Consider the following 105,090-nt stretch of genomic DNA (forward strand, 5'->3'; position numbering starts at 1 on the left):
GAATGGCGCATTATATATTTAAACTACTGTTATGCAGTTTTTCAATTTTTTTATGCAAAATTTTCCAAAAACCGGATTTCCTATGCAAAATATGAAATTTGAAGACTTTTACATCCAAAAGTTGTCAAGTTGAAAATAGTTCCGGTTCACTTTCAGTCAAGTGATGACTATGCGGCCCGCGATGTCACTGACGAGTTACCATTGAATCCTATGGAGCGCGCGACGTTCCATATATGAGGCATGTAATAAACACAATTATTGCTAGTTTTTTATTTGGAAAAAAATTATTCACAGGTTTGTCAAAGACCTCAATATATAATGGGTCAACGTTTTGGCAAAATTCCAAAATTAATTTTTTGTACATATGTGCACTTGTAAACACGCCAAGCTAATCAAGTACATTTATATCAGTTATCAAACGTCTATAGATGAACAGATATTGCTAGTTTTATGCTGGAAAATATGCGTTCATAGTTTTCTCATGGACTTCCATGTAAGGTGAATCATTATTGATGAAATCCAAAAATCAAAATTTTTGTATGTACATGCACTTTTAACCTGCCACTTCAAGCAAAGTACATGAATCATCACACACATATAAATGTAGAGATATAGCTTGTTTTATGGGGAATATGTCAATAGTTTGCCCAAAAGACTCCTATGATTTGATATATTTTGACAAAGTACTATGTGGGCCACATTTTGCCTTCTTGGTGGGGAGGGGAGGGCTTGAAAATTATAGCAAGTCAGAAGGGGGAACTTGAACACATTGTGAGTATGTTAGGGGGTATTTAAAAAAAATCTAACATATTTTCTGAACTGACGCAATTATACCATAATAAAGAATGAGCTACTGATTTTGATACATTAGTCATACTTTGATTTAGTTATGCGGAAAGTGTAATTAGCATGACATGCTGATACTCATTTGCATATTTTAATGAATTCCTGTAATTAGTCCCCTCGGACGAAGTCCGGGGGGGAATTATAGATTGGGTCATGTCCGTCCGTCCGTGCGTGCGTCCGTTCACGCAGATATCTTAGACATGCCCTAATCAATTTCTTTCAAACTTTGCACAAGGATAGTACCCTACCCCATACAGATGCACGTTGATTTGTTTCACAATGTTATCAAATTTGGCTGTGTTAGAGAACTTTTTAGTTTACACCTCCATAGACTCCCATGTATAAGGCAGTTCTCCATAGACTCCCATGTATAAGTCAGTGCTCCATAGACTCCCATATATAAGGCCAAGAAAAAAAAAATTTAGTTTCTCATCGCATTCATATAGACTGTCGACAGTCCCTCGTGCCTTCTTTGACTGGATTCACTTTATTAAAGTTGGGTATACCGGTAGCAATCCAACGTAGGCAATCGAGCGCCGAAGGCGCGAGGCCGAGTGCCGAAGGCACGAGGACTGTTATACCTTGTATGCGCCCTCACAGAACCGTATGAAAAAGGCGACGGTGACGTCACAACGAGTGACATGGAAAGGGGTGGGCTTCAACTGCAGCGCTATTCCTCGATTGTACGCGCTTCCCAGACAATGATTGTTGACATGAAAACACAGCGCGGCTGTGGTAAAGGAAGGGCCCGGCTAGTGGGGATCATGAAATCAAAAAGTTGTTTTACTTACATAGAAACTTGTTGGGTTAGGTTTTCAGGCACAGTATCCCTGGATACACGTATATGACGGGCAAGAGCAATACAAGAGCAACGCGACGATCGCGACAATACGTTTAACTACGGCAGTCTCCCTGTGCTCACAGCACGGATATTGTAATACTTTATCTGTACGGCTTAGCACAGTCGACGGCCCGCGACCCGACGACACTTAGATGGAATCCAGGGACGGCCGAACCCCAATTGTTTTGACTACAAATACAATGCTAAAAATCCGTTTTAAAAGTTTGAAAATTGATTCATTCTATTCAGTAAGTTCTAGTCTTTTACGATCACGGCAGAAACTGGAAATCTCAATTTTAATAATACTATACTCCACATGAATGTATGACCTGAAGGATGACCTTCCACTATCCAAATATGGTATAATTACCCCACCAATTACTATGATGCGATACCTCATGAATAGGTAATAGCAAGGGGGATTGCGTGAGGCATAACAGTCGCTTGTACCAGCAAATACCGGAAGCTACGCCAATACGCGAAACCAAGCGGTACAAGCGACTGGCGAGAGTCTATATTGCAAAAAGGATGCAGTGACACAGTTTTTAGTCCCAACGGATGAAGTCCAGGGGCTTATAGATTGGGTCATGTACATCCGTGAGTCCACCCGTGAGTCCATACTTTCACGCAGATATCTCAGATATTTTGACAAAATGTCACGTGACCTCGGTGAGCTTTGACCTCAAATATACATATTTGTCCATAACTCATTAACCACAAGTGCTACACCCTTCATATATGGTATGATGCGACACCTTATGACGCCACATATTGTACCTCATTAATTATGCACATATCTAATTTTGAGCGAGCCAAAAGAGCAAGAGGTCTGATTTTTGGTATAACTTAGGGATAACTTAGCAATACAATTTTTTTGACAAAATGTCACGTGACCTCAGTGACATTTGACCTCAAATATACATATTTGTCCATAACTCAGTAACCACAAGTGCTATGTCCTTTATATTTAGTAGGATAGGATACCTTATGACAACACACGCTTTACCTCATCAATTATGCACATATCTAATTCTGGGCAAGCGAATAGAGCTAGAGGTCTGATTTTTGGCATATAGGGATTAATTAGCAATACAATTTTTTTTTCTCAAATGTCACGTGATCTTGATGACCTTTGACCTTGATTATGCATAACTCTGTAACCGCAAGTTGTATACCCTTCAATTTTGATAGGATATTAGACCTTAAGATGTCACATCTTGTACCTCATTTATTATGCGCATATGTATTTATTGGCTGGCCAATACAGCTGGAGGTCTGATCTTTTTTCCCGATTTAGAACCATAACTTAGACATGCCTCATGTGTTACAAATTGGGAACAACGACATGACCTATGTGCCCATAGATTTCAACATATACACTCCAGTGATACTTCTTAATGACCACATTTCCCTGCCCCATCAAGACTAATACTCCTATTACAAGAGGGGACTATGTCATTGTCAATGACTTAAGCAATATATCAAAATTTAATGTATAGAAGTTCATTGCAATGAAGTCATATTTAGATATAGCTATGCTTAAAAATTGATGACGTGACAAATGGATTTTAAGCTCATTTGCATATTTAATGAATTTCTGCCATTGGGTCATGCATCAAAACTTCAAGAATTGAATTTGCCTTTGCTTCTCAGGTTCATTGGCCATATTTGGATACAGATATCCAGAAAGTTTAATGAATGTGTCATTGGCTCATTTGCATATTTAGCGACTGTTCGTTTGCCACATATTTAAGTTGAATACTCTAAATTTGATCAGACTTTGAGGTTCATTTCTCATATTTGATGAGCATGATATTCTGATTAATAGCTCATTTGCATACTTAATGAACTTCTGTAACTGGACCATATATCAAAAGTGACTGCACTGAATTTAATCTGACTTTTAATAGGTACATTTTTCATACTGAGCTTTAAGTCATGCTGAAAGTTTGATGAGTGTGAAAAATGACATTTAGGTTTTATAACATTCAAATTTCATAATTGTTTTGAATAAATCGGAAATCGGGGTCACCGTTCATCATCTTACCAAGCATCAACAATCCAAAGTGGTATATTGCTGGTGCAGTGACTGTCCCTAAAATGTACTAATGGATATACATGTATTCAAAAGTCTATATACAAAGATACGAAGATTCGCAAGAAATTCCCTCATACCTGACACTTTGTCCAAATCAGTCTGGCATTATTACCCAGTGTAAGTGTTACAGTGGAGGACAAAATGTTTCAGATAGCAAAGTTGATATTTCTAAACTCTTAGACTGTATCAATTTAAGCTTGCCTAGTATCCTGTAGCAGTGAGATGCAAGAAAGGCAAGCGTATCACTGTTAGAAAAAAATTCGAAAGTTCTAAGCCATACAGTGTTTGTTATCAGATAATGTCATGTATGTTTGATGTTTTATGACTTGGCAGCAGTGAATACATGGCGGGAGGTCAGGAAGGGTCTCCCCTTCTGATATGGAAACTTTTCAAAATTTTGAAAAATTATGTTAAGTAACATCATTTCGTGATACTTACAAGAATTGTTACACACGAAGTTTTTGTTGAACTCCTGGTTATCATTTTCTGAGTAATCCCCCCTTCCTGTTCATAATATTTTGTGACCTCTCCCATTCTAACAACGGATCTCCCTTCTCCAGCCGCGAGTAATAAAGGCTTCGTGAACAACCTGTATTGGAAGGCTCCCTAAACTGACCTGTATGAGAAGTAGGTTTTAGTTATTTTTGCTATTAAATCACAATCTGATTGCATCATTGCATCGTGTACTTGTGCAGTTTTAGTCAGCAATGAGTGTAGCATTTCTAGGCATATGAGGTAAGTTGTGCTCTTTGCCTCTTAGTAAGTAAAGTAAAGTAAAGTAAGCCTTTATTGAAATCGTATCCCAGTTGGGATCTTGATCATAAAGTACAATAAAGGTTTTGCAAAAAACAACAATGAAAGAGTATAATATATAAATATAAATATCTATATATGAGGTCAACATATTACAAGTTCATAAATAATTTTACTTTGTTTTTTCATTTCGTCTTGTCTGAGTTTAAAACATGTATGTATGTATTTTCCCAATTCACATAGTGATGCTTTATCTGTCCTTGAAAAGATGTTTACAAGGTCTTGTGTGCCTCTGAATGCGTTTTTACAAATGTTTCGTTTACTGAAAAAATCATGTCTAATTTCTGTGTAGCCTTTGCAATGAAAAAGAAAATGTATCTCATCTCCTACTTGTTTTTTTTGGCAAATTGGGCATGCTCTGTCTATGACATCAAGGTTTCTATATCTACCTGTTTCTATGTGTAGTATGTGTGCACTAATGCGTAACTTGCACAGGGCTGATCTGTGATCTGGTTTTTTTATAACATGAAGGTAGCTTTCGAGAGAGAAATCTTTTTTCAACTCTATTTTTATATGTCTATGTGCAAGAAATATGACCTGTTAGACTGAAGAAGTACGTGAGGGATTATTACAGAATTCTCTCAGAGATCCTTAACAATTGTTTGGTAAAAATCGAATTATTGCAGGGATAGTTTCTGTTTAGTATGTGTGCAGTATAGTTTAACCCTTTCACTACCATGGTTTGGTCCAAACCCATTGTTATCAATGGTGATTGTGGACCTGTTCACAGGGAATGGGGTGAACAGGTTAATTATGTGCAGAAGAGCACTGAGTTTATGAAGGCTGAGAGAGAACAAGAGTCTTAAAGAATGCATGCTGTATATCATCCCTGCATCAGTTGCCTCTATTATGCTACCTCAGTGCAAATGTGTTAGGGGAAAGGGGATATGTTTAATTTGCTGTTTATCGAATGTCCTTGTCACTGCAGGTGTTGGGGGAGACATGTCTCCCCCCCCTCATTTGACCTCTGTATGTGTGTATTCAGGGGAGAGGTAAATTTAATTGTTTCTCCCATGATACTCAAGTCACGTAAGATTTAATTGCTTAGCCAGATATGTTATCAGCTTAATATTACATCTCTCCTGGACGAAAGGTTGCTTCTCTGGAGGACGCTGAAGATTCACAAGAAATTCCCTCCGGATTTGTCACTGCAAATGAAATTGGCACCTCACTGAATGATGTCACTTTTTGTCAAACTGCACCAGAATACAGATATCTGATGAGTCAACTCATCGTCTAATGCTTAAAGCATAGCATACGTGTATAATTTATGCTGAGTATGTGATGATCGTCAATGAAGAACATGCATCAGCAATAATGGATTATGAAATCAGTATCTGTGATTCTAGAAATTTGCATTTTCTAATTGATAGTTGACATTAACTCAGGCTGAGTAATCAATAGATCAGTAGACCTAATACAAGGACACATATAAACGAGGTCTTGTCCATCTTTGGCCATTTTACGTACATGAGCAAATTCCCATTCTTGAGCCGAACCAGTGACCTCAAATTTTATCCATGTCTTTCAACAATCTTCTCAGAGCTGTGTGGTGCCCTCTATAGTTGTACTTGGCATAAAGGCATTCCCTCCAAATGAGGTCACGCTTGTCTACATGTACTCCAAATTTTGACAAGTAACTATTCGAGGGAAACTTGGGCCTTTCATTATGCATCTATCAATGTTTTCCACAGGGGAGTGGGTTGGGGGGGAATGGGAAGTTGATTGGAAATCGTATGCTGGGACAGGGGAATTTGATTGCCACCATACACACACACTCTAGAATTTGACCAATGTCAAGTCCTAAATTCTGTATATGTAGCCTGTTTTTCCCCAACCTTTCCATATTTGACATCTTTTTGTAGCCTGTGGATGGGCGATTTGGCATGGCTTGGGAAGAGAAATTATGTCAAATTTCCCTGTTAGGCCCACCCACACTCCCAAAGTGGAAAACGATAGGTCCATTCCACACTGTAGGACACCTGCATTAGACGGTCAACCCTTCCATGTTGCATGCCAGACTGGCACATCTCATGTACACTTTTTCCAAAAATCCAAACAGGAAAGTACAGTTGTAGAAATTTGAAGCATAATTTTATTTACAGTGTACAGCATAGACATTCAACAACTCCTTATAAATCCTTGCAAGAAGAGAGGAAAAAGTCTGCAAACATGTATGAAATTTTGAGAAAAAGTCGATACATTTTACCATTATTTCCCATACGAAGCTGTATATGTACATATATATAGTAAATATATATTCTAATTCTTTTTTCACAACAATATGAACTATTGGAAGTTAATATTTACTAAAAGCATGTGTCTCTTTAGAAGAGCATAACAAATAAGTGCAGATTGCACAGACTTGTGACAACGATTTAATGTTATGAAAATCAAAATTTTCATACATCAAAGTCTCTAGTACTAACATGTATTTTTATTAAGATGAGTTATAAAGTTTGCATAATAAATTCTGCATAAATTTGCATTAATCTACGGATTTCCATTGCTAGGCACTGACAAAATTGCCCCTTATCCTTGAAATCTCTGATGATTTTTTTCTATTTGCGTGTCTGTATGTGTTCGTCAGTGCAAATTCTACATTGCATATTTATTTGTCCACTCTTTGGCCACTGAGTTGTAGCGTTTTCGGTCAGTTTTAAATATGCGAGCAATGTCCGGTACAAGTGGGTCATCTGGATTGGGGTCACTCATCAATGCACAGATAGACAACAGAACTGAAGGAAGAAAAAAATAAATTTATCAAACATGCATTTTCTGCTTGTCCGAGTTTAACCCTTTGAACACCAAAGTCTGTACTCCAGTAAATTTTTCTAAGATTTTTGCCAAAATTTTGAGAAAAAAGTAGCCAATGTCCATTTGGTCCAAAATTATCCCAAAAAATTACAGAAAAATTCATAAAAATTGGTAAAATGTTACACTAAAATTTTGGCGGGAAAAAATTACAGCGCTCAAAGGGTTAATTTTGACCATGTATACTGAAATCAGGTTCTGTTTTAGCAGGATTTATTTGACCAACATGTGAATATGTATTTTCTGACCCTCTGTCATTTGATATCAAGTGAAGTGCAGCTATGACAAGAATCTAATCCAGTCTATCTGCTTCATATGGACCTCTTCCATCAATAATCACCACACTATTTAACCCTTTGAGTGCTGTAATGTTTTCCGCCAAAATTGTAGTTCAAAATTTCAGCAATTTTTATGTAGTTTTTTGTAATATTTTGACAGTTTTGCTCTGAATGGATATCACTTATTATTGGCTACAGTGTTTGATCAAAACTCTGGAAAAAATCTGAAAAAAAATTGTCTGGGTTACAATTTGTGAAGGTGACAAAAATTCGGTAAGGAAAGATTCATCAGATCTTGTTCACTATTTCTCAGAATGGAAATACAAGCATCCAAGACTTATTTATGTATTTTATTTGCTTGTTTATCCATTTATCATTTGTTTGTTAACTTATTTCTATGAAGATTCAATTATTTTCCACTTTTTCGCTACACTTAAACAGTATATTACAAAAGAAGTAATTCTGAAAGTCAAAATTCTTTCTCCTACTGTCTACAAAGATCTGTGTCATATCTCTCACTACCCACCAAAGCCTTAGGGATAGATCACTGGATCTTGGGAGAGGGGGCAGGACACAGACATACCATTTTTTTACACATTTGAAAGTTTGACCAGTTATTTTTTACAGAATTTGCATAGCATGCGTGCAATTTTTTTCCCAGTGACGCTTTTTTCCTACCAATCATCATGTAAATATTTTCTGAAAAAAACCGCATGCTAGCAATTTTGGAACTGCACAGTATTTTTTAAATTTGGCTATCTCTTTCAAAGATCTACTCATCAACCAGGGGAAGGGCCATCTTTCTGTTTTTATCTTCACTGTAAGCAGAATGTCAACAGTTAACCAATAAACTTTGAACTCTGAACCCCAGGTAACCTATGACATCATGTGGAGCCCAGGCTTCATCCAGGGAAACAAGGTATACTTAGGGGGCCTCCCATGGCCCTGAGAAGAAACTGGACCCCTTAGAATTATGTAGATTTGCAAAATTGATCATTTGAGTCCAGTGCTGTTCACTTTTGAAAACAACATGCAAAGGGTAAAACAGTATTGTGAAATTCAATCTCACTTTCAGCTGACAAAAAACATGGTCAGGACAGATTACAGATCACTTTTCACCAAGGCAGTTCTAATCAACCTTACCTTTAGATATTGTCAGTGCTGGCGACCACTGTGACCGCAAAATATCCAAACAGATACTACCATTACTGTTAATATTTGGGTGATAAATCCGAGTTGTGAAGGCAAGCTGAGAAAAACAGGGAAAATGTTTCGATTGATGACATTGACCCTTTCACCGCTATGGTTTTGCCCAAACCCATTGTTATCTATGGTGATAGTGGACATGTGTACTGGGAATTAGAGTGAACAAGTTAACAAAATAATGATATATGTTTCTCAAAATAACTGCAGTTTTGCACACCACTGCAAGGATTGCACCGGATCAGGAGTGTTCTATGAATAAATAGACTAAGTTGTATACATGACAGTTGTCAGTAAGTAATGTAATGACAGTTGTGCTCACAGCTCCATCAGCAGTCTCTTTTTATGTATTTTCCAACATTTTCGTCCTGTTTGTAAAATACACTTTCTCACATTACTACACTACACTACTGTTCAAATACCAAGCGTTCAACTCGACAGTGAATGTCTGTATTGTCCACTAGCTGTTATTGTTATTGTTGTTAATTGAATTCTAGTCTGGACAAGAATTAATTTGTTTTTAATAGCAATATTACGTATTGTACACTGAGTTGCCAATGCTATGATATAATAGTTCTATTCTGGAATAAGGGTGTGCTTTGTTCTACAGACCTTAGTGCATCTCTGCGATCATGTGATGTCGGTACAAACAAATCCACATGTATAAACACATACAGAAATACAATACTTCTTTGCATGTTTGTGAATGTGATTTTGTTTATACTCTGGTCCATTCAAATTCTGGATTTGACCCATTGTACTTAATGGAAACAAATATTTTATAAACTTAGGTTTAAAAGAAGTAAAAATTTTACAAATTTTAATTGAAATTTTCAAAATAATATATTGTAAAAAGTCACACTTATTGTCCTTTTAGTTATTGTAAATAGTTTCTCTGTCATTCGTTAATTCATTCAGATAGTTCAAATTTATACATTACATGCACGATGCCTTACCTTTGGTGGTTTAAATGGATAATCTGTTGGAAAATGCACTGATAGAAAAAACACTCCACCCGTGTATGGACTGTCAGGCTGGAATAAGACAAGGATATGAAAGTGGTCAAATATACAAGCTTTCCTGTGCTACATATTGAATAAAAATTTCTTGCTCATAAGTTTTGAAAACTAAAATTTCAGACGGGTACAAAATCCATAAAAGGCATGAAATCATGAGAACAATTTATAAACCAAAATGCTTGTGCATACTCAGTATTGCTCATATTTACAATTATCTTTTGTAGCAAATATTTCAACTCTCACAATGATGTATAGCAAGTCATTGACAAATGATTGCCAAGTACATGTGGGAGGTCCTTAGAAAGTTAATATGATCAAGGTTTTAAGCTTTTCTGAGGTATCCAAAAGTCACATCTCCATGTAGGAAGTTTTTTACATCTTTATAAACCTCCCTTCAGAGATATTCAACACATACAAGTGGACTTCGCACTCACACCTACAGGCTAGGGTAAGGATCTGATAACTTATGTAAATTGGTACTCAAAAGATGTTACATTGTTGCAAATTCAAATATGCAAATTACACTTCTCACACCCCTGACCTGCAGCACTAAACATGACGCCCAATCTTTTCAGTTTTGTACGTCCATAAGATACAGAAAGTGAATTAATGTTCCTTGATGGTAATAGGGCCGTTCACAGTTTACGTCACTGTTCTCTCATTAATATGCAAAAATAAATATTTGTCCGCATTTTTAGATTACGCTTTTGAAAATTACGCATGCAAGAACGACGATAATACATCTCAGTGGGCGACTGCTAGTGTAACAGTGAATACTAAAAAACATATTCACGACTCAGAGTACAAGCTGCAAAAACAGCCACGCATGCAACATTGATAAAATTTGTCCGCATTTCAAGCTGCGTGTCCGATGTCGCGCGCGTACAGCTATATTTAGTAACAAACCTGTAACCGTGAACAGCGCTATTTATCTCAATGATAGGGATGGCAACAACATTAGTACAATCAGATACAGCCGTTAGAAAATAACTATTTCAAATATACTTTTAAATAAAACTATACTACATTAATACACAAAATACATTTTAAACTACATTGTATACTTTTGAAATTACAAAAAATTCAATGACCTAATAGCAGTATTTTTCTTATAAAAATTATTCTCAATTCATTTGAAGAAAAGGTCAAATCAACCCTGGGTCAAATGATAATGTGACAGCAAAAGGAATATTTGTGTACAAGTTTCATGTTTTGTGATGAGTTACTGTCATTGCTCATATAAAAGGTTTCCAAAACATAGGACAACAATCTGAAGAGATGCAGAAAATTTAGTTGTCAGGCGACAAAAATGATGTTTTACAAGTGGTGTGCTAGCACATTAAATTTGTGCAAAATTTCCCTGATTTTCATCTAACTAGTTATTTTCATGGCCGGTGAATTTTAGCTGACAGCCAGTTGTTTTTGCCATCTGCCGGCTGTTTTATACATCCCCTGATCCGTTCTGCCTACATAAGTATTTCTAGCTGAGGGTTCACCAAGTAAAATCACTGAATAAAATGAATCATAGTTACAAAGCATGTTCCAAAAAATTCCAGTCATTAATGAGCATTGATTCTTGTTCTAATTACAATTATTTCAGGACTTCGGGTTTTCTCTTTTCATTATTGTGAACTGGCCCATCATGACTAATGCTCAAAGTTGTCAACATGCCACCCATCTTCCCAGTTGCTAGGGCAACAATGGAACAAACAAATTGATGAATATGGTGGTTGCATGACTAAGCTTAGAAAATTACTACACTCGCTGAATTCAAAAGTGCCGCAATGTCTAAAATAAGAACATTAACATAGGTGAGGATATGTTTAAAGAAAGATAAAATGAAGGCAATCTTAATGCCAACATCAGGTCTAAAAATAAACTACTTAAAGCTGAATGAACTTGCAATGCTTAAAAATAACTCAAGGTTACTGGATAGAGTGAAATTGACAACACTACTTACTGGTCCTAATATGGTCGCTTGCCAATGAAATACTGAAAGAAGACAAGTTTGTGAAAATAGAGTTAAATAGGGTCAGCAGGATGGTGTTGTATTGGAGAAAAGCAATGACCAAAGTCAAAATCTGTGAAATAGGTAATTTTCAGTCAATCCACTTGGAGATGTAAATTATTATGGTATGACCACATCATATCGGCAACAGAATAACTTGACAGGGGTGAAAACAAGCACTTTTACCCTTTCGTCTCCAGATTTGGGTACATGTCCATTGCTTGCAATAGGTTGGAAGGATCTATTTATGAGAGAATGGGTGTGCTGGGGTTAATTAAAGTACAATATTTGTAAAATAAATAATGTTTATATTTTAATAAATTACCATGTCTCATTCTGTTAAAGTGAAATTGGAGGTAATGTTTGATTACATCATAGCTGTTACATACTGTAAACAATGAAAACAGCAGAGCTTGTCTCTGTATTTGAGATGTCGCTAAGGGGTCTGAAGATTCAGTCTGAAAATAGACATGAGCATATTTGAACAGTAAGGGCTGTTGTCAATGAATGGTCTTTGCTTTTAGAAATTGGTTAGGTGGTACAACATTGAAATGTTTACGGCAGGATTTGATCCCTGAGACAGCGAAAGTTCCAAGGTGTGCATACTTACAGTCATCTCCTACTGGCCCTGCTGAACACTGAGCTGGAGGGTCGCGACCTAGGTCTTGTAATTCCTAAAGCCGGGGTAAAAAAGAAATGGAACGAATGTATTAGTCTCAGCATGGACCCTATATTTTCATAATGGAAATTACACATAAAAATTGTCTCAAATTGCAACAGATTTGAATGACAGATGAATTTCAAAGAATTCTGACAACTCTGCTTCTCAACATATCTGTTGATTTTCTAGATGTTGTTTTTCTTGCATTGTTATATGTTTACGTTCTGTATTATTCTGTCTCTGCAGTGTTGTTTTTCTCTTTATTCAGTTTGTATTTTCTTTTCCTTTTTGTTAACAAGCATGATTGAACCTAGGTCCCCTGTGGGGCATTATGGGATTATATTGAAGGGAGTGACCATTAGGTCACGAAATGGGTGGTCAAAAATGGAAGAACTCTACAGAACTAGAGTTGCAAAAAAAATCCCAACCTTGCCGGTTTGCAAAAAAATATTCATATGACCTTAAGCTGAGAGGAAAAGTGTGCAATTTTCTCTAGGAAAAGTATTCAAACTATGGCAATACCAAAATATGTGATATTGTGGAACTTGGAATAAATTTCTCTCATTTTTGTGTACCCCTCCTAACGTCTAATGGTCCATCCCTAATATCCTCAGATTTCAACTATGTCAATATCAAAAATGTCATATTGTGCAATTTGGAATAAAGTATTTTAGATAAATTAATGATAGATGAATGAAGTTGCAAACAAATAAACAAATCATATAAATAATACGTCATATCTCTAAAGTGACCTATGGAACTCAAGTGACCCTGAAATACAACAGTTTCAGACATGAACTTTTGAAGAAATGCCCAATGCTTCACAACACAGTACGACTACTGAGTCGTCGAGCGTTGACCTGCATTCAAGTCTATCCGTACCATGTATTCTATATTAAACTTTGATGAGTAGATCCAAATTTTTGAACGACACTGATCAGCATTTAAACCATAAAGAGGCGTTCTCCCACTGTGCCCTGTCCCAGCCTTCTCTCAATCTGTCAGTCCCACTTTGGTTAATATAGACATTGTCTGCTCTGGCGTCTTTGTCTAGTGGCGTACATATAAGTAAAAACGTACCACAGATCGTAGGTTCATTGGATAATCTACAGGTACCTTGGATCATCGAATCTAACGTAGGTTTCATTGTGTGATTCGATACTGTGAACAATACAAGAATCATGGCAACTACATTTGTATGTGGCGACACTACATTACAAAGGCCGGACATGGACGGTGGGAGCCCCGATTAACCGGAGAAACGGGGATTAAGAAGTTTTAAACATTTGAAAGATTTATCTTTTCATCAAACAGCACGACTTCTTCCAAATGTGATTTTGCAAGACCTACTGATGTGGTCAGGCAGGAGGTAAATGACTCTGAACTGCGAATACGGAAGTAGTCAAGATAATGTGCGACATCGCGACAGTGTGTTCAGCATACAGCGTTCGTGGCAATCACGACAGCGCCACCAACATATAAGTGATCGACACACACATCGATCAGCGCGGCTGCATGATACACACAAAATTAGTGTGACTGGTCAGACGAAAAACCGTACTTTGCTACCCCTTCCGGTTATTCAGGATTCATAAATCAAACTTACCTTTTTTATACGTTTTAACGCCATGTTATGCGAGAGCTGTTCGTGTTGTCAGATGTGATGGCTGCCGTCTGGTACACAGTATCAACTCAAAATACTTATGATGTCATCGAAATTAATTATTCATGAGATGTTAATTATTCATGAACTACATTTCTGCTGTTTCATTCTATCTGTACACTAGTACGATGGGAGTATACTAGTATCATGGCAGCAGGTTTCTTGTACAGTACGGGGTGGGCATTGAGGGTTTTTATTGTAATATATTGTAATGATCTACATTTGCCTCCGCATACATCATGGTCAATCTACCCTAGGCATACACGAGCAGCAATAATTCCATTTCTACAACTAAAAAATTTAAAACTTTTCCAGATCAAGCCACCTGTGTGATAATACTGTTTAGGCCAAAGTAATTAAATTCTTTGTTTTGCGTCCACTTTAAATAGGAAAAGGTACGCGTCTAAGCGGCTGAAAAACACACAAGAAAATAAACACAATGTAATTTGATTGCAGCAAATACAAAATTGTAACAAAATTTCAGTTCAGAAAAGCAAAGCGGTTATGTCCTAAAATTTCCTATTCAAATACACTGTGTGTGTTTTTCATTAAAACCTTCAAAACCTAGGCGGGTGGGGACGCAAAACAAAGAATTTAATTACTTTGGCCTTATGGCCACTGTAGTATAGTACTCATAGAATATAGCTTCGGTCTCTGTAGTGAAAGATGGCAATCTGAAACAGTTTTAAAATACAGTTTGTAATTTCCTTGGTACAGGTGCTCTGTATAAGTTTTCTTCCTGTGGTCTACACAAGATATTTGTGAAAAAATGTATTTAATCACAGTCTCTCCAAGAACGATGTATAAAATTGTTTTGCACACAAACACACACTGGCTGCACACTGTATGAAACAAAACTACCACATCCTAGTGGCACAGCTCTTACAGCCAGTGGTGGAGAGATTGCTTTTGGCCCAAAATGTCGATCAGAATCCTTTGACAAGATTTACCGGTCTATCAGTTGTGTGGAGTTGAACTATTCTCTATTGTTCACTGGTATGTACTTGCATGAATTATTAATCATTTAAGCCCTTCCAGTTTGTTTTACATGTGGATGGTGAAAAACAACATTGAATACCAAGTAATAGTTTCAAATCAAAGCAGGTGGGAAAATGGTTGTAAAAGAAACATGTTATTTATGACAGGTAGCGTGAGTACGTATCGCGGTATTGGATCATAGATATATCATACCTGATACAAACATTAAACAATTCAAACTACCAGAGTTGTATTAATTTCTTGAATTTAACTTGACACTTCATATTATGTAAGAGCCTGAGAGAGAGAGAGAGAGAGAGAGAGAGAGAGAGAGAGAGAGAGAGGGAGAGAGAGAGAGAGAGAGTCAGAGAGAGCCAGACAGACTACTCACAAGCAAAACAAATTTGAAACATATATTTTATATTATTTATTTCTGTTGAAACAAAAACGAACAGTCTTAAAGCTCTCTATATAAGCTGTACAAAACGGTGATCCAAATCTCCTTACAAAAAACTTGACAAAAATCACCAATGATAAATAGTGAAAAAAGCATGCTGCATTTTGTTGGGTTTTTGCAGTGTAAATAACATCCCCATTTATGGCAAAAACAGAAAGAAATCCTGCGGCTTAAATTCATGGAAATTATAAAGTCATGAATAAAAAGTTAGGCCATGGTAACAGTTGCCATGGAAATGCCAAATGTCTAGGAATTCAAATGGGAATTAGGTCTGCACAAACAAAACAAGAAGAAGCGATATCCTTCAATAATATCATCATTTTTGTACATTTTGTTCACTTGGTCACAAACTTTCTGATACATTTTTGCCAATGTATTAACTGGTGACCAGGGCAAAGAATTGGAATAAACATTCTCCTCAGCCTACACATTTCTGTTAAGAACTTAAAGAAAAGACTCTTATAATAAAACACAAAATTTCTTTTCCTCTGGATGCAACACATTTTTGAAAACTGGCATGCAAATACAGCCACCAGAATAAGTCAGAATTCTAGTGTGCTGTGATTAGAGAAAGCCGCCAAATGCTTGAAATGGAACAACCAAGTTTTGCATATTCAATGATATAGCATCTTAACCCTTTCACCCCCAGTTCCCTGTATACAGGTCCAAGATCACCATTGATAACAATGGGTTTGGGTGGAACCATGGTAGTGAAAAGGAACTCTGGTTGGTTTAACAAACTCAAGTTAAGTTTGTCCCTTGTGATGAGAATACTATAAATAGTACATGAACTCACACCACGAGTACATTGGACTAGTTTTCAATTTGAATATGTCATGTATTCATCAGGCTAAATCCTTCTGTGCCATGTGAAATTGCATTGTTCACAACTCTTCCTTGGCAACGGATTGTGGTTGGTTCTATATTGAACATTCAAAATTTATTTCTTTTGTTGATGTCATCCCTTGTATATATTCAACAGTATGGTGTGAAGTGTGACTGTGACAACATAGGGTTTGTGAGGCAAAGCATAGAAAATAGAAGGAGGTCCCCCTTCTACTGTCTATAGAAAAACAGGGCAGGAGGCCAATGGTGCATTGGAGAAAACATTTAACAAACAAAGTAAAACAGATGATGATTCAACAAATTACAAAATAACACTTCAATTCTTGGTATCTTAAATACAGTTTTGCCACAAGTGAGTCATGAAAGTCTCAGGCAGTCGACCAAATATTCAATATGGCAGATTTCTACAGGTTAAACACATAAGATTACACAGTAGCAAAAGTAAAGTTTTGGCTTATACAGGAATTTTATAATGCCACAAATGCCTAAAAGATGCATAATTTTAGCTAGTTTCATGAACAAACAAAACTGTTTTGCCATGACAGTGATTACATTTGTTTTAAAAGTATTTATAAGTTCACTATCTCAAACTCTTGCTGTGGTGAGAACTCGATTTTTCACTCAAAATGCATTTTAATATCATGTAGTTTGCCCCTTTAGCATAAGACAAAAGCTATTTATGGTAGCGACAATTGCCTTTTATTATTTGCGTATGTTTATATGTAAACCTGCCACTAGGATGGTTAAATCGCTGAAAGCCTCCATGAAACATCACAACAAACTTTCTGTTTACATCAGCAAAGCTATCAAAGTCTAATTTCATTTTACCATTTATTTGAAAAAAAATTTCCAAATTCTTTGCCATCTGACAGCACACAATGCTATTACACAACGATCCATCATGACATCAGAGTATATACATGAGGCGATGGATGAGTATGACAGAGGGTAACTTCAGCTCAAATTAATATTTACACAATACACCTTGTATCCTTGAAGACAAATCCTGAGAAGGGGATCGTAAAGTTGTATGTTATTGGTCACATTCAGTTGATGGGAAACACAATACTGACAACTGATTGGCTGAATTTCAAATTTACATTTTTTTTGAGAGAAAGAAACATCTGTATTGCTACACTGAAGTAGTTTAACAATTATAACTACATCTGAAAAAATCTGAAGGTTATCTGAACCAGAGTGTGCAACTTGAGCACTGGTATTTCATAGAGTTAGCAAAATACATATAGCAAGTGGACGCAATTTAACAGACACTCAATAAATAATAATATGTAATTCCATTCGAATGTACATCTTATACATATATTTGTGCGCACACCTTGGAAAAGAGCATCTTATTTCAGCTCCAGAATGTAACGATTGTCTTTGCACAGATGGGCATTGACATAAGTAAAATATTAAAGACAGATTTCACATTTGCATATATTTTGATTTGCACAGCATCAGATTGACCTTTCCACCCCTTGCTTCCTTGAGGATGCAACAGGGTTAACCAAATGAAGGGGATGAAAGGGTTTGAGACAAGGAATCTTTACTTTTTTAGATGTCATTGTTTCAGTAGTACAAGCTGTGTGAGGGCAAACTAAGGTAACACACTGCTTTCTATTAAAGGTATTTGGTCACCTGTTTTTTAATAGCCAATCACAGATTTTATTCGGGTGGCCACTTTTTAAAAAGGGCGCCTCCACACAACCAACCATGGCATAGTTAGCAGCATCGTCTGCAGGTGTTACGGGGTAGTAAGCTAAGCCCCGCCCTTTACCATATATGGAATATGCAAATTTACGGTGACCGTGTACCTTTAATTTACATTGAAAAATATCAAAAACTTAGAGCCAGAAGAGTGCTAAGTATAAAGATTGGGGTATATTTCTTAAACAAAATTCCTTACTAGCATATGACCATAGGATATTTACCTATATTTTTTATTGAAGTTTTATAAGGACCGTGCTCCACATTTTGATCTCTCTCTCACATACACAGACACACCTGTACCACAAATGCAGGTTGAAGAATAATAGACATGTTAAATTGCCTATAACACAGCTATGATGTACTGGAACTCATCTCAGATAATCACTGGACCAAAATTAACACAAGAGGGCGCTGTTCAAACATCAAATATACCACTAGCACAAAACCAACAATATTCCTTTGTGAAAACTAAACCTTCATGTCTAGCAGTTACCCAAATTATTGTTTACAAGCTTGAACAGAGTGGAACTACAAATTCCAAAGCATTTCTCAGAAATACTGTCTCGCTGACAACCTATTTACATTCTCCCTTAATATATTATCAGATCATGCAACTGCTTACCTACAGCAATTGTCATGCAATTTTTATGTAGTCTCTTATTTCTAGCACACAGCACGATCGCAACACAGCACAGGGCCTTTACGATCAACACTTCAAGTACATTTCTATCTTTAAACATTTGGACATGCATGTAAAATAAATTCTGAACCTTCTAAAAGAGGTCTCACGGTAAAAATTTTGTCTATACATTGAAGTTTACAGATCTAAACTCCCGATAAACTTGAAATCTGTTCGTACAACACAGGTTTACTCTGAATCTGGTCAAAAGAATGAAAAACAACTATGTTCAGTTCTTTGAGATACATATGTGTATGGAAAAGAGATACTCAGATGACATTGAAGACTCAACACGTAAACCCCTATGATTTCTAATGGTACATTCCACTTAAGCAATTATCAATAGCACAGGTGGTTATTACATTTTGGAAATGGGTATCAAAGTCGTCAATTCTAGATCTGAAACCTACTATTGGTGTATAACAAAAGCAGTGAACAGACCTAGCGGCCGATATAGCTCCGCTGTGTTTATGTAGAGAATAACTATTTTTGACACGTTGATGAAGAAGGTGGAAATCTTTGATAGCTCAATGCAGTGGCCAGAAAAAAGTGGCTAAAATAGCTGCAAAAATACACAATTGAAGATTTCATCATACTTTGAATATATCACATCGGATCATCCCTAAGAACATGTCAACCAAAGCTATCTGATGAGTAGTTTTTTGAGAATAAAATTTTCTGACAAAAATGGCAACAATTGCCCCCCAAAATAAAAATTGCAGATTTCATCATCATTTCAATAAATATCATTTAGTTAATCTATAGAAACCTGTATACCAAATTTCAAAGCTATCAGATGAGTAGTTTTGGAAATACACATTTTTTGACCAAAAATGGCAAAAATTGCCCCAAAATTACAAAATTGCAGATTTCATCATAATTTCAATAAATATCATTAAAGTGATCAGTAGGAACTTGTATACCAAATTGCAAAGCTATCAGATGAGTAGTTTTGGAAATACACATTTTTTGACCATAAACGAAAAAAAATTGCCCCAAAAGTGCAAAATTGCAGATTTCATCATCATTTCAATAAATATCATTTAGTTAATCTATAGAAACCTGTATACCAAATTTCAAAGCTATCAGATGTGTAGTTTTGGAAATACACATTTTTTGACCAAAAATGGCAAAAATTGCCCCAAAATTACAAAATTGCAGATTTCATCATAATTTCAATAAATATCATTAAAGTGATCTGTAGGAACTTGTATACCAAATTGCAAAGCTATCAGATGACTAGTTTTGGAAATACACATTTTTTGACCAAAAACGAAAAAAAATTGCCCCAAAAGTGCAAGATTGCAGATTTCATCATAATTTCCATAAATATCATTTTGTTCATCTGTAGGAACCTGTATACTAAATTTCAAAGCTATCAAATGAGTAGTTTTGGAAAGACACATTTTTTAACCAAAATGGCAAAATTGCCCCAAAAATACAAAATTACAGATTTCACCATAATTTCAATATATATTACTTAGCTCATCTGTAGAAACCTGTATACCAAATTTCAAAACTATCAGACCAGCACCTTTTGAGAAATACATTTTTTGACCAAAATGGCAAAATTGCCTTAAAAATGCCAATTTGCATATTTCTGCACAATTTGAACAAATCTGAAATAGATCATCCCTAAGGACATATGTACTAAATATCAAAGCTATCTGACTGGTAGTTTTGAAGAAGAAGATTTTAAAGATTTTTTTACCAAAAATGACAAAAATTGCCTTAAAAATACAAATATGCAAATTTCACCAAGATTTGAACAAATCTAACTGAAGTCACCCTAAGTAACCTGCATATCAAATTTCAAAGCAATAAAACATGCAGTTTCAGGGAAAATTGTTTCACCAAAAATAGCAAAAAATGCCCCAAATATACAGATATGAAAATTTCATCACAATTTAAAGAAACCTTAAGTGAGGTCACCCAAAGTGAACTGCATATCAAATTTCCAAGCAATCGGACTTGCAGTTTCAGAGGAGAAGGCAATTGTTGACGGACGACGACGGACGACGACGGACGACGACGACGACGACGGACGACGACGGACGACGAGGGACAACGACGGAAAATCAACCTATTTGATAAGCTCCGCGTCGCTGACAGCGGAGCTAAAAAGCAGTGAACAGACACAGTCAGCACATTGTTCAAGAAGTTACCATGGTAGCGACCCTCTATGTGAATATATACAATTTAGAACTCGCTAACAATAACTGGCAGTATATACACAAGGTGATCGATACAAAAAATATACGTCTCATTCCACTGAAGAGTTGAAATACTTGAGGGAGGTTTATTTATTACTTGGACAGTTGCTATGGTAAATCAATCACTCCTGGACCACAAATCCTCGCCACTAAAAAACACTGCCCTGATAATACCTTTTCTTTTTACACGTTGAAATTCTTGGATTAGAATAAAGGGGACTCTTCATAAATGCCATGTCTATACATTTTTATTTCAAAAACTCTTTATTTTACATTTTTCTTCTTCCTATTGGGTTCACTATGGTTGTTTTGCAACAAAAACACCAAAGATCAAAATGATTATTCCAAGTCAACTTTTAGTTTCAAGGATTTATAGCTGAGGGTGCTATGGACAGCAAGGTACAAGGGGCAGTTCAGAAGTTAAAAAAGTTTACTCTGTGAAATGATGCTGCCCGACAGTCAATTTTCCCCTTTCTACCCTAATTTTGGTTCAACCTTGTCATTTCTATAGAGTGGTTAAACCTGCATGCACAGAATTATGGATGGTGAGGTCTAGACACTAGTATTGATTCCAACTAGCCGGCAAAATATCACACTATATGTGTATTTTTCACCCCAGCTTAGTTGTCTCATGGCACTGTTTTAAACAATGGACAGAGCAAGGAAGTTAGGGATATATACACACTTATTCTTATTGCAATGTTTTACTGCAAACTTTGAACAGCAATGTCCCTTCGCCCAATAAAAATACTGTATCAATAAATTTCCATCCGGAACTCAGTCAGACTGAATGATGACAGTTACCGATTCACAAGTACTGTATTTATATACGTGTGTGTGTTACCTTTCTTTTGCTCTACAGTAACATTTCTGATATACATGTATATATTAAATTTCTTTTGTTTTATACGACATATATTTATCATTGATGTCCCTGTATATTTTTGTTCTGATATTTAAAGGGAACAACAGTTACTGTAATATTTACGGGTATATCCTCACTATTAAAAACATGTTTGTACATGTGCAAGTGTTGGGAAGTTGCGTTTTGCACTACTTTGTTTTGTGTTTTATTTAATTGCTGGTGGAAATCTCAGTGACAGACTGTGCATCTATGGTCCTTCAGTTTGCAAGTATGTCTGTTTGTATCGTGTTCCCTGTTGGTGTGGATATATTTGTCAGGCTTCACTGGACTAAAACATCTGCATAGACCCTCTATAAAACAGCCTCCTCTCTGAGGTGGTGAGCGTCCACCTGTAAATGCTTTAGTTTGGTAGCAGTACCTGTGTGCAATGGTCAACAATGCTGACATCATGAAAAGAAATTTTGTAGCGATGGCAAAAGATCAGTTTCATTTAGACTGGTTTCATACTCTCTACATGAATATTGGTAAAAAATAAAAATTTTGATTTTTAGCAGACTTATGGTATTTAGGTTTGGCAATAAACTGGTCTTTTATCATATTCATTATTTCATAAATCACTTACCTAAAAAGTAATGCCTTACAATTCCCTTTACAGAAAGCCCTGCTTTACATTGTTGGTCACTGTTGACCACTATACAAAGGTTTTACAGAATTATTTCTATGCATTGTTTCCCCATGGAAAGGGGCATATCAGTGTAAACCTCACATTCTCTGCATTTTCAACAAAAAAATCTTCACTGGAATCCCTTGGTAGAAACCCTGACCGTAAAACGTCACACTGTGGTGTCATCCAGGCGGTGTGTCATTGACTGGCAAGATTGGCATGGGTCATCTTCCTCAGCCTCCATGTCTAGTCAGGAGGGCTTGTCGATGACTGCAACTCCGGAATAGCTTCTTCCCGTGGTCATACAGGATTGCAGCAGTATCCATGTATCTGTGCGTGGGTTGTAACACTCCACCGAAGCTAGGTTAGATGATCCGTCATCTCCGCCTACTACGTACAACAAGCCGTTCACTGTACATACTCCTGCAATGTATTTACACATATTCAGAATTTTGAAATGCGCATTGTCCTTACATTTTCCCTTACAAAGGTAAAACTCAAAATGCACATTGTGGGATTAAATTATTCCAATTTGAAAATCAACTACATTTAAAATTCCAAATGGCCATTATTCCCTGTGGTAACTTTTTTGGGGGAAATTAAATATTTTTACAAATACATGAGCAAGAAACTTCACTTCACAAGATTGGGGCAGACACTGCATACATTAAATCTTTAAGCAAAAGCTTGGCCATTTATGACATTCTGATGCACATTTTCATACATGAAAACTACAAATTCAATGTTAGATACATGATACTTCTAAAGCTTGACTGTGGGTAAGACCCCCTGCAATGACAGATATTGACAGCTGGCAGTGGGAAAGACTGAAGTTAAAATGAGTCTTGGGGTTTCATGATTCATGTTTTTGAATTTAGCTTACAACTAATCAGTAGAATATAACTGCAATTATGAACACAATTTCAACAGATACCCAGATGTATAAAGTTCCTTTGGTTCAGATGGGAAAAATCTTGCTGACCTTACTTGACCTTAGAAAGTTCTAATTTGCATAAAGCTCCCTTAACTTTGTCTGCAAGATTCCACTCACCTGCATTTCTTCTACATAGTGTCATATCGGCAACTTGTGTCCACTGGTTTAACTCAGGGTTGTATACTTCTACACTCTTCCTCACCAAGGGACCATCATGGCCCCCTACTGCGTATAACAGAGAGCCCACCACTCCGACTCCTACATGAATGACAAATCTTCATATCAGAGGGAGTATTTCATCAAGTTTGGGGGGATTCAGTGTACATTCTTGATTCTTCAACAAACATAGTAAAGTTTCATTAAAATAAATGTACACATTTTTTTGAAGGAAGGAAATATCAAAATACTGCACAATGTTTCGGTAGAAAGCCTCTCTGTGACATGATTTCCAATTTTTTGTGACATAATTTCCCATCAGGGCATGTTCAATCTTCTACAAATCTCTTCAAATCTCAAGAATTTGTTGATGACTTTTAATACATCTTGTGATACATCATCATATAATGTGCCATAGTTGACGGACTGCAACTACTATGTTTAGGTTACAAAGTAAAAGTGCTGGCATTGTGTGTCTAAGTCAATGACCTTTGATCTTTCCCCTGCTGGATGCATTGTTAGGAAAAAGCAGCATTGAGCCAAAACCTATTTTTAACAACTGGGCGTATCTCATAAAAATTTACATACATGTTCTCAGCTTTGCAGTTTGAGCATCCTTAAAAATCTGCCTAAATGCGGGGTTTGTTCCTAAACTTTGCCAGCTATATTTAGACATAATAGAATTTCTCTGACTGCTGTAGCAGGATAGTGGCCCTAGAATGTTTACTTCTGGATACCCTGCAAATCAAAGCAATTTCCACCAGCTTGACAGGCTAAGGTTGTTAACCTGTCCACCCCTAATTCCCTATAAACAGGTCCAAAATCACCATTGATAACAATGGTTTTGGGCCAAACCATGGTGATAAAAGGGTTAATGCTGGTTTATCAGCTTACCTGCTCCACTTCTACGACAGCTCATTTCAGCCACTATTGTCCATTCATTGGTGGACGGATCATATCTTTCGACAGAACTAAGACAGTGCCGTGACGCACCGTCGTAACCCCCAACAGCGTAGACGTATCCTATAAGGAAACAATATCACACTGTTAACTAACCATAGACCCTGGAGAGAGAGTGTGTGCACTTTAACCCTTTTCCTGCCAAGTCCATATTTCACCACCAGGTCAAGATGGTTAAAATTAATGAAACACAACATTTTCCATATGGTGTATTTTAACATAATACTGTACATTTGAAGGCTGTTGTAAACATAAATAGTGTAAACTTCATTTTTTTGGACTAAAGATGCTATAACATACCAAGCCAAGTGGGTGAAATACGTCATGTTTTGGCTCAATACCGCTTTTTACTGACTTGGGAAGTGATACTGTCTGGCAGGAAAAGGGTTAATGTGAAAAGATATCAACCAGATCTGGCATATGGCATTAATATGTGTTAACGATGTCTACCAGCACTTGTCGTCAGTAATTGAACTTCAAAAGCTGAATGACATGGCACTTAAAGGGTTCATTCTTCTGCTGCATTTGTACCCTACCAGCATAAAAATCTTTAAAAGAAACTCGTCACACTTAGAACAATAATTCTAAAGTTGAAATGTCCTCTTTGATTGGCAACAGGAAACATATATATAGCTCCCTCTATGGATGAAAAGTTGCTACCCCCACCCAAAACTCATGAAGTCTCTAACTTGAGGATTTTTTCAAAAGATATCACGTAGAATGCTATGCACACATCTATCAACATCAAATGCTGGACTGTACATTGAACAAGCTGCATCGAACAAGCGATACATTTCTCTCTAGTTTTTGAGTTCTATTTATCTACTCATACAGCCATGAACATAAAATTTAATCACAGAACATCTTAACCCTTCAGATACCTTATCCTCACCCCCTGTACACGGGTTCAACCTCTCCACAGCTGACACATAGAACTATATACATGTAATTATACCGGTAGTGTAAAGAGGGAGGGCAGTTACCTCCTAGAACAGCTACTCCTACGCTGCTTCTTCTGACACTCATTGTAGCAATGGGCTGCCATTCATTGCACTTGGGGTCGTACCGTTCACAGCTAGCAAGTCCTACAGAAAATCATAACATCATCATACATTGTATCTAATACATAACTTGTTAAGACTGAGATCTGACCACGGTCAAAATAATCCTATTTGGGAAATAGATTCGGTTTGTGTTCAACACTTGATATTTTTACATCAGTTCCTGGGCTGACACAATTATCATACATAACAGTGCCTGTGGGTACTGACCACTGTGATTTGTACTGTATGACAGAAATATAGCCTTGTACCAAATGGGACCAGGGCAAGCATCTTTTGTCTAATTTTCAGCCAACTTAAGTTAAATTTTATTAGCTACCAAAATCCCCAGTCCTACCAAGACCAATTTACTCTCTGGGCTGACACAGTGTCTCCTCAGATTTAATTTTGAGCATACTTCAAACCTACACCTAGTTTGATCCTGACAAAATTACTGATTGCCAACCCATCTAGCTACACAATTATCTTATTTCTTCATCTCAAGGCATGTAGACATGTGTTCACACTGACACTATAATCAAACCCTCTCAGTTTGCATCTGAGGTGTCACCTGATTATTTGCAGCCAATCAACAAAACCCTTACAGGTGCTAGGCCACTATGCTGGGCAACAGTCTGTATTAAGCGAAGCTGAGTGAATGAACAAAGCATTCTATCCAATTCACATCAAACCAAAGATCACTGCCACATTAAAATCATTAAAGGAAGGGGGTCATCCCATCTACAGCTGTCAAATGTGACTTATACAATGGGTCTGTTGCTGTGCACAACATATCCCAACATCCCTTGCAAATCAACAATTTCAAAATGGCGGCTGTACTGAAACTGGTGACCGCGGCCAAAGCAGCTTCATGTAAACGAAGGGACGTAACCAAATTTAAGTTTGTTTGGCAAAGTGTTGCAGTGATTGGAATGCTATTAAGGTGTTGAACAATGAATATCCATCAAATGTTGAATTTGCTTCACATTTGCTCCACATTCATTGCAAATTTCTGGGAAGAGGTAATATTTATCAACAAGAAAGTCACGCACCCACAGACAGGATGACCATCCCCCTCCCTTTAAAATCATTGTGAATGAAACAATAAAGTCTGGTTATAGAAAATTTACCACCTCGAATCAAGTACATCATCTACAATGAAGTATGAGAAGTAGCCATTAGACAAAACAAAATCCTAATGAAATTATCTCAAGTCAGAACCATTTGATGGAATAATCGACACATATGTCTCTACCTGTTGAGCCGTCAAATCCTCCAATAGCATAGACTATGCTATTCAACACAGCGACTCCTAGAGTACTGCGTCTGGCTTCCATTGATGCAACTGACGTCCACTGGTCCTTGGAAGGGTCGTACACATCAACTGTACGAACTCGAAGGGAGCCATTGAAACCTCCAACAGCAAATATAAGACCATTCATCACTGCAACTCCTAATAAACAGATAAAAAAATTTTTGATGGTATGTATGGTTTGTCGTCAGTTTTTACACATATTTGAAACTCAAGCATTGAATGTCCATTGCTCGGGAAAGGTCACAGGACAAGATAAACGTGATAGTGTACATTCTGAGCTTTACCAATCGCTGTACAGCCAATTTTATGCACACTTGCTGATATGTCCCATAAATGTCACCACGGCAGCCATGTTTTTGCACAATAAACACTATCAACAGCATGGCTGAGATTTATTACTTTAAAGATTTGAACACACTTTTGGCAAAAAAAATTTGATGTTTAAATCTAAAGCATGACTATACTTCAATGATTTCATTGCAGGGCTCCAAAGTTCCTGGACCATGACAATAAAAAGTTGGGGTTTATTTCTGTTTTCCCAAGATGCTATCTGACTTTCAAAACAGTACTGTAGATAAAAATTTGTGTAACAATAAGTGGGTGTGTGATTGCTACACTTGTACAGAGCACTAAACTTAATACATTTCAATATATAATCTGTAATACTTTCTTTGGTGAGATTAGTTCATACAAATAGAATTGCATGTCATTAACAAAATCATACACACAAAAGGACATCCTCACTATAGGACTGTATTACCTGCTCTGCAACGTCTTGACGCCATTTCAGCGACTTGGTACCACTTTTCTTCATGAAAATCATAACATTCAACACTTCTTATTGCCTTAGGTGCCTGCCCACCGACCACATACATGAGCTGCAACAAATGACAAGATTTCAAATTCAATATATTTCATGAGTACCCTGTATGTAATTCCTATTGGGTATTTGTACATGTAAATGATATGTGTATGTACATGTGAATATACTGATTATGATCACACTTGCTGTACACAAACTTATTCACATGGTGGTGGTGGTATCATGCACATCTGTGCAAAGGTGTAATGTACAAGTGAGCAAAATGACAACGAATTCACCTTCATTATTGTCTTTCAAATTAAGATAGTAAGCACCTTGAAATTAAAAGGCTTAAGGGGAAGTTCACCAAGGATGATTTTTACATATGTGGTAGCTCTGTGGTCATTTACCCAGGAAAAACTATTTTCACCATTTATAACTCGCAGGATTTTTTACAAAAAACGATAAAAAAGTACAGGAAGTTGCCCATGTAATTTGAATCATGGGAAAAAAGCTCCAAACTTGGAGCTTGCATAATGTGATATGGAAGGGACCATCTTCGGACGGGTATGGCCCCCACATTGTCCACTCACAGTAACACAGTAGTAAACAGCAACACAAAATCTGACAGTGGAAAGTTTATTATAAGTGATTCATTGTTTATGCAAGGATAAACAGTATAAACAAAAATTATGTAAATACACACAGCCTGGTTTAAGCATGGGTGAGTGGACAATGCCATACCCATGGGAAAATGGTCCCTTCCATATCACATTATGCAAGCTCCAAGCTTGGCGCTTTTTCCCATGATTCAAATTACATGGGCAACTTCCTGTACCATTTCTATCGGTTTTTGTCAAAAATCTTGCGAGTTATAAATGGCGAAAATAGCTTTTCCGGGGTAAGTGACCACAAAGCTAGCACATATGTAAAAATCATCCTTGGTGAACTTCCCTTTAAATTTTTGCTAAATCCTTTAACCATTCTCTTTCAAAATTGAGAATAACAATCAGGAATCAATTTGGTACTATGAAAATGAATTACTTCAATTAACCAATCTTTTGAATTTGGGATGGCTGCCATCCCTGTTGTAACTCTGTGGGGAAAATTAAGTTTTTGATTTTCACAAAGCTTCAAAACAATCCTACTCAAGCAGTAGATCAGGCATGCATTGTAAATTTGATAAATTCTTGATTGGATTTGATCTCACAACGTATGGCACACCAAGTCACCTAGCCACAGTCAAAACCGCTTGAATACTGTAACGGTATCAGTTTTTCTGAGCAAAGGGATGGACAGTGTTTGCATACAGAAAGTTGAATTCACTAGAACATTTTATATCATGTTGGCAGACAAGCTAGTCATTTGTCATTTGTTTGCTCAAGAAAATTCCTTTCCAATCCTGGCACATGCAAAATATAATCCATATCCCTAAAGCCTCTTCAGCTGCTACAAAATATACACAATGATGGAGAAAATGAAACATTTCATAGCTTACTGGTCAACATCCTAAATTAAACTTGGCATAACCCCTGCTATTTATTTGTCTGATTTGTAGCTTTCATGCTATGTTCATCATCCATCTTATAATTACCAAGAGTTACATAATGTAATTAATCATGCCTACATGAGTTTAACCAGAAATATTAATTATCTTGCTTTTCAAAAAGTCCACACAAGCTGTGCAATGACAATGAATTACTGTGAAAGTTCATTTGGATGTCACTGTGACATAAGATTTCAAGGTCATATAAATGTACGGTTCAGGTCAAATTAGATTTTCTTTCATCCCACTCAACAATCATAACAAGCATTGTGACGTCAAGTCAATGTAATGGGTAAATGTAATGTGTTGACAGTCTGTCTTATCAACTATATCTTTTAGCAACCATAGTAAACAGTATTCTCACGTATCTACAATGATCACCATGGTGATCAGCTAGAGTCAACAAATCCTTCATCATGAGATCAATATTTTTCATTGGCTGATGATCTTAGACTTACAGAGAAACGTTGTTCAAGATGTATCAATTATCAGCAGTAATCTCCTGTGTAAATCTTATGTAAATGATTCTTTCTGAATATAATAACATTAATCCACACTATGAATTTTAATTAATCCACAGCATTATTTTATCCAATGGCATCCATTTAAATTTATCAGGTGATCATTATAAGCCAGTCAGTGAAGGATTTTTGAATCAGTATATGTGAATCTATTTACTAATAAGATATTGAAGAAAGCATGGGATCGTTCAGCCATGCATATAGATAAAACACATCTTCCACAGTCGCAAGTTCTTCACCACTGTTGCTAATATTATTATGTGTTGTTTTGTTTGTTACATATTGTTGTAGGATGGAGATAGGCCCTTTGGTGAGGCAACAATTTGTACTAGGTGAGCGTCAGTTTGTACTTCAATAAAATATGTAGGGCTCTTTGATGAGGCGAAAATTTGTATTTCAATAAAACACATGATGAAAATTTTTCTTATTTGTATACATTGGCAGGGTGAGTTAACATTTGCCTAACAACAATTAGGAATATGAGAATTTTGTGTATTTGTATAGATGGACTTTTGTGGAAGATTGAGAGTCATATGAAAAATTTACACAACAATTACTAAGACCTGAGGATAAGCAATAAATATGGATGAAAATAATATGATATTTTATCCACGGAAAATCAGGAATGAGTGATATTCCCTACTGCAACATACTGTCTACCTTATGTAACATAATCCAATTACACTGATTACAGGTATGAATCTGAACACACAAATGCATAAACATCTGCACAGAAAATGGTAAGTGCACCGACATTATGTCCACTCACACATGCAAAATAATGTATATGTACATATACATACACACATACACAGACACACCCATATACATACATATAGGAATTATCATCTATATTATATGTGTCTGTGTAGAATTCAAAGTTATCACGGTACAAATACAGAACACAAATCAATTATGCAATTTGTCCAGCTGGCAGATGAACTTTCACTTATGCAGGTGGAAGAAACACGATAGCAAAATGGAACAGCTGATGCAAGAAGGGATTAATGTATATGGGATGTGTTGGCAAATTCATTTGGCATTAGGGACAGATTCTGAGGGATGTTTTCCAGGAACTATGACCTCTGGTTTCTTGGTACACTAACTGCTTCACTCATTCAGATTGTTATTTGGTCACAACGCAGCGTACAGTGTGTGTAGGGAGGTTTCCATTGTAGTGGTGGCCGATGAAATTCATGAAAATCATGCTTTTGTAGGGTATGCAGCTTAATGAGGCTATCATGTGTAACAGATAGGATGAAAGAATTCAACACTAAAGAGTCAGCATACATCGTTCCTACATATCTTTATGGAATGACAACACGGAAAGCAACAGTTGATGATGAAATCTGCAGCTTTCAACAAGTCACAGCCAGTGTTGGATTATCTCACATCTTTTCCAACTTGCTGAAGGTGGTTCTTGATTACCACATGTGTGAATTATTTAATTTTAGCACACCACCAGAACTACAAATCTACAAATTGGGCAAGTTGTTTTCTCAATAATGTCTTGAATTTTATGCTCAATCATCAACAATGATCTTGATTTCGAACTGGAAAAAAATTTCTTCTTTTTCAAAAACTTTAATAGAAACCCAGCTAATTTCTAACTTTTCCATCAAAATTATATACATGAGTTTCTGTACAATAACATGATAGATTTGGTCTTTCATACCAGCACCAAGTAATTCCATTAAGAAAATGACATGTCAAATAAGAGCATTATTCAGTCCCAGTATTTACATCATAACATTATTCAGTCCCAGTATTTACATTATAAGTACAGGATTCAAAAAGTCATCAATTGTAAAAGCTATAGCTGCCTTCATTCTTGTTAGTGTACAATGATTAGGATACTGCTTGATATAATACCACGGTAGCGTTCATTTTAGTTATACACTGCATGTATTGATCAGCTATTCTCTAGTTTCAGATGGCAATTTTCCATTTTATCATACCAGTATAATGATGGTGCAAATAAAAGTGATCTGATTGGTCGAGATGTGAAATTATTGCGGTGCATTTGCAATATAGCACGGTATGTTATAATAGCAACAGAGCACCCAAGCAAGAGGTATACCACTGGGTTTTGACCAGTTCACTCCACTATGCACTCACTATCCCTCATGCACATTTGTTGTGAATTGGTTAAAATCTCATGGTATACCATTGCTCTGTGTGATTTATTGCTTAAATATATAATAGCCCTCATTTTAGTTATATACACTCTGCATGGAGTGATTGGCCATTCTCTACTTTCAGATGGTTATTTTCAAATTTTAGTGTTTTGGTCTTTCATATGGCTATTTTGGATGGCTATGGCTGTTTTGGATGTCTATTTTCCAATCAGTGTTTCTCTTTCAGTAAGGTTATATACCTTTCCCGAAAGAGTCCTCTTTTTTGTTTGCCTATCAGTAATAATTAGCATCTGTTTTGAAAAATTCTTTGACCACTCTGATACATTTTGAAGGTCAACTATGTCATTTTTGCTGAAAAACCCATCCATCCACCCACCATCCTTGTCCCTATATGGACTTTCATATCTTTGGACGATGTAATATATTAGTGGCTCAATAGCAGGAGTTGCCTTAACCCTTTCACCCCCGTTTCCCAGTCTAGAGGTCCAACTTTACCACAGAAAACAATGGGATTGGTTCAAATCAAGGTGGTAAAGGGTTAATTAAGCTTGGATTTTTGCATGTGAGAATGAGGAACAAAGGTAGACAACATTGATAATAAATTTCTACTGTCCCTTCTTACATAAGTGTCATGACAACAGGAACCCAAATAATATGACTAGGGAAATTTGGTAGCATTAACTGGCTTACTATACCAAGCAAATATTCTTTAAGGCCATCACGTGAGCTTTCAAAGAGCTAATTCCCTATCCTGCGTCTATCTATAAACCTTCTTAATTCTGAAAATCTATAACATGTCATGGATTTTCAAATTTTATAAAGTTAAGAGTCTGTATATCGAAGAGACTGATAATCATCTGAATCACACTATTTACTGTATATTTATGCCTTTTGTTGCATTGAAAATCTCTCACAACGAAATATGGTAAAATTCTTGTAAGACTGATAATCATGCAACAAAAAGCCAATCAGGACAATATTTAGGTTCAGAACAAAGAAACCTTTAAATGACTTTGTAACAATTATGAGCTTATCCATCCAATCACAGAATGCTGATATTAGCTCAAACTAAAATTGAAATTTCATTCATTCGGCGTTCTGAAACAGCTTCAATTCTCTTCATGAAGAGCTGTCAGGATGAGGACAATGTAGAAGTCTTAGAGAATTTAGAAGTCAGCAAGAAAAAGAACTTGGGAGGGATGCCTGGTGTTTACATGTGTTACGGCATCCCTGAGAATGTAGGGAGAGTCTCCTCTCTGTCTCAGTCTTGTGAGATGAAGTTATGTCTTAAGTCCATACTAAGATCAATTTTTAAGAACTACCACCTTAAAATTTGAAAAATACACACTTTTGGTAGTCCGATGGGCGTTCTTGGCCTTGTTCTAGGGGTCTTCAGCATGGAGCGTTGGTCGCTTGACAAGAGGTGGTACTTCATGGCTTCGATTAAGTAGTCCTTACATGTGTTGTTGGATTTCACCAGCGACTCTTCCTCCACTGTCTGTACGAGGAATTCCCTGGAAAGCAGCGGAAGTCGGACGTTTTCCATGAGCATGGCCATGTGCAGCTCACGGTTTGCCGAGTCATGGTGCACCCACGCTATCACAGCCTCAAAAACCTGGTTGTGAAAAACACAGTGGAATCACTGATGTGGAAATACTACTCAGCCTACGGAAAGAAAACTGCAAGTTAGAGTAGAAGAGAGAGTGTGTGAAATTTGAACACTGTCAAGCAAGGAGTTAACTCTATCCCCTTTTTTATAGTAATAGATTTTACCGTTACTGTCAATTCACAATACAGGTTCATCGAACTAGAAATGGCTGATGGATGGGACATGGCATATAAAACCCTTGATGTCTGACAGGTACATTTTTTTCAGTATGTAAATTTTCATTTTATCATTACTCAATGAAAAATCATGAATATCATGGAAGGATAGTTTAGTTGATTTGGTAGACATGCCACAGTTAACCCTTTGAAAGCTGTAATTTTACTGAAATTAATTAAATTAATGAAAACTGAATTACGAAATTTTACTGCCACATTTTACCAATCTTTTATGAATTTTTCTGAAACTTTTTGATAATTTTAGACCAAATAGAATTGGCTACAGTTCTTTATCAAAATTTTGGCAAAACTCTGAGAAAAATTGACTGTGGTATGTTTTATAAAGGTGAGAAAAAACAGTAAATACATCTCTGTCAATGCGTTCAATGGGGTCTACACAACCAAATGTTGACACACAGCTGTCATCTTTCACAGCTGCTCAAGTATACAAAAATTCATTAATCAACCCACATGGACATATTCCTCAACAGCTGCTGGATTTGAAATCAGCTGGAATGCAGTTTTCTCCTTAACCCTGTATGAAATCATTCTGACTTATTGCCATGTACTTCAAATGCATTGAGGTAGAATGTGTCAGGGATAGATATTCCGTCTCTAAAATTTTTATGATTCATTTCTGATCTACCACTTGTGGGTGCTCATTCTAAAGCTTTGGGAGTAAGTGAAATTTTCAATGGCTAAGTTTTTTGAAAATCAAAATTCAAATCTTCCCCATATAGTTAACACAGGAATGGTGGTCATTTTGAATTTCAAATATCAGTCAATGTCAGATAATTTGTTTCTCTAATACCAACCTTTGCACAGTGACCCCATGATTTTTATGCTTGATTTGGTAAAGGTATGGCTGGAAGTTTCCTTGGGGAAAGTTTAAGCAAAAGTTTGAGTCTTTCACTTTCGAGGTGCATACTACCTCAGGCAAGTTTTTGTGAAATATAAAATGCTTGACCTGTTCAACCCCAATTTCCTGTAGCCAGGTCCACATTCACCATTAAGGTCTGGTGAAATGGTCCCGGTCGTGTGACAGAATATCTTCCAGGAGGTCAATACTATTACACTCGCAACAAAATTGCAACCTAAAAGTACGCGCAAGTGTTAATTTTTTGATATTTCTATGCGCGGCTTTCATGGGGTCATTTTGCGACACTCAGGTCACGCCCTCAGCGGGAGTCAAGGTTGGCCGTCTGTGACGTCAAAGGTGTGTTCATTTACATCGAATAGCGGTCCAACGCCGCCTTATCTCTGCCCGGTATCCGCTAACAAAACAGGCTTCGCGCTGCCCATTCGCCACGTTCGCCAATGCGAATCGAAATCCGAAGTGGCGAAAAGAAATCGATCCTAATTCGCCACAGTGGCGAAACTGATTTTTGTTTAAAAAATATGGTAAATAAAGAAAAAACGTGGGTTTTTTAGTCTTTTGTTTAATCTGCGCTTCTCGCTCGGCGATTCGCAAAACTGTCTACTTCCGTATTATTGCGTTCTTTCCGTCGCGTCGTACGTATTTGCAATCGAGCCAAGTCTCGCGAGAGATTTGACGTCATCTAGTCTAGTGTACAGCATGCATAAATGGCTCTCGCGAGAATTGAAACTTACACACACGCAATCGAGCCCTTGTGATAAATTTGACGTCATTTTGTCCAGTGTACAGCGGCATAGGAACGCTCGCTCGCGAGAATTGAAACTTTTGCTATACATAGCAGACATACGCATTTTAATCGAGGCAACAAGGTTCGGTGTTATAGTTGATTTACACTGATTGCGGTCTAGATGTTCTGTGTTGTGCATTTTAATCACGGTCTTAAACATTCCATGAATATATGCATCGCGTTCCTCGTGGTCCGGTATTCCCCGTTGTTCTTCAATTTAGCCTCAGTAATTGCCGTCCCAACGACGCGTTCCGTGTTGCTGTCGATTTGTATCATGGAGGACTCTACCTCCATGATTTGTATCATGATCTCTACGTTCCGTGTTGTTGTTCGTTTTTAATGGTAGTCTCAACGTTCAGTGTTGCTGTTCATGCAGCTGATTTGCATCGTGGTTCCAACCTTCCGTGTCGTAGTTGTAGTGCATTTTAATCACGGTCCCATTTACGTTTTTTACTGTCGATTTGCATTGCGGTCACGACATTCCGTGTTGTAGACTAGTGCATTTTAATGGCAGTCACAACGTTCAGTGTTGGTGTTCATGCAGTTGACTTGCATTGCGGTCCCAACCTTCTGTGTAGCGAGTAGCGAGGCAGGCTCAGCCGAGGGACCGTGGCCGATCGTACGAACCAGCCGAGACAAGCACATTATGGTTCAAACACTCCACACTTGACGGGAACTTGAAAAAGTTTACAGTTGAGCCGTTCATGTTCTTGCCGCTGTCACAGCCACAAAAGAACAACGTCTTCCCAAAGTGAAGGAGGACACTGTCCTGATCATGTAAGCGGAAACCCTAGAAGTTACCCCCCGTGGGGAGCTTATGGAGGTGTGAAATACTTCACTTCCCGTTATGAGATACGACGTCGGGCAAACTTCGGAAAGCCGAAAAAAGTCGACTGGAGAGGCTCGGGGGACACGCCCACATTGCATTTTTCTTTTGCCATATTTCATAATCACGCGCGCTAAACGAAAAAAGAAATGAATGCAACTGTTTTATAGACCATCAACTGTATTTTTGTGATTTTGCAACATGGGCATTTCACCAGACCTTTAATAACAATAGGCTTGGGCCAAACCATAGTGGTGCAAGGGTTAAGAAAGTCATGCTTGTGGTCCTCTCAATGGTAACCTACCTTTTCCTCTGATGATACTGTAAGATGATCTGATGAAATCAGCTCACAGACTTGATCAGCCGATAGGGCTAAAAATTCATCCCCTTGAATCACCTCACTGCAACATACAACATTTTGTGTTCAGAAAAATTGACTCAGAACGGTGCAGCTATCTTTAAGGTATAATCCGCCTCAATGACAGATATTCAAGTTTTTACTATGCTTTTCTGATCTACCACTTGTGGACTCATTTTGAAGTTTGTAGAGTGAATGAATTTTCGGTGTCATTCCCTTTGAAAATTGAAAATTCGATTTTTCCCCATTGAGTTTGCATTAAGAATGGCAGCCATTTTGATTTCACAAGTTGGTAGGTAATTTGTTTCTATAGTATCAAAATTTGCAGAATGACTGCTGATTTTTATTCATGAATACAAAAGAGAATGGTTTAAAGTTTCCCTGGGACAAATTTGAAAAAGAGTTGAAAATTTTCAGTTGCCAGGCATGTACTACTTTAACAGGCTTATTTCTGGATTTGATATGAGTCAGGGCTGTAATGATATTATAATTAGACTTGACAAGACAGTTACACTTACAAGTTTACTGACTCAGTGATTTGGTCTTCTATTTAAAATGCGCACTTACAGAAAATATGAATTATGGCTAAAGTATTTTCACAAAATATAAAACCAGCAGGAAATGTCATGCTCATATGTGTTTTATTTTTTGACATGATTATAATGACGGTAGTAATATATCATTTTTTATAGCATCTGTTTCACTACAAGTAAATACATAAAGCTTTTGTAATTACAGAAAATACAGTTATAGAGGTAAGCGATCATGTCAGAATAAGAGGTCAACTGCCATTAATAATTTTTGACAGAAATTCAAGATTTCAAGTACATTAATCACAGCCATAGGTGTACTTCAATATTGAATTTCATCGCTGATTGTTGTGATATGTATTACCAATATCTTATTTTTACAATAACTTGCCTGACTTCCCACTAGAAAATTAAAATGACAACATACACCATCCATCTGTAAGTAAAAGTGTCTTCTATCTTTTATATTCTTGATTAAAATATCAAATCAATAATTCAGCTGACATTTATTGGCTGTAGAATATATTCACAACATTAGACACTGGATTATTTTGAATATGATCTGATCTTACCCGGTATTTGCTGGTTTGGTTGTGTGAATCTTTCCTTACCTAAAATGCTGCATTGTGTAATTCTGTGCAAAGTTCAACAGTTCACTGCAGGCATGGACGTCAGCAAAGGCCCTGATGCCCAGGCAGTTGGTTGGGTGCAACTGACGCTGCAGAAAGTCACAACATGCGTCACGCACATCGGGTAACTGCAGTAAATTTGCAGCCGGTAGTAACGCCTGAATGGAAAGAAAAAGGGTCCGAATTACTGTCTATCAAAAATGAAATAATTAAAATGTCCTGATGATAAAAATGTCTTTAAAATATCGCTAATCAATCTAATTGGATTGGGTGTTGTCTTTGTTCAATTTCCTAGACGCAAATATTTTTTTGTTCTATGGCTTTTCAAAACAAGTTGTATTCTTAGCATGATGAAAAACATGCATACAATTCGTGCAGAACTGTTCAGCTGTGAAATTGCCTGAAATATTATCCTTTCACCTATTCACCCCCAATTCTATGTAAATAGTTCCACAATCACCATTGAGAACAATAGGTTTAAGGCTAAACCATGGTTGTGAAGGGGCACATCATCTGTTAAACACCGAAGATGCAACTATGTCAAGAATATAATTAATGACAATTTGTTGTTTGTGAATTGTGTCCTGATGCTGTCTACACTATCTCTGTATGACTGACGATCACACTGTGAACACGTGATCCATGCTATACACTGCTGATGAAATTTGCATATGATTGTCAGTAATGCCATTCACCACCAGCTAGGAAAGAAGAAGGGATGGAGTGGGCGGAGGAAGGATTTGAGAAATGGGGTGAGATGATCAGAGGCAAAAGAATCACCTAGTGAGGTGGCAGAAATGAGGTGGGGGCAGAAGTTAGGTTGAGTGCACACATGAGAGAGAGAGAGAGAGAGAGAGAGAGAGAGAGAGAGAGAGAGAGAGAGAGAGAGAGAGAGAGAGAGACAGAGAGACAGACAGAGCTAGAGAGACAGACACCCGGAAAGAAACAGCAAGAGAGAGGACAGAGACAGGGATGGCGGGAGAGAGAGAGGAGGGAGGGAGAGAGATGGAGAGAAAGGGGTTGGGAGGTAAGTACCAGTACATGAGGGAGAGAGGATGCAACCAACAAACCTGAACGTTATCTTCTGTAACTTGGACTTCAGCTGAATACACATACTCCACTAGTAAACTCAACGCCTTGCCATCAATTTCCTGCAGAGTGACACGCTCGGCCCGACTCTCGGAGAGTTCGCCGGTAAACATAGCACTGAAGTAAGGACTGCAAGCTGCAAGGATGACTCTGTGTGCTGGGATCTCTATCCCCTCGGCCTCAAGTATTACATCACAAAGCTGGTTTTGTCTGTGGAGAAAGGTGATGCCAATCATCAGTATCAGTTTTCATTCTTGTCTGTCACATTGTTATGAAATGGTCTTTCCCCAGTTTATACATGCATTGGAATGACTCTATGGGAGGTAGTCATGATGCTACATTAGAACAAAAGTTCACACGGCTTGCAAAATCTATGATTTATATATAGATAACATTTCAGATCTACAATTTTTGCCAGCAGGCTCAAAGCCAGGTAAGACAGGGCTGGCAGTGATGGACATGCAGAGCAGGAGGTAGTGGATACAATTCATATTCAAAATACGAATAGCAGACCATATAAACAAAACTGAAATGGTTCTTCTAAAAGAACCTCACAATGTTTTCACCTATTATTTAGCAAATACATGCAATAAATGACTACAGAAATGAATATATTGTGTCTAGGGGCTGTTAGGAGAGATCCTAACCTTCGTATGTCAAACCATTTCATGGGCCCTGTAAGCAGGTGAATTATAGTAATCAGCGGTTGAGTATGCTAAGTCTACAGACTCTTATGATTCAAAGAATCTGAACATGAGGATGGGCTGTAATTTGAACTGGGCACTTCTTGAGTTTGTCAACAAAACTGTGTGATGTACAGTGTGTTGAATTGCAGAAAGTCACAATGCATGTGAAGGGTACAATGGGTGGCCATAGCTATCAGTTGAGTCACACAATCAAAGCCGTTTTGACTTCATGCTGACCGATAAATTTTGGAGAGCTTGATGCAGTGCAATGCATACCTGCCAATCCATTTTTAATACTTAACTTTCTTGACAACATATATTGTGGTATTTCTAAACAATTTTTTTTCAATCTGATGTCAATTATTGCTAGTACAAAACATGAGCACACAGCACACACATATATTTTGTTTTTTCGGTTAACTGAAATTATACTGCTGATGTGCAGTTTGCTTGGAAGGTTAAATTTGATTGTTCAATTGTCACTATTAAAAGCGACTTAGGGAGTCTATTTGTATTAATTATAACGGTAAGATTCAGCCACCCAATTGGATAACAGCTTCTGAGACGCTGCACATCAGCCCAAAGTATACTTACTTTCTCAGTACATTGAGTATGTCGAATGCCTTGTTTGTGTGTTGACTATTTCTGTATGGTGGGATCTCATAGGACAGGCCCTCTGGGTCATCCATGTTGCAAGACATACACCTACAACAGAACAGATTATATAATATAAACTCATGTTAAAAACGTTAAATTTAGAATTAACAGAACAAATGGCGACAGCAACGGTGGAGTACATTTTTTGCTGCCTGTCACTATAACAAATCAATAGGTACATGTATAACTGTACCTCAATGGCTCGGTGTACCTATAGTGGCTATTAGACAATGATGTACATTTTTTGTTTTTAAATATAACTTTATCACCAGACCTGTAAGAGCAAAGATCACTCTAAACAGTGTAAGGTATTATGTAAGTATAAACAGGTGCATATGGTGTTGGTCCTCATTGTACTGTGTATTCAAAATTCATAAACAAACTTCTGTTGAACTAGACTTTTCAAGGTTCAGACTGCTAAAATAGCACGATATTTAGGTACTGGTTGCTGTGAACAAACCACAAATGTTTCCATGGTGTTTTCTCCATCTTTATCTGTAGTTCAGTAAATGTACTTTCTCTGAGAAAACGCCAAGTGTCCCTCCAGAGACACTATGTTAGTCAAGACTGTAGTCTGTTTCAGCGACTGGTATCAGTAATCACACAGAAAATACGACAATCAATCTACACTGTAGGTGTGATACGGGAAAGGAATTTCATCATATACAAGACCATGGAATTGAAAATGTCTAAAATGACACACTGAACCTCTTTGCAGTAATGCAGCAAAATCTGTGTGTAGAAGCTGTACATGTTTTATGGTATCTGGATTAGCAGTGGATGTACATGTACAGTTTGTAAAAAACAATGTCATCACTGAGCTTGTATCATGAATCACATGACAATTAAAACATTTTAAGGTGCAGACTGTGACTCATCTTCGCATTAATGCAAAAAAAATACAGTGAACAAAACGAAGTTCAATTAAAATGTACAAAAACCCATTTCCCTAGTGCCCATACCTGTAGAATATGACCTACTGCTAGATTGGTTGCACAAGTAAAAGAAAGGGAGATAGCCGCCAGCTCATCAGAGATACCATTGGTATGACAGTAAAATATGCTTTCAGCAGTAGTGTCAGACTGGTTTTAGGTTTCAATGTAAAATATCAGATTGCAGACGGCAACAAACTCGTGCAGAGAGGTATCATAACATTGCAATTTCCTCATGAAGGCTAGCATTAACCATGAAAAACAAAACATTTTTTGCAGAACAAGTTTTATAACACTGTGAATACCCAGTTCCTTCTCTGTTTACAAAAGCATCGTTGTCAACAAAATCCAACATAACCAAACTAACCAACAAATTATCCCTCAGCTGCCACATGGCACCCCCTCCTCAGTATGGAAGAATCCAGGCAATCACAATGAGAGATTCTACAGACAGGCAGATCTTATCAACAAGATGGGGGTGATGGACAGTCCTACCTGGATGAAATTACTGTCTGCTTTGCATCCAACTTCTCATCACAGGCAATGTAGTAGGAAGATCTCATTGTACAAGACGGTCCGTGGTCTGGGTATGTGTATAAGTGCTCTCAAGAATTGCTGATTTGGAGTTACTGAGTGATCTGCTCTGTCTTGACGACACGGCAGGAATATATAGTCTCAAAACAGGAAGAGCTTTTGCATCAATGCAAATTCACGCGGCAATAACACAGGCTAGGATTTCCAATCTACCAATCATAGGATGCTTTCAAGGTTGATCACAGATGAGGCCTGAGTGTGACAGTGTGCGTGTACATTAAATTCTACATTCCACCGCATGAGAAAAATACTGACCAGATACACAGGCCTTTCGGTTCTGCTTGCCAGAAGTCAAGCCGACAACACTCCAACCTTGTCATTGAACACAGCGGCCATCACATTCATCGCATCACATTAAGAATACCAGCTTTAATCTTTGTATACATAAACCTTGCAAAACAATACATATTATGCATCTCTGAATTTTATATTACATCATTGCAATTTTAAAGGTCATCCCATCTCAATGAGTTGGCAATTGTTCTTTTGATTGTGCATAACCTAAACTAGCGAAAGCTGTGACAACAAAACATGTTTTCGTTCATGATACATGTTTACTCACAAGTCAATGACACTGAAAACGATCAGCAATATCTAGCTCCATCACTCCTACATATTGCATGGATAGTGTAACCACTCCATGACACAACTCGACATGGTTTCATGGTCATATCATCCATATCATATGTACAAATCTAAAGAGCAATATCTCATATTGTTGCTTACTTGATGATTAAAGCTCTGCAGTCATACTTTCTCACTGTTTGTTTTTGTTGTAATTGAGAACTATTGCTGTGTCCTCTGACTAATGCAATTTTGAATTCTGTCAGTCAGTTCTATAATCTTTTGCAGTTTCCTTGAATCCACCCTGTAGAAATATATAACAAATATGTAAAATTTTCTAGAGTCAGAGAGATCAGGCTTGAGAGATAGGTTTCAAATTGGCTCGGATGGCACTCATTATACTTATAATTATATTATTATCAGTGTATTTCTATGCTGTTGTTCCGTTGTTGCTAATGTGACAGCTCAATACAGTTCTTCTATAGTAAAAGCATCTTGAAACAACACCATATTCATATTGAATGCGTTTATAGTAAGCTTCAGTATTTGCATATCAATATCTCATGAATTACATACACTTCCGATGTGAGCAGTTTAAACATTCTCGAGGATCTATGTCTTAACTGTTGTATCTAATCCACAGGTAATTTATGTATGACTAGATATTAGACTATTCTACATTTTCAAGTTTTTAAAAAACAGGATAAGCAACATGTTACAAATGATGGATATTTCCATTTTATCGTAATGATTAGTTTTACTCTGTAAAGATATATTAATTTCCGAACAGTCCATGATTATGTATGGTCATAAATGTGCATGCATTATCTATGGCAGAATAGTGAAAAATGTGCAAAATCACTGGTTTAACCATTTTTCAGGCTGTGGAATGCGTCATCCGCCATTCTTACAAAGCAGTAAAAATCAGGAAAAAGCCATAACCTATTTTCACAACTTGCCATGTCCTACATACAGGAGTGTAATAAACTATCGGTTGGCTTGGCAATTTGAGTATCCTATAAAACCAAACTATAAACCCACATACAAATTTCTGGCGTTCACTGATTTGGCAGGACAATAGTGTCATAGCCAGGTTTTGGATAACCTGAAAGTCAATACAATTTCCACTGACCTGCCAGGATTGTAATTAAATCTTTATTTCAATCAATCTGATATTTCCACCCAGGAGGATTTTTTCATGATATGCAACAGATTTCTGATTGTCATATGCAATTAAATACTCCTACTGCACATTGATATAATCTTTTTTTCTCACAATCCTACAATTTGCTCTCATAGATGCCTTGAAGTTTGTTGACAAGACATAACAACTACAATTACATATATCAAAAAATACCGCAATTATACGGTGTCGCTCAAATTTGATCAGAATTGGTATATACCAGTATGGGTACCAAAGATCAACAATAAATGTTGTTTCTATCTGTTCAGTGCAGGAAAATTCTACGTTGATGTTATGACAATGATTTCTGCACAGTACAACCAGAAAAACAACAAGAAATATTTAAACCAGAAAAACAAGAATGACAAAAGTAATTAAGGTCCGAAACTTTAGGTACTGGAGGTCAACTTTAGCAACATGCATAGCAGAAAGGCAGCTAGCCCCCCTAGTTTGACCATAGACGGTCTTCCTCCCCTCTACTGACGGTCTTCCTCCCTCTACTGTCTATGGTTTGAGCAGGTCTGTTAATATGTAACAGTTCATAAACAATGACAGGAAATGACTCAAGTCAGTGGAGTAAGCCTGTTTCAAGCCTGTTTCAGAATTTCGCTTTTTCTTACCTCATTTGCACATTTTTGACACTGATGTGTTCATTTGAACAAATTCACATCTCAACCTCTACATCTACCTGTACACCAAATACTGAGACGGTAGCTTTGGCGCTATGGGAGCCTTTGCGTGTGACGGACATACATCCGCACATACCCACAAATATACAGACACAGACGCCACTAAGACTATCATATAAGCTCTTTTTGGTATTTATATATAAAACCAAATATGATCAAAAAAAACGATACAAGAGGATAAGTCTGGTTACCATGGCAACTTCAGGTGGTGACAGGATGATAAAAGAGAGGACAAACATCTTTAGACAGATTATTTAAGCAGATCCTTGCAATTTACCGTAACTGAATGCAGACTTATAAATCAGGTCAGGCTGGTGATAAGTGTTACGTTTAGGAATAATAATTGCACAAACCTGCATGATCCCTTGACCAGCAGTAAATCAAAACCCACAGAAACTATTAATTAACTTGGAGTGATTTCACAGCTTTCATAGAAGCTTTCCATTTAGTTGCTAAAACTGAAATATGAAAGTCTTAATTCAAGCCCCCTGCTGGTGTAATTGATTGATACCAGCAGACTAAGTGGACCCACGCTGCGGTGTAGAAACTTAGCTACTTTTAGTAATCCACCATTATTTATGATTTCCGTGGTAACAGCTGACACCGTTACAAGTCATATTTCTACAAAGCTTATAATCTTTAGCAAGCCTAAAATTGGGAAAGTAATTTACTTGCAGAGATGCTGAGCCCTTCAGAAGTTCATGTAACTTGCTGTAGGATCAAAAATCTCTACACACAACATTATAAAACTTCACATTTCACAATGAGTTCCTGTTCATTATTTGCAAGACTGTACCATCAAAATTTTTGTATGGCTCTATGAAATGCATGAAAATTATGATCGCATAATATTTGATGAACATTTCATCACTATACTCAAATGCTTTCAAAAATATAGGCACATATATTAACATTTTGTAAGAAGGGTTTGTGTTACGCACTTGCCTTACACACGTTAGACAGGGAGAACAAATGCTCATGATAAACAGCAAAAACAATTTAAATAAAATTGTACCTGGTTTACTTTTTTATAAAAATGGGAACAGATGACAAATACTGCCACAGGAAAAGTGATGTGAGCATAGAGTCACTTATGGGAAAGATCCAGTTTCAACATAATTGCTTGATGGGTCATTTGAGGACAGGGTTCTTGAAGGTCAAAATTCCATCTTCAGACGTAATTATTTGACCCTGCCGATGTAGCCTTGAAATCCAAGTATAAGTGAGCAGAAATGGTGGATTTCAATTGGTCAATCAGGGGATGGTTTCAATGTCGTGACCATGTTGGTAACTACTAAAATGCACAGCTGTTGTAATTTTTTACTTGCACGTATTCCTGCTCAGACTATTTCACGTACACCCCGTTGGATGTCGTCATTACTGTGTGTAATTGCTGTTATCACTCTCATTTGCAAGTCATCTGAAGATACCAAAATGCTTCCCTGGATATCACTGCATAAAAGACAGCAAAACATCTGGTAATTTGCCTACATCATAACTAATCTGGATTTACTAAATCTGAACAATACAACACAGTTTTATTAGATAATAATCTAAAAATTCACTGAAACAATAAAGATTCAAAATACTGATTAGTGAATGTGCATCCAATGAGACTTGAACTTAAATGTAATTTTCATGTAAAATAGACTTTTATCTTGCCAGTAATTCATGAAGGGCGATAAAATCAGAGTTTTGAATGAGTCTTTCTAGAAACCTTTGTTTTTTGCAAGGTTTTATCTCATTTAAGGATTTCCATATTATAAATACTTTTCCACATTAAAACTCCATAGTTCCACATTATAAATACCATCTAATTTTACTTATATTGTGTTACACTGGAATCTAAGTTTTCATGCAAATGAGCACAATACAAACATACAAACATATGCTTTATATGCTATTTTTAGCATTCAATTAGCTGCCATGCTTCAAACTAAAAGACAGTATTTTTTTGAAGGCTAAATTCTTGGATTTTTTAGAGTATAGGAAATATAGAAGTCAAAACTGAGAATGACACATTGATAAACAGTTTACATCAGCAATCATCATGTTAATTTATGCAGATGAGAACAAGATTCAGAATATGACTTTGCTACTGTCTTCACTCTCTCGCCTCTACATGTACTTTGTTTTTTATCATCGAACCAGCTGTATGGATATAGTATTTATTTTTACAGGCTACTGTACTAGTTGATTCTGACAAGGACGAGTGCCAGCATGAGGACTGTCTGATCACGTGCTATAAACAGTGCAGCTACTGGACAAAGACAACAGGTCAAATAGGCACACAGCCAAATAGGCACACACAGTTATCAACAGGTTAACTTACATTGAAAATTACAATATTCCCTCATCCTTTTTTGATATGATAGTTGTGGTGCAATGATTTCCTTAAAGACAGAAGTGAGAAAACAGGTAAGAAGGGATGGTTGGTAGAGAGACATTTCAGAATATCCTGTGCTGTATAATCACACTCTGTCCTGCCTGCATTACAAAATCTACTTGTACTTCCAAATTATTCATAGCTCCCTGTCTGAAACATGACATGTGTGTTCGGGTCCCCTTAGGCTGTCCATAGGCCCGTTTGAATCAAAGACTTTGATGTGAATAAAGACATCAATGGAAATGTTACTAAGTCTGAAAATCTACACAGGTTACTATGGAAACTGGTATCATCTAATAACTTCTGTACACTGATAAATTCAAATTATGGTGTGGAGTCATTGGCCTCATGGCTATTTCTGATGAACACACAAAAAACATCACCATATGGATGAATTGCAAATCAAGAAGATATAAATGCCAGTAAAACAAAATTTTTGTTGCAGATGCAACAGAGATAAGATAGAGGAAAAACAGTCTCGATGGATTATGTTGTCATGTAAGTATACAGATGATGTTGTCAACGAACAAGCACTTTAACATCTGTCTGCATACTGGGCTAGTCAATTCTTACTTTTGATCTTGGTGTACAATAACATTCACCTGCCAAAGTACGGACCCTACAGAAAGTGGTTTATAACCGCCAGACATCCTGTCTGTTCTGCACTGGAACAGTGCTTGGACTGTGAGCCACATACTTTGATTAAAATGGGGCTGAGCAATAAATAAATTACCATAAATATTACATTCATGAAGGGAGAATGATTTCCTTTGTTGGGAAACTGATCATTTATTTGCATTTTTGACCATAGTCTGCATCAGTCAATATTGTAGTGTTTTGGTTGATGATATTTGACATGTCATTGATTGTTGTGAACATACATATATTAAATACAAAAAAATATTGCTATAATATGAAAAGCTTCTGCAACTAGGGATTTTACATGAAATTGATAGATAGCTACAATTATGATAAATTATATATCAAAAGAAAGTTCTCTTCAAGACCAATTGATTGCATTTTGTTTGATGAAAATTGGTTCAGTACGTGCAGAGATATGTCCTGTTGAATTTGAAAAAATCAGCTTCCTATTTAGAAATTATGCCATGGTAGACACCTGTAGTTTTCATTACAACCAGGTGACCCAATATTGAACATTGTTTGAGGAAACTAGAATTGCAATTTCAAGTGCTTTTTGCAATAACTCAAGCATTTCTTATTGAAAATTGATGAAAGTTTTTGTGGATATTGCTGATGAAATGTTCAATGGTTTTTAATTTTTATAAATGAAAAATATTATTTAGAATGCTGTTTACAAGGTAAACAAATAAACAATACCTGTAAACAATCAAATGATATCTGTGACATTGATCACTGTATGCATTATGTATTGTGAACATCAACAGAAATATGATAATCATATTCCATCATATATTACTTTGCATATATGAAAAAAGTTATTTAGATTTATGTTTACAAGGTAGACAAATAAACAACAATACCTGTAAACAATCAAATGATACCTGTGACATTTTAGAACTTGATTTAAATTTAACAAAATATTTTTTTATATTTTTTTTTTAATTTGAACTTCGGAATTTTTTTTTTAATTTTTTTTTGTGTGATTACAACTTTTATAAGTTGATTATGAAATATGTCTGATTAATGTAGATTTTAAGTTTAACAATAACAGAGAACTTTTCCAAAAAGTCAAAAAATCTTCGTTCTTAACCCCTTTTCTATGCCGTAAAACAGCAACACGCATTTATAGAATGAACAACTGCATTAAACTGGATGCAAAATTACGCTGCCGCGGAAATACCATAGACCCTCGAAGTCAGCGGTCCGAAATACAAACCAGTATAAAAACCAACTTTTCCAAAGTCCGGAACACCATCAATGAGGAAAGAACAAATTAATAATCTACGGCCTTTTTCTTCAGAGAGAACGAAAATAGTCCCCTTCTCGGGAACTAAAGATCGAAACTAAAATTTCAGTATAGTGTCGGCAAAGTGCGGTGCACGTGAGCAGTTCAGTATGGTATAGGCAAAGTGCGGTGCACGTGCGTATGTCTACACTGCAGTGCTGGCTTGACAACTTCTTCAGTGTCTATCGAAAAATATCATCCGGAAATCAAACTACTTCGAACAAGATAACGTTTTGAAAGGGTAAAGTATATAAATATATCTCTAGATCCTTGCGTTTGATAAGAAATCAGACAAATCAAGCTGCAAAATCGTGAACGTCGGAACTCAGCTTAGACCTCCTATCACAGAACATGCGGCGAAGCGCTGATTACTTGTATGTGATTCCATGGAGTGCCCGGATGTAAAGTTGGGGTGAAACCATACTCGCTAAAAAGGGCCTTAAGCATCATTTTTCGCATCGTCAGACTTGTAATTATTGCAGAATTACAATTAATATTTATCATAAAATTAATTTTTGGGCCGAACGTTTAAGGAAATCAAGATTTTCTTTCAAAAAAACACAAACAAAACACAAAGTTTGATCATTGATTGAGTTTTTCTCGGCCGATTTTAACGTTTGCCCCCTCAAAATGAAGCCCATGATGTCGTCTTTCGTACCACCCCTAAAAAATAGTGATGCGATCGGAATAAGTCATGCGCAGAGCCTATCAAAGAGGTATGTATTCGATCTCTTTCGCGGGACATTTGAGATCACGGCACAACGCTCATAATGGACGCCAAAATCGCCGGTACGCGTGAGTTTGTAGTCGTGCTGCTTTGCCATTTATCGTAGTACAAAAGTGAAAATTTCCCAAAATGAAGTTAAAATAATAATCTTCAACACTACAGTTTCATTTTCTCTGATTATTTGGTCTATTTAAGAATTAACACGAAAGTTCGGACTAGACCTGCATCGAACGCGTACGTTCAACACGAATGTCACGTGACCTAAAATCCCTACTGTAACTGAATTTCAAATGACATCTGAATGAAACTGTCAGTTTTTGGACTCAAGATGCCCCTGTGTTTTAAATACCGCAAGTCTTCCAACAGCAGCTGATCTGTGAGTCATGTTCATTTTTTATTAAATTCACGACACTTTCCCAAAATGCGTTTTTACACAATAAAGTTGCAGAATAAACCAATACAGTTTGATAATTTCAGTAGCTGTCTTTGATAGGCTTCCACACCTGATTTGACTGCAAGTCAAGCCAATATTGGCAATAGTTGCACACTAGCGTTGCTGTCACACCAATAGTTGTATAGTAAACAGTTGACCATGGATTCATTCCGAGGTCACAATGTTGTATGAAATCGTGTCTTGTTATTGATATCTAACAACATATGTCTTGCTGAATTGCATTTGTGTACCCATAGCACAGCTCCACATATTACATGTAAAACTACAGATCTATCATGAGAAGAAATGTTATATTAATTGAAGTAATACTTCGAAATATCAAAGCCTTCTGATCTTCTGTAACGCTGAACATGATGTACCAAAACCTTGGAAGTCCACGGTGATTTTTTAGAGTACAATAAATGCGTATGCAACAAGCACAGTCAGTAAAATAGTTGATCAAGGGCACTATCAGTTGCATAAGTCACCAAGTATGTCATTGTTCGCTCTTTAGGGAGCGTTCAGTTATTATGGCTGGGGTGGGCCGGCAAATTCTTCCTGCGCATCAGTCAAAATAAGTGAACCCCCCTACCAATTGCACCAAAAAATTTATGACCCCCTCTTTTAAGATGACAAAAATTTCATGCCCCCCCCCCCACATTGCTTGAGTAAAGCTGCACACACAAACACCTCGGGGGCGGGGAGGGGATAGAAATCCCCCAAAAAGATTCTCAGATATTTTCAAATGACCCTCCTTACAAACTCACAAAGTGTTAATGTTCAAATTTACCCTTCTGACTTGCTATAATTTTGAAATTACTCCTCAAAGGGATTGTACAGAAATTACAGGTGGATCGCAATATTTTTGTGGAAGCATGTGTGTACAAACTTTTGATATTTGGATTTAATTGATAATCAGCTGTTGATAATGTTGATTCACTATACATGATAGTGTATGAGAAAACTATGTAATACTTTTTCAATACAAAACTATATCTATGCATTTATAGATATTTGATAATTGACATAAAAGTACTTAATTAGAATAGGGTTGTTACAACTGGTATGTGGACAAAGAATTTGACTAGAATTTCACCAAAAATGTTCATCCACTATACATGGGAGTCTATGATAAAATTGTGAATATTTTTTTTTCCAATGAAAAACTTGCTATACTTGTGCATTTACAGACGTTGAATAATCGCAATCATACCAGTCCATAATCTAATAACACTAGGTCAGAATTTGTAAGACAATAGTTGTAAACACAGACACAAAACAGCAGTAGACAGTACACAAACAAAGTCAAATTCATGAAAGAAAGATATATAGACCTCTGGCCAAAAGACCAAGAAGTGATGTCAGGTGTTTCGAAAATAGTAAGCGCATCCTGTTCCACATGTGGCACCCGCCATATATCAATCTGTAAGTCAGATAGGTAGTGGTCACTAACTAAGGCCCAATGTCACCGATGCCATCAGCGATCATTTGTCGAAGAGAGATATTGTATTTATCTACAAGCTTACGATACCTGCCAAAAAAGCGTTTGAATGTAGAGACAAGTCTTGCTCTGGTGTAATCTTGATTTAACAGTTTGTAAGAGAGATGGCCATGTCTCTCTACAAAATCATCATATGAACTGCATGCTCTTGCATATCGAATAAGCTGGGAAATGTATACCCCATAAGCTGGTGAGAGTGGAATATTACTGATGAGGTGTGGAAAATTGATTATACTACAGTTGAAATCATCTCTCTTGTCATACCGGTATAGCCTAGTAGAAAGGTGTTCAAACTTAAGAGTCAAATTCAAGTAAAATGTCCAGATATGAAGCAGAAGAGGCCGTTTCTGTGGTTTCTTTAATCTCCAATTCTGGAGGATAAATCATAGCAAGATATTCACTGAATTTAACATCGTCTATGTATCTAAATGATAAGTTGAAAGTTCTAGCTACACAGACCTTTTTCTGTTTGATTAGGGTCTGGATAAATTCTGCCTCGTATGAGAACAGAAATAAGTTGGCAAGCAAGGGAGCACAGTTAGTGCCCATAGGAATTCCTATACACTGTTGGAAAATGTGTCCTCCAAATTCAACAAATATGTTGTCAATGAGGAAATCAAGCATTCTCAGTATAAAACACTTTAGCGTTAATAATATTTTTAACAAAATATGTAGAATTATACCCTAATACTACATATTTGTAACAGCGTGAACTGTTTTTGTAGGAAAATGCTTGGTTGATGATTTAATTAACATACAAATGTAATTGTACTTGATTAAAATATTATGGTTAAAGGTGCATATTATGTGTACAAGAAATCTGATTTTGTAATTTCACTGGAAATGTTCATCCACTTTACATGGGAGTCTATGAGGAAACTATGAATAATTTTTTTCCAATATAAAAATAGGTAAATCTGTGTATTTATGTACTCTCCATTATCAAAATTTATGTACATGTACTTGATTAGACTAAGGTGGTTACAAATGGATATGTGTGCAAGAAATTGGATTTTAGAATTTCACCGAAATGTTGATTCACTATTACATGGTAGTCTATGCGGAAACTATGAATAATTTTTTTCAAAAACAACACTCTCTAAATCTGTGTATTTATAGACGTTTGATAATTCATTTTAAAGTACTTAGTTAGACTGGGATGGTTAAAGGTTGATATGTGTGTAAGAAATTGGATTTTGGAAATTCACCGAAATGTTGATTCACTATACATTGGAGTCTATGAAAAAACTATGAATAATTTTTTTACAACTCAATTAATTTGTGCTTTTAGAGGTGTTTGATAATTGATATAAATGTACTTGATTCAAATAGAGTATTTGAAAGTTCAGATGTTGACAACAATTATGATATTGGAATTTCACCTAAAAGAATTATTTAACTTTTCATGGTACTAGTAGTCTACAGGTAACTGTTAAAATATTTCCCTGACAAAACTTGCTACATCTCTAATATGTTAGTAATAGGAATTGTTCATTTCCCTAAGTGAGCTCGATTTACAATAAGACAAGCCTAAGAGATGCCAAGTCAAGATGTTCATGTGACAGATAATTATACTTTTGTTCAGATTTACAGTTAAATGACTTCATAGAATGAAATCATGCAGCCAATCATTTTTATCTCCCAGAATACTTCTGAACACTGAAACTGCTTTTTGACGGGATGGATGCTTATGAAAATTAAGTGACCCCTCTCTGAGCCCCCCCCCCCCTTGCAGTTTTCAAATTTGAGGTGACCCCCCCCCCCCCCCCCCCCCCCCCCCCCCCCCCCCCCCCGGATTTTGCCAGCCCACCCATGGCCGTAATAACTGAACGCTCCCTTACTGGCCCTATACATTGTTCTTGAACCAAATTCAACCGGTGGTGACAAGATGTAACTATATAGTATAGAGTGGGAAGGGGTCCCTGACTCAGAGACAAGATATTCAAGCACACAGATGGTGTTACATTGTTACATGGCCAAGATAGATGGTCTGCATTCAAAGCAAAGGATGTTAGCAACTGGTATAGTTGGAAGCTCTCCCTTCGTGTTCGACTCTCGAAATGGAACCTACTTCATTTTAATAATTTATCGTGCATATGGAACCATCAGTGGTCACTTGTTGGAACAGAGCGAGAAATTGTCCACACGGCAAACAAAGGTGTTGCGGCCAGCCACTGAGCCGGGTAGCGCTAACTATACCATTCGATGCGTGGAAGTTGCATCTCCAGAGCAGACGGCGTGAGGTTTAAATATGCCATGTCTTGTAGTCGCTTTGTATCAGTGTCGCTCGTCTCCATACCGCATTTGGCTTTCCTTAAAACACACTTGTGACGGTACATCACGGTATTTACGTTGCGTCAAAACATACGAGATCGTACCAAAACAGAGCCTGACTTCGCTTCGACAGGGATCGTCCACACTGCTTTGAAACACATACGATGGGTTATGTTGATTTTCGCTAAATGATCCTGGATTTAAAAATTCAACTTACCTTAATTTTGTTTGGAATAACACCTGGTCAATAGTTTAGTACTCCAGTTGCATTCCTTCTGCGGAAATTTGCGTAGAATATCAATGTTTTGTCTTTTCAAGTTGAGATTGTCTCGTCAATATATATCATGACCAGGTGTAGGAGCCCCAGATCAAGATCACGTAGTATTTGTAAATCTCGTCCCCTGCGAGAGCACCATAGCACGGAAAGGTCTCTAAACTCGTGGTGGCGCCATGCGAGTTACAACCTCCCGCATGCGAAGGTGTTAATGACCATGAACATTTCCGTGATGAAAAAATAATCTGGGACACATATTATGTGTGAATCACTAATCCAGATTCTGACTTTTCAACATCATTTTTTATAAATTCACTTCATTACAGCTTTTGTTTGAGACATTTGTCGTCGGAAATTTATGTTAAAATGAAATTAAAAGTGTGAAAAATATTCACAGCTCATTCAAAATACTATAGGCCCTCAAAGAACATCGAAATTCTTAATTTATATTTCTATTTTTACCTTTGGCTCGCTGGGGGTCCACCCTGTTTTCGAAAATGAATAAGATGGTAAGCCTTTTTTCTAAGAGGGGCGTCACTTTTTGATGTCTGCAGAAACTGACCAGTCGTTTTCTTAATTTATAAACCTTAAAATAAAAAAAATTGAGTCTATAAATGCTCAGTGATAAATGGATATACTTTACTACATATAGTGGTGAATATCAAGTGGGTCAGTCCAACCACAGTCCATATGCATGATATGTGGAATTTGCAGCGGGTACTTGTAGATAATTATGGAAATCCGGTCACGACATGCGACATGCGACCTGCGACTTCAAAACTGCGACCTGCGTCCTGCGTGTTTGTCAAACTGCGACCCGCGTCCTGCGTGTTTGTCAAATTGCAATCTGCGACTTCCGGGTGCTCTGGCCTAGCTGCCACCTGCGAGTTTGAAACTGCGACCTGCGAGATCACGACCTGATCCATGATTTTAGGTATTTGGTGTTTATTGAGAGTATGAAAAGCAGTCACAAGTAATATCAGTGATAGGTGGTGTCATTTAGGAAAGAGATGAGCTTCGATGACACAGCTGTGTTGGCCTACGTGTTGTTCGGTTGCTTTCAAAGTCCGGTTTCAAAGGGACAATGCTCAACTGATCACCGATTTTCATGAATAAAATTTGTTTTGATAGGCCTACTTCAACAAGCATGTTGTTATATATGTTGTTTCCTAAAGTGGTGGCTATTTCACAGATCGAAATGACCTAGTTTAGGCCTAAAGAAGTATTCTGTGGTTGTTGTACATCGATTCGGTGACCCACAGGGAACTTAGTAATCTTGTTGTTGTTGTTGTTGTTGTTGTTGTTGTTGTTGATGGTGATGATGATGATGATGACGATAATAAAAAATATTAAAAAACAATGTCTCATTCCTTGCTGTTGCCTGTCGATGTTGTAGATAATTGTAAAAGAAAACTGTAATCGTGATCAAAAAACGACGTAGGTCGCCCAACGTCACTCCCGTCTATAGGACGGGAGTGACGTTGGGCGACCTACGTCGTTTTTTGATCACGATTACAGTTTTCTTTTACAATTATCTACAACATCGACAGACAACAGCAAGGAATGAGACATTGTTTTTTAATATTTTTTATTATCGTCATCATCATCATCACCACCATCAACAACAACAACAATAACAACAACAACAACAACAACAACAACAACAACAAGATTACTAAGTTCCCTGTGGGTGACCATGCACCCCACCCAGCCCTGGACATTATTTATCTCGCAGTTTGTAAGTCGCAGATCGACTGTGGGCCTGCCTGCGAGATGTGACTGTGACTGAATAGCCCATATATAAAGACACAAGCTATCAAACTAGCTCTGTGTGAAAACTGGGGGCATATAGTATAGAATAGGACGAAACATTAAGGAATTTATTTCCTAAACAACCGATCATCGCTTACAAAAGAAATACGAACATCAGCGATACATTGATTAAGGCTACAGTCCATTACATTAGGAACAAGTCAATGAACGGACGAACACAATATGATCCAAACATAAGTATTCTGGCTTCCAGGGCTTCACTGCTGGAAGAACAGGAGATCAACAATATCGACATGACATAAAACAAAAAAAGATATACATATATCTTAGGCGACTGAGGAAGAGACCGCTCTGGTTTCGAAACGTGGGGACATAGAGTCACGGCTGTCAAAGACACATCTGACTACACCCACGTCTCGCCATGGCTTATTTTAAAATTAACGACTCGTTTGTTAATTTTCACACTAACAGCCAAAACACAACTCAGACACTAAACACACCAAAGCACATAAAAGACGAGATGGGTGATGACAGGTCGCAGTTTGACAAACTCGCAGGACGCAGGTCGCTGTTGTGAAGTCGCAGGTTACACCTAGGTCTAAATGCCGAAGTCGCAGGTCGCATGTTTCAAACTTGCAGGACGCAGGTCGCAGTTTTGAAGTCGCGGGTCGCATGTCGCATGTCGTGACCGGATTTCCATAGATAATGGATAGATGAAGTGTGAAAAATAGTTTACAAGACCCATCTGCTACTATACAATGGGTGTTTATTCTTCCTAACGATTCGGACGTACGTACATGTACTATATATGTAAACGCACGTAATGTGGGGGGGGGAGGTGGATTAGTCACAATATTTTGTGTAACATTTTATGAAAGACATCCAAATACCAACCTATTACATAATACATAATAAATAAATACATAATTCATGGACGTCCTTTTCGTCATCATCTGGCCTACTTTCCAGTCAAAATTCAAGCTTACTCTACCGACCTCAGCCACCAATAAATTGGGAAAAATCAGTTTACCTCCTACCTAAATTAATAATCGAAATTCCCCGACTTTGCCTCCACTTTGGTGTCAAAATTGTGGAAAATTTGTACTTTGAGATAGTACATTGGACAATATATTATCCGTGGCGTGTCCGCCCTGTGCAGTTTTTAATGCACCTAGCCATAGAACAGAGATTTAGTGACACGGTAAAATAATGTATAAAAATCAAAGATGCACCATTTCAATGCGTTTAGAATCAGTACCTTGAATGCCTGACAATTGTACCAGAGCTCTGAACTCTCTCATCGAAAGAATGATATCTGAGAGCCTGTCGGCTGTCTGTTGAGTTGTTACATGTAGTTATAACGTACTCAACCTCGGCTTTCTACGGAGACCTGAAATGTCATCCGGGACGTACAGGGGCGTAGTCTAAGCGTTATAACCGTACGGCATTTTTTGTCCCTGCATCATTTTCGCTTTCACGTGATGAATTTTTAATATAATTTTTACGTTACAGAGCAAATTTAAGTATCTGACGTTCCCGTTCCACGGAAAAATCTCCCAGCGGCGGAGGGGCATGAAATATCAATAAATTCATGTTCACGAGTATGCAAGAGGCTTTATATATGTGTCAAGAATTTTGGCTTAGTGTCAGACCTCGGACCGTACGCGCTTTGATTTAACAATGTGGTATTTGTGCCGAAAGGATATTCTTTACTCAATACTAAGGGATGGACCATTAGACCTTGGGAGGGGGGTGGTCACAATGAAATTGTGAAATTTTTTTTTTTACTATTGTAAATTTCTGAAATTTTTTTTTTCCAATTGAGATTAGCTGTGCAAATTTTTTTTTTCAGAGTAAATTTTCAGATTTTTAATTTTTTTTAGTTCGTCGCTGTCTGAAGATAAAGAGGGCAAAGATGTGGTGCCAAGCACCACAAGCGGCCACGCAAGCGGTCACAGGGGGGGGGGGGAGGTCAGGAGTGGGGTGTCCCCCTGCTGCTGTTGGAGCTTTTGAAAAATAGAGATTACAATGGTGTTATTTGGTGGCACTTGGGGAGTATTTTTGAAGAGGGAGGTCAGGAGGGGGTGTCCCCCTCCTGCCGTTGGAGCTTTTGAAAAATAGAGATTAAAATGGTGTTATTTGGTGGCACTTGGGGAGTATTTTTGCGGGGGGAGGTCAGGAGGGGGTGTCCCCCTCCTGCCGTTGGAGCTTTTGAAAAATAGAGATTAAAATGGTGTTATTTGGTGGCACTTGGGGAGTATTTTTGCGGGGGGAGGTCAGGAGGGGGGGTGTCCCCCCTCCTGCTGTTGGAGCTTTTGAAAAATAGAGATAAAAATGGTGTTATTTGGTGGCACTTTGGGAGCATTTTTTTCGGATTACACATCTTCCTCTGAAACATGGTCTTCTTGCTCCTCAGTAGCTTCCTATAGTTTTGAAAATTGACTATTTTGGTTTCCTGGCTTCCCTTTCTACTGCGTGGTGAAATGGCTACATGCACCCCACCAAACATCATGCATATCTCATGATTCACAATTGATTTTGACAAGCTGAGAAGCTAAAATAGCTAAATAATATAGTTAAATTTGCATATTTGTGTTTTTAGAGCAATTGTTGCCCTTTTTTGATCAAAACATCTATTTCTCTGTAGCAGCATGTCCAAATTGATTGGATGTGTATAGATGTGTTGAAATTTCAATATTTGTCTTTTTAGGGCAATTTATGCCATTCATGGTCAAAAAATCTGTATTCTCTGAAAGGGCTTGTCCAATTTCTTTGAAATTTGCTACACAAAAACGATTATTCATTCAGATTTATTCAGTATTTGCTATCTAGAAACTTTCAAAGTTCAACCCCTTTTGTGTGTTTTTGTGTTGGGATTTGTTGGATAGATGGCATTCTACGTAGTGTATTGTTGAATGTTAAAACATGTGTTGCTGTTGTTTTTTGAGGCTGTTTTTTGAGAAAAAAGAATTGAAAATACCTTTTTAAAAGCAAAATAATACATAATTACTTGATATGTTGTTTTATCATTATTGACGTGTTTCTACTTGTTCACCCATTCTGTGAAAAAAATGAAACTGATGTGGCCTGCATCTGTTTACCTTGATCTTAAAAGGCAAATACAACTTTCTGTCTTGACAACCATACCATAGTTTCAATGTTTTACCTAGTGTACCTGCTTGGTTTGTACGCAGGAAACAAGTAGAAAACAGGTTCTATAATTTCATAATTTTCAAGTGATCAGATTACAAAAGTCCTGAAAAGATAAGATAATCACAACTTCCAGTATAAGTGATACAGTCACTCTAAATGTATAAATTAAAATTAAAAATGTGCCGGGAGGATGTACTAAAAAATACAGAAAGTTGCTTTCTGTCGGTAAAATCTAAAAAAAATTCAAAATTTTAAAGACTTTTGCAGATTTTTTTTTTACGCCTTTGTCTTCTTATTTATTTTTTTTTTATTTTGCAGACTAGTTTGAAGATTTTTTTTTTCCTAACTTTCTGCTCTGAAAATTTTTTTTTTCTGTTTTTGACCACCCCCCCCCCCAAGATCTAATGGTCCGTCCCTAAGCTCTCCAAGGCCAAGCACCTGTGCATCGGACTAAGAAGAACTTATAATCGCTTATATTTACTTCTCGGAATAATATCTAAAATATCTAGTTGGATTTTCGATCGAATTTACTTATTGGCAAGAATTTATCTCGAGCCTGCTCGGATATTGCAATTGCAGAGCTCAACATTTTTTCTAGGCTAGGCGACTGATGCCGTATGTTGTGGGTTCGAACCCGATTGAAAACTAGCCGTATACATGAAAAGCCAAGGCGACCTGAGAGGAGCCGGGGACACCGAGACCCTTTGTGCCGATGATTGGGAAATGGCTCTTTGTGCCGTCATATAGTGCGACACTCCGATTGCTGGACAGGAAAGGGAAGGCTCTTGCGAATAATCCTAAATTGCACCAATATTATATCAGTGTGACATAACATAAACCTGTATTCATTTTATTTTGTGTCAAATTTACTAAAGTTTCGATAAGTCAAATCATGAGTGAAATTTAGTTGAAGTAGTGCAAGCTTGCTTTTTTAATGTTTGTGTAGATACGCTTTTTAACTTCCACAAGTTTGGTTTAGAGAAGATGCGGTTTCAGCAAAAGCAACGAACACCCGTATGCAAAACAATGTTGATCGAACGTCCTCACCTCACGGGCAAGCTTGGTTGTTTTCACATTTATACGCAAATTACGTCAAGAAATATATTTTCGCAGTGCATACATGTATAACTTGAACTCTGAATAATTACAATCAGAGAAACGTTCGCATTTTCCCGGCCTAAACATGGTAAAAGTTCTTCGACCTTTTGCTGTGAACATGATCAGCCGTAATTGCCTCGCCACGAAAGAGTACGGTTCGGCTTCAGTGTCAAAATTGGACCTACACATGAGACAGATGAGAGGGGGTCTGGTTGTCCCCGGTTCCTCTCGCGTCGCCTCAGGTTTTCATGTTTTCTCATCTTTTGTAATGCGCTAAAGGTTTGAAACCAGCTATAGCACGTTGGTGGCGCCAGCCGAAAACAGTGCGTTTCCAAAATCTACTCCTAGTTTACGAGCTGTACATAGCCAAAACAGACAGCTTCCGACCACTTTTGATTTGTTTCGTGTTTAGAATTTTAAAGAGGAAATACTAAGGGTTGTAGGCCTACACCTTCTGAATGTGGAAAATTGGTTGGTAGTACAAACGCGAAGTTACCCTCAAAACACATTTCAAGATCATTCGTTCCTGCGCCACTAGTATACCCCTGGTATATTGATTTACTGCATCGCGCAATTGGTATAAGCGTTGTTGCAGCGTAACGTGTGAGGATATCAATAGTCCTGAACTAAACGTCATCCGGAAACGACAGCATGTATGGATCGATATTGTTTCCATAGCCACATTTCAACGACGACGTATTTGCAGAAAGGGATACCACAACGTGCCATTATGTATGTCGCAAGATTAGCCCTGAGCGATCGAGTCTTCCCGCTTTGTTTTTGTCGTGCGGTGAGACGATAACAGAACATAAAAAAATTTAGGAGGACGTGTCTCAAATGATTACATCAAGTGGATCGATTTCCAAGAATAAATTATCGTGTGGAAATCGAAGCACGGTGAAGTAGAACGCTCAGTTGTCATAGCAACACCTCTCATAATATGGGCGTTCTGTTTTGTTCTCAATAACGGTTGAAAAAAATTGCCGCCGACTTTTCGTACCAAAGTGTACTTCACTCTCATCAGTCATTCCTCATGATAATAAACATCTATGATCGTAAATTTATCGATTTTCTCATTTCCAATTAAAAAATTTGTATATTTCACTGAGGTCAACAGTAAGGGCGCATTCAGAGTTACTGATATGTTTATAATCGATGATTAATTACATATCCTATTTTCATATGCAAGTGAGAATCTTCTGAAAACGAAGGGAGAGAGAGAGAGAGAGAGAGAGAGAGAGAGAGAGCGGGCGAGCTTGAACTCGTCCCATACATTCGCCGTTCACCCCCTCAGTTGTCATGTATCGTATGTATAGGATGACCCATAGAACCAATTAAGCCAATTTTGAATAAGGAAAACTTCATGCTAACATAAAATTATGAAAAATATAAATATTATTAATGAATTATTTCGGTATTTAATTTCATCAGATATTTTGCTTCCTTTCCGCACCCGTCAGTGTATATACGTACTGTTACAGTATTGGATACACATGTAGACGGCTGCGTCATATGTGAGCCCATATCCATACAGCCTTTTGGTTGTTTTCCAAGTATTGTGGAGCGGAAAAGAAGCTCAACTATGACAAAATTACACATGATTTTATCAACAAAATGTATATTTCAGAATTATAATGTTAATATCACTTTTCTTTGACTACGTATGCATAATTTGCTAGTTAAGTGTAAGAGTCGGATATAGTCTGCCCTGCAGTTTGTGGTCAATGTATAGAAGTTAAATTAAGAATTTCGCGAAATATAATACTTTCAAATATGTCTAATCATGTTAGATGACAATGGCCTCAGCTCGAGTTATACAACTGCTATGTTTTAACAGTGTTATAATGAGTGAGACTAAGTATACATTCAAGCAATATCCATATTAAAATGTCGTGAGAAGAGGGTCACTTTTTTGCTGCAGGAATTTCTAATGGTTCCGTCCGTTGTGGTAGACAAAGGGCCCCTATTTTCCTGTGTGGCGATAAGTGGTCTTCCCCGTTGCTATCAGCAACTACGATGCCATTTGAGCCGTGTGGGCGCCTAATTTACGCGTTTTACATTATGTTTTAATTTGCGATGATATTGTGTGTACGATCTTCCACAAAAGAAAATTTTCAAGATATTTCTGTCCTTATTACCTAATTAAGAATTAGCACTTTCTGGTCATACAGGCGTGCTGTTTCTATAATTTGCACCGGTTACTGTAAATCTTCATTCTAGCAATTCGCCAAATTTCAACATTTCGCCACTTGGGCTTGAATTCCCACGATTTACCGGAGGTGTAATTCTTCAAAATTGTGGCAAATTTACATTTTCAAGTCTCTTCTGTTTAAATTCAATGGCAACGCCATTCCAGGCACCCGCATGTCTCGTGAATTCCTATGATTATGCATGGAATGTCTCACGCAAGGTTGGACAATAGAAAGACCATGTAGTCGAACTTTTATCAGAACTGTAGCTGTTAAGTATCGCTTTTCATATTTTCACAGCTTGGATTTAAAACAATGGTGTTGTGACATGTCTCATGCATACTATGTATTAATCATTGTGAAACAAGCGTTGGCAAGTTTTCTTGTCGACAAAGTATTGTAAATTTGGGAGTCGGACTTTGGGGGCCTTGGAGTGAGCATATCTCCAGGCTCTCGGAGCTAAGGGTTGCCCCAGGCAGCCATCAGGCTGACCTGGGGAAATAAAGTTTCGAGCGCAACGTTAATTCCTGTGTCGCCCGGATCTATATAGTTACATACTCTACGCGTACTGTGGTTTGAAGTTCCCCTGAATCCTGATTCACAACAGCAAGAACATTTCATTACAATTTGATACAGGCGTGCGTGTTTTTTTTCCACATTATTACGATCTAGCTGAGACTCAAGCTAATTATAATACCTTGTTACTTGAACATAATGATGAATATATCAGTGGTAGTTATATCAGGGAATACATCAACGTTTTACGAATATGCTGGTGGTTGCTGCAAGAATATTAATACTCTCATCAGACACCTTGAATAATTCAGCCAAACCGCCAGAAATAAACACATGCTAGCCTCAAGTTGTATTGTGTATAAAGATAGTTATATAAAAAAACTCACAGAATGCATAAACAAATAATTTTGTGCAGGTAAGCACACAATTAGATCGATGAAATTTGCTAAATTTGAAGGCACACGTCAGATAAGAATCGTATGCATATATGTATGTTTGTGTGTTAGTTTACTCGCTTTAATCACAATGATTGTCGAAAATTAAATTGTAATATTATGTTTTTGATATTTAATGGTAATACTATAGAGAGTGTTACAGAGAGAAAATCATATACCTTATCGATTGCACCAGCTGAGAAAGGTAAAATTATATTGACCGTTTTAGGGTGAGCAAGTTTAAACAAATTAATGAAAAAATATGAATGATGCATATGTACACAGGAACATATTTGCCGAGCAAAGTAATATATTTTTCATTTTATTAAGGTCTCGGGTTTCCCATCTTTCTTTCGAGTATATCGTATTATTATGAACTGGCTTCTTTCCCGATATTTTTGTTAGAAGTGAATGTTGTTTCTCACAGTGTGTGATTACTGAGAGTAAACATGGGTGTTTCTAAGCATACTTTGCTGCACGGCTTATATGTTAACTAGTGTGTTCTTGTCTATGTTGAGTAAGCTTATCTGTGTGCATGGCGTGCGTGCACGCGCGTGTGTTGCACCATGGAGGTATATATCTGCCTCCATGGTTACAAAGTTGGGAGGCTTGATAATCTGGTTGCTGTAGTTGTTTCAAATTTTCTTGTTTTCTATGTCATTGCCGTTGCTCAACCATATTGATGGCGTCACGCAAGGTATTTCCTGCCTCCTTGGTGTAAATATTGGACTGCTATCGACCACAGGGCCAAACGTTACAATCCTTCTTATATTTACCCGATGGGAAGCAGTGTAACGTTCGGCTATGTTTGCAATAAAATGCACGTTCTGTTTTTTGTGGTTTTTTTTCTATATGGAAGTTTATTTGAAACGACATCAATATGATTGAAACAAGCAACCAGTGCTCTTAAATTTTATTATCAAATATTACATAGGCAACAATAACAACAATACATTCTACTAAGTTCACTGTGGTTTGTTGGTATTTGCCAGTACACTTTGCTAGGGTATGTATACATAATCTTTTTCACTTTGTATACACAAAACATAAATTCCTTTCACATTGAAAACAAATTTACAACCCAGCTGGAAATTCGGTAAACGCGTAAAATTTGCACTGATTGCGTAGTTTGACATAGGCCTATTTCAATTTCAAATTGGTAACGTTTGATGTAACTCCATCAATTTTCTCGTTTTCATATCATTATTTTTTGTTCTACTTCCAAAATTGAGCCTATAAATAGCTATAGTATTGAGATTGTCTATATAAAGAGTGAAACGGAAGACCACTATCTATAGGGTTTGTCTACACGGCCAAATATGAGATAGTGTTGATGACTGGATTTAAGTCCGGACTAGAATTAATTTGTTTACACTGACATTGTATATTGTGCACTATATATAGTAAGTCGTGTTTACAAAGCAAAAAGTTTATATTTGAAGAACACGTACCGAAAATATTATCGAAGTTACAGCCTCAAACAGTGGGATAAGATATGACAGACATGTTATCGGCCCACTAATATTCAAGCTTTGCCGAAGGATTGTGCTTGTTTGCTCATTCCGCGTGATACGTATACGACTTTGTTTTCCAATAAAAGGGTACCTCTTATTTAAATGACAACACCGTCTCAGTCCAATTGCTCGAATTCTCCCCTAAAGCATGCAAAGCAATGCCCGACATCGGCATCGTACCGACTCAGATATCTATGTCGTCTTGGTAACGTCTGACGTGGCGTTCCCGCTGTGGTTGACTGCGAAATATTGACAAATGAAAAGCAAGATCTTCTATAATGCGTAGTTATGTCGCAATACAATTCGACGTTTACGCTTTTCCTGAAATTTAGAAAATTGTTTCATAGGCTTGAGTGCACCAAATGTACATGTACAATGGGGCGTAATTTGGCGAGCTCAATTTCATAAAATATTAATTCATTGTGGTGGTTTTTATGAAAATTCATTCTGGTCTCGGCAGAATTTAAATTCATTTGCAATATTCATTCCGGAAAAGCCATGATATAGAGTTTCATTTTTCATCCACTATACATACATACATACATACATACACATAGGCCTAATACATACAAAAATATAATTTTATTTCCTCGCTGAAAACCTTAAAGACCTAATCCGCCTGTAAACCAATTCATATTTCATAATACTCCATAATTTTAGAGGCGTGAATTGCGAAGAATGGTGAAACACAAGATTAGTTTTGGCAAATGACCCTGTAATTCGCAACCAGGTAAAGTTTTATATATTTTATGTCTTAAGTGGAATTCTCAGCGCCATGTCTTTCCTTTCACCTCACAATGCACCTGTTCTTACATCCGGCCAGACCTGTTTACCACTGGATTCTTCACTTCACATGTAGACTCATGTAGGGCCTAGTCGATTTCATATGCTGCATTATTTATGCTGGTTTTGTCACGGCGTCCTCATAAAAACATCAATGGCGGGGTAATAAGGGATATGACGGATGAAAAAGAATGGATTCATTCGTTAGAAAGTGTTTTCATGATACCACTCGTTGCCGTAAAAGCAGAACTATTAGTTTCATGTACGTGTACATTGATAGTGAGCTATTCTACATCTATCCACAAATATACGACACCAATGCGCGTTACCGATGTACCTGCCTCAGTGCTGATATCACGTTCTCTCGCACGCAAGATTTCTGTGCCTCTTTCTCTTATGACAGGTTTTTCTTTATTTATATTGACATTCTACATGTGCCTTTAACTATGATATTTTCCTAATCGTAAACATGTACCAATGAAACTTTACAGTATTCTAATCTCTCAGTTTCTCCGATTCTTTCCGCGAAATTAACTCGCTCAATTTCCTTCTGTTACCCAAGCCCAATAAAAGAATTTACCATATCGTTAAATCTTGTCGATCCAAAGCTATTCGGGGACTGACCTTGCGCTTTGTATATACGCTCACGGCAAAAATTATTGCGCATTTAATGAGCGCTCGTTCTGTTGTACCTGTCTCCTTGGCAACTGCTTCTTCCTGTTTCCATGGACACAGCATCGAATGGCGTTGCGACTCCTCATTGTGAATTACGTATGTTCCCCGCTTTAAATCATAAAACGGTATAACAGTCAGAGTTGATATGTATAAGTGTAAAGCGATAGATCGATATTTTCCTAATTTCGTAATCTTCCGGGCCTTACTGTCTTCCAATGTGTTCATACTGATTGTTGACAAATTCTCCCCACCCAATTTGCATGTCAATCACGTGACGTCATGGTCTCGTCGAATCGTATACTTTGAATACTCGACTTTGCTAGGAACTAGTAGAAGCGACGATCAACGACAGGTCGAAGGGAAATAACAACAAGTACCAATTTGGTGCTTCTGTCCCGGGTTTTACGAGCCCTATCATTGAAATTGTACTGTAGGTTTTTACAGCAACGTCGATATATTTTGTTGGGCCGTCAATAGCCCGTAAAAATGAGTCAAACGCGTGTTAGTCCGTCAAATCGTCCGACCAGCGCGGGTGGACTGTCGGCGCACGACGAGCTGGAAATGGACCGAATTGTGCAAGAAGATATGGGTAGGAGATCGGCCAACAGACCGAGTAGTGCCCAATCGAGGCAAGCCTGGCACGATAATGAAGGTATGGACATGGATGATGGTCCCTTGGACAATAGTTTTGGTCATGGAGACTTCCCAGACGACGATGACCATGTACCAACAGCAATGGAAGGCGAAGTTTATGTCGATGGCCATATGAGGGTGTTGGATGCCCAAACCAAAGCAAAACTGGAAGAGCCGCAGGGCTGTTGCAGCAAAGTTGGGCGAGCGATCAGATGTAAGTTACAGTCATTTTTGTTTGACGGGTTTTCTGAACAAATCAAGGGGGTGATAGTTATCATTTACTCAAAAAATTTGTGAAAATAGACAGGAAATTTTGTCCCCACCACTAAGTCGTGCCTGGGGCTACTACGAGACGATCGCACTACTGGTGCAGTCCGGCCTGATGGACTTTATGGCATACCCATACAACACAGGTAAAACGCTATTGTTATGGGATCACAGAATGATTTGCCTGAGAATAGCAGAGAGACAGTTTTCACATCTCAAATCCCTGTCTCATGGCTACTTACAACTATGTTTCTGATAGTTAACATTTTCTGCTCAGAACAGTTAAAAAAACCCATCATTGAACGCTCGAGATTTCAAACGCGCGAACAGTAGAAAGAGTGGAAATGTTCGCTGGCGCTATAAAAAGAACGTGGTGTAGCGGCTACAGAAAGTGTTGCTTTCTGCATCATTTTGTCTCCAAAATCCTTGCCATCGCTCTTTTAAAGTATAATAAACTGATTACGACTACAAAATGTCTTCTCACTTGTCATTGATACGGATTATAGAAATAGAAAGTGGGAAGCAGGCTCTACGGACAGTCGAGCAGGTGTCCACTGAGTGATTCCGCAGAACGCGCGTACAACTGAAAAGTTTGAATTTACGTACGAACCTATGATGTTGAAAACTGTATTTCCCGGTATTTCTACGGTAGACGCAGCATTTTAAACCAACCAAAACAGAAGATTACTTTAGCTAGCATTGGAAACTATTCAAAAATAATTATTTCTCCTCGCCCGCTATTGTCTTATCATGTAAAAGACGTGCAAATGAGATCGTTAATGTAATGATGTTAATATAATGATGCACACACTGTGTGTGCATTGTCAAGTATAGAAGCAGTGGTGGTAGTCCTAACTTGCCGAAATTTAGATCGCATTTATTCTTCAGGGAACACAGTCCTTCAACAATGTGGAGGGACTGCGCATTGGAACGACACTTGTTGTCTGAATGTTTAAATATCTGTCGACGTAGTGAACAATTCCTAATAGGCTTCGGGACCGTATATAGTGGTCTGATATTCCTGTTGGAAAGACAGATTAAATCGTACAAACAGAAACTGAAAAATGTGTGCTTTAACTGGGACTCGCTCCTTCGTTTTTATTTTATCGCGGGTCTTGCAACGAGGTACCGAAAAAAGTATTTTAAGGCCGTTTTTTATTCCCAAACTTTCGTTGCTGGTTCAACGTTAGGGTAAATTGATATTACATCAACGCTTCAGATGGACATAGCAAAAGCACATACAAAATTATTTTTCTGCCTGCTTAACTCTATTCATACTGTGTCAAAATAAGGTCTGCATTTAGTAATCCCACACCATAGCAAACAGTCGCTACACACAAAGTAATTTTACCAGACATAAATGTACATGCATACGTACTGAAATGGAGATATCCAATACACTGCGTAAGCATTTCCTATCCAAATTTATCATGGAAGTTCTGAAGATCACATCTTGCGTTGGCAACCAAGATATGGTTGTGAAATACGCTAATTTTCCGTCGGGCTCACCTGAAATCCTAAAAATATATACAGATTGAAAGTAAGGCATGACATTTTGAAGGAAAATATTTTATAACTACCAATACTACAGTAATAGCATTATAATGTAACTGGATTTGGAACAAAAAATATTTTTGAGAACTTGACATAAATCCCTCAGTGAAAACTTGTGAAGTTCTGTACTGGGAAGGAAGAAAATATTTGGGACATTCTTTGCATAACAAGTCTGTATACAAAGTGAATTTGTTTACAATCAAACGTGTAAGAACTGCCTACATAGAAGTCTGATTAATATGCTTCTGAGCAAAAGGCCAACTTTTATCACAGTAAAAAAATTCACAACCCATTCTTTTTCATAAAAAGAGACCTTGTTTGAGCTACATTTTGTATTTCTTGCAGTGCGTTATCTTTTTGAAATTTGAAAAAGTTTTAAATTTTTGCTAAGTTGAATTTTGGTGAATACCTTTCTCTATCCAGGACAATTACAAAATTGCAAGTGATGTAAAGAGTAATTTTAATACATGTACTTCAATAAAAAGAACAGAGACTGTGAATTGGAATGGACAGGGTGTGTCTTTAAACCATGAATTACCACACGGATAACATACCAAATGAGAAAGACTTTGGTGGGCAGTTTTATCTGCAAGTTTATTGAGTGTCTGACTAAATTTGCAAATACAGCATGCACAGTTTGAACCTGTAATCCTCTCAAAATAAGGTGATTGGTGCTCTGCAAAAAATATCCGTCATTAATCCAGAGAAATTTGCGTGGCAAAACTTGTTTGTGAAATGATGTTTTGAGTGATGTTCTTTATGAGGCATTATTTTCCTCACACAAACACAATGATGACTTGAAACCAATTTTCTTAATTGCCATTTCGGTCCATTCTACTGATCATTGTGGTGAGCTAATTAAGCTGATTGCTATTTGTGAAAGAATTAAGTGGCAAGTTGGAAGATCTCTTGGGAATAATACTATTGTTATTCTTCAAATAGCTTGTATTTTACAAAAAAATATGCTCAAATGTTAAGATGTGTACCACTAATATCATTTTCATTTTCAGCTATGGTGAATACAAAGCATGTTTCAACAACTTATTGTATTTTCTGAACAACAGCAACTGATAAATGTTGTTTGGATTCACTTGATGTGGCAACTTTTTCCTCCCTCTTCTTTGAAAAATATCCATTCTCTCCTTGAAAAGAAATGCATTTCTAATTCCGCACACACACCACTTTAGGGACCACTTTATGCTTTGAATTCAATGTTATATTCGGTATTGTGTGCATTATTGAACGTTTCTTTTCCAAGTAATGCATTAGACAGAAAAACAGATCAGACTCCTTAAAAACAGTACGCCAGTGCCAGTCACAGTACATTCCCTTTCGTGACTCTCAAAAGAGAAGGAATTTGCATAAGGTTTGATCAATAGTCCATGAGTAGAATAATTACTTTACTTTGCTCCGTTCTTTTGATGATATGGTCATAAAAATTTGAAAGAATTATTGAAAAAGTACGTGTCCTATGCTTCTTAATTGTTCATTAAATTGATAAAAAGGAGGTGCCTCTTCCATATTGCTGAGATGTATTGACGTGTAATAAATTATAGTTCGGTGCTAAGATACTGATCAAAAAATATCGTTTTTAGTAAGCCTATTATCCATTGCTAAAAAGTCATTTGTCTCATAATATTTACTTAGGTTTCTTATTAACTTTCAGTCAATTTGAAAACAGGTAATTTTATTGTATAGGTTAGTCAAATTTAACGGAGAGTAATGAAAGAAATTTGATAACATTTCATCAAACAAGCTTGTATCTAAATTTAGTGGTGTTATTTCACATGATATGATAATTTTATGCATTTGAGTGTTACAAAGATACACCATTTGTTGCATCACGGGTGGCATTGAATTCCAATTTGAAAATTTTATGCAGGATTAATCCAGTAGCCAGTGGAATAATAGCGCAATGACAAAGATGCAGGCAGCGATAATTTAGTTCTCCAAGGTAACTCACCGGCATGGTTACACTTAACATGATTGTCAAGTTATTAAGGTGTTTCGCTGTGAGTGGCAGAAGAATGCGCCATTCTGACATTTTAATTTCCTATGTGTGAGTTCTCCATGGAAGTTTCCTGTGTTTTTCCCAAATTATTGATTCTCATTGTGGATTTGGAGCGGGGCCATCAATACTTTGTACCTTGCGCTTAAAAAACCAAGATCGCGAAAAGAATGCTCACCAACAGAAAGATCAATAACGCCCTGTATTTGGGTCTATGATATGTAAATGATTTAGTGATGTCAGATTGTCTGCATAAAGCTGTTTCCAATGCCACTGTGCGTCATTGTGGCGTTAGGAGTTCATACAGATCCTGAGTTTGAATTATGAATGATGGAATATTTCCGGGATTATGTTTAAATTTCTGGCTCATTGTTGGCATAATATCATCTAAAAAAAATTTGAAGAGATGCAGAAAAAATGATACATGAAAAGGGAACAAACTTTACAGTATGAATCACCTACAGAATTTAGTTGAAGGCTTACAATTTTATTTGTTTACTTCCTGCATCTACATGAATATCAAATTATGCTATAATGATACTATGGGGAAATTGAAAGTTTGAAAAATAAATTTGTTTAGTGGCCAGGAGTAACCTTGCAAATATGGAAGGAAGGCACTTTACAATTTGTGGGAAATTTTCTCCATGGGATTTCGTTGCTCAGCAAACTCACAAAAACATGAGTGTTTTATTTCAGGATTTGTTTTAAAGTAGCGTCTGAAAAGTTTAAACTTTGTGTGCCTAGTATTTCATCGCCAGATGTGCACATTGGAATGGCAATTGATGGTTGAATAAATTCCTTTTTTTCTTTCAATTTGTTTTGCAATTCAGCACTATGGAGAACAAGACAGACAGAAGATACAAAGGCCGACAGAGAACTGCATGTGAAAACTACCCTGAGAGAACTTATCATCTACATCATTTTTGTCGTGGTTCTTTGCATTGGTAAGCAGTTGTCTTCTTTGAACTTTAAACAAAAAAAGAACATCTGTACATGTATGTGTATCATTAAATGTGGGACCGGAATTTTAGGAGTAACCTGACCTTACCATTTTCAAGACGAATTCTTGACATCCTAGATGTCACTGTACTGTTAGAGTAACACATATTTCTTGTACCCATACATTTTCAGTGACAAAATGTTCCTGAAATTATCACCTGTGGCTACATGTTGTAGGCTATAGCAATGTAATTTGGAAGTAAAGCATAGCTTTAAATTTTTTTCCTGATGATTAAAACATCCTCTGCATGTGTTGTCAATGGACAAAAGTCCATTAAATGTTTATGGTACATCCTTTGAAAGGTTCAAATGTAAATTTATGTCTTGTCCCAAGATGACTCAGACAAGCTGTCGTGCCCGCCTGCAGTTGTTTTGTAGCTCTCTCATTCATTGTTGATTAATTTAAATCCTGCCACAGGCTGTGTTTAATTCCGTTGTTCTTCAACAAAGTGGTGTTAACAATTTCACAATCACCACAATTACCACATAGCTGAGAATTTTTGTTGATGGTATTTGACATTACAAGAGTAACGGAGGTCAAGAAAGTGTGTGTCGTAAAAATGGGCAAGTGCAAGAGAAAATGAACCCTAGCACAGTTTTCAGTGCTTATGTCATGCAAAGTATTGGTTTGTAACAAGACATTGCCTCAAAACACAGGACAAATAATGCATCATTCGCAATGTTGAGAACAGCACAGAAGTCATTGATTTTACTTACAACATACAGATACCACACTTGAATACAAAAAAATTACTTGTTTTCCATGGTTTGCAAGTAATTGTTGTTTAATGCCATTTTTTTAGATATCACTTTTATACACTGAATAGCAAGTAGTCCAACATATTCTATGTGGAGATATCCTACCTGTGTGTCGTGATTTTGCTGTGCCCTCATATAGTCAGCAGTGGGTTTTGTTTTGTGAAATCTGCCCAGTGATTTTAAGAACATATGAACAAAACCTACTGAAAGTGCCATGCCCCTAGATGAGAGAAGTATTTCTTTGTGTATACTGTCTTCATAGCTAGAGTAAAGGAAACAGTGTTAATGTAGCAAGGATAAATTGTTATTGAAAGCGATAATGGGAAAGGCTGATTTCAAAGGAACTACCAGGAAAAACGTGGTGATTGTCGACACTGACCATTTGCTGTTGGTGAATTTTCATTTCCTGTAGCTTGTGACAGGAAGCGCTTCTAATGATGTTGACATCTATAATTCAAATTGAAATTTTTTGTTGATTCACCCCTGCCCCATGAAAGAACAGAGTCACGGTCGAGGGGAAAAACATTTTGGAGAGCATGAGCGGAGAGCAAATTTTATTGGAACAATTGACTATGAACAGAATTTTATAAGATGAATGGGAGATTTTGTTTTGGTAGGGCAGCTGGATAGGTTTCCGTTATGGCTTTCAAAAAGAAATCCAGCTACTGTGAGAATGCAATTTACCTTGGTCATCACATAAATTCATTATGAGCTGCACTTTATAAGATGAAGACTTGGGAACTTTTGTTACCTAGCAACCACTTCACGCTTTTATTTGGCCCTGTATCAAGAGATGGTGCTCAGGTAAATTAATATTGCTTTCTAATGCCGTTCAGTCCAGGATGTTTCGTCTCATTCCATTGCATTTATTGTTTGTGAGCAGCGAGGTGGAAAAAAGTCATTATTTTGTGTGAAAATTAGTTGGGTACTTGCGTATGGAGTTTGAAATTTTTTATACAAACTGCTTCTTCACTTTGTTCGTGCCGCAACAAAAAGTAGGTACTCTGTTTCTGTTCATTGTAAGAGGCAAATTAATGGACAAGGAATGATGTCATGAGTGCTTCAAAAATATGATCATTGAAATTGTGTTTGTAATGAAAACTCATGATTATAGTCATGCTTGTATAAGTTAAAGTGTAAGAAAATACAGTTGATTCTAAAAATGGAATTTAATAAATGGGAAATGTTCTTTTTCAATTTTATTTTTTTATGATCGCTTTGAAGTTTTTGTAAGTGGCCACAGGTGTTTTCAGGTATTGCAGTGCAATGTCGACTCAATGCGGTGAAAGTTAAATTGCCAATGAGACTCCCCATGGCAACAGGCAATGACGACATTACTGCATGCTAGCCAATTTATTACTCCCATCATCATTATGGCACTCACAGTTGAATGAATCAACAGGTGATGAGAAAATATTGAGGAGAGTTACCCTTTACCAGCTCTGCATTTCCGTTGTCCTCGTTATATATCGAAGAAACACGAGGCAAGGCACCAATATTGACTCCGCCAAAAAATCGCTACAAATTGATTTTTTCCCATGTACATAGTGACAACTTCAAGTAAGCTGATCTGAATAATTTATGTCTGGATAATTGTAAGAAAAAAGCTTTCAAAGTACCTGGTATTGATTTTCATGGCTTTTTCTTTATGAGCGCCATGTAAGGAGAATTAAGACGCAATCTGGCCAGTTTTTTTGCGTGTTTCATAACAGAGGTAGTTTTGTAGATGTTTGAGGATGACCCAGTCACCCCAAAACAATTCATTAAAATTAATGAGGGATCAATTAAATAACCAATTACACAATCAACTAGAGATACATACATGCATGTTGTAGACACTGAAAAAGATAAAGAAAGCGACTTGTTCTGTGAGAGTGACCATTTTGGCTAATAAAATTACATTGTTTAATATAATGATTTTGAATAAAATATTGGCATTTTTCGGAAATATTATGCAGCCGTAGAAATACTGTGACAAATCCTCATGCCTTTTCAAGAGCAAGGAAATAGAGTCTTCAAACTTTTAGAAAACAGCTGAAAAAATCCCAGATGCTGAGTGACATTTGTTGAAACTTTTTCCAGCTTTAAGTAGTATTCAAACAGTGCTTCAAAATTTTAAGTTTGGTAAACAATGTCTAGAGAAGGTGACTGCAAACAAGCCTAGTGTTGCTGAAGGCCTTCAGATAATAAAAAAGTATGCCCGACAAATGAAACATTTCTCGGAGGGAAGGAGTTCAAATTTACCCGGAAATTATTCCATGATTTAACTACGGTATACAAACTGCCTATGTGATATACTCAATTATTGTGTCTGTTCGATTTTGTTTTTAAATTCAAAAATCTATCATCTTTTAAAATCAAACAACATATTTCAACAATGTAATGAGTTAAAGAAAAGTTCAAATCACAATTTCATAGTTTGATTTTTCGCACTTCCTATCTTTCGTGTACCGAAATGGTTCAAAGACTTTTTTCCGGTAGGGTAGTTGAGGGCGGGTTAGAGGTAAAAAGGTGAATGTTATTTGCCATCTATATGTTTTGAGACTATCTTTTTTTGCTTTTGCAATATTTTTGCCTCTCATTTTAATAAACATAAACATCACACATGAACTCATACTCATATATTTTGTACAGGGGTAGAATATCAGATAATTAATCTGAAAATGCCATCAAATAAACATGAAAGAGTGGTATACTTTTTTTTTTCTTCATGTAACATGTTTGCTTAATGTATCTGTATTGTCCAATGGAAAAATGTCACTTTAGGAGTTCTAGTATGATAGGTTTGATGATGTCTTTCAAGAGGCTGTCAACAGCTGTCGACATCTTTGATGTGTAGTCCAACTTATACTGTATTCATTGGTTGTGTTTTTTATCAAGTATACACTGGGTGTCTTTTTTTGGTCAGGTCGTGGCATTTAATACCAACATCGTACTCTGGTCTTTTCAAAGTAATCCACTGTGTGTGTCGTGTTGCAGATGTTTGTATATCATGGTATTAAGCTTCACTAAGAGATTACTGCAGTTGTTGTGAGATTTGACATGACGCAAAGCCCACTTCAAACCATTTTATTGTACAAATACTGTACCCACAAGGGAATATAGATGCATTTTGTCGGGATATCTCACTCCTCTTAAAAATTTTTAGACGTAAAATCTGATAGTGATAGTAAAGTTTTACCTTTTTCTTTGTTTTGTCAACAGTTACGTTTGGTATGACAAGTTCCACCATGTACTACTATACCAAGGTGATGTCCGAGCTGTTTTTGGATTCACAGTTCCCCGAGACGAAGAACACATACCGCGGTATGACCAACATGATGGACTGGTGGAGGGTATGTCCAATTTTGTTGGTGTAGCTTCACAGATTTTGACGACTACATTACATATCTTGATGGATAAACAACTTGCTACTAACACATGTAACAGGGATGTAGACAATTTTAGTTCTAGGCGGCAAAAGCTAGAGTATAGGCAGTTACAAGCAGTGAATGGGGACATTAAATTTGTGCATACAGTAATATCCCTATTTTTCATTCAACTGATCTTTTCAACGCCGGCAATTTGGCAGACAGACGGTTGTTTTGCCAGCTGCAGGCTATTTCTACATTCCTATTGTACTACTAATCAAATCTAAATTGGTGACTCTTTAAAGGACAAAGTTGGCCATTTTTCATCAATTTTGTTTGATAAGAAATACTACTTATATTATTCAACATGTTAAAAGATATTGAATGAATGGTGACTGTGCATATATTTGACCCAAGTTTAAGACACAATCAATAAAACCATCGCAAAAATGAATTAATGGTCATGACCATTAATTCATTTTCGCAATGGTTTTGTTTATCGTGTCTAAAACCGGGGTTGAATATATGCATGGTCACCCATTCATTCAGTATCTTTAGACGTGTCAAACAATATAAGTAGTATCTCACATCAAACAAAATTCATGAAAAATGGCCGACTTTGTCCCTTTAAAATCTTTCTTCACAGAAAAGTAATTCGAACAATGTAGTTCTGAAAATTGCAAGTTATACAACCAAAATCCACTCTTTATATTTTATAAATGATTTACAAATATTGACACCATTTTAGTACAGTGTAACATGTATTTCTTTACATTGTACTTCTGTTACGTGAATTAAATGTATAATGTAGTCTTGCATATTGACTAATATACAGTGTTCTGCTTGCCTGCTGCAAAAATTAGCTGAATGTTTGATACCATCAGGTGCTGTCCTTATCACATGATGTGGTGTTTTTGGTCAAAGGACTGCTATAAACAACCAGTAGGTGGAATGACAAAAATATTTTGAGAAATTACACAATTACAAGGTTCTTGTAATTCTGATTTGATATGTATAAACACACCTGCATAATTAAATAAATGGTTAGTATATATCATTAAACAAACCGATACATTTTACAGTAAAATTACAAAAAGTAGTGGAATTGGTAAAAAAGACCAAGTCTGCACTTTAGTAGATTACAAAAATTCTGTTCAAAACTGAACAAATTTTCTAGCAAAAGAAAATGTCCTGCTCCCAATTGGCTAATATTGTGAAATTTGATAATTTTGTGTTCGATAGAAAGCTCTCATGGTAAAGAGAGCTATTACATTTATCAGACATAAATTAAATAATTAAATAATTTCTTTGTGTTTGTAATTCCATAATTTGTTGGCAGAGGAATTACGGTGAATTAGATCACAAATATGCAACTGCTGATTTTTTTCTGTCGCGCAAAACTCATTTCTTTCTCAGTCCCTTTAGTTTTCTGCAAGATTTCAATAACTCTCTTCAGACATGATGCTTGAACACAAATATGACAAATGGATATCACAGTATGATTTGTACGCTGAAAAATAGCTTTAGACATACAAAAGGTCAGAAATTAGATCCCTATGTGGTTTTTATTCCTGTCAAAAATGGCTCCTTGGTTTCTCACAGAAAATTTAGGAGTTCAAACTGCATTTTTGTGTCAGACCCAGTTCTGCGCACTCAATTGTAATCTGAAACTGTTGCATGCAAGATGATAGCCTTGATCGGGGACATAGTGTAGTGGCAGATTATTCGGCCATCAAGTTTCTTCATCAGCGTCCCCATTTATTGCAGGATGGGTTTAGCAGTATCATAATCTGATTTATTGCACGTAAATTGCCAGCATTTACACTGTTTCAGCTTCTATATGTCTTACCCCGTCAAAGGGCAAAGCACGCTCTCGCATAAACTGACCGCGTTTGACATCCAATGTCCGTAGGCAGACAGTTGGAGATATATGGTTTGTGCTTTCTGATCAAGGAATCTCGTACAAAGTTATTGCAGACCACACAAAAACTTGGAGTGGCTGGATATAGAGTACTGCTGTGTCAACATTAATTGTTAAAAATGGCCAACCAACCCTGTGGTATCGTTATTCAGACATTGCTTATGGGGGTCTTTCATTGGTTCTCGAAATACATGTACGGATAAACTGCTCTAACCTTTGCTGTTTTAAAAATCACTTACAACATGCAAAGTGAATTTGCAATATGGGTAGTCTGGTTTTTCATCCTCAATTTACATATTTTAATAATCTTGTCTACTATGATTAGCGAGAATTTTCACAAAAGCTGGCAGCACCTGTCGGATTAAATTCAAAATGTAGGACACAGTGAGATATAAAATTCCAAACTTTAGGACACGAACATAGAAAGTCAATCCAATATTTTTACCAAATAGATAATCATCTTTCTCACGAAATGCACGTACGACCTTCAGTGTATCTGCATAGCAATCCATGTTGCTAAGTAACCATACAATACATAGGTTTTAGTGATCACTTCTATAGTGTTCAATTTCCATATTAAGAGTTCAACACTTCATAACATTGAGAAAAACCAAGGGCATCAACTTTCAACACTTTTAATGTCATTAATAATGTACGCCTTCAATCTCTGTGAAAGCTGCTTAATGAGAGATTAATGGTGGTTGTTGTTCATTCAAGGTCAATTGCAGATAATGTGAAAATTTGGCACCATATGGCTCTGTATCTTGTATGTTTTTAGTCTATGAAGTTCTGTAAATCACTCTACTTGTGATAATTTCAAACAAAACGATCACTTTGAAAATGTGTGAAAATTATTTGGTACAATAGTAATAAAGTAAAATAATAATGCTAAAAATAAACTATGAAATAATTTGTTGTAGTTCATTTCTATATCTAAAGTTGGTTGCAATATTCGTTTCGAGCGGTTATCCATTTCAAAGTTTCATACAAATTGAACATGACCGCCCATTTCTCAATTCTTCAAGGATTACTCTTGATGAAAAAACAAAATATGAAGAATTACAAGAACGTCTTGATTGATGTGTCATCATTTTTCTGTTTTTGAAACGGGATTATCAATAAAACAGTAGAAGCCATTGCAAAATGACCAGGGAACTGGTAAACATGCTTTTTGGAGTACAACAAGACCTTGGCATTGACATACAAAACAGAAATAATGAACAAAATCATCAGAAGTTACAGCTTCTTGCCCTTTAAGGAATGAGAGTTGATGGTTGACAAATTTGTTTATCTTTTCACAGTTTTCTCAGGGTCCACTGTTGGATGGCTTGTACTGGGAACAGTGGTACAATGGCGAGAACCTGACTGACGACGAGCAGGGCTACATCTACTATGAAAACAAACTGCTGGGCGTACCGCGTATTCGTCAGCTGAAGGTGCGGAACGACTCGTGTTTTGTACACTCCGACTTCGAAAGTGAAATCAAGCAGTGTTACGATCACTACTCTGAAAGCGTGGAAGAGAAAAATCCGTTCGGCAAGATGAACGGAACAGCGTAAGTTGAGAAATTGTGCAGTTTATCTAACCCTCTTACAAATCTTACATTTGTATGACCCTGTTTGCATCTATGATAAAGTGAGTTGTTATAAAGGAGACATGGGAGGAAGCAATTTGAACACCTGATTTGCCAGATGCATCTTTAGTCATTGAGTTAAAGTTTTTCGATGCGAGAGAAATGACAACCCCTATTGTAAGAGAAGATTTTGTTTTCCATGATACATACTTGCATACTTCATTATTGAGTCGCTTTAAAATTTATTCATATATTGGTATTTTATGTATGTGTTAGGGCATTTTCACAGGTATTTCTCCACCCCTCCCTTGAACCACAGTATCATTGATTTGTATCAATCTGCCTCTGTGGAAACAAAATGACCGTAAATGAGTTAACTCTTTCACTGCCATGGTTGAATCCAAACCCATTATTATCATTGGGGATTTTGGACCTTTTTACGGGGACTGTAGGTGTGAACCAGTAAAAGTCCAACAAATTTAATATTTAACTTTTTCAGAACAAGTGTGGTATAACTACTTTATTTTCAATAAATTTTGTGACTCAACCAAAAAGCAGATAGATAAAGTACAAGGATGGAACCATTACATTTTGTGACTTTGTCTTCAAATTTGCATATTGGTTACCTCACACTGTGTACATGTATACATAATGTCACTGATCTTGCTTGTTGAATTTCTGCTGTCAACTTGTAGGTGGGTCTATTCGACAGAGGAAGAGCTGGATGGGTCTGGTCACTGGGGGAAACTAGCTAGCTATGGCGGCGGAGGCTATTACGAGGATCTGACACACACAAAGGGGACTTCTTCTGCCAAGATATATGACCTGAAGGATAACCTCTGGTTGGATCGCGGGACACGGGTGGCGTTTGTCGACTTCACAGTGTACAACGCCAATATCAATCTATTCTGTGTGGTCAGGTCAGTGCAGTGCAATCACAAATTCCCTTTACTAATATGATTCCCTTCAAAGGTTTCTCTTTTGACAGTAAAGTTTACACCTTTTTTGCTCCAAATTTGTTTGTCTTTTATGGTTTTGCAAACATTGCAGCAAGGTTAATTTTCTTGCAGCACAGAAGATGAAGAGTATAAATTTTTGAGTTGCACTCGATGCTACATTGTTGGAGTCAAAAGCTGAACACCCGTCATATACACTTGCAAGCAAAGTTTGTGCCTGTAAACAGAATATGTAGAAGTAGCTTCGTCATGCGTTACATGTCATGGTTGTATTTGCCACATTTTTTGTAGCTGTATCTGCCAACTCATACTGACCAAAAGACACAGTGTACATCCATACAGAACTTTAGTGTCTTGGCTCTGTAGTGTATTTAGAAAGAAAGAAAGAAAAAACATGAAATCAAATCTGAGTCTGGATTTCTGTATGTGAAATTTCGATCGAATCACAGTTTCAAAGCACAAAGTGACTATTGACGGGGCATGGTGGTTGTATAGTGTATTTTCAGTGTTTCTGTTCCGTCCTTTACGATCTTCACTAGTTGAAAATGCATGGAATTTTCCACTCACCATCTTCTCCTATTCTGTCAACGGTAATTTATCAGACAGCTGTTTCTGCTCATTCATCATGCCAGATCTCGATACAGTACAATCTCTCTAGGTGCAGTTTACTCTTATTTGAACGGCTACGTTAAGTGTATGATCATTACAGTTTTTTTATTTCATCTTATAAATCCTCAGTATTCTCTATGTTACTGACTCAGACACAATCATAAATGCAAACTTTTGGAAGAAAACATTCACTTTAGATATTTTTAGAAAATATTCAAAAAGGCATAAAGATTGAATTGATAATCCAAGAAGGACCAAAAAATTTTTTTTGAAATTTTGAAATTGTATTTTATTATAATAGGCTGGTGACGGAGTTCCCACCCACAGGAGGTGCGATACCATCGTGGGATTTCCGGACTGTCAAACTACTGCGATATGTTTCAGCGTTTGACTACTTCATTCTGGCCTGTGAGGGCATATTCTGCCTCTTCATAGCGTACTATGTCGTGGAAGAGATCCTGGAAATCAAACTGAACAAGTGGTCGTACTTCAAGAGTGTGTGGAACTGCCTTGACTTGCTGGTCATTGGGGTGAGTCTACAGTCTTGCTCTGAATGTCAAAATGTATTCTGGTATTTCTGATGTGCTAGAAATAATTCAGCGAGCAAGAACTCCCTTTTCAGGAGAACACAGCAGAATTTGTATTCAGGACAATTTATAACTACCAAACTCAGAAATCAGGGGGTTTTTTTGCTGGAAGAGTGACAAAAATTTAGCTCAAGTACATGTATGATTATTCAAAAGAAGTAGTATGAAGTTGTGATAAGTGAGAAAAAGCCCCAGGCTGCTTTGATGTGTTATAGATGTTCTTGAGATGAAAATTAGTGATGTTAATAGTACACAAACCTTCCAGTTAGAGAGCTTTTAAAGTCCATGTTCCAGTGAAGTGTCTGCTTTCATCATTTTTCCCATTTATCCCATGGAAACTTCTAAAACCCATGAAATGCTACAGGTTTTTAATGATAAACGATTTACTTGTAATCATAAATCACAGACTAAAACCCTACTGACACAAAGTGGCACAACTTTGCTTTGAACTGACCATTTGTCAAGAAACACAGACTTGAAGTGTGTAGCTTGAATCATAAGTTTTACTGGCTTTTGATTCAGTAGAGTGCCTCATGCACTGCAGTATCCATGATGAGCCACTGTCATTTGATCTGCATATTTCAACAATAAATTTTGCATGAAATAAATGGTGCTTTTCAAACAGGAGATGTTTGAATCTTGTTACCATGACTACATGGTAGTTGTGACAATTGACAAAACATGACTTTGTGGTGAAAGTATGACATTTTGAAAGACATTTATATCATAGCATTTCCAGTGCCTGATTTTCAAAGTGTACTAGTAGTATTCAATTATGCAAAGTATAAATTTAAATGAACATTGTTTTTGTGTGCAAATCAGCTTACAATAAGTCATTATCAGTTGAGGATACACTTTTGGCTTAAAATAATATCAATGTCAGTGATTTACATTTATGTATTGCATGTATTTGCTCTATTGTCACAGTTGTCATTGGTGTGCATAGCATTCAGTTTGTACCGGACGAATGCTGTTGATAAGATGTTAATAAGCCTGCTGGAGGAGCCGGATAAGTATGCTGACTTTGAGTATCTCAGCTACTGGCAGAATATGTACAACAACATGCTGGCCGTGTTGGTCTTCTTTGCTTGGATCAAGGTATCTAATATTCTGTTGTACTTACCCGATAATGTACATCCTGTGAGGTATTCTTTGGTCCACCCCCCTGGCCCCATCCCAAAGTGCACAGGTCCAAATATACCATTTCAAATAATTGAATCAACCAAACAATTCTAATGGCAGGGTTAACGGGTATATTTCCATGGTAAATTTACAATATCTTTTTGTATGACTTCACCCAAGTGACAGTCTGATATCAAAATGCAAACTTTCTTTTACAGCCTGAAACGATAGCTACATGAATATCAAAACTGGCTCACAGAATGAAACAAAAACTAATTTTTATCTGTGAAAACTTGTTAAAGCAGCCAATATTCTGTACAGGTCATGCTAAGACATAGAAGCGATTGATTTTCAGCGCGGGTGGAATTTTGGTGCATGTACCATAATAGTGATCATAAGATGTATCGAGATATGTCTTTTCATTCATGCCATCTTGCTGCATTTATTACCAGTTATCAACTCCCTCCAAGAAGATATACAATCTCGTTTGTATGGAAAACATGATAAATGATTATATCGACAATAGCGCTGGTAAATTTTAACTTGCAACAACATAAATTGTAAATAATGTGTGAGCTTTTTTCCTCTGTGATTTCGTAGGTGTTCAAGTACATCAGTTTCAACAAGACCATGACCCAGCTGTCAAGCACGCTGTCTCGTTGCGGCAAAGACTTGATGGGCTTTTCCATCATGTTCTTGATCGTGTTCTTTGCCTACGCTCAGCTGGGCTACCTCATCTTTGGCACCCAAATTGACGACTTCAAGTCTTTCGGTGACTCTATGTAAGTTGTTCTCCCTTCCCTGTGTTTCGCCATGTTCATTTTATTTTCAGTTGACACAGGAATTCACAGGGGGAAATTCCACCAAAATTGATTAATATTCAGGTTTAGATGGTGCCTAGGAGCCATATTTTTATTCTGGGCCTCATATATCAAACATCACATGTCCCATAATAGGATTCAGTGGCAACTTGTTGATGATGTAGTAGGCCGTGTAGTCATCATTTGACTGACAATACAGTTCCATGTTAAAGGGAAGGTATAGTCAGAACTCTGCTCAAAGGTTGCCAGGGACTCCTACGACTGATGTAAACACTGTATCTAGGGTACATTGGCGATTGTAGAAAGTTAAAACATGTTTGCTGACAATGAATATCGTAAAATTTAAATGTTACAGCTATGTTGACGTGATGAATCTAGATATCATGAATTAAATGCATTGTTTGTGAATAAGAAAGTCACACACGCCCAGTTCCGACGACATCCTCCCTTTAATCAAAAATAAGTGTAAACTGATAAGCTGACATTGTGTACAAAGTTAGACTTGCAAGACTTCAGATTGATTGAAGTTGTTCACTGTTACAAGTCTCTGAAATTTACAGAGCAAATACACAACCCCTGCTGATTTCCCAGCGCAGGTTTAAATACACAGTGCCGTCATTTTAGTCAAATGAGTCGTAGTCTACCTGGATCGATGGCTGCAATATTATTAAAGACCCTAGGTAGAGAAAGCAAACACAGCCCCTGAGAGTTCTCACAGTTTGAGAAATGAATGTAATGGATGAGTTGACAACCCCAAGCACTTTTCTCCTTCACTTGTGTTGTGTATCACATCAATTATGGCCAATTTCTGGTCGACAGCTTGTGACTTGAATGTTGATGAAGTGTTAGCAGTAAGTGGGAGAAATCTCGGGCCAATCAACAACGTGTAATTGTCTGCAGGTGTTCACGCCAGCAAATAAACAATCTCTCAGAATATTACTACTTTAAAAAAAGTGAGAAAGCTTTCAGGAATAGTTGATGAAAGAGCATGTAATTGATAGCAAGCCTTTCCTGCTAAAACAATTTCTTGTAATTTTACATGTGTATGTGTATTTTTTGCAATCTGCAATATAATTCATAGCTTTGTGTCCATTCGTTATATCTACAAAGTCACATAAATATACCTGTGTGATATAGGTGACACTGAACAAGAAAAATCTCACGCCTCAAAGGTGAAAGACTTAATCTTTTGCTCAAACTTTCCTCGATGAAACATTCAATCATTCTCTTACCAAATCAAGAATAAAAATCAGTGGTCACTGTACAAAGTTTTGTGCTAGAGAAACAAATAACCTGACATTTACCGATATTTGAAATTCAAAATGGCCGCCATCCCTGTGTTAACTCCATGGAGAAAAAGAAAATTTACAATTTTTGAAAAACGAAGACTGTTAAAATTTTTTGTACTCCAAGAGTTTTAAAATGAGCTCCTGCGTGCAAGTGGTAGATCAGAAAATGTAAAAAATTTTTGAGTCTTATTATCTCTCCATGAGGCACAGTACCCTAAGAAGAAATTTGATATCTTACATAGGATACTGTAATATCAATCAGAGGGAATTAATATGATATTGAATGTGTGCTGGAATTATGCAATTAGACAAATATTCTAGTGTCGTCTGTTTACACATACTTGTACACAATTCTTGTATCATATAGATATTGATCCAATTTCAACTTTCCCATCAATTTCAATTTTTTGCCTCCTTCCAACAGCTTCACCCTGTTCCGTATCATCCTTGGTGACTTTGATTTCCATGAGTTGGAGCAGGCTAACAGAATCATGGGGCCCATTTTCTTCTGTACCTATGTGTTCTTTGTGTTCTTCGTTCTGCTGGTAAGTTTTCCTGGGTGTTTTTCTCATGGTAACTTCACAGCTAAAATTTGCACCAAACTATTTCTATAGAATCTAGCTGTCTAAAGACAAAAAGCAACTAAACTGAGAACTCAAAGTTAGAAAAGGTGAGACAAAATCGACAGTTGTGGGATGAAGTTTTAGAAAAATCAAACAGGAACAATGTGTTTTCATAATATGAAGTTAAAGTCTGAAAAGTTTAAAGTTATTACATAGTAAAATTTTTGAAAAATCTAAACATATTACGAAGGTTTTCTTCTTTTTAAGTGTTGTTAGTGTATCAGTATAATCTTAAAAAAACTTACTTGTGACAGAGTCTAAATGATTTGTATCACCTGTCTCTAAGTCTTCTCTGAATGCTTATGTTTCTTTACTGACAAATTGTGTTGTTTCTCCTGCAGAACATGTTCTTGGCCATCATCAACGACACCTACAGTGAGGTCAAAGCCGATATTGCCACTCAGAAGAGTGAATTTGAGATCACTGACTACTTCAAGAGAGTAAGTCCCTCCAAAATTGTGAAATCTTCTCTAATCCTTTTCAGTCATGTCCCTTCTCACCCCATGTCGCTGTATATAGGACTATCCATCCTGTTGAAATTGATGGGGACATACCAAATTCTGATTGTGAGAGGGTAGAGAAGGATGATTTTACTGATACGTGATTCCACCAGATGCTGTTGAAATGCACATTGACAAATGATAACTACAAGTACAATAGACATTTCTGTGCTATTGAAGTAGAACTCAACTTTTCCGTTCTGAGATTTCTAGCAACTGCAGCGTTTTTCATCGAAAACATGAGCATTTTCAAATTCAAAACTTACATTTGTTGGACAAACTTTGTTACAATGATTTTTTTTCTTCCATTTTATCACAAAGGGGTATGAGAAGATGCTTGGAAAGCTGAACTTCAAACGAGACAAGATTGTTGACATCCAGAAAGCTCTGGCCCAGGCAGATGTGAATAATGACCAGCAGTTGGACTTTGATGAGTGGAGGCATGAACTCAAAGCGTAAGTCAGGCTACGAAATGCTACTTAAGAACATTTTGATGCACCTATATACTGTATGTGTATACCATTATGATGAAAGTATTTAGAACTCTTGGCATTTGATGTCTGTACAATGTTCTTCACAGCTTTGAAAAACAAAGGATAGAAATTTACATAACAATATACACTTTGCATATTCTTTTGTTTTGAAAAAAATATTCTTTTGAAATGTTATTAACATATGAATAGATCATTCCAAACACAGAGGGGTGGCCCACCTTTCAAAATATCATATTGGAGAAACCATCTGTATGTCTGTCTTTAAGTTTGTGTTTTTCCATAGCAAACGCAAAATACGTCATTTTTGCATGGAGATGTATCATTCTTCTGGGATTTCATTCAAATGAATGTAATATTACCCAGAAAAATATGCAAATGAGCCAAAAAAAGTTGCCAACAAAAGCTCAAGACTGACTGGAAGATTTCTTATAATGACATTGCTCCATTTCCTGTTACATTTTCATAACAAAATTCATGACTGAAAACTTCCTCCACTGTGAAAACATAAAACGATACATAACAATTTTTATAGGTTTTTTCATGCTTTATTTTCATGTAGAAATGTATAGTTATGACGGAAATCTTCACCCAGTGAAAACAATAAAAATGCCTTTAGATGTTTTAATAACTTTTGTGATTCTGACTTACCAGCCAAGATATAATTATGAGGTAACAACGGAGAATGTACTTTCTCCTGTACAAACACATGTAAACAGATCCCCAGAACCATAAAGCAAGCTACATTTATGAGAAAGTGTTGCTTTCTGATTCAAAAGGGCAAAGCTCTTCAATGCCGTTACTTCCAAGAAATTGGGTTACTGTAACTTGCACATCCTGGCAACTCTAGCTAGGTGATTATCTGGAATTATAGGGCAGGTCGTCGCACAAAAGTATCTTTTATTGTTGATTTGAACACTCTGCGTGGGCAGATTTTACATGGCTGTGTCGACCTCTCTACAGGCGTGGTCATGCTGATGCCGAGATTGAGGCCGTGTTTGCAAAGTATGATGTTGATGGTGACCGAGTTCTGGATGCGGAGGAGCAGGCCAGAATGGCATCTGATTTGCAAGAACAGAAGGTATGGTAGATAATTTAGCGATTGCTGTGTGCCGCGTGACTTAAAAGAAGATACCTGCAAAATGAATCATTGAATTTCTATTGAATTTTCCTCTATTTTTGGTAGATTAGGATTTTGTAAAATGTCATCATAGTGACTGGATTAGGATTTTCAATGGTGCTGGTCATTTTCTGCTGAGATTATGCTGATCCGATGTAACAGCTGCATGTGGTTAACACATCATCACGTAATTGTGTTCCCAACGTGTCCCGTAACTCCCCTCCTCCCCCAATATGTATTCATCCGTACTATCATACAGCATCCATGTCATGAAAAATACTCCAAAAATTTTTCCACAGATTGGGCAGAGCAGATCTGGTGATGCACTGGGCAAACCACGTGGCGCACCCGTTTTGAACTGTCGTGCGGTCTTTACTGTTGTGATTTAAAACTTCTGAAAATGAATTTCTCTCCAGTTATTGACAGGCATCAGGTTGCAGAGACTGGTAAAATTCGATCCACAAATGATTGATGTGTTAGTATTTCATCAATACTTACACTATGCTTGTGCTGCTTGGTGTAAAGACAGGCAAAATTGATCGTGATATGGATGCTTGTACAACATTTTGCCAGATGAAACCAATGTTTGTTTTGTCATGCCATCTTTGTTTTATCATTATATTTGTTCTTTTTTTTTGTGTATCATCCTAACACATCATCAGTGTTTACCAATTTTGCATTGTATTAACCCTGTGTTTCGTCCTGTCACAATATTTGTCTTCGTCCTAGAACCATCTTAATGCTCAAATTGATGCAGAGCTTCGTAAGAAAGAGAAGGTAGACGGACCACAACTTTCTGATTGTTTTGAGTCACACACTGAGTACTGTTTATGTGCAAATTATTCCCTCTCTCTTCTCTGTGTGATGCATGTACCTTCCAAACCTGCATACACACTCACATATTGTACCTTGATCTTTGACCTGGATGCATGTTTGACGGTATTCAAATAGTATTTGTATTCAAATAGTATTTGTCTTTTGCCGGCATTGCTCACTTTTCTTGAACGGGAACAAAAGATAAATTTTAAAAAATTGTAGGGAAAGCATGAGGATATATTCTATTCAGCATGAAAAATGGTTTTATAAGAAATTTTCACCCATCAGAATGTCAAACAGAGACTGCGTTTACGTCAGTGGTAGAATTTCAAGTAAAACTGACTTGTCATGTGAGATGAATTTCATGCTGGTCTCGGAGTTTGATGATATATACATTTATCAGAACAACTCCAAATCTGTGTGACACAGACATTTATTCAATTTCATGCATAGGTGGAAATAAATTACTATAATTGTGGTCTTAATAGCAGTTTATGATCAAGAAGAATTGCTTTGTAGTTTTGCATTGTTGCATCATGAAATATGATGAATGCAGAATGTTGATTTACAACAAGTGGAAACACTAAAGAATTCATCGGAACCAGAATAATGGAATAATGGAATACAGAGAATTGCATCTTCATGATTTATGCGACCTTTGACCCAAGTATCACATTTCCATAATAGAACATTTGCTGTTACAACTCTGATTGTTGCATCCACGGCAACCAGTTGAAACTCATGAATATTCATAAATGGTAGAGAACTAGCCTGACAATTGTCTTGAACATATATATATATATATATATGTTTTTATACATGATCCTTACGTACACATGGGTCCATCGGCTATATGATAGTTGGCAATGTAAGATTTATTCATTAATCAAAATCGTAGGTGCAAAACAGTCCATGTAAAAAATTAGGCAATGCTTATTGTAGGAAATATATAAAATATACACAAAATGAAAAAGTAAAATTGTAATATTTGATAAATATTTAATTAATAGTTATTGACACTAAAAAATTTGAAATATACTTTGTCACTGGGAAAAAAAAAGTGAGCAAGGGTGTAAAGAAACTCCAGTAATATTAGTGAGTCTAACAAAAGTCAAAGTTCAGAGATCTAGGCTTTAAAGTCGGAATTGGATGTGGAATGGACAGTGATATCCATGACTTGAAGTTGATGTTGAACCATTTCTAATTTGCAATTTCTAATTGGTTGTTCAGTGGTTTTCAAATGTCCATTGCATAAATCAAGTGATAATGACATTCACTACTTCATAGGGAGTTCAAAGGTCAGTCAATATGCATGGCGATTTGTTGTGCTTTTCTGAAGTTGCTTTTCTTTACAAGCCCTGTCTTACCTAGGCATGTTAGCATGTTATGCTCCCCTGCAGCCAAGAGTCATACCCTGTTCTGACGTTTATTGTGAACATATTTCCCTTCAGGCGGAACTGACCAATGAGATCGCTGAAGTTGAGGAAGCTGCCGCCACAGGTGGTCGCCCAGGCACTGCTCGCAGCAAGAGCCGCGTCTCCTTCAACGATGGAAGTGATAGCGAGGGTGATGATGATGGAGGCCGTCGAGGGCGCCCTGCTGCTGGAGTCTCCTATGAGGAGTTCACTGTGTAAGCAATCCTGCATTTTGCAATACTGTACTTGTTGTTAGCCATCCATCAATACAAAAAAAATAAATGAGAGAAATAACTATCATAAACTCAGCATTCACATCTTATATCAGTCACATGATCAGTATGAATTTCTTCGTTTTCTCCGTCGTACAGATTGAGTCGCCGCGTTGATCGCATGGAGCATTCCATTGGAAGTATCGTATCCAAGATTGATGCTGTGTTGGTAAAGCTGGAAGCCATGGAACGTGCAAAGCTGAAGCGCCGTGAGACAATGGGTAAACTGTTGGACAGCATCACTGAGGTAAGTGTAACATGGTCAATCCTACAAAACTGGACAATTTTCCCTTAAATTCAATAATTCTTCATTAAAAGATAAAAAAAAGTTTTGTGACATTCATGAAGATTATAGCTGAGTTCGGCAAAATTGTGATAAAATAGGTTCAGACGTGGCTGTTAACAATTCAACGCTGTTCAAGAGGAATTTCGTTCTCTATCTTGTATTTTGAAATGCTTGATGTTGGAGTTCTATTCATATATTGGAAAATGAATTTTAATCTTAACCTAAAAGTTACTTGGTAACTGCAACTTTGAACTGAATGTCCATATATGGTAAACGAGACATGTTACACCCATGTTTGCTTGGTGAATGTTGGTACCCATACATATTTTAGCAGTGTGGCAGTGAAACATTGATGATAGGCTTGTGTTGTTTTGTAAATATACCATAAAGGATGGAACAAGCCAGTGTATTCAATACCGATTGGAAATGGTACCAATAAAATAACGCACATTATGGGTGCCGACCCTTTGTAAGGTAGAAACAGTGGCGAGGATTGCTTGTCCTTGTTATTTGTAACTTAACTGTATGCAATTAGTGTAATTGCACCATAAATCATTAACCGTTGGTTATCATATTTTCATAACATTATCACCGTCATTAAAAATGAATTAATTTCAATCCCCCTGTGAATGCTTGCCATAAAGGAGCAACAGGCAAAGCGGGCTGGCAAATCCGTCGATGGCTTAAGGCCAGTTTCAGCCGCCAGTTCATTTTATGATGATGAGGTACACTGAACAAAAAAATTCTCCTCTCGTGAAATTTTGTGATCAACTGGTCTTGACAATTAACCCTGAGTGTCTCACTTCATGAACTAACTCTGAAATGAAAGTAACTCTGTTGCAGTTCGCATACTTTTGTCGTGTTTCGCTTCACTTTCTTTTTCACAACTGTTTCGTGCTGAATGAAACAGACATCTGTGCAAATTTTCAAGTCAGAGTTCTGAGTTTTGGTGAAACCATAGTCCAATGTGATCAGCAGAGGGTTTCACAAATGAATTTTACCTGTTTTGTATTAACATTCTTGGTTTGAGAGTGTTCATGTACTAGTCATTGCTACAGTGGCTCATACTAACAATTTTTTTGCGACTCCTCGTCTCAATTGTAATAGTAATCATGAAAATATGCTATATGAGAAATAACTCACCCATGGGATCAATTGAAATTAAAATATTCATACCAACAGCTGTGGATACTACTAAATTTTATTGAAATTAATTTACTCAAAATGTGGCTAGCACTAAATTTGAATTCACAATTCAAGCTCTGCAAATAGTTGTCTATTTATTTCCTTGAAAGCTGACTCGGGAATGTTGGCATAGGGTTATCAGGGGGCCCAAAATCTATACCAAAGTGTGTGCAAAGAAAATAGCAAATTTTCAGAGATGTTGGTACGAGTGTCTGTTTCAAGTTCAATAATTATGTTGATTATTAAGGGCCAAGTGGGAAAGAATTGTCTGTAATTTTGTGCATCTCACCCTGACAGGATGAGCGTCAGGGACACGCTGAGGACACAGGGAAACGCGAGCAGATGGAGCGATTGGTCCGTGAAGAGCTGGAGCGCTGGGACTCTGAGGCGTCCATCACCCAGGCCAGCGGCGGGCGATCAGCCAGCGCAGCCAGCAAAGCTCAAGGGAAGTCCAGCGGCAGTTCCCGTCCAGGAAGCGCATCGTCCAACCGCAATGTGACTCTGGTAAGTTGGTGTGTCTGTCAATTCTAGGGAGACGCATTTTCAAAGGAAAAAAATTAATGCTTCTGGTTATTACGTGAACATGAAATGATGTGAGAGCGTGTGTACGTTGCATGTTGTTCATTCAGTATTGTCTTTTCTCTGTTGTTCTCTACCTTACAGGAAGATCTAGACCCCCACGTTCCAGTAAGTCTTTGAAAACTCAAACTTAGGAACGTTCCTAAATGTTCACCGTTGGTGTCTAGAGTAGCTTGAACTTCCTGCCAATGCTTTGAATACATTTAAAATTGTTCCCCAGCGCTGTGAATACATTTATTATCAATGTTAAACTGTTTTTCACCGTTTTTGAACACATTCACTATCAGCATAAGGCAGTTTATATAAAATGTTGACTATCGTCTCTTCTGCTTAGCAAGCATGCAAATATAATGAGCTTGCCTGTCATACTGTAAATTTTAAGAAGTTCACTTTCTCGAATAAAAAGCATACACTTTATACATAACAGGATATAGATGACATGTAATTTTGCGGATTAAATTAAATACCAACCGAAGGTTATGCAGAGCCCAGTTTACCCAAGTGTAGCAATGTTGTAACTTATCTCAGTAAGGTTTGCAGATGAGGAGAGCGCCCTCTTTTGTCAATTTTGTGAAAATAAAATTCAGATTTTACCGTAACTCGTGACCAGTTCATTTGATCTCTTCGTGAAGTGAACATACTGTTTTTAGGAAGCTTTCAAAATGTCATCTGAATCACTCAAGTAGCAACATCAGTGTTTACAACATTTCTGGGATTTCATGCATTTCGCTAGTAATGTTACATGTAAAAGTTTGGACAGCGTGTCCGGTCGTGGTTTTGTCAAAAGTGTATGCCAAAATGATTTTCCTCACATCATTGAATTTGAAAACAGTGTTCACAAAACTCATTTACCTGTGGTAAAGCAGTGTGCCATCCTTTGGGACAGCAAGGGTATCGTGGTGAGTCAAGGTTTTGGCCGCTTCATTAACAGTCTGTGTATCATCACTGCCATCCAATTTGGTAAATAGTATTTACCACTGTGTTTGATACTGAAAACAACATCATAAAGGCAAAGTATACATCGAGGCTGATATCCGTTTCAAAATTAACCCCCACCCACCCCAAAAAACAAGATACATAGGAATTACTCCATTCATGCCGTTAACATGTCAAGTTTTAAAATACCGAGTGGTTTGTCAAGCAACCTAGGTAAAGGCAATACACTTGTAATTGTTATATGTTTGTTTTGTTGGTTGTTTTATCATTGTGTTTGTATTGCTGTGAACCTGTTCCCTGGATGCCTGTGAATGCTAGCGCATCAAGTAAAATGAAATTGCATGATTTAGATATAATATTGCTTGCATGCATGCTCTCACTTCAAGGACACTGTCGGTCATCAAGAAATAGATTTTGAAGTAAGTTTTGTCTGTGATAGGGGCACTATCATCTCTGAGTGCCGGGATTATTTCAGCTTGTCTTGTCATAAAAGCTACCTCTTGTCTGGCTGCATTCTCCACAGTAGAGCTCATGAATTGGTACATCTTGTAGATTAAGCTAGAGGGTCTTCTATGCTCATGTGTACTGTCATCCCCATAGTATCTGCACTACTACTGTTGGTATATTGGTTTTTAAACTCATCATTGCAATCTACTTGAGCTTCTGATCATATTTAACAAAAAGCAGACAAATTGACTTTATATGAAAAAAATTTGACCTGTATAGTCCAGAGAGTATTACTCAAAAATGAAATACACTGCCCCCAATTCAAAACCCCTCTAAAATAACTGAATTGAACCAAACTGGAATTCGTTCTAAAAGCTCGGAAGACAGAAAATGTTTATTTGTTGCAAAATGTTATGAAAGCGATAAAGCATCTTTAAGTTACATGGTTTTCAGTGATGAAAATCCATGTATCTATAAAGTGATCGTGATTGAAAATTTATTGATGTAATAGCAACTCTTTACAAAGGTATCCCAGAAAAGCTATGATGGGTAGAGGCTTGTACCTCTCTTAGTATGGGATCTAGTAACTTCTTTCACCAATATTGCACATCCCTAGGCTTATAATTAACAGACACTTACATCCTAATATCATGGCAAGGACACAGATACACAGCAGGACAGGTTCAGTACAGCTTAATAGCCAAAAATATCATAAATAACTTGACATTAGTTTATGGCGGAAGAGGTTTTATATTTTAATATAGCATCCCTGTCATCAGTTTGTTTAGCTTTGAATCAATTTGCCTCCCAGTGAGATTCAAGTTCACCTGGCAAATGTATGCATTGTTCTACTTCAGATGTCTGAATGTTGCATAGGGACTACTTGTCTTCATAAACTTAAGACAAGAGGTTTTTTTTTTTTAAAAACGCCATCCATATGAGCTTTAGAAGTACACTTGCCAGACAGGGAAAGTTGAGTTGTGAAGATAAATAGGTGGATTTTTTGACCGAAGACCTAGCTGAACACTGGCAAAGATATTTTGTATGGTGAACTGGTTTAGGAAATAATAATACAATGCATTGAAATGATACATATTGTCAAGTATATTTAGCATAGACAAATTCCCAGCAGATCCTGTCCCCATGTCTCTGTTGGAAAACCAAAAGACTAGGTTTTATGTCACCAACATGACACACTGTGTCTTGTCATAGACCATGGGCTGCAGATCTGCTTGCCAAACCTTTGTGGCTATCCAGTAAGAATAGACAACATTTACAAAGTGTCACACACAGTGCATCAAGGAACAGCGATCGTCCAAATCGCATTGAAACTTGTCTATGTAAATTTAATAAATTATTCTCTTTTTTGTTTTTGTGTGCAGGATCCCAGCGGTATGACATCAAGCAATGTGTAATGTAACAGAACCTTGAAGAATGGCAAGATATCTCTTGTCTCCTTATCTACTAATCCATCCAATTGTTTGATAGCCATCCCTAATTTGGTATCAAAAACGCCGTAGGAAGAGAGAGAAGAAAATATATGAAGCAATAAGATCAGCTGTTACGTTGTGTGCTAGTAGCTTGACGTTTTTACCAAGTTTTTCAAGTTATGCTTTCGTACTTAGAATGAACGATAATAAGCCATTTTATTGTCCATTGCAATTTTTTTGCCGAAACAATTTAGGATGTGTAGAGTTCACTTTGGAGAAAACACCACGCAAACAGGAACAGCCAGAGGAAAAGATTGATTAAAAAAAGACAAAAAGCAAAATATATCTGACTACATGTAAAATCACAGAATCGCATTGATTGTCAGTGTTTTTTACAGTATTGCTAAAAACATCATAGAGACAGGCTGGCTGATTGACACAAGGTATATTTAAAATATTTTATTAATATACTATTAATTTATTCCCTGTCATATCAAGTTATACTATTATTGACCCGATTTTAGAAAAGTTCAAAAACAAAAGATAGGGGTTTTTTGTGATGTCATGTTTCACTTGTGTGTGTATATATATTATATTTCTCTCATATTTCAATTATTTCGTCCAGTTCAGAACAATCTTCCTCGGTGTGAAGGGCAGTTAGTTTGCATCATATCAGTACACATTTACTTGAATTTTCACAGTGGCAGGGACTGTATTTTCAAAAGAGAGAAAGAAAGAGAGAGAGGAGAGGTCAGGTACTTAGCTTTAAGTCTTCTGTGTTGGAAAAAAAAAACATTTAGGTGGAAAGTATTTGTTTTGAAGGATTGGTTTGCGTTTGTTGAAGACAATGTTTTGCCACTACATTTTTTCACACAGTTATACATATATATATATATATTAATCACTTAAAATTGTCAGATGTTCCAAAAAAAATAATAACAATAATAATAGTAATGTCATGTACAGACTAGTTTTTTAAAAAAACAAACAGGAGAAATAATCAACTACGGATTCATTTCATTTTGGATACCGATGAAATAAATTCACCCAGAAACAAATTTATTGTATATACTTACAATTGGCAGATGACACATTCCCAGGCCGTGGTCTTTATTTCTCGTGTTTTGTTTTTATCTTTGAGTGAAAAACTGTTCAATTCACTGTTCAAAGTGTGTAAAAAAAGTTTCGATTTTAGAACCACAGTAAGTTGTCATTGCTTGTTTTGTTGTATATTCTGGTGAACAGACAGGGTATTGAAGCAGTGGCAATCTTGGTGTTGTAATCTTTTTTGCAGCGTGAAGCCCAGTGTACAATAAAACAACCTTCAGTAGAATAAAAAAATCTATGTGTCATTGTGTTGTTGTATTAAGTGATTCTGTGATTTATAACATCGTTTAAAAAGTTCGTTTAATACCAGGAGTCAATATTTGATGTTGAGATTATGCACAGATTTCTTGATGTTGAGATTATGCACGGCTCTCAAGAAATCGATAAAGATGTTGATCGCTTTTCATGGAGACGATTGCCTTTCTATTGCCCCTGTGATTTTAAAGGGAAACAGTCATTGGAACTGCACCTGTGTGAGTTTCTCGTTTACAAACTATTTCGTGCACGATATCTAGATACACCTCATCATCATACCTGCAAAATTTAAATTATACAATGTAGGTTATGACAGACATGTTTTAATTTTCATCAATCACCATCGTACCTTGGATACAGTGTTGGTCGTATTGGTCTTATACGACCTTTTAGCACAGTTCCGACGACCGTATTGCTTTAAGTTGCAAAGATCTAACGTCCTCACTGACCCTTGTAATGTTAGGCTTAACAAGTGCAATCCAAATGTATTGAGCGTACCACATACACGGTAATTCACTGTCCTGTCATGTACTCTCTTGTCAAGAGTCTTGACTTAGATCAATCTGAGCAATAACATTCTTTGATGTGTCTGCTCAAAATCAGAAACTCAAAAAATGTCAGTTCTGACAGTCCTGGATTGAAGTTGTGTGCCAATTGTTAATTTCAGCACAAGCCAGCCAAAATTTAAGGTCAAATATTGACTGATGACATGAAAACATGTTTTTCATTATAATAAAATATTAGGGCCATATAGATTGAAATGCTGTGTATTTGCCGTAAAAAATACGAATATGAGTGAATAGGAGCTTTGGGCTTAATTCACCTCCGGTAGAAAACACTCAAAATGAACCAGGTTGAAAAATTTATTGGTCTTCAGGAGTGTCGATATCACCTCATTGGAGATACGAGTGCGCCCTCTAGTGTCGTAAACGATAGGAGTCACACTTTTTGCCGACAGCGGCGATACACGCAGAGACCGTTGCTTCAATACCAGTATTCTAAGGATTTACACACTGGCATGTAACTTCATCATAAGAAGCACTATTTATCGTGATGGAGTGATGCCACCAACTTTTACAAAAGAGAAGGATGCCAAATTCATACAGATTGTGTTCATCCGTCAACAGGCCATTATACAAGTCACTAAAATCAGTTTCAAAGGAAAAATAAAGCTTAGGCCTAAAGCGCAAATATTTCATTTACCACATCAGCAGCAGTAAGAAATTCATTTTTAAAACATCTAAAGAAAATTTTGTTACGTGATTAATCATGGCTTTTTTACGACTCGTACATTCATCATTCAGAATTCATTATCACCATCATCAATGTTTTCATGTTTATGACAATCACCAATGATAACAGTAACGATGCCCATCTGTATTAATTCAATTTTCTCAAACACCCAACATGACTGTCTGTATGCCATGATACTCTGTGTAAATGACGATTCGCTAAACTCGCGTTATATACTATGATTCTTTTCGTCTTGACATTTGCTTGAAAAATAAGTAAGTAATGGTGACAAAATTCGGTCTAAAAGTACCATGATGTGACAAGAGACAGCCTTCCGTCTTAACATGGACCTGGGAGTGTCAAGATCGTATTACGTGGATAATTGATTCTTCCAAGAAATTTTGTCACGAAAATAGCTCGTAGTATGAATACTTTACATTGTGTTCGTTTAAACACATGCCCTGAGAATCCCTATTCGAGGCTTACCGCTCTTGTGTATGGAAACACCGAACTGAAGATTTGACCTAGCTGCATGGTCTTGGTGAACAATTGACCTGTTTTTTATTATTCATCTTGAGCTTGGCAACACACTCAGTCAGTTTTGTTTGTCATTGAACAGTACCAAAGATCTTTACAGTAACAGATACCGATGCAGCTCTTCAAAGCCATCTCTGAAAAGCAATACAGTGATTAGAGAAACCTTTTGTAATATTGCCCCCGATTCCCTTCCTCCACGACGGATTTGGCAGCTTTAATGTCAACAAAATCCATAAGCCAGATCAAACTACAACAGGCGGTTTAAATATTGGTAGGTTAGGTTTTGAATTAAAGTTAATCCTATCTCTCAACTTTAGTTCTTTTTTTCTCAAAAAATCTGACGTTCATGCATTATCAATCCAGTACATGTTACAGTTGGTCTATAGTACTGTCCACAGACAAAACCAACTCAACTGTCCGAAATCGACTTAGTATTGTTGATATCCATAAATTAAGCAAATATCAGACATGTACATTTATTTTTGGTTTGTATAATAATCATTATGCACATTCCATTGATCGGTACGCCTCTTCTGCTTCTCATTCACATTTTACTGGGTCTGTAAATAATAGAATTTTTTTATATCCAAAAGTAAACTTATGCAGAACAAAAAACAGCATTACATATTCGATTGCAAAATACTGGAATGATATCCCGGTTTTCATAAAGTCCAGGAGGTCTAGAAAATCTTAAGGGCCCTGAAGGCTTTCTTACTTAGTAGAGACACAGACAAATAGAAGAAACAGACTGGTAACGCAGTATGGCTTTTGTTCCATGGTCGTCTCGGTAGACTATGGCCTTTTCATATTAAAATGAGCTTCACAGGTGTTAGATTTTTTGAGACCTTTGTTCGTGGTTGATAATTGCACGAGATTATGCAAAAAGTACGACGAGATGGCATCGTGCTGCCAGTCGCGTAGCAACCATACTTACTTTGTGAGCTCTCAGGGCAGAAACACTGCTTCACGCCAATCAAAACATAACACGCCCGCAGTTTCATAAACACGTCCTTCAATGACCAACTTTTAATAGACGATATGACTGGCCGTAAACCATTGTGTAAAACCAGACAGTATCGATAGAAGATTTTCAAATTTGGTTGAAACACACTCATTATATATTCATAAAGTGTGAGAGGAATTTTTAAAATGGTAAAACTCACTTTCCCTAAGCTCAAAACTCTCCCGTTTTCGCCAGCACGCCGATTCCACTCAGCACCACATGACAACAATAACACAAACTTTGCCGAACATACTTTCGCTTAAAATTGGCGAAAATCCGGAAACTACCGAAGGGTGCATGGTCGGTACTCTTCGGAAAAGCGAGGCGAGAGCTACCTGAGGCGAGGCGAACATGGATGACTTACGTAACCGCTTCACGCCTTGAACAATACCCGTTGCCAGTCTGTTTCTATTTGTCTGTGGTAGAGACAAATACTCTTTTTACTTAGTGATTGTGATTTGATTTTTACTGAATCTTTTTATCTCAATCTTATATATATTAATTTACCTTTTCATTCATTTCTACTTTATCTACCTTTACTACGTATTCTAACTGTTTCACTGTATTTGTGATATAAATTTGTTGTCCGGACCAAGGACTATCTTGAAGAACTACCTTCTTGGTCCTCACCAGATTTTGTACGTATGCTATCCTATTATTATTATTATTTGCATTCCCCTGATGCTAATATTGTATTTTTATCATTTTTGCATTATTTTGTTTTCTTCTCATGTTAATTGTATAAAGTTGTATCTTTGCATCATTTGTATTTCTTGTGAAATAAATAAATAGATAAATAAGTAAATAAATAAAAAAAGAAAGTTGGGTTATAACAATAATAACCTGGGCCTGGAAAAAGAAAAAAAAACTTGCCAAAAAGAGGAGTTTATTTTTCACAAAATTTTCAAACAATTTAAAACTTTGTAACACAATATCTTCAATTATTACCAGTATTATAATTATACTATTTAAACTCCATAAACTGCAGAGCCAATGGCTCTTCTCACACAGTGTCGAGTAATACAAAATTCACAAAATGTAAATGAATAAAATACAGGGAATAAATGACAACACATAAATTACAAAAATTTAAAAAACACCGAAACGAAAGAAAAACAAAACAAAACAACCAAATAAACAAACAGCTACAAAAAATCGAGATGCCATCCTAATTGTTTAAAAAAATGGCATTTGCAATTTATGTGGAATGATTGAAGCGAGGAGCTAGATTTAATATCTCCAGGCAAAGCATGCCATATTTTAATCCCCTTGTACATAAATTTTCTTTTAAAAACTCGGTTCTGTGCTCAGGAATCCTGTTTGAATACTTGTTATTACGTTTGTGGATCTGCTGGACACCTTTAAAAACATAAAGATAATCAGGGGCAAGATTATTTATTACTTGTACTTTCAAACTGATTTATAAACAAAACGCTTTAACGACTTTGCAACCACAATTATCCCAATATGCTCCAACACTGCAATGAAATTGAGTTAAAATGAAAGAATTATAGGTCAACAGTGCTGTTTTGGTTAAAAATGGACGTAGACAGTTTAAAACCGCAATAATTGAGAATTTAATGCATTATTGTTATAATTTTATTTTCAAACCAAAGTTGGTTTATGTAAATGTGCTAACCAAAGGACGTGTATAGAAGTATAACTGCTGACTGATTTGGACTATGCCTACATGTTTTAACAGGTTAAATAATGAACGGGTGCTGCACTCGTAAAATGGCGCCCCCACGGAAAAGCACAAAAATGCAGTATTTCCTGTACATGCACATCATGATCATACCAGAAACAAACATGATGCCATTTACTTGCATGCAAGACACGAGGAAGACACACGATGGCCAACATTTTGTTGTCGTAATCTTTATCTTACATGTCACCTCATTAGTTTTTGGAAATTGAAGGAAATGTAAAATAATTTTAAAACTTTTGATTTACATGCCACTTTCGACACTTATGACACTTTTATACACTTTTCCAGTCTTTAATGGGTCTTATGTATAGAAAAATCTCGGAAAACTGAGTATATTTTGAGATTGAGCTATTACATATTCGCAACTATTGGGGCTTTAACTGCAACAGCTTAAAAACAACGTTGCTATATGGTTTATCCCAGACCTAAAAGCTTTTCTTCCTTAACACATTCAACTGTTCGTCATTACAAACAACTTTAATTTATACATTTGTCTGTATTAGATTTTTTCTCGGAGGTTCCAATGACCTTTACCTTGGTCTTTTCCTAATTTATACACATGTTATTATTACCATACCAACTCAATATGGATTTCTTGTCATCATTGAGCTTGGTTTCAAGTTCATGGATATTGCGGCCGACCGCCTGTGCTGCTGTGTCGTCAGTATACATATACATCTCTGAATTTTCTGAACCTAGGTCAAGATCATTAATAAACAGTAGGAAGGAAAGAGGACTTAGAATCGAGCCCTGAGGGACACCAACACTTAGTGGAAGAGCGTCACTCAAGGTTCCATTAAAGTCAATTGACTGGGATCTATCATTTAAATATGGTGTAAAAACGAACAGTTTTGTCGGAACATCCATATATTTTAATATATTGTTATTGACAAGGTCAAAATCTTTCCTGAAGTGAGGTTGCCCTTGTCAATTTTTTGACACCGTAATTTTGTAAGGTAAGTAAGAGCTGTTTGACAGGAATGCAGCTTACGAGAAAAGCAGATTGATTTTTAGACAATAAGCTTAACTTGAGAGAAGACAGAAATTTATAAAAATGGGTATGTACTTGTCTTTCCAAAAACTTAGAACAGGTAAGACTAAAATTGGTCTGTAATTTGACACACTATCCTTTTCACCTTTTATGAATAATGAAGTCACTTTGGCAGATTTCAATTCTAGCGGAAAGGAATTGGATGTAATTGCATCTATTAGTTAAAAAGAGCTGTGAGGTTCGGAGTAATCTGTTTCGCTCCTGTCATCGACCGGGCAAGACATGGATTGAAAACAAAGAATCATTTTTTCAGGTGGAGCATGGGAAATACATTCTGGATTATACTAATTTTTGACTGCAGGTCATGTTAAGGCTTAGCTGCAGTACAGTAGCTCGAGGTTTCGCCTTGGTATTTGGGCTAGACGACAAATACCCAGCCAAAACTGCAGCTAGTTAAGGCTAACTTTGAGCAACGCCAAGCAAAAAGTTACGACGCAACGTTCTTGAAGAATATTTCACACTTTTTACTTGGTATCTATTCTGCCATACAGTCGCATGACCTCACATTGACCCTATTTCATTCAGTCATTGACCTTTTATGAGTATGCCCTATGGTTTTAGCGGAAACGGGTCATTTGTTGTATAAGGTACACCCGAAGTAGTTCCTCCGAGAGTAATTTCTCTTTTGATAAATTGACATAGAGGACACGGAATAACATCCTTTTCTTCATTATTTCTGCTTTTACATGCAAGGATCCAATTATTGTTCGGTGAATGCAGTACCGACGGAATCGTGTATCTTTGGGGTACATTCAATTTGAGTCGCTGAAACATCAAAGATCTTTCGAACTCGTTCCATGGCTGTCTTCAGCTCACAAAATGACATCATCAAGCAACAGTGTCCAATGCCATACACTTTGTGATCCAGTCTACCATCGATGGGCATTCATCGCTCAATTGTGCCACGTTATTTTGAAGATGTTGCATCATGGACTCTTACACATGCAAAATGACGAAAACAATTCGTGAAAAAAAGCACAAGAACTGTGGATCAAAACCCCACAGGGCGACATGTATTTCAGACGACGATGGTTATGTGATACTTACAGGAATTTTGAACTTCAGTGCGCTGTAGCCACAGGTAGAATCTTTCCACCTGGTATCGGGAGATAACAGCCTATTAATTATGCAGACATGTATCCTTGGCAACAAACGCGCTGCCAATGGCGACGTAAAATGTAGCATTCAAAAGTACCTGTGCACAAGTTGTTATCCAACTTCTAGGCCCACAAAAATTATATGAAAGTTGTCTGAAGCCTCTTGTGATAAAATAAACTAGTTTATGACACTATTAATTCATTTTGATATTAATGGGATTCCATCAATCAGGTTCCGTCATTTAAAGATAATTCCCCTATACCGCGATGCCATTGTTGAGAAACGATTCCCAATTTTTGGTTCTTTTCAGAGAAAAGTGAAAAATGTTAAATTAACAGTAATGCCTTATGCTCATCTAAAACTTTTAATCACAAAATAAATAAGTAAATATGTAGCTTTTGTAATGTCACTGTTTAGTGTACAGTATTCGTGATTGTAATCAAAGTAAGACTTGTAGGTATTGCACCGACTGAATTGCATACATTCAGTACAAAGGGCTTCCATACCTGTAACTGCTTCAAAATTCATGATGGATTAAATCGGACTCTGTGTTCAGATTCAAAGTGTGATGATGGAGTGGATTCGATTAAAAAAAACATGCAAGCAGTCAACAGATTTATATTTCACATTTACAGCAAACAAGAGTATTTGACTTCTGGTCGTGATGTGATGTTGAAAAATACTTTTTTAGGTTTTAATTTCTTCTAGAAGCTCGTGACCTGATCGGGTCCAAGTGAAAAAAAAGGGGAAAAAAAAACAGGACTATGCAAATTAATTATGTGTTTTTGAGAGTTGACCTATTCCATGGACTTTGTGCTGTTTAATATTCAAATATTTTTAGGAAACCTAATTAATGCTAATTAAGATTGCAGCGATAAGAATAACAATTTCGATAAGTGCATTCAATGGTAAACTAAGTTAGACATAGCATGTTTGTCAACTTTCGCTGATACCACACTGTTATACGAACCAGCAGATTCAGTCTCCCCGGGCAGGATCAACATTTTTGAGTCGGTGGAGGTTGTAAAGATGGGAAAGTTTGAGATTTTTCAATCTGAGATAAGAATTCAGGGTAACTGCTCAGTTACGAGAATGGTGATTTGGTAGAGATTCACTGTGTTTCCTATGGTGGGGGACATCAAGTTTGGAAGATTGAAACGAGGGACACGAGTGGGGTTGACTTATGATCAGTAAAGTGAGAGACTCCAAAGTGAGAGACTTAAACTTTTGCTCAAACTTTCCAAAGTGAAACTTTCAACCATTCTCTTACCAATTCAAGTATAAAAATCAGGGGTCACCGTACAAAGTTTGTAACTATCGAACAAATTAACCAACGGTTAGCGATATTTGAAATTCAAAATGGCCGCCATTCCTGTGCTAACTCTATGGTGGAAAATTAAATATTTGATTTTTCAAAAACTAAAATGTAAAGTTTTTTTTCTCCGAAAGCTTTAAAATGAGCCCAACGAGTGGTAGATCAGAAAAGAATTGTAGAAATTTGACAGTCCGAATATCTGTCTCTTAATGCTTATCACGGACAGCATTTTATTCATGCTGTCCCGCCAATTTTAGTGGAAAATGTGAAATGCCATCACTGCCATAAGTGCTTCGTTTTAATGTTCGCTCACGCGTGATTCTTATTCTTGTTCAAGCAGATTATAAACCGACGCCGTTTCCACATCAGTGGCGTTTTGACGTGCTTTTTGCGTATTCAAGATGACTTTCAGGCATCTTGAAATGATGGCCGACTCTTCATTCAAACTGTGGACACAGGTGTTCGGCTCTTGGTCTCACTAAAGTTTGACACTTAACACAAGGTGAGCGGGATAGTGGGAGTCGAGAAGACAAAAAAGTCGCAGACTGGAATGAGGCTGGACCGTAGTTAACCTACATAGGGTTGAGAAGTACATTTGCGTGAACACTCGTGAACATTAATTCTTTCTGGTTTTCACTTTCTCCTTTTCGAGATGTACGGTGACATGGGAAACAAGAACTCTTTTTATATATATATATATATATATATATATATATATATATATATATATATATATATATATATATATATATATATATATATATATATATATATATATAATAACACAAAATTACTTCAAGTACAAATGGGGAGCTTCGACGGTGCACCGTTGAAGCTCCCCATTTGTACTTGAAGTAATTTTGTGTTATTATTTATAACGCTCTGCTTTAGCGTCGAGCACTGTAATTTCCCACGAGGACATCTGTATAATTCGAGATATATATATATATATATATATATATATATATATATATATATATATATATATATATATATATATATATATATATATATATTATAATTTTGTTACTATTTATTACGCTCCGCTTTTAGCATTGAGCAACGTAATATCCCACAAGGCGGACGTTAGACTTGGTTCAAGTCTGTGATTTGTGAATGTTTGAGTGGAGTGAACGCAATGATTTGTATTTTGCTTTCATGTGAAACGCGCGCGTGAGTGGACGCGATGAGTAGGGTGAACGCGATGAGTGGAGTGAACGCTATACAGCGGAGTTTCACCCGGAATCACAGACTTGGCTTTCTTGCAGGGTTTGCGTTGCTA

At 36.9% G+C, this 105,090-nt stretch overlaps 3 protein-coding genes across 11 annotated transcripts; 1 reads left to right on the forward strand and 2 right to left on the reverse strand.

The window, feature by feature from the left end:
* Positions 1 to 6,670: 6,670 nt before the first annotated feature.
* Positions 6,671 to 14,308, reverse strand: LOC139122878 (ubiquitin-conjugating enzyme E2 2-like). The gene is made up of 6 exons (XM_070688702.1): positions 14,188 to 14,308; positions 12,531 to 12,594; positions 11,873 to 11,904; positions 9,850 to 9,927; positions 8,834 to 8,939; positions 6,671 to 7,336 (listed from the first exon to the last, which is right to left on the reverse strand). Exons 1-6 carry the CDS (start codon positions 14,209 to 14,211, stop codon positions 7,197 to 7,199), a joined length of 444 nt encoding a protein of 147 aa, XP_070544803.1. The 5' UTR covers positions 14,212 to 14,308; the 3' UTR covers positions 6,671 to 7,196.
* A 1,317-nt stretch (positions 14,309 to 15,625) lies between these two features.
* On the reverse strand, positions 15,626 to 53,921 carry LOC139122879 (kelch-like protein 2). 3 transcript variants are annotated; one of them, XM_070688705.1, is made up of 13 exons: positions 53,762 to 53,921; positions 40,272 to 40,382; positions 38,973 to 39,201; positions 37,885 to 38,060; positions 36,690 to 36,786; positions 33,420 to 33,686; positions 27,825 to 27,942; positions 27,005 to 27,202; positions 25,693 to 25,794; positions 24,644 to 24,772; positions 23,711 to 23,851; positions 21,055 to 23,082; positions 15,626 to 19,358 (listed from the first exon to the last, which is right to left on the reverse strand). In XM_070688705.1, the coding sequence occupies exons 2-12, from the start codon at positions 40,376 to 40,378 to the stop codon at positions 22,910 to 22,912; spliced, it is 1,737 nt and encodes a 578-aa protein (XP_070544806.1). In that variant the 5' UTR covers positions 40,379 to 40,382; positions 53,762 to 53,921; the 3' UTR covers positions 15,626 to 19,358; positions 21,055 to 22,909. The 3 variants fall into 3 exon arrangements, with proteins under 3 accessions (XP_070544806.1, XP_070544804.1, XP_070544805.1); XM_070688703.1 differs by lacking the exon at positions 53,762 to 53,921 and adding an exon at positions 41,762 to 41,964; XM_070688704.1 differs by lacking the exon at positions 53,762 to 53,921 and adding an exon at positions 41,297 to 41,352.
* Positions 53,922 to 66,232: 12,311 nt separating this feature from the next.
* Positions 66,233 to 95,842, forward strand: LOC139122882 (polycystin-2-like protein 1). Of its 7 annotated transcripts, XM_070688710.1 has the most exons (19): positions 66,253 to 66,800; positions 71,246 to 71,359; positions 75,378 to 75,508; positions 78,746 to 78,999; positions 79,713 to 79,937; positions 80,884 to 81,112; positions 82,097 to 82,267; positions 82,892 to 83,073; positions 84,826 to 84,946; positions 85,366 to 85,464; positions 85,846 to 85,979; positions 86,979 to 87,096; positions 87,865 to 87,912; positions 89,403 to 89,581; positions 89,738 to 89,885; positions 90,569 to 90,649; positions 91,407 to 91,613; positions 91,773 to 91,796; positions 94,454 to 94,670. In XM_070688710.1, exons 1-19 carry the CDS (start codon positions 66,440 to 66,442, stop codon positions 94,484 to 94,486), a joined length of 2,859 nt encoding a protein of 952 aa, XP_070544811.1. In that variant the 5' UTR covers positions 66,253 to 66,439; the 3' UTR covers positions 94,487 to 94,670. The 7 variants fall into 7 exon arrangements, with proteins under 7 accessions (XP_070544818.1, XP_070544816.1, XP_070544817.1 ...); XM_070688711.1 differs by lacking the exon at positions 91,773 to 91,796 and having other exon boundaries at positions 94,454 to 95,842; XM_070688714.1 differs by lacking the exon at positions 90,569 to 90,649 and having other exon boundaries at positions 94,454 to 95,842.
* The last annotated feature ends 9,248 nt before the right edge of the window (positions 95,843 to 105,090 follow it).

This window comes from Ptychodera flava, chromosome 22, assembly GCF_041260155.1.
Source record: "Ptychodera flava strain L36383 chromosome 22, AS_Pfla_20210202, whole genome shotgun sequence".
Classification (NCBI taxonomy): domain Eukaryota; kingdom Metazoa; phylum Hemichordata; class Enteropneusta; family Ptychoderidae; genus Ptychodera; species Ptychodera flava.

Bases quoted from the DNA above. Each gene is read 5' to 3' on its own strand.
- LOC139122878 (XM_070688702.1), bottom strand. From the start codon at position 14,211: ATGGCGTTAAAACGTATAAAAAAG. The intron at 11,905-12,530 runs GTAAGTATGCAC...GTCTTCTTTCAG, and splicing joins AGGGCCAGTAGGAGATGACT to TATTTCATTGGCAAGCGACC. The intron at 9,928-11,872 runs GTAAGTAGTGTT...GTCTTATTCCAG, and splicing joins AAGCGACCATATTAGGACCA to CCTGACAGTCCATACACGGG.
- LOC139122879 (XM_070688703.1), bottom strand. From the start codon at position 41,829: ATGAGATCTTCCTACTACATTGCCTGTGATGAGAAGTTGGATGCAAAG. The intron at 40,383-41,761 runs GTAGGACTGTCC...GTTCTGTTGTAG, and splicing joins CAGACAGTAATTTCATCCAG to GTGTATGTCTTGCAACATGG. The intron at 36,787-37,884 runs GTAAGGAAAGAT...TGTATGTTGCAG, and splicing joins TACACAATGCAGCATTTTAG to TGAGGTGATTCAAGGGGATG.
- LOC139122882 (XM_070688710.1), top strand. From the start codon at position 66,440: ATGAGTCAAACGCGTGTTAGTCCGTCAAATCGTCCGACCAGCGCGGGT. The intron at 75,509-78,745 runs GTATGTCCAATT...ATCTTTTCACAG, and splicing joins ACATGATGGACTGGTGGAGG to TTTTCTCAGGGTCCACTGTT. The intron at 89,582-89,737 runs GTAAGCAATCCT...TCCGTCGTACAG, and splicing joins TCCTATGAGGAGTTCACTGT to ATTGAGTCGCCGCGTTGATC.